The following is a 144,179-nucleotide window of genomic DNA, read 5'->3' as shown; positions in this document are numbered from 1 at the left end:
CTGTATCTCAAATCTGTCTGACCATATTAAAGTAGCCAGTGATATATATATATATATATATATATATATATCATTATCTGTAGCCGCTTTATCCTGTTCTACAGGGTCGCAGGCAAGCTGGAGCCTATCCCAACTGACTACAGGCGAAAGGCGGGGTACACCCTGGACAAGTCGCCAGGTCATCACAGGGCTGACACATAGACACAGACAATCATTTACACCTATGGTCAATTTAGAGTCACCAGTTAACCTAACCTGCATGTCTTTGGACTGTGGGGGAAACCGGAGCACCCGGAGGAAACCCACGCAGACATGGGGAGAACATGCAAACTCCACACAGAAAGGCCCTCGCCAGCCACGGGGCTCGAACCCGGACCTTCTTGCTGTGAGGCGACAGCACTAACCACCGTGCCACCCATTTTATATATATATATATATATATATATATATATATAAAGTGTATTGTTAAAAGTTTGTATGCCCCTACTCTACTCATTCATAGGTTTTTCTGTATTTTTACCATTTTCTATATTGTAGAACAATACTTCTTCCTCCAGCACTATCACCAGGTCAGGGTCCATGTCCACATGTCATTTTAATTAGAGCATAGTTTTACGCCAGATGTCCTTCCTGCCACAACCTTACCATTTCTGGGCTTGGGAAACAACCATCCACACACACATCCACACCTATGGGCAATTTAGTGTAGCCAGTTAGCCTGACTGCATGTCTTTGGACTGTGGGAGGAAACCCATGCAGACACGGGGAGAACACACAAACTCTACAGAGAAAGGCCCCCATTGGCCACTGGACTCGAACTCAGAACCTTCTTGCTGTGAGGCGACAGTACTAACCACTACACCATCGTGCCACCCCTTGTAGAACAACACTGAGGACATCAAGACTATGAAATAACATCTGGAACATATCTGGAATTATGTCTCATCTCATCTCATTATCTCTAGCCGCTTTATCCTTCTACAGGGTCGCAGGCAAGCTGGAGCCTATCCCAGCTGACTACGGGCGAAAGGCGGGGTACACCCTGGACAAGTCGCCAGGTCATCACAGGGCTGACACATAGACAACCATTCACACTCACATTCACACCTACAGTCAATTTAGAGTCACCAGTTAACCTAACCTGCATGTCTTTGGACTGTGGGGGAAACCGGAGCACCCGGAGGAAACCCACGCAAACACGGGGAGAACATGCAAACTCCACACAGAAAGGCCCTCGCCGGCCCCGGGGCTCGAACCCAGGACCTTCTTGCTGTGAGGCGACAGCATTAACCACTACACCACCGTGCCGCCCCCTCTGGAATTATGTGATAAACTAAAAAAGTGTTTAAACAAAATATGTTTGATATTTTAGATTCTTCAAAGTAGCCAGTGTTTCCCTTGATGACGCTTTGCACACTATTGGCGTTATCTTAACCAGCTTCATAAGGTAGTCACCTGGAATGCTTTTCAATTAACAGCTGTGCCTTGTCAAAAGTTAATTAGTGGATTAATTTCTTGCCTTCTTAATGTGTTTGAGATCAAACAGTAAATAGCAAATAATAAAATACTCTCTAAAGAGAAACAATATCTGTCATTACTTTAAGACATGAAGTGTGTTTTAATTCATAAAAATAAAGAAAAAACATTGAATTAGAAGGTGCGTCCAGATTTTTGACTGGTACTGTACCTCTGGAGTTTGTTTTGAATGTGCGCTCATTTTGTACAGGACTTTCTCCTGCTGTAGTCCAGGCTGTGACCCACAGTCTGTACTTCTGTCCTGGCATCAAGCCTCTGATGGTAAACTCTCTCTGAGGGTGTTGAACACCTACAACACAGTTCTTCTTCAGTAACTTATACAACCGATCATAAACTGCAAATTATGCAAATCTACATGCAAATACAGCCTGTGTCTGGGTATCAGGAAATAAAAGAACCTGACACCAGTGGCACTCGAAATATAATTTGAACTTCTGAATATAAAAGAACTTGTGAGCAATAAACGATATAATTAAAATACAATCGGCATTAGATTAGGTCAAATGCAATTTTTAAAACATGACAAATGATTCTTCACATAGATTAATATTAATCTCACCAACACTTTTAGAAAAAGAGTTCCTTAAGTGTTCTTTTTGGTTTTTAGCTTTCTAGGACAATCCCTCGGTGAGAGGAAAACACTTTACCGGGCAAGATCAGATGAGTGTACACTCCATGTGTCTAATAAAATCACAATGCTATCTACAGTGGATATAAAAAGTCTACACACCCTGTTAAAATGATTGGTTTTTCTGATGTAAAAAAATGTGACCACGATAAATAATTTCAAAACTTTTCCCACCTTTAATGTGACCTATAACCTGTACAATTCAATTGAAAAACAAACAAATCTGTTCAGGGGAAAAACATAAAAAATAAAAAACGTACAATAAGCTGGTTGCATAAGTGTGCACACCCTTAAACTAATACTTTCTTGAAGCACCTTTTGATTTAATTACAGCATTCAGTCTTTTTGGGTTCACACTTACCATCAATTAAAATGACTCTGATTAACCCCAAATAAAGTTCAGACATTTACTCAGTTGCTCCTCCAGCAAAAGCCAGCGTTCACAGAGACCTTACAAAGCATCGAAGGGGTCTCATTGTTGAAAGGTATCAGTCAGGAGAAGGGTACAAACACATTTCCACGGCATTAGATATACTATGGAGCACAGTGAAGACAGTCGTCAAGAAGTGGAGAAAATGTGGGACAACAGTGACATTACCGAGAACTGGACGTCCCTCCAAAATTGATGAAAAGACAAGACAAAAACTGGTCAGGGAGGCTGCCGAGAGGCCTACAGCAACACTGAAGGAGCTGCAGGAATTTCTGGCAAGTACTGGTTGTGTACTACATGTGACGACAATCTCCCGTATTCTCCATATGTCTGGTAGGGTCAAAGAAAAACATCCAGGCCTGGCTAAATTTTGCAAAAAATACATCAACTCTCCCAAAAGCATGTGGGAAAATGTGTTATGGCCTGATGAAACTAAGGTGGAACTTTTTGGCCACAATTCCAAAAGGCACAAAAACAACATTGCGCATCACCAAAAGAACACCATACCCACGGTGAAGCATGGTGGTGGCAGCATCATGTTTTGGGGTTGTTTTTCTTCAGCTGGAACAGGGGCTTTAGTCAAGGTGGAGGGAATTATGAACAGTTCTAAATACCAGTCAATTTTGGCCCAAAACCTTCAGGTGTCTGCTAGAAAGCTGAAGATGAAGAGGAATTTCAACTTTCAGCACAACAATGACCCCAAAAAAGTTTTGGAATGGCCCAGCCAGAGCCCAGACCTCAATCCAATTGAAAATCTGTGGGGTGACCTGAAGAGGGCTGTGCACAAGAGACGCCCTCGCAATCTGACAGATTTGGAGCGCTTTTGCAAGGAAGAGTGGGCAAATATTGTCAAGTCTAGATGTGGCAGGCTGATAGACTCCGACCCAAAAAGACTGAATGCTGTAATTAAATCAAAAGGTGCTTCAAGAAAGTATTAGTTTAAGGGTGTGCACACTTATGCAACCAGCTTATTGTACGTTTTTTATTTTTTATGTTTTTCCCCTGAACAGATTTGTTTGTTTTTCAATTGAATTGTACAGGTTATAGGTCACATTAAAGGTGGGAAAAGTTTTGAAATTATTTATTGTGGTTTAATTTTTTTTTTTACATCAGAAAAAAACGATCATTTTAACGGGGTGTGGACACTTTTTATATCCACTGTATACTTCACGTTTAGTTTCTTACTGTATTTCTGAATTTTGTTCTCTGAATCCTTAAGGTAGATGGTGTAGCATTCCAGACAGCCTCCTCTCTCCTTCGGTCGGAGCCCTTTCCATTTCACCTCCACGCTTTCACTATTCACAGCAATGATTGGCTCAGGACTCTTTCGTGGAGCTATGGGTTCAAAGACACCATTAGTTTCAGGCCAGTCTATTTAGCTCACTTAATGAGATAAACAGTTCTTAAAGGAGTGACTCGCTTACCTGTCTCCCAGGTAGAGATCTTGTTGAAGATGACTTTTTTTGTCTTGGATGAGTGCAGATAGACCACTGCACCTTCATAGCACTCTGTAGGCTGCAAACCTGAACACACCATTACATTTATAGAGCAAGACAAAGGAAGGGAGAGAAAAAATACAAATTTACTTTCATAAAACCATTAATGCCATGTCTGTTTTTTGAACCAAATGATACATATTGCAGGAGAGATAAAGTCCCATGACTGAAAGCGTTATCGAGACGTCAAACATCTGGCCACCAGGCAAGAGATCTATTTCTGTTTTTCCCCTAGGAGGCAAAATAGAGCAATAAAATCACAGCAATAAACTCAACTACTAATAAGAATGTGCTATTGGTATATATTCTTCATTAGCAAGCTACAAATTTGATGTTGTAACCATGTCTCTTTCCAAATTAAATAATTTAGGGGATTCACAGGAACAGACAAAAAAAACTTATGTCAAAGTTTTTTTTCAAACTATATAGATTTTCCTCTCCACTTCTATACTGTGGGCTATTTTGTGTAGATTTGTTTCTGTAATGATTTGCAGTCTGTTCCATTTTGTACAAGATATAGATCATGTTCAATCTGTTTGTGCATTCAGGATGTAGGGGAGAGCAGGGAGACTTGGGATGGGGGAGACTTGGGACAGTTTGTCTCATCTCATCTCATCTCATCTCCTCTAGCTGCTTTATCTTGTTCTACAGGGTCGCAGGCAAGCTGGAGCCCATCCCAGCTGACTACGGGCGAAAGGCGGGGTACACCCTGGACAAGTCGCCAGGTCATCATAGGGCTGACACATAGACACAGACAACCATTCACACCTACGGGCAATTTAGAGTCACCAGTTAACCTAACCTGCATGTCTTTGGACTGTGGGGGAAACCGGAGCACCCGGAGGAAACCCACGTGGACACAGGGAGAACATGCAAACTCCACACAGAAAGGCCCTCGCCGGCCACGGGGCTCGAACCTGGACCTTCTTGCTGTGAGGCGACAGCGCTAACCACTACACCACCGTGCCGCCCCAGGACAGTTTGTCTCATCTCATCTCATTATCTCTAGCCGCTTTATCCTTCTACAGGGTCGCAGGCAAGCTGGAGCCTATCCCAGCTGACTACAGGTGAAAGGCGGGGTACACCCTGGACAAGTCACCAGGTCATCACAGGGCTGACACATAGACACAGACAACCATTCACACTCACATTCACACCTACGGTCAATTTAGAGTCACCAGTTAACCTAACCTGCATGTCTTTGGACTGTGGGGGAAACCGGAGCACCCGGAGGAAACCCACGCGGACACGGGGAGAACATGCAAACTCCGCACAGAAAGGCCCTCGCCGGCCACGGGGCTCGAACCCGGACCTTCTTGGTGTGAGGCAACAGCGCTAACCACTACACCACCGTGCCGCCCCAGGACAGTTTGTATTCCCCATAAATTAATTTCAACCAATCAGATTTTAGATGACATCAGAAGTTAGATGTTGCTCCTTAGAGTAACTGACTTCCTTTGATGCCATGAAGCTGGACACTGCAGTAAGGTTTGTTCAGTTCAATATTTTTGTCAACCCAAACTTGTATTTTCTACTTCACCTCCACCTCCATCCTATGGTGTAATGTACGCTGGAGAACTGGGGATTTATTAGGAATTAAAGTATGTAGTGTAGAGTTACCATATATAGTATTACTTATTAAACTTCAATTCTGGAAAAAAAATTCAGGATTTTTGTTTTTAAATGGCCAGATGGGGAGAGTTGAGACAGTTCATCATGTTACAGGTTTGTTCTTGTGGTTTACAAATATAAAATTGTTTAAAATGTTTGTTAAAAGTGTGGGCGTGTCCCTGCATGAGGATTAAACTCATTTCATTCCTTCTTGAGAATGGAACAGTTTTGTCTCGTCAGGTTTTGGGTAAACTGACATTTTTCTATCACTGTACCACTATTGTGTGTTCATACAGCTCATATGGTACAAGTTTCAAAAATAAATAAAAATTAAACATGTAGGATTAAGCTAGGTATTTTATTTTTGTTCCATGTCTCCCAACTATGTCCCAAGTCTGCCTTCAACGGCTCATGTCTCCCTGCAAAAAATAATGACAGAAAAAGTGAAGTCTGAAGGCCAGTCTATGTGACAAGCTGAGAAACTAATGTTACAGTAAGAGGGGATTGTAAATACTCTCTAATGCAGTATGAATGTGACGCTACCTGCAAAGAATTTCACACAATCTACAAAAGCTCAAAACTTGTCCCAAGTCTCCCTGTTCTCCCCTAGCTTTTATTAAAAATGCATATTAATGAACACATTTAATAGCTGTTAAGGTTTCTTACTGGTCTATTAAACTGTGGTGGGTTTCCCCAAACCCTCTGAACACTAAGAGTGTCTTAACTAGGAGAGAGAGCATTCATTGTGTGCCTCGCGCTACCATTTAACGATGATCTTTGTGCTGCGATGCTTTTGGGAAACTCAGGCCTGATTTTCTGATCTGTTCCATCTTACATCAGACTCACTGCAATGTGGCCTGTTACCTAAAATAATAGCGAAAAACTATAGTTCTATTTATGTAGGCTGGGGAGTTATTATATATTTAGATGATTTACAAAAAAATTCTTCACTAGATGGTCATGGACGAAAGAAAGTGAAAGTCTAACAGCATTGATATTGACTCGTCTGGATATACAATGATTATTTTCATCTCATCTCATCTCATTATCTCTAGCCGCTTTATCCTGTTCTACAGGGTCGCAGGCAAGCTGGAGCCTATCCCAGCTGACTACGGGCGAAAGGCGGGGTACACCCTGGACAAGTCGCCAGGTCATCACAGGGCTGACACATAGACACAGACAACCATTCACACTCACATTTACGGTCAATTTAGAGTCACCAGTTAACCTAACCTGCATGTCTTTGGACTGTGGGGGAAACCGGAGCACCCGGAGGAAACCCACAGAGACAGAACATGCAAACTCTGCACAGAAAGGCCCTCGCCGGCCACAGGGCTCGAACCCGGACCTTCTTGCTGTGAGGCGACAGCGCTAACCACTACACCACCGTGCCGCCCGAATGTCATTTTAATAATGTTATTTATTTATGCTTTAACTTGTTTCTGACTCACTTTTATTTGTATTCATTTTTATGAGTCATGAACCCACAGTAAACTGTTGTGAGTTTGTGTAAGGAGTTAAAGTTTTTCCTGCCTGCTAAACCATTTCATGTTCCATTTTTGTTCCAGTGTTTGACAGCAACAGTTATCACATCCAATACCAATCGCAAACATTTTACAGTGGTGCTTGAAAGTTTGTGAACCCTTTAGAATTTTCTATATTTCTGCATAAATATGACCTAAAACATCATCAGATTTTCACACAAGTCCTAAAAGTAGATAAACAGAACCCAGTTAAACAAATGAGACAAAAATATTATACTTGGTCATTTATTTATTGAGGAAAATGATCCGATATTACATATCTGTGAGTGGCAAAAGTATGTGAACCTTTGCTTTCAGTATCTGGTGTGACCCCCTTGTGCAGCAATAACTGCAACTAAACGTTTGCGGTAACTGTTGATCAGTCCTGCACACCGGCTTGGAGGAATTTTAGCCCATTCCTCCGTACAGAACAGCTTCAACTCTGGGATGTTGGTGGGTTTCCTCATATGAACTGATCGCTTCAGGTCCTTCCACAACATTTCCATTGGATTAAGGTCAGGACTTTGACTTGGCCATTCCAAAACATTAACTTTATTCTTCTTTAACCATTCTTTGGTAGAATGACTTGTGTGCTTAGGGTCGTTGTCTTGCTGCATGACCCATCTTCTCTTAAGATTCAGTTCATGGACAGATGTCCTGACATTTTCCTTTAGAATTCACTGGTATAATTCAGAATTCATTGTTCCATCAATGATGGCAAGCCGTCCTGGCCCAGATGCAGCAAAACAGGCCCAAACCATGATACTACCACCACCATGTTTCACAGATGGGATAAGGTTCTTATGCTGGAATGCAGTGTTTTCCTTTCTCCAAACATAACGCTTCTCATTTAAACCAAAAGTTCTATTTTGGTCTCCTCTGTCCACAAAACATTGTTCCAATAGCCTTCTGGCTTGTCCACATGCTCTTTAGCAAACTGCAGATGAGCAGCAATGTTCTTTTTGGAGAGCAGTGGCTTTCTCCTTGCAACTCTGTCATGCACACCATTGTTGTTCAGTGTTCTCCTGGTGGTGGACTCATGAACATGAACATTAGTCAATGTGAGAGAGGCCTTCAGTTGCTTAGAAGTTACCCCGGGGTCCTTTGTGACCTCGCCGACTATTACACGCCTTACTCTTGGAGTGATCTTTGTTGGTCGACCACTCCTGGGGAGGGTAACAATGGACTTGAATTTCCTCCATTTGTATACAATCTGTCTGACTGTGGATTGGTGGAGTCCAAACTCTTTAGAGATGGTTTTGTAACCTTTTCCAGCCTGATGAGCATCAAGAATGCTTTTTCTGAGGTCCTCAGAAATCTCCTTTGTTTGTGCCATGATACATTTCCACAAACATGTGTTGTGAAGATCACACTTTGATAGATCCCTGTTCTTTAAATAAAACAGGGTGCCCACTCACACCTGATTGTCATCCCATTGATTGAAAACACCTGACTCTAATTTCACCTTCAAATTGACTGCTAATCCTAGAGGTTCACATACTTTTACCACTCACAGATATGTAATATCGGATCATTTTCCTCAATAAATAAATGACCAAGTATAATATTTTTGTCTCATTTGTTTAACTGGGTTCTGTTTATCTACTTTTAGGACTTGTGTGAAAATCTGATGATGTTTTAGGTCATATTTATGCAGAAATATAGAAAATTCTAAAGGGTTCACAAACTTTCAAGCACCACTGTAGATTTAATTTCATGGTGCAAAAAAAAGTGCTAAGATGACTCCAACACTGTATAGACTGTCAGAAATTATTTACTTGTGCAGGTTTTTTTTTTTTTTTTGCTCCCCTATGGTAGAAATGATGCAACAACTTCCTTAAAGATCCAGAATATTATTCTTTCCACATTCACTGGATATGAGCAATCATGTGCTATGATTGGCTATTTTACTACTAGGATATCAGCTCATATACCATGAGTAGAGAAAAACAAAATGGTGGAGTGTATTGCTGAACCAACCGAGGATGAAATAAAAACTCTACTTGAAAACAAAATGCCAAAAAATACAAAAAAAAGCAACAAAATATGGAATGGTAAGAACGTATCTTTTTTTTTTTCAAGAATTATTATTATTATCACATTTTCCACAAATTGCTACTGTCATCTCGTCAGTTTGTTTACATTCTAAACAGAAATGATTTTGTTGGACGTTTTGTATAAAGTTTTTATTTATCGAATTTGCAAAAAAAAATATATAAAAATGCTCTGTTTCTCTAAATCCAGTAGAATAAAACAGTTATTCCACTCAATCTCATCGTACATGGCTTATAGTCGACTCAGCACTCGTGTCTCGTCAGCTATCAGCTCATGTACGACTTGATTTCATGGAGTAACTGTTAAATATTCCTAAATAACTATACGTCCTTTGAGGGAACCATCATGCTAAGCATTTGTACATTAATCCCACAGTTTAGTGCTTTTATTTTGTAGATATTCTAAAGAACACCTACTACATGTACTGACCAGTAATATGTGTTGTGTTCAGATGCCGTTCCACTCTGATCCACTGAGGTGGATTTTTCCGTCCCACAGGAAACCACTCTACTAAGACCTCTGTGACCGGGTCTGCACTAACAGGCCTCGGCCAGGAGAGGGCAACACTGTGATTATTCACCCGATTGTGTGACACCTTGGATGGAAGAAGATCTGCAAAACCAAAAACAGTACGTGTTACATTTCTGTCAAATCCAGACGCATTTAAGTCTTCTAACCATCTTCAGTACATTTCTACCAGGGCACTGTTCAGTTCTCAAATCTGATTGGTTAGAAGGTCTCGTCTCATTATCTCTAGCCGCTTTATCCTGTTCTACAGGGTCGCAGGCAAGCTGGAGCCTATCCCAGCTGACTACAGGCGAAAGGCAGGGTACACCCTGGACAAGTTGCCAGGTTATCACAGGGCTGACACATAGACACAGACAACCATTCACACTCACATTCACACCTACGGTCAATTTAGAGTCACCAGTTAACCTAACCTGCATGTCTTTGGACTGTGGGGGAAATCGGAGCACCCGGAGGAAACCCACGCGGACAACATGCAAACTCCACACAGAAAGGCCCTCGCCGGCCACGGGGCTCGAACCCGGACCTTCTTGCTGTGAGGCGACAGCGCTAACCACTACACCACCATGCCACCCTGGTTAGAAGGTGTTGATTATTATTTTTTTCATAACAGCTGCTTTCTCAATACTTATTGGTATAAAGCACAGGCTCTTTTTAAGACATTTTTCAAAAGCAGTAGATTGTTAACAGGGACTTACATGGCAAACACTCCACATGATCTAACTAAAAGATTTACAGACTGAGATGTGCTGATGTCATGACTTCATCCGCAAACCTGAGGTACCTGATTTGTATCCATTGTAGTTTATTTATTTAGGTTGCACTGAGTTGTTGGACATGCAGTACCTCTCTTTAGACCTCTGAACATTTTACTCCCTCTTGAGTGGACCGAAAGCTACTGAATTCGAATCACAGACTCCTAACTTTATTATATTTTTAAAAAATAGAACAATTAATGAATTTAGGGCCACATGGCCCTAAATTCTCTGCTATTTTTTTCTGCTTCATCATGACCCAATTCAAGATACTACGTCATGCATTACATGGTGGGCTTTCCTTGTTTGCACAAGGCATTGTGGGTTACAAATTTGAAACAGGAGAGAAAAATGGAGGATATGAGTGTGCGAATGAAATGTGAAAGACCGACTACAGTAACGGAAAGCGAGAAGAAAAGACGTTATGTTATATACGAAGGAAAGGAAATGCAGAACCAAACTAATAAATATTGGCGGTCGGCGAGCACCTCGGTGTGATCAGCTGTTCGTTTAGCGACAGAATGATGGACCTGTTAGTGCACAGTCAAGGTAAACCTGCGCATGCGCACACACATAGACTTCCTCTGTCTGCTTGACTGCACAAAGCAAGCGATTTCATGCACATTATTTGCTCAGGAATCCCCTCAAATTAAATAACTTCCCAGCCACAGAATGGCCTGATATTTTGTGGGATATTACAGAAATAAACATATATCACAATGACCAAATTTCAGAGGGAACTAAATTTCACCGATTTTATGAAATCGAAAGCTTTAAAGAGCCGATCTCTGGATCAAAATATCACAAGAACTGGCTTTCTTTTTCATATTTTCTTACTGACATCCTGTGAAAGTAGTGCATAGAGAATAACAGAAAAGTGATTTGAATATTCTCAGTTCGATTACACCTAAATACTTACACAACATTGCGCAATTATAAATGTTGAAAAACTCATGATGTGCCATCCATTAAAAAAAAAAATCAAAGCTATAATCATTATATTGGGCTGAATCACAATAATCAATAACCATTATTGATTATTTTCCTGTAGTATAAATACGCAGGTGATTATAGAAAATTGTGCGTGTTGATTGGTCGAGACATTCGGACTATTTCTTAGTGATCACCTTGAGTGACTCAGCAAAATGGCGGCTAATCACTTCGTCACCGTAAGTGAGGAAGAATTATGACAGAAATGATGAAAGAAAATGCTGTTCCTATAAGCACTAAAGATGCTATGAAGTTTGGTCTAAAACTATTCAAAAGTAAGGTGGAATTGTGATCCTTTCAAACTGCATCACAGGACAGCGTAACACACTGAGAAAAGCGCTATCTATCCTCTTCTGCATACATGATCTGACAGATGCCTACGATTGATTAGTGTTGCTGTGATTGACACAGGAGGAGCATTAGTGCCTTTCCTCCCACCATGGATGGCTATGGCCTTATTGGGATTTGAACTCGTGATCTGGCGAATGCTTTTCTTTATTCGTCACTCAAGAGTCCCCCAAAGTGTTTTATTATATCCTTAATGCACTTGAAGAAGAAGAAACCTTTATTTGCCACATGCACACTTCAAGCACAGTGAAATTCATCCTCTGCATTTAACCCATCTGAAGCAGTGAACACACGCACCCACACCCAGAGCAGTGGGCAGCCACACTACAGCTCCCGGGGAGCAGTCAGGGGTCAGGTACCTTGCTCAAGGGCACCTCAGCCCAAGGCCACCCCACGTTAACCTAACTGCATGTCTTTGGACTGTGGGGGAAACCGGAGCACCCAGAGGAAACCCATGCAGACACGGGGAGAACATGCAAACTCCACACAGAAAGGCCCTCGCTGGCCGCTGGGTTCAAACCCAGAACCTTCTTGCTGTGAGGAGATCGTGCTAACCACTACACCGCCATGCCTTGCATATGTATACACTTCAAAACATTACATAAACACACTTTATTTTCACAAAAGCGAACGAGATAAGCAGTATAAACAAAAATATTGGATGGTGTGTTGCGGATGTGACCTACCTATAGGGTGCAGCTGAATGAGTCGGGCAGGAGACAGGCCTTTTGAGTTCTTGGCAGAAATGAACACATTGCAGAGAAAACAGGACACGTTTATTGTGTTTCCGAGAGTCGTCCTGTTGCTGATTCCCTGTTCAATCACTGTCACGAGATACTGCAGAATCTTTCCTCTGGCTTCTGATTTGTTCAGATCCTAATCAAACAGTGACGGTGTAAGGTTTTTGCAGTGGTGGACCTGAATACATTTTCACTATACATATACTGATACTTGCATAAAGCTGTAAAGTCATTAAAGTCACATTCGTTGATGCAGTGACTTCCTCAAAAAAAAAAAAGCTTTTTTCGAAGCAGAAACTTGAAAGCCTTCAGAGTTTTGATTTAACAGAATGATTGCAAAGATGTAGATGGCAGGATAAATGTTATTTCTCAGTAGTGGTTTGACCTTTAGTAATGTGAAGTGATGGGCAGTGTGGTGGCCCAGAGCAACTGCCTAACTACTAAACAAATCAATGAAAGTACTCGCTGAGTATGGAAGCACACTCCTTCTTCATTGTGCTGGAGAAATAAAGTAATTGTGTTTAATATGTGTATAAACTGTGTGTACTTACCTTCCAAAATAACTGGAACGATTTGCTGACTGTTTGTGTGGGTTCTTCGATATACCACGCATCAAGCATCGTCAGAGGAGCTAAATTACAACAACAACAAAAAAAAACCACAAGATGTGATAAGTTTATTTTTGAGTTTAGACTGAACTATGAAGGATTTATTTTTATTAACCCTCAAGCAACTGAGTGGGGTCATTTATGACCCCGGGAATATAATTTTGTGTGCAGTTTTTATACATTTGATCTGAAAAATATTTCCTACCATTAATTTGTGAGTTAACTTGTCCTACAACTGTTCATAGGTTTTTGCAGGGATCGGCCGAATAGCATGGCAAGAGTAATGAAAAATTGTGCGGGGTCATTTATGACCCTAGAAAGAAGCATAGGATTTCTTGCAGTAATTCCTTATCAAATTTTGCTTTTACCAACTACTTATCGGTACGTTGTACTTTTGTTGCTGTGAACCATGGTAAGTAGACCAAGAATAGCTAGATTTACAGCATTGAGACAGGTACTTAAGGCCCAAAGTGATGATAAAAATAGCCCCAGATGGAGATGATTAATATTAGTATGAGCATATCCTCTATAAATAGCATGCTAGCTAGTTTTGATGTTACAAAGATCCCACTAATACTGCAATGGATGTTTTTGCTCATATTTTTCTTTTCATGATACATTTTCAGTCAGTGTTGATGAATGAAGTACAGTGGTGCTTGAAAGTTTGTGAACCCTTTTAATATTTTCTATATTTCTGCATAAATATGACCTAAAACATCATCAGATTTTCACACAAGTCCTAAAAGTAAATAAAGAGAACCCAGTTAAACAAATGAGACAAAAATAGAAAACTTAGTCATTTATTTATTGAGGAAAATGATCCAATATTACATATCTCTGAGTGGCAAAAGTATGTGAACCTCTAGGATTATCAATTAATTTGAAGGTGAAATTAGAGTCAGGTGTTTTCAATCAATGGGATGACAATCAGGTGTGAGTGGGGACCCTGTTTTATTTCAAGAATGGGGATCTATCAAAGTCTGATCTTCACAACACGTTTGTGGAAGTGTATCATGGCACGAACAAAGGAGATTTCTGAGGACCTCAGAAAAAGTGTTGCTGATGCTCATCAGGCTGGAAAAGGTTACAAAACCATCTCTAAAGAGTTTGGACTCCACCAATCCACAGTCAGACAGATTGTGTACAAATGGAGGAAATTCAAGACCATTGTTACCCTCCCCGGAAGTGGTCGACCAACAAAGATCACTCCAAGAGCAAGGTGTGTAATAGTCGGCGAGGTAACAAAGGACCCCAGGGTAACTTCTAAGCAACTGAAGGCCTCTCTCACATTGGCTAATGTTAATGTTCATGAGTCCACCATCAGGAGAACACTGAACAACAATGGTGTGCATGGCAAGGTTGCAAGGAGAAAGCCACTGCTCTCCAAAAAGAACATTGCTGCTTGTCTGCAGTTTGCTAAAGATCATGTAGACAAGCCAGAAGGCTATTGGAAAAATGTTTTGTGGACACATGAGACCAAAATAGAACTTTTTGTTTTAAATGAAAAGCATCATGTTTGGAGAAAGGGAAACACTGCATTCCAGCATAAGAACCTTATCCCATCTGTGAAACATGGTGGTGGTAGTATCATGGTTTGGGTCTGTTTTGCTGCATCTGGGCCAGGACGGCTTGCCATCATTGATGGAACAATGAATTCTGAATTATACCAGTGAATTCTAAAGGAAAATGTCAGGACATCTGTCCATGAACTGAATCTCAAGAGAAGGTGGGTCATGTAGCAAGACAATGACCCAAAGCACACAAGTTGTTCTACCAAAGAATGGTTAAAGAAGAATAAAGTTAATGTTCTGGAATAGCCAAGTCAAAGTCCTGACCTTAATCCAATCGAAATGCTGTGAAAGGACCTGAAGCAAGCAGTTCATGTGAGGAAACCCACCAACATCCCAGAGTTGAAGCTGTTCTGTATGGAGGAATGGGCTAAAATTCCTCCAAGCCAATGTGCAGGACTGATCAGCAGTTACCAGAAATGTTTGGTTGCAGTTATTGCTGCACAAGGAGGTCACACCAGATACTGAAAGCAAAGGTTCACATACTTTTGCAACTCACAGATATGTAATATTGAATCATTTTCCTCAATAAATAAATGACCAAGTATAATATTTTTGTCTCATTTGTTTAACTGGGTTCTCTTTATCTACCTTTTAGGACTTGTGTGAAAATCTGATGATGTTTTAGGTCATATTTCTGCAGAAATATAGAAAATTCTAAAGGGTTCACAAACTTTCAAGCACCACTGTAAATGTTCCAGTAAGACATAACAAATACTGTCTAGATTACATTATATTCTTCTTATGCTGTGTCTCTGTACCTTCTTTCTGGATTAAAATCTGTTGTAAATCATACCTATCTACATTTATAGATTTTTATAGTTTCTGTCTTGAACACAGGAAGTGGTATATGTATGTAAAACCAAGAGAAAATAATTGTGTATACAGATTCATGTATTGAATATAGCAGAGTCATAAATTACCCCACCTGGTCATATTAGTCGCTGGCTAAAATAGCTTGGTTACTTGAAGGTTAAACAAAAATGTGCCCAATTCCCCACACCCTCCCCAAATTATAGGAAAAGCATAAACTTTTTAGAAATAGAAAAGTGCAAATGACATCAAAAACTTTTCATCACCAGCTTCAGGGGCAATTGAGAAAAACCAACACGGAGAACATGCAGAGTGCTGACAGAACTCTTAGGCCTGGTGGTGGACACCTGCAATGAGGGGAGCCGTCAAGCTGAAGAAGGAGTCCTATCGGGCTTGGTTAGCCTGTGGGTCTCCAGAGGCAGCTGATAGATATTGATGGGCCAAGTGGAGTGCAGCTCTGGTGGTCACTGAAGCAAAAACTCAGGTGTGGGAGGAGTTCAGTGAGGCCATGGAAAGTGACTTTTGGTCGGCCTTGAAGAGATTCTGGCAAACCGTCCGGAATTCCACCTTCATGTTGTCTGAGGAGGACATAGAGTCTGAGGGTGCTTGGGAGGACCCACCCATCACAGGGCCTGATGTTGCCGAGGTGGTTAAAAAGCTCCTCGGTGGCCGGGCTCCAGGGGTGGATGACATTCATCCTGAGTTCTTGAAGGCACTGGATGTTGTTGGGCTGTCTTGGCTGACATGCCTCTTCAACATTGTTTGGAGGTTGGGGACAGTGCCTCTGGATTGGCAGACTGGGGTGGTGGTCCCCCTTTTTAAAAAGGGGGACTGGAGAGTGTGTTCCAACTATAGGGGGATCACACTTCTCAGCCTCCCTGGGAAAGCCTATGCTGTGGTGCTGGAGAGGAGAGTCCGGTCAATAGTCAAACCTTGGATTCAGGAGGAACAATGCGGTTTTTTCCTGGCCATGGAATACTGGATCAGCTCTTTACCCTTACAAGGGTACTGAAGGGTGCATGGGAGTTTGCCTAACTGATCTACATGTGTTTTGTGGACCTGGAGAAAGCTTATGACCGTGTCCCTCATGGTCCCCTGTGGGGGGTGCTTTGGAAATATGGGGTTCAGGGCCCACTACTACAGGCCATTTGGACCCTGTATGACTGGAGCAGGTTTGGTTCGCACTGTCAGCAGTAAGTCAGACTCATTCCCAGTGCATGTGGGACTCTGCCAGGGCTGCCCTTTGTCACCGGTTCTGTTCATAACTTTTATGGACAGAATTTCTAGGCACAGCCAAGGGGTGGAGGGTGTCCAGTTTGCTGGCATCAGGATCATGTCTATGATGTGGTCCGGTTGGCTTCATCAATCTGTGACTTACATTATGCGCTGGGACAGTTTGCAGCCGAGTGTGAAGTGGCTGGGATGAGGATCAGCACCTCCAAGTCCATGGCCATGGTACTCAGCCAGAAATGGATGGAATGCCTACTTCAGGTCAGGGGGGAGTTGCTACCTAAAGTGGAGGAGTTTAAGTATCGCGGGGTTTTGTTCACGAATGAGGGTAAGGGGGAGCAGGAGTTGAACAGATGGATCAGGGCAGCGTCAGCAGTGATGCAGACACTAAACCAGTCTGTTGTGGTAAAGAGAGAGCTGAGCCAAAAGGCAAAGCTCTCAATTTACTGGTCCATCTACTTTCCCACTCTCACCTTTGGTCACGAGCTGTGGGTAGTGACCGAAAGAACGAGATCGTGGATATAAGTGGTAGAAATGAGTTTTCTCTACAGGGTGGCTGGGCTCTCCCTTAGAGACAGGGTAAAAAGCTTGGTCATTCGGGAAACACTCAGAGTACAACTGCTGCTCCTCCACATTGAAAGGAGTCAGTTGAGGTGGTTCGGGCACCTTGTTAGGATGCTCCCTGGAAGCCTCCCAAGGGAGGTTCTCTGGGTATGCCCCACCAGGATGAGACCCCGGGGCGGACCCAGGACACGCTGGAGAGATTACATCTCTTGGCTGGCCTGGGAACGCCTCGGTATTCCCCTGGAAGAGCTGGTGGAGGTGGCCGGGGAGAGGGAAGTCTGGGCTGCTCTGCTTAGGCTGCTACCCCCACGACCTGGATCCGGATAAGCGGTAGAAAATGGATGGATGGATGGATGGATGGATAGATAGATGGATGGATGGATCATCAGCGTAGCTGAGATTGGAGAGGAGGTGACCGCCAATTGAGAATCCAGATTGACATTCATCTTCAGTTTTAGAGAGTATTGTGGTGATTACAATACAGAAGAGTATAGCTGAGAGTACATCTCATTGTTTCACTCCTTTAAAGATATTAACAGATCTAGAGGTGCCAATATCAGTCTTGACGAATGCTTTTGAATTATCGTAGGTGAGTTTTAGTAGGTTTATTGATTCTGGTGCTTTCAAGAAATTTCCATAGACAGGGAAGCTTCACACTATCGAATGCTTTGGAGAAGTCTATGAAGTATATATATACCGGTTTGTTGAATTCTATGGATTTCTCGATTATTTGTTCAAGATCATTTGTCCTTTTTTATTATATTTTCATAGTTCGTGACCTATCCGTATTTTATCAACCACCAGAGTATGTACATGGGTTGTTTTGAAGTCCAAGTTGTACAGTATGACCTGGAATAATGTGCTACTACTTGGAAAAAAAGTTTCCATGACTATTCCTAAGTTGCAAGCATTTATTTCCCTGAGTGGCAGGACCAAGTAATATTATAGTCAAGATTATAGTTGTGGTATGACTGCTTCGGACTGGAACTAAATTCAGGCAGAGGTATAGTTATAATTATTGGTGTTGTGGGACTGGGCCCTTAGACTTGTTAGTGAGCAAATATATAAGATTTACAATAAGTCAAAGAAGAGATATTTAGATATTTAGCAAAACACAAAGCATCCTCTTTGCCACAGTTATGCTAAATATCGAGAAAACTAATGTACGTTTTTAATAAATCTAGATACATAAGCTGGATAATTATCCAGTGGGGCCAGTATTGCTTTGGTTACACTTTGTCTAAGCTGCTATTTTTCATCTCAAGAGGCACTCTGGCAAGATTGACACCAAGAACCCTGCCAATGTGAGCATAAATCAGCTTTTTAGATGACACGATATTCTTTCATGTTCCATAACCACTTTCTCTTGGTTCGGGCCATGGTGGCAGATCCAGAGCCTATCTAGAGGAAACTGCAGAACCCAGAGGAAACCCATGTGAACTTCTGCATAGACAGTAACTCAAGCTCAGAATTGAACTAGGGACACTGGAGCTGTGAAGAGGCAATGCTGCCTGCTGCACAATTAAGTTTTATTATTATTATTGTACTAGAAACTAGAAAGTGGTGCAAGAGTCCATGTGATGTCCATTTTACATTTAAACCATAAACACATCTATCAGCATTCTTTCTGATGCAAGTGATCTGAAAAGACAGAGCAGGAACCTCTACCACCACCTCCATGTAGCTGTGCTTCTGACAAAAAAAAAAGTCAGCCAAAACCCTACATCAGAATGTGCTCTTATCAAACACGATCATGTATGTCTGTTTCCATTACACTCCCCATTCCTGAATTCACCATGTACATATATCATGAAAACAGCTAGGCTTTAAATGAGTCAACTAAATATAACCTTTGAGTTAAAATCACATGAACAGACTAAAAGTGTCAGTATGGTTTTAATCACCACCTTCTTCATCAGTTGTGCCTTCGATCCAGGTCCACTCACTCCACAGACCTCTCGTTGGGCCAAGCTTCCATCTGATCTCAAATGTGTATGTGGCGTATGGGTTCAGTGATGTTATAGTCCAGTTAGTTGTTGAATGTGTGTTCTGAAGAGAGATAAGAAGGGTTAAAAGGGGTTTCATCAAATAAAAACACTCTATAGAATTGTACAGATGAACTTAAAGTACATCATATGACTATGTCATAAATAGAAAAGTTCAAAGAAATTGGAATTACATTTCTTAATTGAAAGATGTGAAAGTAAGTTAGGTCCTCATTCTGAACACTTTGAAGCAATGCTAGCAATTTTGCTGCTATTAAATTTTTAAATAACTGTGTCTGCTGGGTAGTTCAGAAATGATTAAGCAATTTCAAAGAAAGTAATCAGTGACAGGGCGGGATGATGTGGTGTGATGTGAAGCAGAATTACTGTTACTACTCTGAACTTGATTAAAGAGGTACTGCATAAATAAACGTGTTTTTTGAGCTGTACGATACTTTATCTGCATTTTATGGGTTGAAAATGGCTCAAAATGCCATCTAGTGGTTAAAATCATCCTGAACCTTGCAAGGCCAATGCTGACATAGAGTTGACCGTTTGGTAGATCTCTATGGCATTGTGTACAGACAGTGTTGTAGCCGAGTCTCTAAACCTCAAGTCCGAGTCCAGTCTCGAGTCCCCAGTGTTCAAGTCCAAGTCTCATCTCATCTTATTATCTGTAGCCACTTTATCCTGTTCTACAGGGGTGCAGGCAAGCTGGAGCCTATCCCAGCTGACTACGGGTGAAAGGCGGGGTACACCCTGGACAAGTCGCCAGGTCATCACAGGGCTGACACATAGACACAGACAACCATTCGCACTCACATTCACACCTACGGTCAATTTAGAGTCACCAGTTAACCTAACCTGCATGTCTTTGGACTGTGGGGGAAACCGGAGCACCCGGAGGAAACCCACGCGGACACGGGGAGAACATACAAACTCCGCACAGAAAGGCCCTCACTGGCCACGGGGCTCGAACCTGGACCTTCTTGCTGTGAGGTGACAGCACTAACCACTACACCACCATGCCACCCCCCAAGTCCAAGTCATGAAAGAAAATTTTGAGTCGAGTCCGAGAATAAGACTCCAACCACACCATTTGATGGTGGCTGTTTCAGTGCCATTAACATTAGTTTGTTCCTGAGCATGACATATGAACAGGTGAATGTGCTTCTCTTTGTCAGGGAGTGTGAAATATTCTGTCAGAGATGGTTGGGAGACAGATTGAAGTACAGAAGGTGCATTTATTAATACAACCCCAATTCCAAAAAAGTTGGGACAAAGTACAAATTGTAAATAAAAACGGAATTCAATGATGTGGAAGTTTCAAAATTCCATATTTTATTCAGAATAGAACATAGATGACATATCAAATGTTTAAACTAAAAAAAATATCATTTAAAGAGAAAAATTAGGTGATTTTAAATTTCATGACAACAACACCTCTCAAAAAAGTTGGGACAAGGCCATGTTTACCACTGTGAGACATCCCCTTTTCTCTTTACAACAGTCTGTAAACGTCTGGGGACTGAGGAGACAAGTTGCTCAAGTTTAGGGATAGGAATGTTAACCCATTCTTGTCTAATGTAGGATTCTAGTTGCTCAACTGTCTTAGGTCTTTTTTGTCGTATCTTCCGTTTTATGATGCGCCAAATGTTTTCTATGGATGAAAGATCTGGACTGCAGGCTGGCCAGTTCAGTACCTGGACCCTTCTTCTACGCAGCCATGATGCTGTAATTGATGCAGTATGTGGTTTGGCATTGTCATGTTGGAAAATGCAAGGTCTTCCCTGAAAGAGACGTTGTCTGGATGGGAGCATATGTTGCTCTAGAACCTGGATATACCTTTCAGCATCGATGGTGTCTTTCCAGATGTGTAAGCTGCCCATGCCACACGCACTAATGCAACCCCATACCGTCAGAGATGCAGGCTTCTGAACTGAGCGCTGATAACAACTTGGGTCGTCCTTCTCCTCTTTAGTCTGAATGATACGGCGTCCCTGATTTCCAGAAAGAACTTCAAATTTTGATTCGTCTGACCACAGAACAGTTTTCCACTTTGCCACAGTCCATTTTAAATGAGCCTTGGCCCAGAGAAGACGTCTGCGCTTCTGGATCATGTTTAGATACGGCTTCTTCTTTGAACTATAGAGTTTTAGCTGGCAACAGCGGATGGCACGGTGAATTGTGTTCACAGATAATGTTCTCTGGAAATATTCCTGAGCCCATTTTGTGATTTCCAATACAGAAGCATGCCTGTATGTGATGCAGTGCCGTCTAAGGGCCCGAAGATCACGGGCACCCAGTATGGTTTTCCGGCCTTGACCCTTACGCACAGAGATTCTTCCAGATTCTCTGAATCTTTTGATGATATTATGCACTGTAGATGATGATATGTTCAAACTCTTTGCAATTTTACACTGTTGAACTCCTTTCTGATATTGCTCCACTATTTGTCAGCATGGAATTGGGGGATTGGTGATCCTCTTCCCATCTTTACTTCTGAGAGCTGCTGCCACTCCAAGATGCTTTTTTTATACCCAGCCATGCTAATGACCTATTGCCAATTGACCTAATGAGTTGCAATTTGGTCCTCCAGCTGTTCCTTTTTTGTACCTTTAACTTTTCCAGCCTCTTATTGCCCCTGTCCCAACTTTTTTGAGATGTGTTGCTGTCATGAAATTTCAAATGAGCCAATATTTGGCATGAAATTTCAAAATGTCTCACTTTCGACATTTGATATGTTGTCTATGTTCTATTGTGAATACAATATCAGTTTTTGAGATTTGTAAATTCCATTCCATGCATTCCATTTTTATTTACAATTTGTACTTTGTCCCAACTTTTTTGGAATCAGGGCTGTACAAATGAGGAGCATAAACAATCCAGAATGGCAGGCAAAATCGTAAAACAGTGAAACAGGCAATAGGTCGAGCGAGGCACAAACAGGCTACCACAGACTCTCCAAAATCAGAGACGAGAAACAGGAAATCAAGGATCAGGAAACCAAACAAGGAAATAAGGCTCGGTAATATATCAATAATGCAACTCAATACTTTGCAAAGTAAGTGCATTTTCACAGTTATTATATCGGCATGCTGATATAAGCGTTAATCCTGTGCAGGTACAAGTCATTTACGGTGCCTGCGCGAGAGTCCACTTGGTGCACGTGCTGTCCGGAGCACGTCTGAGAGTCTATCTGATGCACGCACCAAGGCACACAGGTGTGACACTCTTGCACGACATTAGTACAAAAATTAACATAGATATAAATATAAATATCTTATGCCAAATTATTATGGCATGTTACAAAAAATAAAGAAAAAATCCAATTCCTCATCTCCAATTTACAAGTCCGAATGCAGTTAATGCACGAGTCCAAGTCCAAGTCTGAATCATCAGTGCTCAAGTCCAAGTCAAGTCACAAGTCCTTAAAATTAGGGCATGAATCGGACTCGAGTACTACAAGCCTGTGTACAGAAACATCTGTGCCGAGTATGGACTGGAAGTCCAAAGGTCAAAGTGGGAAATGCCTCCAAAGATGGTTGAGAATGACCAAGCTAAGATCCTGTAGGACTTCCAGATACAAATGGACAAACTGGTAATGGCGAACCAACTAGACATGGTAGTCGTGGAAAAATGGGAGAACAAGGCTGCGGTGATAGATGTGGCAATACCAAGTGACAATAACATCAGGAACAAGGAACTTCAGAAGCTTGATAAATATCAAGGGCTGAAAGAAGAGCCAGAAAAGCTGTGAAGACAACAGTGGTCCCCTTGATGATAGGAGTCCTCGGTGCAGTGACCTCCAAACTGGGAGAGTGGCTCCAACAGGTCTCAGGAACAGCATCCGAGATCTTTGTCCAGAAAAGTGCAGTCCTAGAAACAGCTAAGATACTGTGCAGGACCCTCAAACTCCTAGGGCTCTGGTAGAGGACCTGAGCTTGAGGGGAAAAAAGACCACCCAAAAAGGGTAAGCAGGGAATTTTTATAATTTGTTAACATCCTTGATTCAGAGATAGGCAACCCACCTCCCCCAGCCTTCTGCCCTTGAGCGGAAGTCTGTGATGTATGCTGATTGAGGATCAAGACTCATCAACCCTCAGCCCGTCCACTCCCCCCCCCTTCTCAGCCCCTTGCACACTTTTTTTTTAAGCATTTTTCAGTATTACGCAGTGGGTGGAGTTAGGCTCAGAGGTGAGGGTGAAATTACACTTTAATTTCCTATAACACTACATTCTGTACATTATGTGGAGTATTATGTGGAGTGTGTGCCCTGTGAAGTAGCGGTAACACTAGAAATTATAACATCTTAAAATTGAGCACATTAATCATGTATTTTGGGCGGCACGGTGGTATAGTGGTTAACGCTGTCGCCTCACAGGAAGAAGGTCCGGGTTCGAGCCCTGTGGCCGGCGAGGGCCTTTCTGTACGGAGTTTGCATGTTCTCCCCGTGTCCGCGTGGGTTTCCTCCGGGTGCTCCGGTTTCCCCCACAGTCCAAAGACATGCAGGTTAGGTTAACTGGTGACTCTAAATTGACCGTGAGTGTGAATGGTTGTCTGTATCTATGTGTCAGCCCTGTGACGACCTGGCGATTTGTCCAGGGTGTACCCCGCCTTTCGCCCGTAGTCAGCTGGGATAGGCTCCAGCTTGCCTGCGACCCTGTAGAACAGGATAAAGTGGCTACAGATAATGAGATGAGATCATGTATTTTGCCTGACAGGCAATGTTACTACCAGAACTGTTGTTGGAAAATTTATTAATCCATAGAAATACATATAGAAAATTAACCAACAGTATCTGACAAATCAAATTTGAGAATTCAACAGCGCTGTGGTATACATGCTTTTAAATCCTGCACCTCAGGTCTGCAACTAAGGTACACTGAACACACCTTTTCAGTTTAATTTCAGTTTAGTTTTGAAACAGTTTCTCAGTCACATTTCCTCTTTGCTGCAGTTCTGCACTGTTAAAGCGTCACATCTAGAGGATGTAACACCACTATTATTGTCACGACCCTGTCTGGCTTTTTTTAAAACCATATAAATATTTTGATCTATAAACTAACAGTGGAAATGTGGTCAGTAGTACAACTTTTGTCTTTTGAAGTTTGCATGGAAATTAAAAGCAAACTGAAATGTTCAAACAGCTTCCAATCATTTGTACAGTGCAAAAGGTTTGGCAGTTGTGTCACACCATGAGGATCACAAAAACCCCTTGACATTTATCTGTCTAGTTCTGAATCAGCCTACAGAAGGTTTGTAATCTACAGACTCATCTGTTCAGTAGGTTTGTGTGCTGCCAGTAAGTCAGTGGTTTAATGCACTTCTTTCAGGATTTGCTTAAAGCCAGTAAATGTTTTAATTTGTTAGACTAAAAAGACTAAAGATAGCTCAAGACAGACCAAAAAGTAAATAAAACTGGTAAAATTCTCATTAAATACAGATTTATTTATTTTTGCAAAACATGCATATTTTGCTGTTTCAGCATTCAGTATGTTTTGGATCGTTCATTTGCCAGGGTTAACACTGAATTATCATAAGGAAGGTTGAAAAGCCTCACATGAATTTAGCATTGTGTGTGTGTGTGTGTGTGTGTGTGTGTGTGTGTAAGATGAATATGAGACAATAGATCATAATTCCAGCTTTCATTTCCTGATATTTACATCTAGACATGTTAAATAACTTAGAACATGGCACTCTTGATGTCAGAACACCTGAAATTTAGGTGAACAAAAGTACTGGAACAGATAGTCTTCAAGAGAATAACACGTAATGTTCAGTTTTGTATTTATTGCAATTACCACATCAAAACAGTAACCCACTGATATTACCAAACTGTTATGTGATTATTTTCGTGTCTTGTACCACAGCTTCTTTCAGTTGCTGTTTGTTTTGGGGGTCTTCTCCTTTCAGTCTCCTCTTCAGGAGGTGAAATGCTGGTCAATTAGGTTAAGATCTGGTGAATGACATGGTAAGTCTAAAACCTTCCTCTTTTTTCCCCCTGATGCATACATGTCAACCTTTGGTCAAACAAACCTGTATAACCAACCTCCAAAATCCGTATTTCCCTTATAAAATCCGTATAAGATGCAAATTAAAATAATTTACCTAAAATTTGAATGATAATTAACAATGATATATCCCAGTTACTTTTTATTCAATATTAATAACAATAAACCTTCAGAATGAATACAAAGCTCCAATGTTTGACAAAAACACAAAGTGTTATCAGCGTAGTTACGAAGGAAATCGTTGTTTGGAGACAGGTTTCACCGAGCGGCTATTATGCGCGAGACTTCATATTAGCCACAAAGTCAGAAAAATCTGTTTGTAAAATTACGTTATAATGACCAAATACAATGAAAAGTATTTTTCCAGTCTCACCTGTGAAAGGTAATCCCATGTGATCTCGTTTGGACGGTAAACCTGTTGGTACAGTTAAACGCAGCACATGAATGAGGCATCTTTATTCTCAGAATCGCCACTGTGCCACATCCAATTTGGTGGCGAGGATGACGTATGATTCTACGCAGAAAGCGGTGTCTATGTTTATGTCTATGACTTCCGGGTTGGCGGGATTCTCGCAATGCGGTGTGCGCATGATCAAAAGTGGAACGAAGTCTCGCTACCACAAGATAACGTGCGATTTCATAAGACTCTTTACTGGCTGTCGTGGGAATTGATTATAGCTCTAGATAAATATTGAAGTTTTTTTTAAAGAATCCGTATAACTTTATTTATACGCCCGTATACTACGTTTATTGAATCAAATCCGTATAAAATACGGACATTCCGTATAGGTTGACATGTATGCTGATGAAGTCCTTTGTTGTGTTGGTGCTGCGTTTTGGTTCATTGACTTGCTGAATGATGACGTTTCTCCCAATTAGATGAGATGCATGTGACAGCGAGGATGTGGTTGAGTGTCAGCTGTGAACGGTGAGGAGTCAGGTTGAACCAGCAGATAACGTGTGATGAGTTACACCTGTGTCTAATTACTGGCTGATTTTGTGTGTGTTTCAGACGGCCAGTAACTGGACAGTGAGCTGGTATTGTGAAACCTGTCTCGCAGGTCCTCTTTGACTCCACTCCTAAAATTGTCACACTGGTGCCAAAACCTGGGAGTGCAGAACAAATGCCATCATGGAGTCCTCACCATTCAAGGAGCTCATCCATGCTTTTGCCACTGCCCAACAGAACCAGCACCAGGTGCTGGTTACCATGTGCTGCAAGCAGGAGCGGCGCTTTGAGGCTTTGCTGCAGGCTCAGCAGGAGGACTACCAGGCAATCCTGCATCTCATCCAACCAACAGGTGCCCCAGCCACAGAGTCTGCAGGCTACCCATGGCACCCTCACTAAGATGGGGCTGCAGGACAACCCAAAGGCTTTCTTGGTACTCTTTGAGTGAGCCATGGAGGCATGGGGATGGCCGGATGAGCAGCGAATGGCTCACCTATTGCCACTCCTGACTGGTGAAGTTCAGGTCATGGCCCAGCAGCTGCCCACAGACAACAGGCTGGAGTACATGGATCTGAAACACACTATTCTGCAATGCGTCAGCTGCACCCCCCAAGCAGCATCGCCAGCTGACCCTGGAGAAAGTTGTTCGGCCATTCACATATGGTGGGGGGGGGGGGGGGGGGGGGGAGTTTGCAACATCAAGGGGATCTTCAACATGGTTGCACTGGAGCAGTTCATTGCTTGGCTGCCAAGAGGAACAGCAGAGGGGGTCCAGCACCACCACCTGGAGTCGGTGGACAGACTGATTGAGTTGGCTGAGGCAGCTTCTCTCTCCCTGTCCCTTTGCCCCTCCCCTATCCCAGCCAACTCCCCCAAAACCCATTCCCCAAACCTGTGTCCCCTCAATCTCTTCTCCATCTGTGCATCAGTGTAGCAAAGCAAGAGAACAGTGACCTTATCCTGCCTTGAACCCAGGTCTACAGGATACCAAACCTGCACCCTGACTACAACACCAAAGGGCCAGGCTCATTGGTATGGCAGTCAGAGCACATACTCAACTGTAGTGACGGGCACTCCATCACAATCAATAAATATTAGTGAGCCTATTCCAGAAACAGCCAGCCATGCAAGCCCAAGCCATGAGACTACCACCACTGTGCTTCACTAATGAGTGCATATGTTTTGGATCATGAACAGATCTTTTCTTTCTCCATACTTTGGCTGTTCCATCATTGTGGTAAAAGTTCATCTTGACTCAAGAATTCCAATCTGGCTTTCCAATTCTGATTGCTGATGAGAGGTTTGTACCTTGTGGTTTGCCCTTTATATTTCTGCTCTCAAATTCTTCTTTGAACTGTGGATGGTGATACCTTCACCCCTGCCCTGTGGAGGTTGTTGGTGATGTCACTGACGTTGGGTTTTTCTTCACAGATTTCACAATGTGTCTGTCAACAACTGCTGCTGTTTTCCTTGGCCAATCTGTTCGATATCTAGTTGTCAGTATTCCAGTAGTTTCTGTCTTTTCCGGGACATTCCAAATTGTTGTATTGGCTATGCCCCATGCTTGTGCAATGGAGATGATTGATCCTCCCCCTCTTTTCTCAGCTTCAGAATGGCTTGATTTTCCCCATAGCCAGCTCTCTGGTCTTCATGTTGGTTTATCCTTTTTAAAATCAAGTGCAGAATTCAGTCACATTTACACCATTAAACATTTTTAAAAATCAGTCAATCTAACAAGGCAACAAGGAACCCTGTTAGTCACACTTTCCAATATTTTTGATTGTTTGAAAAATGAGTGAATTCAAACAAAAAGTGTTGCGTTCAAAGTTGTTTAACGCATGTAGATGTGAATATCAGGAAAAGTTTACTGAAATTCTCAATATCATCTCATATTGATCTTTTGGAGGCCTTTCTGTGCGGAGTTTGCATGTTCTCCCTGTGTCTGTGTGGGTTTCCTCCGGGTGCTCCAGTTTCCCCCACAGTTCAAAGACATGCGGTTAGGTTAAAATGGGGTGGCCTTGGGCTGAAGTGCCCTTGAGCGAGGCACCTAACCTCCAACTCCTCCCCAGGCACTGTAGCATAGCTGCCCACTGCTCTGGGTATGCGTGTACTCATTGCTTACTTACGTGTGTGTTCACTATTTCAGATGGGTTAAATGCAGAGGACGAATTTCACTGTGCTTGAGTGTGCATGTGACAAATAAAGTTGTCTTCTTCTTCTTGATCTCAAATTATCAAATCCAAATGTTTTAATTGTACAGAAAAAAAAAATATATGTGTGTGTGTGTGTGTGTGTGTGTGTGTGTGTACACTAGGGTTAATCATAACAATGTTAATCATAACAATGGGGAAAATTCATTTTTGCATTTTTTAAAGTCTCACCTTCTAATTATTTTCCTTTAATAGCAAGAAAATGAAATATAAATTTAGAACAAGATGCAACAATATTTAGAGGTGGCACAAAGCCTCTGAAAATCCTACTGTTGTATAATTTTCGGACATTTATGTTCTTGTTTTTAATAAAGCTATTAAAAGATGTAGATTTAGAAAATATCAAGACCTTCATTACAAAGCACACCCACACTTTGTTCACAAGCCTTCGCATTCCAACAGGCTTCTTAGGAAACGCCCCAGAGGAATGGCCAGAAGATGAAGATTACCAGGAAGGAAAGAGACTAATTGGTGGACTGAAAGTTGTCAACGATTCAGCTGAAAGAGGTGTAGGTCTTGTTCAGCAGTTCAGTGATGGCATCACCATTCATGAGGCTCAAAAACAGTATATTTTACAAGTTGTCAAATACCATCGAAAACAGCATCCAACAGTGAAGAAGAGTACTCTTTAAAAAAGATGTTTGGTCCTTTTATTGCTTCTATGTATTTAAGTGTTCAATATTGTTTAATAAAGTTTTCATCTCTGCAAATTAGTAGCTTCATATGATTTCCTTACATGCTATCCAAGTTTTTTTTTTTGAAACAAGTCATTACCCAAAATCACACAATAATTCCAAATTTCAGGGAGTTTGTGCCACCTCTAAACATCAATAAATTTAGCTAATATTTCACAGCATGATATATTTAGCCCAAAGTAAAAAAACTGAGGGGTGAGACTTGAGAAATAGATAACTTCATTTTTTATTGGCACCCTAGTGTACACACACACACACACACACACACACACACACACACACACACACACACAGAGTGGTGCTTGAAAGTTTGTGAACCCTTTAGAATTTTCTATATTTCTGCATACATATGACCTAAAATATCATCAGATTTTCACACAAGTCCTAAACGTACATAAAGAGAATCCAGTTAAACAAATGAGACAAAACATATTATACTTGGTCATTTATTTATTGAGGAAAATTATCCAATATTACATATCCATGAGTGGCAAAAGTATGTGAACCTTTGCTTTCAGTATCTGGTGTGATCCCCTTGTGCAGCAGTAACTGCAACTAAACATTTCCGGTAACTGTTGATCAGTCCTGCACACCGGCCTGGAGGAATTTTGGTCCATTCCTCCGTACAGAACAGCTTCAACGCTGGGATGTTGGTGGGTTTCCTCACACGAACTGCTTGCTTCAGGTCCTTCCACAACATTTTGATTGGATTAAGGTCAGGACTTTGACTTGGCCATTCCAAAACATTAACTTTATTCTTCCTTAACCATTCTTTGGTTGAACGACTTGTGTGCTTAGGGTTGTTGTCTTGCTGCATGACCAACCTTCTCTTGAGATTCAGTTCATGGACAGATGTCCTGACATTTTCCTTTAGAATTTGCTGGTATAATTCAGAATTCGTTGTTCCATCCATGATGGCAAGCCGTCCTGGCCCAGAGGCAGCAAAACAGGCCCAAACCATGATACTACCACCACCATGTTTCACAGATGGGATAAGGTTCTTATGCTGGAATGCAGTGTTTTCTTTTCTCCAAACATAACGCTTCTCATTTAAACCAAAAAGTTCTATTTTGGTCTCATCCATCCACAAAACATTTTCCCAATAGCTTTCTGACTTGTCCACACAATTTTTAGCAAACTGCAGATGAGCAGCAATGCAAACATTACGCTTCTCTATTTTGGTCTCATCTGTCCACAAAACATTTTTCCAATAGCCTTCTGGCTTGTCCACGTGATCTTTAGCAAACTGCAGACGAGCAGCAATGTTCTTTTTGGAGAGCAGTGGCTTTCTCCTTGCAGCCCTACCATGCACACCATTGTTGTTCAGTGTTCTCCTGATGGTGGACTCATGAACATTAACATTAGCTAATGTGAGCGAGGCCTTCGGTTGCTTAGAAGTTACCCTGGGGTCCTTTGTGACCTCGCCAACTATTACACACCTTGCTCTTGGAGTGATCTTTGTTGGTCGACCACTCCTGGGGAGGGTAACAATGGTCTTGAATTTCCTCCATTTGTAACAATCTGTCTGACTGTGGATTAGTGGAGTCCAAACTCTTTAAAGATGGTTTTGTAACTTTTTCCAGCCTGATGAGCATCAACAACGCTTTTTCTGAGGTCCTCAGAAATCTCCTTTGTTCATGCCATGATACACTTCCACAAACATGTGTTGTGAAGATCAGACTTTGATAGATCCCTGTTCTTTAAATAAAACAGGGTGCCCACTCACACCTGATTGTCATCCCATTGATTGAAAACGCCTGACTCTAATTTCACCTTCAAATTAACTGCTAATCCTAGAGGTTCACATACTTTTGCCACTCACAGATATGTAATATTGGATCATTTTCCTCAATAAATAAATGAGCAAGTTTTCTATTTTTGTCTCATTTGTTTAACTGGGTTCTCTATCTACTTTTAGGACTTGTGTGAAAATCTGATGATGTTTTAGGTCATATTTATGCAGAAATATAGAAAATTCTAAAGGGTTCACAAACTTTCAAGCACCACTGTGTGTGTGTGTGTGTGTATAAGAATTGGCCTTGTCATGTCATTCCAACACTTCTATAGGGGACTATATATATTTAAAATTGTTGACTTGTCATAGTGATTTCAGTAGAAATGAGAGTGTCTTGCAAAAGTATTCATCCCCCTTGGTGTTTTTCCTCTTTTGTTGCATTACAAGCTGGAATTAAAATGGATTTTTGGAGGGTTAGCACCATTTGATTTACATAACATGCCTACCACTTTAAAGGTGTAAATTGTTTTTTTTTTTTTTATTGTGATACAAGCAATAATTAAGATGAAAAAACCCCACCCAGAAATCTGGACTGTGCATAGGTATTCACCCCCTTTCGTATGAAACCCTAAGAGCTGGTCCAAACAATTCACTTCATAAGTCACATAATTAATTGATTAAGATCCACCTGTGTGCAATCAAAGTGTCACATGATCTCTGTATAACTCAACCTGTTCTGGAAGGACCCTGAGTCTGTAACACAAGCAACATGAAAACTAAATGGCTCTAACCCCCTAAAAATCCATTTTAATTGCAGCTTTTAACGTGACAAAACAGGACAAACACCAAGGGGGATGAATACTTTTGCAAGACACTGTCACACATTTAAAACACATTTAAAACCAAAACATTTTATAGCTTTTCTACTCAGCAAAAGACACTTTAATAAAATGAAAATACAGTAAAAAAAGAACTGCCACTCTGCTAAACAAGAAACAAATGCTGTGATAAATTTTTGAATGACTCACTTTTGTCTTGTTATGATGCAACCCATCCCTGAGAACATGCACAGTCCACAAAATAACATGCCACTAATTTCTGTATAACTACATTACTTGAGAGTCAGATAAGTAAACTGGTGGTATGATTTAAAAGATATCTCAAGTTGATAATTTACAAGAAAATGGACATTTATTTATTTATTTATTTATTTATTTAATTCTGATCCTCTGACTCTCAGCACTTCTCAAAATGCTGCAGTTTTTGGGTAATGATTGTCACTTATGGATGCATGCATGAAAATAAAAACCCTCTATTCCATAGGAGTGTGCATAGGTATTCACCCTCTTTCATATGAAAGAGAATGCGAGTGGACCCCTGCCTGGTCACCTGGATCTCCAGCTACCTCACTGACAGGCCGCAGTACGTCAGACTGAAGGACATCACGTCTGACACTGTAATTAGCAGCACGGAAGCACCCCAGGGCACGGTGCTGGCCCCTCTTCTCTTCACCCTGTACACCGTGGACTTCTGCTACAACTCGGAGCTGTGTCACATTCAGAAGTTTGCCGATGACACAGCCATCGTTGGGTGTATCAGTGACGACAGAGAGAAGGAGTATAGGAGCATAGTGAGGGACTTTGCTGTGTGGTGCAACAGGAACCATCTGTAGCTCAAAACCTTGAAGACCAAGGAGCTGGTCATTGACTTTGGGAGGTCCAGACCAAGGTCACGACCACTTCTGATCGAGGGAGTCGAGGTGGAGGCTGTGGATTCCTACAAGTACCTCGGGCTGTGGCTGGACAGCAAGCTGGACTGAATTTGCAACACCAATCACTTATACAGGAAGGGACAGAGCAGGCTATACTTCCTTAGGAGGCTGCGGTCCTTTAACATCTGCAGGAAACTCCTGTGGATGTTCTATCAGTCTGTGGTCGCCAGTGTCCTGTTTTACACTGTGGTGTGGTGTGCTAGGGGGGCAGCACATCCAAGAAGGACACATCCAGGCTGGACAAACTGATCAGGCGGGCCGGCTCTGTGGTTGGCATGAAGCTGGACTCTCTGGTGATGGTGGCAGAGAAGAGGACTATGGACAAACTACTGAACATCATGGACGATGCCAGTCACCCTCTGCACACCGTCATCAGCAACCAGAGGAGCCTGTTCAGTGACAGAATGCTCCTTCCCAAGTGCAGGGCGAACAGACTCAAAAACTCCTTTGTCCCTTACACCATCAGACTGTACAACTCCTCTCTGGGGGGAGGAGGGGTAACAGGAGGACAGAGGACGGGAAGGAGCAGTAGCCTAGCCTAACAATAAGCAATACTGGACAATGTGCAATATAATGTACAATATAAAGTGCAATATCTTTCCTGCTCCCCCCCCCCCCCCCCACACGCACATACACTTACCCTAACCCCACTTCTCCCCTCTCCCCCCTTCCTCTCTTCCCCACATCTTATTATTTTATATTTGTATATGTAAATACTTAATTTATTTTAATTTATCTAGAAGTTTTTCTCTATCTCTATTTCTTTTCTCTGTTTATCTGTAATGATGCTGCTGGAATCTTAATTTCCCTGAGGGAACTCTCCCAAAGGGATCAATAAAGTTTTATCTAATCTAATCTAATCTAATCTAATCTAATCTAATCTAATCTAATCTGAAACCCCTAAATAAGAGCCCACAAAATGACATTCCATTAATTTTTCTAACCCTAACCCCTCTCTATTCCTTGGCAAGTCTTTCTATTTGTCCTTCTCCTTTAAGCAGTACAGTGGATATAAAAAGTGTACACCCTGTTAAAATGATCGGTTTTTCTGATGTAAAAAAAAATGAGACCAAATAAATCATTTCAAAACTTTTCCCACCTTTAATGTGACTTATAACCTGTACAATTCAATTGAAAAACAAACAAATCTGTTCAGGGGAAAAACATAAAAATAAAAAACGTACAATAAGCTGGTTGCATAAGTGTGCACACCCTTAAACTAATACTTTGTTGAAGCACCTTTTGATTTAATTACAGCATTCAGTCTTTTTGGGTTCACACTTACCATCAATTAAAATGACTCTGATTAACCCCAAATAAAGTTCAGACATTTACTCAGTTGCATCCTTCAGCAAAAGCCAGGGTTCACAGAGAGTTTACAAAGCATTAGATTAGATTAGATTAGATTAGATTAGATTAGATTAGATTAGATTAGATTAGATTAGATTAGATTCACTTTATTCATCCCACATCGGGGAAATTCACGTGTTACAGTAGCAAGAAAATGTCAAACAGATAACAAAACTGAAATAAAAAATAGACAAACGAAGGATTAAATACAGAGGGCTATTTGCATTATCTACCGTGAAAAAGTATAGAAAAATTGCCTTATTGAGAGACTCGGAAAAATTGCACATTACAGGTAGACTCTGTATATATATACACACATATATACATAAATTATATATAAGTATGCATAAAAATAGTTTAGGGCCTATATTATTGCACATAATAATTGCATCGATGAGAGATGGCAGAGGTAGTAGTGGTGAAGTAGTGCAAATTAAACGACAAACAGGTTATTGGTGCTACGTTACAAGTTGTGGGTGTTATACAGTCTGACAGCAGTAGGTATGAATGACCTGCGGTACCTCTTCTTCTTACAGCATGGGTGTAGCAGTCTACTACTAAAAAAGCCGCTTAAAGCCCCCACAGCCTCATGTAGGGGGTGAGAGGGGTTATCCATGATTGAGGTCAGCTTGGCTAACATCCTCCTCTCACCCACCACCTCAATGGAGTCCAGAGGACAGTCCAAGACTGAACCAGCCCTTCTGACCAGTTTATTAAGTTTCTTCCTGTCCCTCTCAGAACTTCCACAGCCCCAGCAGACCACAGCGTAGAAAAGAGTCATAAAAAGTCCTAAGCAGTGTCCTGCACACACCAAAAGACCTCAGTCTTCTCAAGAGGTGGAGACGACTTTGGCCCTTCTTGTACAGGACATCTGTGTTGTTAGTCCAGTCCAGTTTGTTGTTGAGGTGAACACCCAGGTATTTGTACTCCTCCACGATCTCGATGTCCAAACCCTGGATATTCACTGGTGCAATTTGGGAAACCGTCCTTCTGAAATCGATCACCACCTCCTTCGTCTTGCTGGCGTTGATGCGCAGGTGGTTCAGTTTGCACCAGGCGACAAAGTTCGTGATGACCTCTCTGTACTCCAGATTGACCCTCTCTGACACACGTCCAACAATGGCTGTATCATCAGAGAACTTCTGGAGGTGGCAGCTGTCCGTGTTGTAGCTGAAGTCAGATGTGTAAAGTGTAAAGAGGAAAGGAGAGAGCACTGTACCCTGTGGAGCCCCCGTGCTGCAGACTACCACATCAGACACACAGTCACGGAGCCTCACATACTGCGGTCTGTTAATGAGGTAGTCGATGATCCATGCAGCCAGGTGGCAGTCGACACCAGCTCCCTCCAGCTTCCCCCTAAGCAGTGATGGCTGGATTGTGTTGAAAGCACTGGAGAAGTCAAAGAACATTATTCTCACAGTGCTCCCAGTGCCCTCCAGGTGCAACAGTGACCAGTGTAGCAGGTAAATGACAGTTTCATCCACACCAATGCCCGGTCGATATGCGAACTGAAGGGGGTCCATTTCGCTGTTCACCAGGTGTCGGAGGTGGGAGAGAACAATCCTCTCCATGATCTTCACGAGGTGAGACGTTAAAGCTACTGGCCGAAAGTGGCTGGGCTCCCTGGGGTGCGCAGTCTTGGGAACTGGAACCACACATGATGTTTTCCACAGAAGTGGAACTTTCTCCAGACTGAGGCTCAGGTTGAAAATGTAGAGAAGAATCCCACAGAGCTGATCTGCACAGTCCTTAAGCAGTCTGGAGTTGATACCATCAGGGTCAGCAGCTTTCCTCGTCTTGATCCTCCTCAGCTCCTTCAACACCTGATCAGCTGTTATGGAGAGGCGAGGGGTGTAGCCGAGGTGTGACTCCAGTAGAGTGAGGTTGGGGGTGAGGTGTGTGGATTGGTCTGGCAGGGAGCGGAGGGGGGTGATGTGGTGTGAGGAGGGAGCTGTTGGTGTCAGAGGTATTATGAGGGGAGGGGGGGTGGTAGAGTGATAACACAGACAGGTCAGGACTATGGTGAGTGGGGGAGGGTGGGGTGGCACAGTCAAATCTGTTGAAAAAGAGATTCAACTCTTTTGCCCAGTCCTGGCCCCCAGATACAGGGCCCCTCCCACTGTTCTTTGTGTGGCCAGAGATGGTTCAAAGGGATCTCACTGTTGAAAGGTATCAGTCAGGAGAAGGGTACAAAAACATTTGCACGGCATTAGATATACCATGGAGCACAGTGAAGACAGTTGTCAAGAAGTGGAGAAAATATGGGACAACAGTGACATTACCGAGAACTGGACTTCCCTCCAAAATTGATGAAAAGACAAGACGAAAACTGGTCAGGGAGGCTGCCGAGAGGCCTACAGCAACACTGAAGGAGCTGCAGGAATTTCTGGCAAGTACTGGTTGTGTATTACATGTGACAACAATATCCTGTATTCTTCATACGTCTGGACTATGGGGTCGGGTCAAAGAAAAACATCCAGGCCAGGCTAAATTTTGCAAAAAACAAAACAAAACAAAAAACCATCAACTCTCCCAAAAGCATGTGGGAAAATGGTCTGATGAAAGCAAGGTTGAACTTTTTGGCCACAATTCCAAAAGGTATGTTTGGCGCAAAAACAACACTGCGCATCACCAAAAGAACGCCATACCCACGGTGAAGCATGGTGGTGGCAGCATCATGTTTTGGGGTTGTTTTTCTTCAGCTGGAACAGGGGCTTTAGTCAAGGTGGAGGGAATTATGAACAGTTCTAAATACCAGTCAATTTTGGCCCAAAACCTTCAGGTGTCTGCTAGAAAGCTGAAGATAAAGAGGAATTTCATCTTTCAGCATGACAGTGACCCCCAAAAAGTTTTGGAATGGCCCAGCCAGAGCCCAGACCTAAATCCAATTGAAAATCTGTGGGGTGACCTGAAGAGAGCTGTGCACAAGAGATGCCCTTGCAATCTGACAGATTTGGAGTGCTTTTGTACGGAAGAGTAGGCAAATATTGCCAAGTCTAGATGTGGCAGGCTGCTAGACTCTGACCCAAAAAGACTGAATGCTGTAATTACAGTGGTGCTTGAAAGTTTGTGAATCCTTTAGAATTTTCTATATTTCTGCATAAATATGACCTAAAACATCATCAGATTTTCACACAAGTCCTAAAAGTAGATAAAGAGAACCCAGTTAAACAAATGAGACAAAAATATTATATTTAGTCATTTATTTATTGAGGAAAATGGTCCAATATTACATATCTGTGAGTGGCAAAAGTATGTGAACCTTTGCTTTCAGTATCTGGTGTGACCCCCTTGTGCAGCAATAACTGCAACTAAACGTTTGCGGTAACTGTTGATCAGTCCTGCACACCGGCTTGGAGGAATTTTAGCCCATTCCTCTGTACAGAACAGCTTCAACTCTGGGATGTTGGTGGGTTTCCTCACATGAACTGATCGCTTCAGGTCCTTCCACAACATTTTGATTGGATTAAGGTCAGGACTTTGACTTGGCCATTCCAGAACATTAACTTTATTCTTCTTTAACCATTCTTTGATAGAACGACTTGTGTGCTTAGGGTTGTTGTCTTGCTGCATGACCCACTTTCTCTTGAGATTCAGTTCATGGACAGATGTCCTGACATTTTCCTTTAGAATTCTCTGGTATAATTCAGAATTCATTATTCCATCAATGATGGCAAGCCGTCCTGGCCCAGATGCAGCAAAACAGGCCCAAACCATGATACTACCACCACCATGTTTCACAGATGGGAGAAGGTTCTTATGCTGGAATGTAGTGTTTTCCTTTCTCCAAACACAACGCTTCTCATTTAAACCAAAAGGTTCTATTTTGGTCTCATCCATCCACAAAACTTTTTTCCAATAGCCTTCTGGCTTGTCCACGTGATCTTTAGCAAACTGCAGACGAGCAGCAATGTTCTTTTTGGAGAGCAGTGGCTTTCTCCTTGCAACCCTGCCATGCACACCATTGTTGTTCAGTGTTCTCCTGATGGTGGACTCATGAACATTAACATTAACCAGTGTGAGCGAGGCCTTCAGTTGCTTAGAAGTTACCCTGGGGTCCTTTGTGACCTCGCCAACTATTACATGCCTTGCTCTTAGAGTGATCTTTGTTGGTCAACCACTCCTGAAGAGGGTAACAATGGTCTTGAATTTCCTCCATTTGTACATAATCTGTCTGACTGTGGATTGGTGGAGTCCAAACTCTTTAGAGATGGTTTTGTAACCTTTTCCAGCCTGATGAGCATCAACAACGCTTTTTGTGAGGTCCTCAGAAATCTCCTTTGTTCGTGCCATGATACACTTCCACAAACATGTGTTGTGAAGATCAGACTTTGATAGATCCCTGTTCTTTAAATAAAACAGGGTGCCCACTCACACCTGATTGTCATCCCATTGATTGAAAACACCTGACTCTAATTTCACCTTCAAATTAACTGCTAATCCTAGAGGTTCACATACTTTTGCCACTCATAGATATGTAATATTGGATAATTTTCCTCAATAAATAAATGACCAAGTATAATATTTTTGTCTCATTTGTTTAACTGGGTTCTCTTTATCTACTTTTAGGACTTGTGTGAAAATCTGATGATGTTTTAGGCCATATTTATGCAGAAATAGAGAAAATTATAAAGGGTTCACAAACTTTCAAGCACCACTGTAAATCAAAAGGTGCTTCAACAAAGTATTAGTTTAAGGGTGTGCACACTTATGCAACCAGCTTATTGTACTTTTATTTTTATGTTTTTCCCCCAAACAGATTTATTTGTTTTTCAGTTGAATTGTACAGGTTATAGGTCACATTAAAGGTGGGAAAAGTTCTGAAATTATTAATCATGGTCTCATTTTTTTTACATCAGAAAACCAATCATTTTAACGGTGTGTGTACACTTTTTATATCCACTGTATAATGAATTGAGGTGCTGTAAGTGTACATAAGTTGAAGGCGATACCATCACTAAAGCCCATCACAAATCACCCTAGGCACATAGGTCCTGATTTACACATCATAATATATGAATGAATCAATGATAGCACTAGTGGAGTATGTTGTGTATCGTTTATGAATTGCAGTGATGTATTCCATGTGTACGTACATTGAATGAGACAGTTTTCCAGCTATCCTGATTTTCTTCATATCGGATCTCGACCAGCTGAATGTTCTGTGCATTGTCGTGATAGAGCTGGCATTGTCTTGAAGTGCATTCCACCTTGATGATTTTGGGGCTCAGTGGTTTCACTGTACATGAACAGAACACCAGAAGGAAGTGGGGTCAGATGTTTTGTTATGCATAAGACCAGGTGTGTTAACATGAGTTTACCAAGAAATGGCAATCATGTAGAGAATGCTTTGTTAATAAAGTTACATTTTGGTAATAACTTGATAGTTTAGCCTATGTATGAAGACTTTTGGGACACTCTGTATAACAACTGTTTCTATGTAGACTTATGTCAATAACTACAATGGTTTGGTTTGTCCTCTGGGATAAGAACCCTGCAACCACACCCTTTAGTAAAATCTAAACAATCTGGCTTTTTTTTTTTAAGCTGACACAACAATTAAAATGACAAAGTACTTCAACTTTTTTAAGACTACTACACCTATGTCATTAAGCATGAAGCTCAGGACAGTGGAGTTCTCAGAGCCGAGGCTGTTATTCGCATGGACCCAGACTGAGAAGTCACTTTGTGTGCCTGAGACAGGAAATAAGGCCGAACGGGTCCCATCACAGACTGCGACACTTTCATAACGTACAGGAGGGGATCCTTGTACCCTGCAAAACAATGTAACTCATGTAAGTAATGATACACAATACAGACTCAGAGGGTTATGAAAGTGTGTGTGCTTGTGTGTGACTGGATCAGTGGACCCGCTCAGTGAGAATACGTGTCGTGAATCATGTCTGTTACTGAGTCAAATATCCTGTTGAGAAAAAGGGATTTTTACTAACCACAGATGTGATGTGGTCTTGATGTGCGTTTCCCATCCTGTTTTCCATGTGCAGTTTACTTTGCCAAATTCTCCTTCCTGAATGCATGTGAGGTTCTGTGGAAATGCAGGGGGATCTGAAAATGAAGACAAAAAAGATCCATAAGGTATATTAGACACATATATGTGTGTGTGTGTACACGGTGGTGTAGTGGTTAGTCTGTCGCCTCACAGCAAGAAGGTCCTGGGTTTGAGGGCCTTTCTGTGTGGAGTCTGCGTGGGTTTCCTCCAGGCGCTCCGGTTTCCCCCAAAGACATGCAGATTAGGTTAATTGGTGGCTCTAATCGACCGTAGGTGTGAATGTGAGTGTAAATGGTTGTTTGTCTCTATGTGGCAGCCCTGTGATGACCTGGTGACTTGTCCAGGGTGTACCCTGCCTTTCGCCCGTAGTCAGCTGGGATAGGCTCCAGCTTGCCTGCGACCCTGTACAGGATAAGTGGTTACAGATAATGGATGGATATATTGAGGTTTTTCACCCACTTGACCAAGTCATGTGATGCATCGTTAGGCTGCCATTTTGGACGTCATGGCTCGAATCAGTTTGAATGCAAGGAAGGCGACAAACGAAAAACATAAAAGAAAAAGGAGCGAGATGCAGAAAACACCTTCACTATCCAGCGACGTAGGGCATTTACAGGGTGAGCAGAGGGAGAGGTATTTGCAAAAATTGAGGTTAGCAGGCTTAGAGAACGACGTTTACCTGCTTCCACCAGGATTGTTCACTGACGTACGGAAGTACACGAAGCCCTCGTCTTTACCTGACTTCGGCCCACATGATCTGTATACCTATGTCGTTAAAAACCCATCACCATACACAGGTATTGATCTGAAAGCGTATAAGAGTTTGGATGCCTACAAATATTTTGTGTCAGGCTGGGTAAGATGCCTACATCAGCAGGTCGTCCCTGGAGCCGGTGGTCGCCATCTTATTACAGCTAAGGTTTGTTCACATTTTCATTTACTTTCGGTCCTCAGGATAAACAAAATGTTATTAAATGTCATTGAAATAACTTCTTAGTCTGTTGAGACATGGCCCGTTATAAATTTGCTGTTACCAGGCAATGACCAAGAACTGTATTATTAGGGTCGGTGTCTGTGTTGTAGCAGTGTACTAGCAGCTAGCTGTTAGCACTAGCTAATGTCAACAACACAGTAGCTAGTATGTTACTGTAGCAATGTTTACGTTCAGTCATTTGGATGACTGTTAAAACCTTTCAGTCTCAAGTTTTTCCTTTACTGTATTTACTAGTTTACTGTAATTATGATCCGGCAGCTATTTACACCGGATCTGGTGTAAATAGCTGCCGGAGCGCGCTCCGGCTTGCTCCCCCTCAAATTAAGCAGCGCACTCCAGGAGCAAGCCGGAGCGCGCTGCTTAATTTGAGGGGGAGCAAGCCGGAGTGCGCTCCGGAACCTCGGCCGGAGCACTCCGGGAGCAAGCCGGAGCGCGCTGCTTAATTTGAGGGGGAGCAAGCCGGAGCGCGCTCCGGAACCTCGGCTGGAGCACTCCGGGAGCAAGCCGGAGCGCGCTGCTTAATTTGAGGGGGAGCAAGCCGGAGCGCGCTCCGGCAGCTATTTACACTGGATCCGGTGTAAATAGCTGTCGGATCATAATTACAGTAAACTAGTAAATACAGTAAAGGAAAAACTTGAGACTGAAAGGTTTTAACAGTCATCCAAATGACTGAACGTAAACATTGCTACAGTAACATACTAGCTACTATGTTGTTGACATTAGCTAGCTTGACCTTCAAAATGGCGGACACCGGGGCGTCACGTGACCCTGTGACGTCAGGTGAAATACCTCAATATGTGTATGTGTGTATACATCTATATGTGTAAGCATGTGTGTCTATATATATAGGTTTATGTTCATGCCTGTGTGTAAGTGTAAGCATGTGTATGCGGATTGTTTCACAGTCAGGGTACCAAAGTGGATGGATCAAGTATTACTGAAGTACATGGGGCACGGTGGGTAAGTGGTCAGCATGGTCGCTTCACAGCAAGAAGGTTCTGGGTTTGAGCCCAGCGGCCGGCGAGGGCCTTTCTGTGTGGAGTTTGCATGTTCTCCCCGTGTCTGCATGGGTTTCCTCCGGGTGCTCCGGTTTCCCCCATGGTCCAAAGACATGTGGTTAGGTTAATATGGGACAGCCTTGGGCTGAGGTGCCCTTGAGCAAGGCACCTAACTCCCAAATGGTCCCTGGGCGCTGTTAGCATGGCTGCCCACAGCTCTGGGTATGTGTGTGTGCTCATTGCTCATGTGTGTGTTCACTGCTTCAGATGGGTTAAATGCAGAGAGGAAATTTCACAAGTGTGTGATGAATAAAGTTGTGCTTTCTTTCTTTTTTTCTTTCTTACAATAAGCACTTGTGAAATGAGGATTATCTCTGCATGAAGAACTAATACCATCCCACCTGCAAATTAGCCATTCGTTTGAATACGTGCACACACCAGCCTGTTGTACTATTAAGTAACCCCATTTTTGACCATTTTTTATGTTCCAACCTTATTTGGTCTTGTTTGAAGAGGTTGCCAATCCTAATATTATGTGATCTTACAGTTCCTGAATAGTTTAGCTGGAGCCTCATTTCACACTTGAAAAATGTATTGCTAACAAAGTTGACCACAAATGGGTTCTCATAGGGCAGGCTTGTAGTACTCGAGTCTGAGACTCGGACTCAAGTCTGACTCGTGCCCTAATTTTAAGGACTTGTGACTTGACTTGGACTTGAGCACTGATGACTCGGACTTGCACTCGGACTCGTGCATTAACTGCATTCGGACTCGTAAATTGGAGACGAGGACTTGGATTTTTTCTTTATTTTTTGTAACATGGCATAATAATTTGGCATAATATATTTATATTTACATCTACATAAATTTTTGTACTAATTTTGTGCAAGAGTGTCACACCTGTGCACCTTGGTGCATGCATCAGATAGACTCTGGGGCACGCTCTGGACAGAGCGCTGTAAACGACTCGCACCTGCACCGGATTAAGGTGCAATCAGTGCGCTGATATAAAAACTGTGAAAACACACTTACTTTACGAAGTATTGAGTTGCATTGCTGACACATTACTGAGCCTTATTTCCTTGTTTGGTTTCCTGATCCCTGATTTCCTGTTTCTCATCTTTGATTCTGCCAAGTCTATGATAGCCTGTTTGTGCCTCATTCGACCTATTGCCTGTTTCACTGTTTTACGATTTTGCCTGCTGTTCTGGATTGTTTACCATCTTCACTTGTATTAATAAACACACCTTCTGCACTAGGGCGGCACGGTGGTGTAGTGGTTAGCACTGTCGCCTCACAGCAAGAAGGTCCGGGTTCGAGCCCCGTGGCCGACGAGGGCCTTTCTGTGGGGAGTTTGCATGTTCTCCCCGTGTCCGCGTGGGTTTCCTCCGGGTGCTCCGGTTTCCCCCACAGTCCAAAGACATGCAGGTTAGGTTAACTGGTGACTCTAAATTGACCGTAGGTGTGAATGTGAGTGTGAATGGTTGTCTGTGTCTATGTGTCAGCCCTGTGATGACCTGGCGACTTGTCCAGGGTGTACCCCGCCTTTCACCCGTAGTCAGCTGGGATAGGCTCCAGCTTGCCTGCGACCCTGTAGAAGGATAAAGCGGCTAGAGATAATAAGATGAGATGAGACCTTCTGCACTTACATCCGTCTCCCAACCATCTCTGACAGGATACTTCGCACTCCCTGACAAAGAGAAGCACATTCACCTGTTCATACGTACGTCATGTTCAGGATCAAACTAATGTTAATGGTGCTAAAACAGCCACCCTCAAATGGTACGGTTGGAGTGTTGGACTCGACTCAGACTTGGATCAATATTGGACTCGAGACTGGACTTGGACTTGAGGTTTAGGGACCCAACTACAACACTGTCCTAGGTTAACAAGGGTATATTTAATAAGGTAACTTTCTGTCAAGGCGGCACGGTGGTGTAGTGGTTAGCGCTGTCGCCTCACAGCAAGAGGGTCCAGGTTCGAGCCCTGTGGCCGGTGGGGGCCTTTCTGTGCGGAGTTTGCATGTTCTCCCCGTGTCCGCGTGGGTTTCCTCTGGGTGCTCCGGTTTCTCCCACAGTCCAAAGACATGCAGGTTAGGTTAACTGGTGACTCTAAATTGACCATAGGTGTGAGTGTGAATGGTTGTCTGTGTCTGTGTGTCAGCCCTGTGATGACCTGGCGACTTGTCCAGGGTGTACCCCGCCTTTCGCCCGTAGTCAGCTGGGATAGGCTCCAGCTTGCCTGCGACCCTGTAGAACAGGATAAAGAGGCTAGAGATAATGAGATGAGGTGAGACTTTCTGTCAAAAATGTCCTCTCCAGTAATGTGGGACTTATTAAAGTAAAAAAAAAAAGCAGTTTCTTATGATTCTGAAAGTCCAGTTCCATATAAGTACTGGCACATAAGGTTATACACTTAGCTTAGGAAAAAGAATGATGCTGTCACCATTAGCCAGGTAACAACACAGTGCCGTTTGTATTCTAGCCACAAATTCTTGCCACCAACAGCATTCAGCAGAAAATAAATTTCCATCAATATGTATTGATTGATTTCCAAAAAATTTAACTTGTTTTTCGATGTTAGTAACACAAACTTGTGTACGGTTATGTGTGTGTGTGTGTGTGTGTGTGTGTGTGTGTATGCTGCCTGGGCAAAAAAAAAGGTCACAATTTGAATTTAAATAAGCAAATATTTAAGATCCTTTGACTGGATAATTACTGCAATGATTAATGTGTGTGAGCTGGCAACAATTCTTTTAACTGTAACTGATGCAGTGAGTAGCTTCTCAATTCTTAAACAGCCATATCGGAAGACGTATCCTGTGGTCATGGAAAAGATGTTACAGTGTTTCAGAAGGTCAAATTATTGGCCTGCATCAAGCAAACAAAACTCAGGAGATTGCTGAAATGACTGGAATTGGGTTAAAAATTGTCCAATGCATTATTAAAACCTGGAAGGTTAGTGATGAACCATCAACTTCATGGAAAAAATGTGGTCAGAAAAAATCTTGACTGACCATGATCAGAGGTCACTTAAACACTTGAAGTCGAATCATAAAAAATCGACAGGAGAACTCACGGCTATGTTTAATAGTCAAAGTAAGAGCATTTCCACACACACAACGTGATGAGAACTCACAGGATTGGGAATAAACAGCTCTATAGCCATATGAAAACCACTTGTTAATGAGACTAATCAGGAGAAAAGGCTTCACTTTGCTAAGGAGCAAACTGAAGCAATGGAAAAAAGATCATGTGGTCTGAGTCCGGATTTACTCTATTCCAGAGCGATGGGTGTGTCAGAGTAAGAAGCTTGCTTCATCACTATGTGTGATGAAGCAATGCACCCATCACACATAGTGGCCACTGTACAAGCCTCTAGAGGCAGTGTTATGATCTGTGGTTACTTCAGTTGGTCAGGTCGAGGCTCAGCAACATTTTCCATTGCTATCAGGTGACATTGGGCAGACCTAACAACCTGTGTTTTCTCTCTCTCTCTCTCTCTCTCTCTCTCCCCCCATCTGAGTTACATGTCAATCCTGAGATTGAGATGCTGACCTCTTCTGCTCCTCAGACTTGCCTGATCCATCCTGATGCCCTACATCTGGCTGGAGTCTCATCACATCACTCCTGTGGAGGACGGCCCCATATGGACAGTCGAAAGTCACACTTGGAAGACACTCTGGACGCTTACAGTAATGCTTTTATGGCTGAGGACTACAGTTGACTCGCTAACTTTAGGACTGCAGTTGTCATGAACAGTTTTGCACTCAAGTTTCCATCAATGAAGAGTTTATAACATCAATGAAACTGACTTCATGTTAAAACTGTTAATGTTATAGTCATGTTGTCTGTTATTGCCCAAATGAGGATGGGTTCCCTTTTGAGTCTGGTTCCTTTCGAGGTTTCTTCCTCATGTCGTCTGAGGGAGTTTTTCCTTGCCACTGTCACCACAGGCCTGATCATTGGGGATAGATTAGGGATAAAATTAGCTCATGTTTAAAGTCATTCAAATTCTGTAAAGGTGCTTTGTGACAATGTTTATTGTTAAAAGCGCTATACAAATAAACTTGACTTGACGTTATATGGCAATAAAATGAAGTCAGCTGATGACCTGAATGTACTGAATGACCAGGTTATTATCATATCAATGGAGCTTTTCTTCCCTGATGGTGAGGGCATAAAATTAGGGTTCAAATTGTAAGAGAGTGGTTAAGGACGCATGAGGAATCATTTTCACACATGAATTCACCACCACAGAGTCCTGACCTTAACCCCATTGAACGTCTTCAGGATGTCAGGACGTGCTGGAGAAGACTTTACAGAGTGGTTCGACTCTCCCATCATTAATACAAGATCTCAGCAAAAAAAAAAAATTATGCAACTCTGGATGGAAGTAAATGTTGTGACGTTGCATAAGGTTGTTGACGAAATGCCAGGCAGTGTACGTGGTGTACCAAATGCATATCTCTGTTTGTATATATGTGTGTGTATGTGTTGCTATTTATGTGTGTATGTACATGTCTATGTTTACGAGTACGTGCTTGCGTATGTCTATGTTTATATGCATGGGTGTCAGTATGTGTTTGTCTATACAGATATACACATCTATGGATGTGAACATGCATGTGTGTATGTTTGTGTATATATTTATGCTCACGTGCATTTCTGCATACTTTTTACACGTGTATATGTGCACGTTTTTGCACATATCACACTGGTTTTCACAGCTGCCACCCCATTGTCACACTCCTGCCCTGGCCTATTTTTAAATTCTGTTTCACCAGCAAGTTTTCAGTTCATGCAACACCTTTGTAACATTTAAAGTCTTTAGGCTACTTTTCTGAGTGATGAAAAACACTTTCGATCTGAAACTGTCTTCACACGAAACCGATAGCTTATGTATTACCAAAAGAGAGCTGAATGGTTTGCCAAGTCTATGCTCAGTATCGGATGTTGAATATTAATGTCTTATATAATACATTGATTATGATGAAACAAACATGAGTGTTTTATCAAAGCTGTTTGAACTTTTGCGTGGCTTAACACTAGTGATAAATACAGTAAAAAAAAAAAATAAATAAATAAATAAATATATATATATATATATATATATATATATATATATATATATATATATATGCATGCTTTCTTGAACTGTTGTGGCATTCAAGTGCAATTAAACCCACATTATTACATGGTATATGCTATGTAATGTATGCAATGCGGACGGGAACCATCAGGGCTTTCTAGTCCTTCAGAGAAGGCCCAAGCATATCTGCATTTCAAATGTTATATTTAATTTCTTTCATTCTTCATAATTTCATTGTAATTATTCTCTTCTAATTCGGCCTCATTTTCTATCAAATTTGCTTCAAAGTGTTACTGTCCTGAAAACATTAAAATCGAGTTATCCAATGAGATTTTTTTTTTTTGTTGTCTCTAGGCTGAGAAGAGTTTAGAGCTGCTCACTCATTGGTTCGGACTTCATTGCTGGGACAGAAGGCCATGGCAGTGTATGTTTATGTAGGAAGTGACAGATGAATTAACCAATCAGATTTTGATTTATAGTGGGAGGGACCAAAAATTTATTGCCCTCGGCCTATTCGAAGGCCAATGTGAGCTTAACTGCGAGTCAGCGCCGTCAGCGCAGCAGTGAAGTCACCTTCCAGCCAGTGTAGCGTTTATCAGTAGTGTTGGCAAATACTAATAAAGCGGTCAAGCCAGTGATATCGAGAGCAAGTAGCACAGGCTAATGACCGAGAAACTAAGATTTCTGTCTCCAGACTCTTCTTCCACGCTGCACGCTTGCTACAGTATTTTTCACTCAGACTTAAGTATTCATTTCCCTCTATAATTTACTGAGTTACTTTAAAAATCAGCATCAACAACTACATACAATGGAGCAACCTGGCCGATAATCCCTTACAAAATCCTTTGCCCTGTTGCTGTTTTGCTGTGTCTGGCTAAGTTTTGGCTGAGCTCAAGTCCCAGCTCTAGTAATAACGCTTCGCCACTGATGTAATGTATGTCTGTGTAACAGATAAACACAATGACTACAATCTCTGAAAATGTAGTCACATCTCTGAAAGGACTAATGATATAGATTTAGAGATAAATTAAATTCTGTTAATAGACGGCAATTTTTTTTTTACAACCCCGATTCCAAAAAAGTTGGGAGAAAGTACAAATTGTAAATAAAAACGGAATGCAATAATTTACAAATCTCAAAAACTGATATTATATTCACAATAGACCCCTCCTTGAACTGCCACCTTATTGTGGTGGAGGGGTTTGTGTGCTTGAATGATCCTAGGAGCTATGTTGTCGGGGGCATTATGCCCCTGTCAGGGTTTCCCAAGGCAGACAGGTCCTAGGTGACAGGCCAGACTAAGAGCAGTTCACCAAAACCCCTATGGAGAAAAATCCGAGGACCGTGACGTCGCCCGGGATGACGCAGCCGGGGCCCCACCCTGGAGCCAGGCCCGGGGTTGGGGCTCGTATGCGAGCGCTTGGTGGCCGGGCCTTTGCCCATGGGGCCCGGCCGGGCTCAGCCCGAAGAGCTGACGTGGGCCCGACCTCCTGTGGGTTCACCACCCACAGAGGTAGCAGTAGGGGACTGGTGCAATGTGGATTGGGTGGCAGTCGAAGGCAGGGGCCTCGACGACCTGATCCCCGGACACAGCGGCTGGCTGTTGGGACATGGAATGTCACTTCGCTGGGGGGGAAAGAGCCTGAGCTTGTGCGGGAGGTTGAGAGGTACCGGCTAGAGATAGTCGGGCTCACCTCCACGCACAGCTTGGGCTCTGGAACCCAGCTCCTCGAGAGGGGCTGGACTCTCCACTTCTCTGGAGTCGCCCGTGGTGAGCGGCGGCGGGCTGGTGTGGGCTTGCTTATAGCTCCCCAGCTCAGCCGCCATGTGTTGGAGTTTACCCCAGTGAACGAGAGGGTCGCCTCGCTGCGCCTTCGGATTGGGGAGAGGGCTCTTGCTGTTGTTTGTGCCTATGGCCCAAATAGCAGTATAGAGTATCCGGCCTTCTTGGAGTCCCTGGGAGAGGTACTGAGGAGTGCTCAGACTGGGGACTCCATTGTGTTACTGGGGGACTTCAATGCTCACGTGGGAGATGACAGTGACACCTGGAGGGGCGTGGTTGGGAGGAACGGCCTCCCCGATCTGAACCCGAGTGGTGTTTTGTTATTGGACTTCTGTGCTAGTCATGGTTTGTCCATAACGAACACCATGTTCGAGCATAGGGGTGTCCATAAGTGCACGTGGCACCAGGACACCTTAGGTCGGAGGTCAATGATAGACCTTGTAGTCGTTTCATCTGATCTCCGGCCCTATGTCTTGGACACTCGGGTGAAGAGAGGGGCTGAGCTGTCAACTGATCACCACCTGGTGGTGAGTTGGATCCGCTGGCGGAGGAGGAAGCTGGACAGACCTGGCAGGCCCAAACGTATGGTGAGGGTCTGCTGGGAACGTCTGGCCGAGCACTCTGTCGGGGAGGTCTTTAACTCCCACCTCCGGGAGAGCTTTTCCCAGCTTCCGAGGGAGGCGGGGGACATTGAGTCTGAGTGGACCATGTTCTCTACCTCCATTGTGGACGCAGCTGTTCAGAGCTGTGGCCGCAAGGTCTCCGGTGCCTGTCGTGGCGGCAATCCCCGAACCCGGTGGTGGACACCAGAAGTAAGGGATGCCGTCAAGCTGAAGAAGGAGTCCTATCGGGCCATGTTAACCTCCAGGACTCCCGAGGCAGCTGACGGGTATCGGCAGGCCAGGCGTGCTGCAGCTCGGGCAGTTGCGGAGGCAAAAACTCGGAACTGGGAGGAGTTCGGGGAGGCCATGGAGAAGGACTATCGGTCGGCCTCGAAGAAATTCTGGCAAACCGTCCGGCGCCTCAGGAGGGGGAAGCAGTACTCTGCCAACACTGTTTACAGTGCGGGTGGGGAGCTGTTGACCTCGACTGGGGACATTGTCGGGCGGTGGAAGGAATACTTTGAGGATCTCCTCAATCCCACCGTCATGTCTTCCACTGAGGAGACTGAGGCTGATGACTCAGAGGTGGACTCGTCCATTACCCAAGCCGAAGTCACTGAGGTGGTTTGCAAGCTCCTCGGTGGCAAGGCACCGGGGGTGGATGAGATCCGCCCTGAGTATCTCAAGTCTCTGGATGTTGTGGGGCTGTCTTGGTTGACACGCCTCTGCAACATCGCGTGGCGGTCAGGGACAGTGCCTCTGGAGTGGCAGACTGGGGTGGTGGTCCCTCTTTTTAAGAAAGGGGACCGGAGAGTGTGCCCCAATTATAGGGGAATCACACTTCTCAGCCTCCCAGGGAAGGTTTACTCCAGGGTACTGGAGAGGAGAATTCGACCAATAGTCGAACCTCGGATCCAGGAGGAACAATGCGGTTTTCGTCCTGGTCGCGGAACACTGGACCAGCTCTATACCCTTCATAGGGTGCTCGAGGGTTCATGGGAGTTTGCCCAACCAGTCCACATGTGCTTTGTGGATCTGGAGAAGGCATTCGACCGTGTCCCCCGTAGTATTCTGTGGGGGGTGCTTCGGGAGTATGGGGTTCGGGGCTCTTTGCTAAGGGCTGTCCGGTCCCTGTACGAACGGAGCAGGAGTCTGGTTCGCATTGCCGGCAGTAAGTCAGACCTGTTCCCAGTGCATGTTGGACTCCGGCAGGGCTGCCCTTTGTCACCGGTTCTGTTCATAATTTTTATGGACAGAATTTCTAGGCGCAGCCAGGGGCCAGAAGGAATCCTGTTTGGGAACCACAGGATTTCATCTCTGCTTTTTGCGGATGATGTTGTCCTGTTGGCTTCTTCAAACCAGGACCTTCAGCATGCACTGGGGCGGTTTGCAGTCGAGTGTGAAGCGGCTGGGATGAGAATCAGCACCTCCAAGTCCGAGGCCATGGTTCTCGACCGGAAAAGGGTGGCTTGCCCTCTCCAGGTTGGTGGAGAAGTTCTGCCTCAAGTGGAGGAGTTTAAGTATCTCGGGATCTTGTTCACGAGTGAGGGAAGGATGGAGCGTGAGATCGACAGGCGGATCGGTGCAGCCTCCGCAGTGATGCGGTCGCTTTACCGGTCCGTTGTGGTGAAGAAGGAGCTGAGCCAAAAGGCGAAGCTCTCAATTTACCGGTCGATCTACGTTCCGACTCTCACCTATGGTCATGAGCTTTGGGTAATGACCGAAAGGACAAGATCGCGGATACAAGCGGCCGAAATGAGTTTCCTTCGCAGGGTGGCTGGGCGCTCCCTTAGAGATAGGGTGAGAAGCACAGTCACTCGGGAGGAGCTCGGAGTAGAGCCGCTGCTGCTCCACATCGAGAGGAATCAGCTGAGGTGGCTCGGGCATCTTTTTCGGATGCCTCCTGGACGCCTCCCTGGGGAGGTGTTCCAGGCATGTCCCCCCGGGAGGAGGCCCCGGGGAAGACCCAGGACACGCTGGAGGGACTATGTCTCTCGGCTGGCCTGGGAACGCCTCGGTGTTCTTCCCGAGGAGCTGGCCGAGGTGTCTGGGGAAAGGGAAGTTTGGGCTTCCCTGCTTAGACTGCTGCCTCCGCGACCCGGTCCCGGATAAAGCGGAAGAAGACGAGACGAGATATTCACAATAGAACATAGACAACATATCAAATGTCGAAAGTGAGACGTTTTGAAATTTCATGCCAAATATTGGCTCATTTGAAATGTCATGACAGCAACACATCTCAAAAAAGTTGGGACAGGGGCAATAAGAGGCTGGAAAAGTTAAAGGTACAAAAAAGGAACAGCTGGAGGACCAAATTGCAACTCATTAGGTCAATTGGCAATAGGTCATTAACATGACTGGGTATAAAAAGAGCATCTTGGAGTGGCAGCAGCTCTCAGAAGTAAAGATGGGAAGAGGATCACCAATCCCCCTAATTCTGCGCCGACAAATAGTGGAGCAATATCAGAAAGAAGTTTGACAGTGTAAAATTGCAAAGAGTTTGAACATATCATCATCTACAGTGCATAATATCATCAAAAGATTCAGAGAATCTGGAAGAATCTCTGTGCGTAAGGGTCAAGGCCGGAAAACCATACTGGGTGCCCGTGATCTTCGGGCCTTTAGATGGCACTGCATCACATATGGGCATGCTTCTGTATTGGAAATCACAAAATGGGCTCAGGAATATTTCCAGAGAACATTATCTGTGAACACAATTCACCGTGCCATCCGCTGTTGCCAGCTAAAACTCTATAGTTCAAAGAAGAAGCCGTATCTAAACATGATCCAGAAGCGCAGACGTCTTCTCTGGGCCAAGGCTCATTTAAAATGGACTGTGGCAAAGTGGAAAACTGTTCTGTGGTCAGACGAATCAAAATTTGAAGTTCTTTATGGAAATCAGGGACGCCGTGTCATTTGGACTAAAGAGGAGAAGGACGACCTAAGTTGTTATCAGCGCGCAGTTCAGAAGCCTGCATCTCTGATGGTATGGGGTTGCATTAGTGCGTGTGTCATGGGCAGCTTACACATCTGGAAAGACACCATCAATGCTGAAAGGTATATCCAGGTTCTAGAGCAACATATGCTCCCATCCAGATGACGTCTCTTTCAGGGAAGACCTTGCATTTTCCAACATGACAATGCCAAACTGCATACTGCATCAATTACAGCATCATGGCTGTGTAGAAGAAGGGTCCGGGTACTGAACTGGCCAGCCTGCAGTCCAGATCTTTCACCCATAGAAAACATTTGGCGCATCATAAAACGGAAGATACGACAAAAAAGACCTAAGACAGTTGAGCAACTAGAATCCTACATTAGACAAGAATGGGTTAACATTCCTATCCCTAAACTTGAGCAACTTGTCTCCTCAGTCCCCAGACGTTTACAGACTGTTGTAAAGAGAAAAGGGGATGTCTCACAGTGGTAAACATGGCCTTGTCCCAACTTTTTTGAGATGTGTTGTTGTCATGAAATTTAAAATCACCTAATTTTTCTCTTTAAATGATACATTTTCTCAGTTTAAACATTTGATATGTCATCTATGTTCTATTCTGAATAAAATATGGAATTTTGAAACTTCCACATCATTGCATTCCGTTTTTATTTACAATTTGTACTTTGTCCCAACTTTTTTGGAATCGGGGTTGTATATTTTTAGAGAATTCGCTGGACAAAGTGAATTCTAGAAAAATACATATTTCACTTAAATATCAAAAACTAGCCTTATATTTCCCATGTAGCTTTTCCTTTAAAAAAAAGAAGAAAAATCAAAATTGTCAACCATGATAATCACATATGTGCTACAGATCTGGTAGATAGAGATGAGGTCAGTGTTTTCCTTTAATGTTTGCATTTTGTCTGTTCATGACAAAAGTCTTACTGAAAGTGATAATAAAAGTAAAAGTGATATTACATTAATGACATTTAGCAGGCGCTCTTATCAAGAGTAACATACAACATACCCAGAGCAGGTGGGGGTTAGGTGCCTTGCTCAAGGGCACTTCAGCCATTCCTGCTGGTCCTGGGAATCAAACCAGCAACCTTTTAGTCTCAAAGCTGCTTCTCTAACTTTTAGGCCATGGTTTTCATCATATTAGATGACAATGTTTTAACTAATGGCTTTTCCATGTTATGTGCTTGACTTCATTTTTAAGAGATTATGTTCAGATCAACAGAATGAGTGGACTGAGTGGTAAGTGATTTAAAAAAAAAAGCCTCTAAGAACCATGCCTAAACCCCATCTCCAACTTATATTGTGTATATTACATATAATGCATAAGTCAGTTGGAGGACGTCATGGCCTAATGGTTAGAGAAGCAGCTGTGAGATTAAAAGATCACCAGTTTGATTCCCAAGACCAGCAGGAATGGCTGAAATGCCCTTGAGTAAGGCATCTCATCCCCACCTACTCCCCGGGCTGCTCTGGGTATGTTGTACATCACCCTGGATAAGAGCGTCTGCTAAATGACTGTAATGTAATGCCGATAGGATAAAATGGGCATTTTAAAATTAATTATAGACTTATATGTGCTCTTAAATAAGAGAAGGTGACATGGGACAACCAATAGTAATTAATAAGCACAGGCTTTTTTTAAAGGTTAAACCTCAAACCCTTCTACAGTTTTATCTTGGTGGTTCTATCCAACAGGATTCCTAACAAGAACCCTTTTACAATCCTAGCAACCCTTAAATATATAACAGAGTTCTTTTGCTAAGAGGGATAGTGAACAGAATGAAAGGATTGAAATCATTATGTTGAATAAACATACGTACACCCTGGAACGATGTCAGTGCCACAGGGTTCTCGCTCGTTGTGACATTTGCACGTGAAGGTGGTGGTCCGTGTTAGATTCACGATGTTCATAATCACCACAGTTGAGTTCAAGCTGCTGTAATTTAAGGACACTTCATCTTGGTATATCAGTCTGTTGCATTCCTTCTTGAAGATGCAGTAGATCTGGAAGCTCGAGCCCATGTGGACTTCGTTCTTCGAGTGCACGGAGCATATCTTCTCTATAAAACATGAAAACACAGCGAAAATGATGCTGATGTAAGATGATAAATCTTCATTCATGAGTTTACTTCATTAAATCTTCATGAAACCTTTTGCTACACCATAAACCACTGTATCCTCATGCCAACAGGATTGTGATGCTGTGTATACGACAGAGGGGAACCGTCAGGGCCTTCTAGGCCTTCAGAGAAGCACAAACATATCAGCATTTCAAATGTTATATTTAATTTCTTTCAATCTTTCATAATTTCATTGTAATTATTCTCTTCTAATTCTAATTTGGCCTCATTTTCTATCAAATTTGCTTCAAAGTGTTACTGTCCTGAAAACATTAAAGTCTAGTTATCCAATGAGATTTTTTTTGTTTGTTGTGTCTAGGCTGAGAAGAGTTTCGAGCTGGCTCACTCATTGGTTAGGACTTCATTGCCGGGACAGAAGGCCATGGCAGTGTATGTTTATGTAGGAAGTGACAGATAAATTAACCAATCAGATTTTGATTTATAGTGGGAGGGACCAAAAATGTATCCCTCTAGGCCTACTCGCAGGTCAACAAGAGCTTAACTGCAAGTTGGCACCGTCAGCGCAGCAATGAAGTCACCTTCCAGCCGGTATAGCATTCATCAGTAGTAGGAATGGGAATCGAAAACCGGTTCTTGTTGAGAACCAGTTCCCAGTGTTTCAATTCCATGGAATTGTTTGCCAGATTTGCTAACGATTCCCTTATCGATTCCAGCGGGCACGACTAACGTCATGTATATTACGCAAGTTACGCAACGTGCGTAGCGGCATGCAGTAAGCAGTAAACATGGCAACCAAGCGGTTTAAACGCTCAAAAGTTTGGCTGCATTTTTCAAGGAAAGATGACAACCGGGCGACCTGCAGCCATTGCAAAGTAGATATTACATCGTCGGGAGGGAACACGAGTAATATGCAAAAACATTTGCGCACACAGCATGCGATACTTTTAAATGAATGTCACGTTTTCGACATGCTTTGAACTGGTGAATCTCAACCCAGCAGCAGCAGCCACGCTAGCATGTCTTCTGCGGTTACTACGGCAGGTAATTAAGTAACACACATCATGTTAGCGCCATTTGCTTCTTTGTAAAACCTATTACTAACAGTTAACATTAAATGAATGCCTTCTCATGCATTACATTTAGAAGATGATCATGATGACGACGAGAGACAGAGTCTGACTGACTCAGAGGCTGGCAGTACTCGCTCTAGTTCACTACTACCGCCTCTAGCTTCTCCTTTCATTAGTCCAGAAAGATCACGTATCCTTCCCGAAAAAGCAGACATGCTAATTTTTCTGCAAAAGAATTGTTAATTCTTCATAGTTGGTATTTGCAGATTTGTACAATGCACAGTTACTTGATTGTATTTGTCTATGACAGTTGTATTTTGAGTGCTCATCTCACATATCCTTTTAAAAAGGAGAATTTTATTTTCTATTAGAATAATGTTTAACATGTGAGTAATTCACTGTTGGGTTTGTAAGGTCATGTGTGTTACTCCTAAACTAAACAAAGTTGATGCTAATCGACCTGTTTGTTCTCCTCTTTTTTCAAATGAGAATCGATAAGAGAATCGATAAAGAACCGAATCGTTAAGCAGAATCGAAAATGGAATCGGAATCGTAAAAATCTTATCAATTCCCATCCCTAATCAGTAGTGTTAGCGAATACTAATAAAGCGGTCAAGCCAGTGCTATCGCCTCACAGCAAGAAGGTCCGGGTTCGAGCCCCGTGGCCGGCGAGGGCCTTTCTGTGCGGAGTTTGCATGTTCTCCCCGTGTCCGCGTGGGTTTCCTCCGGGTGCTCCGGTTTCCCCCACAGTCCAAAGACATGCAGGTTAGGTTAACTGGTGACTCTAAATTGACCGTAGGTGTGAATGTGAGTGTGAATGGTTGTCTGTGTCTATGTGTCAGCCCTGTGATGACCTGGCAACTTGTCCAGGGTGTACCCTGCCTTTCGCCCGTAGTCAGCTGGGATAGGCTCCAGCTTGCCTGCGACCCTGTAGAAGGATAAAGCGGCTAGAGATAATGAGATGAGATGATATGATGCAGCCTGATGCAAAGTATTGTTACCATGACAATGTTGATTATTTTCCAATATCAGCACATCTAGAAGTGTTTTATTCCTCTTATACTACATCAATTAGTGAACCCTAGCAAAACTTAATTACAGAGCAGCACATTATACTGCTTACTGGTACAAAGTGCTGACGCTGGAGCTTCCTTCCAGAAATGTTAAATAAATGTGTCCTTACACAAGACTTTACAACATCCATGTCACACCATGATTACACGCATAAAATTTGTTAATGTGGAGCGTGTGCCACAGAAAACCACATGTACATTGTTACGACAGAATTGAGTGCATTAATGCAAACCTGTGATTTACAGCTGGCATGATTATCAGAGCTGTTGTTATAGAAAATTAATCATCAACTTCTGAGCTATCAGCTTGGAGACTTCTATAGCACTGTAGTTTACACTGTCTTACAGTTTATCACCATTAAAGGACAAAGTTTATAATGTATTAGCAAGGAATGCATGGAAAATCATAAAGTATTAAAACATGATGTTTTTGATTTCATAACCAGACACATAGAGTCACATTTTAACATATTTGACTACAAAGAGGGTCTCTCGGGAATATATAAAGAGCAGGAGGTAATGAAACTGACTCAGAGAAACTTATTGGCCCCTAGGTACAGGGGTCCCAAAAGGTGCCTAAGTGAAAATATTTGCATATTTAAAAAGCAGTAAATGGCACTTATTCAAATCATACTGCAAATCTGTAACCTGTAAAAAGTACCATAATTTTTAAAAAAGTAATAACATCCATGTGCAGAACTTTAAGTCATATTGACTTGAAATGCGATTTAGAACACTCAGAAAAAAAAGAGAATTAAGCTTTACTTATAGTATGTGCTGTATCTTGTAATATTTTACTTTTAAAGGTCCATTGATGTACCTTTAATCTTGTCCAGGTGAAAGATTAGTAAAGATTATAGTAGTGTACAAAAGTCTTAGAAACATGCAAAGAAATGCTGTAGAGAAAATACTCCTTCAGAAATAATGAAATTAAATATTTTAACACTAAAAAAAAATACTGTAAAGAGCAGTAAACAGTTATAAATGAAACAAAGTCAATATTTGGTGTGAGATGACCCTTTGCTTAAAAAAATAAATAAATAGTAGTCTCAGGTACAGTGAGTGCAGTTTGATAAGGAAATGAGCTGTAGGTTTTACTGAGCATCTTACAGAACCAGCCCCAGTTCTTCTGGACACTGACTGTCACACTCGCTTCTTCATTTTGCACCAAAACCCAGCAGCCTTCATTATGTTTTCTGTCTGTAAAGTGTTTCTTATGTAATCTGCTGCTTTCTTTCTAATTTTGTTCTGGAAAACTAATATTTGGAATCTAAAATGCTTTTTGGATTGGCTCTAATGTAAAAGTCCATCCATCCATCCATCCATCCATCCATCCATCCATTATCTGTAGCCGCTTATCCTGTCCTACAGGGTCGAAAGGTAAAATTCAGTTCATGCAGTCTTTTCTGAGAGCATAGTGACCCCTGTAAAGTGTCGAATTGACTCAGGAGTTGACTCAGGGCTTGACTCAGGAGTCGACTCTTACCTGTGGGTGCTCCGGTGATCAGGAGTAGAAGAAACATGAAGGTGGACCAGACGTTGCCTTCAGGAAACATCGCATCCACTTCCTCCAACAGCTATTTAGATCTACATCCATCAATCTTTACCTCAGCCCGAGCTAAATAGCATCACAAATAACTTTAGTGATTTAAGATTCAGTGACTGAAAGCTTATTATTCACACACAGGAGGCTATAGAGGAACAGGACCAGACAACTGTGTATAAATCCAATTCAGACTTCCACAAACTGCTCATTTTTGGTGTAATAACTTACCCGAGACATCTGTCCGGACTGCTTGTGGTAGCCTTCAGATATGTTTCCTCCCTCTTATGTGGTGAAAGACAGACGCCTTTAGATGAACAGCTCCGTTTTACTACACGCGTCATTGTGAAGCTCGCGCCTTCACCGCGTGCACACGCACGCAGCGGGGAAACTCGGGCACGCGCCTCACAAGTGGCGCCCTCAACATCTCAGTTCCTTCCTTTCCTTCACTTGAAGTTTGCATGTACAGCTTCTGAAGCAATACACGCACTGACATCTCATCCAAACCAAACAACTCAGCAATCCAGGGTTAAAGAAACAAAAAAAGCAAACTCCTGAGAATTAAAACACCAAGAGTGTCCACTGAAGTCCAACTGAAGAGAACATGAACACTGTAAAAGTCAACTCAGAGTGATTTAGTGCTGGGACATGTGATATTCTATGTGGGACGACAGACAGACAGACAGACAGACAGACAGATAGATAGATAGATAGATAGATAGATAGATAGATAGATAGATAGATCGATCGGGGGGGTTGCATCTTTTGGCTGTTAATTTTATTGCCTGAGCTTCCAGTTTTTAAAATAATTGGATAAAATAGAAGTCACACATGATTCAAATTTAAAAAAGAAAAAAGAAAAAGGGAGAAGCTGCACTCAAAAAATGCTGGGCTGAAAACAACCCACAACCCACCTACTGGGTAAATACTGGACCAACACAATGCTGGCTATCTCATCTCATTATCTCTAGCCGCTTTATCCTGTTCTACAGGGTCACAGGCAAGCTGGAGCCCATCCCAGCTGACTACGGGCGAAAGGCGGGGTACACCCTGGACAAGTCGCCAGGTCATCACAGGGCTGACACATAGACACAGACAACCATTCACACTCACATTCACACCTACGGTCAATTTAGAGTCACAAGTTAACCTAACCTGCATGTCTTTGGACTGCGGGGGAAACCGGAGCACCCGGAGGAAACCCACGCGGACAACATGCACGCTCCACACAGAAAGGCCCTCGCCGGCCATGGGGCTCGAACCCAGACCTTCTTTCTGTGAGGCAACAGCGCTAACCACTACACCACCGTGCCGCCTGCTGGTTATCTTAACACAATAAAATGAGTGATGCATTTAAACCAGCAGACTGAGTTACAGAGTTAATCAAAGTGTTGTGTGACTTTAACAAGACTGTGAAGTAATATTGACATCATGACTGTGTTTCTATTTCAACCCAGTGTTTTGGTAATACTGACTGCATTGCGGCATTAAATTTACCGAATTTACTAACCTCCTTTTCCTCTTTAATTAGTCATCAGTCTAATCATATATATAAAAATATGGGCTGTTTCACAATCGTGGTTGTCTTTTTGAATGCTGGAGTTTCTTACTCCTTATTTTACAGGGACACACCAGCCCTACCTACAAGTTTTGACCTTGTGGTCATTTCATTTAATTCTACTTTAATTATTACACTTAGATTTTACTGGTTAAATTAAGAATTAATTTTTTTTAACCACTAACTAGGTTTTACTTTGGAACATATGCTTTCGTTCACAATAGAAAGATATTTAAGTGGAAGTTACGGCTGATTTTTTTTTTTGTAAACTAAGTTTTTCACAGGGGCGGCACGGTGGTGTAGTGGTTAGTGCTGTCGCCTCACAGCAAGAAGGTCCGGGTTCAAGCCCCGTGGCCGGCGAGGGCCTTTCTGTGTGGAGTTTGCATGTTCTCCCCGTGTCCGCGTGGGTTTCCTCCGGGTGCTCCGGTTTCCCCCACAGTCCAAAGACATGCAGGTTAGGTTAACTGGTGACTCTAAATTGACCGTAGGTGTGAATGGTTGTCTGTGTCTATGTGTCAGCCCTGTGATGACCTGGCGACTTGTCCAGGGTGAACCCCGCCTTTCGCCTGTAGTCAGCTGGGATAGGCTCCAGCTTGCCTGCGACCCTGGAGAACAGGATAAAGCGGCATGAGATGAGATGAAGTTTTTCACAGTATCCTTTGTCCACCAAAAATGCCCTCTCTGGAAAACACTCACCATATGATGCGGTTGTAAATGATTTTTTAAGAAAGTATTTGTCTCTTCTGACGCAGAATACTCTGTTGTTGCACAGTAAAAAGCAGGACTTGAAACAGGTGTGAGACACATTTGCAGTAGAGCTTCACATGTGGTTGAAATTTGTGTCCATCAAAAAGTGTCCTCTCCGGAAATCCACAAGGATCGTCACTACTTCAGTTGTTATTACAGTTATCACCGTGTACAAACATCGCTGCAGAGGACTTGAAAATTTGTCCTTAAAATTACATACATTTCGAAAGTTTTTCACTTTGTATACCTTACTCTTCTGGACGATAAGAAAGTGGGTCAATTTTAGAAATACACTATATGCTGTAATGGTTGTCTGTGTCTATGTGTCAGCCCTGTGATGACCTGGCGACTTGTCCAGGGTGTACCCTGCCTTTCGCCCGTAGTCAGCTGGGATAGGCTCCAGCTTGCCTGCGACCCTGTAGAAGGATAAAGCGGCTAGAGATAATGAGATGAGATGAGACTATATGCTGTCTTCTTATCACAAGTAACATGCCCAGTATATGACCTGTAGCTCTGAAATTCTGTGCAGTTAATTTCCATATATATACATCCCCAATTCCAAAAAAGTTGGGACAAAGTACAAATTGTAAATAAAAACGGAATGCAATAATTTACAAATCTCAAAAACTGATATTGTATTCACAGTAGAACATAGACAACATATCAAATGTCGAAAGTGAGACATTTTGAAATTTCATGCCAAATATTGGCTCATTTGAAATTTCATGACAGCAACACATCTCAAAAAAGTTGGGACAGGGGCAATAAGAGGCTGGAAAAGTTAAAGGTACAAAAAAGGAACAGCTGGAGGACCAAACTGCAACTCATTAGGTCAATTGACAATAGGTCATTAACATGACTGGGTATAAAAAGAGCATCTTGGAGTGGCAGCGGCTCTCAGAAGTAAAGATGGGAAGAGGATCACCAATCCCCCTATTTCTGTGCCGACAAATAGTGGAGCAATATCAGAAAGGAGTTTGACAGTGTAAAATTGCAAAGAGTTTGAACATATCATCATCTACAGTGCATAATATCATCAAAAGATTCAGAGAATCTGGAAGAATCTCTGTGTGTAACGGTCAAGGCCGGAAAACCATACTGGGTGCCCGTGATCTTCGGGCCCTTAGACGGCACTGCATCACATCCAGGCATGCTTCTGTATTGGAAATCACAAAATGGGCTCAGGAATATTTCCAGAGAACATTATCTGTGAACACAATTCACCGTGCCATCCGCCGTTGCCAGCTAAAACTCTATAGTTCAAAGAAGAAGCCGTATCTAAACATGATCCAGAAGCGCAGATGTCTTCTCTGGGCCAAGGCTCATTTAAAATGGACTGTGGCAAAGTGAAAAACTGTTCTGTAGTCAGACGAATCAAAATTTGAAGTTCTTTATGGAAATCAGGGACGCCGTGTCATTCGGACTAACGAGGAGAAGGACGACCTAAGTTGTTATCAGCACTCAGCAACATATGCTCCCATCCAGACGACGTCTCTTTCAGGGAAGACCTTGCATTTTCCAACATGACAATGCCAAACCACATACTGCATCAATTACAGCATCATGGCTGCGTAGAAGAAGGGTCTGGGTACTGAACTGGCCAGCCTGCAGTCCAGATCTTTCACCCATAGAAAACATTTGGCGCATCATAAAACGGAAGATACGACAAAAAAGACCTAAGACAGTTGAGCAACTAGAATCCTACATTAGACAAGAATGGGTTAACATTCCTATCCCTAAACTTGAGCAACTTGTCTCCTCAGTCCCCAGACGTTTACAGACTGTTGTAAAGAGAAAAGGGGATGTCTCACAGTGGTAAACATGGCCTTGTCCCAACTTTTTTGAGATGGTGTTGTCATGAAATTTAAAATCACCTAATTTTTCTCTTTAAATGATACATTTTCTCAGTTTAAACATTTGATATGTCATCTATGTTCTATTCTGATATTCTGAATAAAATATGGAATTTTGAAACTTCCACATCATTGCATTCTGTTTTTATTTACAATTTGTACGTACTTTGTCCCAACTTTTTTGGAATCGGGGTTTTGTATATATATATATATATATCTATATATATATATGAATATTTATTGTTGTGTTTTTCCTTTTCCTTAGCATATGAAGTACATATGATGTAAAATCCTTTGTCATTCATCACCAAGCAGCTTTCAACACAAGTGAGACCGATAGGTGTTGACATACATTGTAATAGAAAAGTTTCAGAAGCACTATACATCCACATAGTAATGGAAACAAAGACCCCAAACACCAGTTTCACAACCGCAAACTTACATTGAGATTGTAAAGTTTCCAAATCAACTATTAGATCCTACTTCCACAACAACAAGGTGTTACAAAGCGTTGCACAAATAAAGAGAATCCCACAAAACACAGCACCTGAACTACAATTGGTATGTTGTGGTTAGAGGAAAAATACTTTTGGTCCTCTACAACATCAAAATATTTGCCAAAAATGTGAGCTATGTGCAACAAAAAGCCCCAGAGAGCCACTGTAATATGCGGAGGTGGATCAATGATGTTTTGGGGCTGTTTTGTGGCTGGTGCCTTGCACAGCTCAACGGCGTCATGAAGTCTACTAAATACCAGGAAATTTCAGTCCAAACTTGGTTGATTCTGCCACATTATGACTTGACAGTACATGGATTTTTCAGTAAGACAGTGGATCCAAACATTCAAATCAACATAGAAATGGTTAAAGAAACCATTTTTAATAGCCATCTCAGTCTTCACATTAAAACTTCTTTTAATAACCTGTGATTTAAATTGAAGAGGGAAGTCCACATGCAAAAACCTAAGAATGTAAAATAGATTGAAATCAGTGGCGGCTAGTAGTCTTTCAAACAGGGGAGGCTGGTCGGTTACGATATTTCCAGATTTTAAAAGAAAAAACACATCAGTTTTGCCCATACTCTTGCCTCTGATCTGGCTGATTGTTGGCAGCGTCACAAACTGTGAAATAACAGGTTCTTTTGGCCCATTAGCCTACTGTCCAATATACATGATGGTGGTGTTGGGGGGTATATTTTAACATTTTATATTTTAAAATTGTGGCATGTTGTTTAAAAATTGATCATTATTGAAAGCAGCTCTTTGTCAGGAACCTCAGCAGTAACAGCAGAGTGTTCTGGAATAGGCACAAGCACTGACCTTGGGGAGCCAAACATAGAGCTGGGTGCCACACATTTCGTTCAATGACACTTTCCCTATATTTTACTTATTTTGACTGAGAAATGTTTTATTGACAATTTTGATAACCCTTCACTTTTAATCCAGGTCTGTAGTGTGAAATGTTCTCGGCTGTGTTTTTGTTTAAAAATGTTTTCCAAATTGTAGCTGTGTTTAATTCATATCCAGAAAAATATATATTCCAATATAATATACTCAGCATAAACATTTTAAATAGATTCTATATTTCTGGTCCATCCATGACATATTACTAAAGTAGCCTATTTACTGTTGTTGATGTGGGTCACTTGCTGTTAGCCAATTCACTTTCTCGTACCAGGAGAGCTGAAAGGAACGAGTATTATTCCCTACCTTTTTCACCAAGTCAATTTGAGGCGTTGGTCTACCCTGCTCTTTAATTTTAATTTTTTCCTCGAAAGGAAGACTGGCAAATGGCTTCGCCAAAATTAAATCAGCAATGCTTGGCATCCGTGCACAGCTTTCTTGCTAGTTGACTAGCCCCCTCAAGTTCAAGTTCAGTCACTCAAATAAACGAAATTTCTGGAACTAAGATAGCAAACTTGACAACACTATATTTACACTTTATTTACAATGAAAATATATACAAACTAAAAAAGCTGGTAGAAACCGTATGTAATGAATGAAATCGAAATGTAAGCTGATCTCTTACAATACACCACAGCACTTACGAATCCGCATGGGACTGAACTGAAATTCACCGCTGCCTGTCTATATTTGAAACGAGCTGTCAATCAAAGAAAATATCCGGCCGCTTTCACCAATCACCAGTCTCCTCGCGGAAACTGCCATGTCTCTCCCACTGTGAGGCTGGGAGTCCGTAGGCAGGCATTTTCGCAGTATTTGTCCAATAACCGTCTTGCATTTTGAGACTGAAAAGCGCATAGCTCCCAAATGCCATTGAAGTGCACTGAGGCTGCGCTGCATCACGCTGTCACGAGGGGGAAAAACTCACGCACACATTAAAGTTATAACGGAATGATTTCGCACTGTAGTTGGGTCGAGCACATATATTTCTATGATTCTGGATCTGAAATAGCAATGTTATAAGGTTGGCTATAACATAAGCCTAGCGCAATTCATCCTGCACGATGTTCGTCATTTTTAGAGGAGGCTGAGCCTCCCTCGTTGTCTTAGAGCAATCGCCCGTGATTGAAATGTTGTGCATTAAAGAGTGGTCCTCTACAAGTTTCTGCAATCTTTCTAAACATTACAGGAAAATACTGTGTTGTTATTCTCTCCAGGCAAGGCTTCGCCAAATATTTATTGTCATAATAGTAATAAAAGGGGCGGCATGGTGGTGTAGTGGTTAGCACTGTCGCCTCACAGCAAGAAGGTTCTGGGTTCGAGCCCAGCGGCCAGCGAGGGCCTTTCTGTGTGGAGTTTGCATGTTCTCCCCGTGTCCGCATGGGTTTCCTCCGGGTGCTCCAGTTTCCCCCACAGTCCAAAGACATGCAGGTTAGGTTAACTGGTGACTCTAAATTGACCGTAGGTGTGAATGTGAGTGTGAATGGTTGTTTATTTGACAATAAAGTTGACTTGACTTGTCTCTGTGTCAGCCCTGCAATGACCTGGTGACTTGTCCAGGGTGTACCCCGCCTCTCGCACGTAGTCAGTTGGGATAGGCTCCAGGTTGCCTCCAACCCTGTAGAACAGGATTAGTGGCTACAGATAATGGATGGATGGATAGCAATAAAAGTTTGAGGAAAACATTGGGGGAAAAATATTGTCTTATAATAAATCTATGATTTTTTTTTAAAAAGGGTCCCAAGGGTAATGATTAATTGCATTAATCAAAAGAAAAAAAAGTCCTTCCTGTGCCAGCTCCTTGTATTCCCAGGCAGTCTCCCACCAAGTACGTAAGGCTAAGGCTTTGTACCAAGTACCAAGGTTAAGGAGCATTGGGTGGCACCGATCTCTGTTTCTGTAGCCCTTTGACTTCTCAGCTGTTATATAGCTAGGGTTACAGTGGGGTGCTAGTCCTCTGGTACCCGCGAGAGCTTGACACCCTACTCACATCTGTATTGTGGCGTGCCTCACCAGATGGCAGTAGGTACCATTTTTACAATGGTCTTTGGTTTGACCCAACTGCAAGTAGAACTCCTGGTCAAGAGGTGGACATGCCACTACTCTGATATTTTGGTCTAGTTAGAACCCTGGCTAATGTATATTCAGTAACGCAGCAGATAAAACCTCCAGTGGTTAATGTACAGCTGGTCTAGTGGCCAATACAAAAATACATAAATACAATACATAAGCCAGGGTTCTAACTTGACCAAAATATCAGAGTAGTGGCACTAGTTATAACGGCCAGGGGTTCATGGGCCGCCTGAGGCCCCCGAAAGCTCACGGGTTCTACATGCTTGGAGATGCATTTCATGGCACTTGCTGGCCTCCCTGAAAGTCACTCTTTTTTGGTAATATTAATGAGATTTTTTTTTTTTGCCAAAAGTTGCTGTGATTGTTTTTGATTGAAGACTTATTATAATTAATATTCAACTATATTGGTGACATATTTATGGAATAAGAATAAAACAACCAGTTGATGTTCACCAAGTGTCAGCTTTATTTTCGGCTTCAGCCATTCAATTACAATACATGACGATCCAGATCTAACTCAGAGACTGGCACGTATTCCGTACATGTTGCGTAAGTGCCTCTTAACACGGATAGCACTTTACTGCGAACACAGCATAAGGAAGCAGGTAAACTGGATTAGCATGATCTAGGACAATCTCCACACGGAACTACTTGGGCAGCGATGCACTGGGTGCTTACGTGGACGGAGAGTGGAGTACGGTATGTCCGAATGTAGAACATTTGCATGGCGACGCGCCATCTCCACCACGTGGGGATAACAAGAGAAAATTAAACTAAAGACCACATTTTCAAGATTGACAAGTCTTCTTATGAGTGTAGCGGCAACTTTCACAGGCATGTCTGCAATATTGTAGGCGTATCGGAAAGAAACATTACATATCGGCCTGATATGCTGAAAAGGCCGAGTTAGAACCGTGCATAAACCATGTTTCCATTCACGTGCTTCATGTGCAATTTAAGATAGCCAAATAAAAATGATTAATGGAAACACATGAATTTCAAAGAAAAAGTCAAATGTCACACACACACACAAAAAAAAAACACTCTCATTAGGTGTTTTTTCAGACAATTTAATAAAGCAATATTTCACAAAAGTGAAATGGAAACAAGTTTTTCACATTTAAGTCAAATACATGACATGAAGACTGAACGGAAAGCTACCATTTTTCTGAAAAAAGTGCACACTGTAAGAGCTATTGTGAGAGGAGAAACCTCAGCTTTAATCACATGACATCTCTTCATGAAAACATAGGCTATTCACAATTGTGTTTTGTCAATGTTTAAATTATTGCTTCAGTTGTGTGCAAAACTGCAATGGAAATCCGGCTATAAGTAGACGCATATATACTGACTATTGATGTTGTTATACTGATGGGTAAAATTGAAGACACAATCTTTAAGCCAACCATATTCATGGTATCGAAGTCAGTGTTTTCACTGAAGCTGGGGGGGGACTGTTTGATTGGGGAGAGCAGGGAGACTTTGGATGGGGAAGACTTGGGACAGTTTGTATTCCCATAGATTAATTTTAACAAATCAGGTTTTAGATTATATCAGAAGATGACATCATGTTGCCTCTTAGAATAACCAACTTCCTCTGGAGCCACAAAGCTGGAAACTTATAATGTACGCTGGTAATTGGGGATTTGTTAGGAATTAAAGTATGTACAGTGGTGTTTGAAAGTTTGTGAACCCTTTAGAATTTTCTAGATTTCATAAATATGACCTAAAACATCATCAGGTTTTCACACAAGTCCTAAAAGTAGATAAAGAGAACCCAGTTTAAAAAATGAGATGAAAATATTCTACTTGGTCATTTATTTATTGAGGAAAATGATCCAATATTACATATCTGTGAGTGGCAAAAGTATGTGAACCTTTGCTTTCAGTATCTGGTGTGACCCCCTTGTGCAGCAGTAACTGCAACTAAACGTTTCCGGTAACTGCTGCTCAGTCCTGCACACCGGCTTGGAGGAATTTTAGCCCATTCCTCCGTACGGAACAGCTTCAACTCTGGGATGTTGGTGGGTTTCCTCACATGAACTGCTCGCTTCAGGTCCTTCCACAACATTTTGATTGGATTAAGGTCAGGACTTTGACTTGGCCATTCCAAAACATTAACTTTATTCTTCTTTAACCATTCTTTGGTAGAACAACTTGTGTGCTTAGGGTCGTTGTCTTGCTGCATGACCCACCTTCTCTTGAGATTCAGGTCATGGACAGATGTCCTGACATTTTCCTTTAGAATTCGCTGGTATAATTCAGAATTCATTGTTCCTTCAATGATGGCAAGCCATCCTGGCCCAGATGCAGCAAAACAGGCCCAAATCATGATACTACCACCACCATGTTTCACAGATGGAATAAGGTTCTTATGCTGGAATGCAGTGTTTTCCTTTCTCCAAACATAATGCTTCTCATTTAAACCAAAAAGTTCTATTTTGGTCTCATCTGTCCACAAAAATTTTTTCCAATAGCCTTCTGGCTTGTCCACGTGATCTTTAGCAAACTGCAGACGAGCAGCAATGCTCTTTTTGGAGAGCAGTGACTTTCTCCTTGCAACCCTGCCATGCACACCATTGTTGTTCAGTGTTCTCCTGAAGGTGGACTCATGAATATTAACCTTAGCTAATGTGAGAGAGGCCTTCAGTTGCTTAGAAGTTACCCTGGGGTCCTTTGTGACCTCGCCGACTATTACATACCTTGCTCTTGAAGTGATCTTTGCTGGTCGACCACTCCTGGGGAGGGTAACAATGGTCTTGAATTTCTTCCATTTGTACACAATTTTTCTGACTGTGGATTGGTGGAATCCAAAATCTTTAGAGATGGTTTTGTAACCTTTTCCAGCCTGATGAGCATCAACAACGCTTTTTCTGAGGTCCTCAGAAATCTTCTTTGTTCATGCCATGATACACTTCCACAAACATGTGTTGTGAAGATCAGACTTTGATCGATCCCTGTTCTTTAAATAAAACAGGGTGCCCACTCACACCTGATTGTCATCCCATTGATTGAAAACACCTGAATCTAATTTCACCTTCAAATTAACTGCTAATCCTAGAGGTTCACATACTTTAGCCACTCACAGATATGTAATATTGGATCATTTTCCTCAATAAATAAATGACCAAGTATAATATTTTTGTCTCATTTGTTTAACTGGGTTCTCTTTATCTACTTTTAGGACTTGTGTGAAAATCTGATGTTTTAGGTCATATTTATGCAGAAATATAGAAAATTCTAAAGGGTTCACAAACTTTCAAGCACCACTGTAGTCTAGAGTTAACATATATAGCATTATTTATTAAACTTCAATTCTGAGGAAAAAACCATTTAAGTTTTTTTTTTTCAAAATGGCTAGATGGGGAGAGTTGGGATGGTTCATCATGTTACAGGTTTTTCTTGTGGTTTTCAAATATAAAATTGTTTAAAAATGCTTGGTAAAAATGTGGGCGTGTCCCTGCATGAGGATTAAACTTATTTCATTCCTTCTTGAGAATGGAACTGTTTTGTCTCGTCAGGTTTTGAGTAAACTGACATTTTTTTTCTATCACTGTACCAGCATTGTGTGCTCATGCAGTTCTTATGTTACAAGTTTCTATAATAAATAAAATTAAACATGTAGGATTAAGCTAGGTATTTTATTTTTGTTCCATGTCTTCCCACTATGTCCCAAGTCTCCCAACATAATGTTCCATGTCTCCCTTCAATGTCCCATGTCTCCCTGCAAAAAAATAATAATAATAATGACAGAAAAAGTTAAGCCTGAAGGCCAGTCTATGTAACAAGCTGAGAAACTAATGTTGTGGTAAGAGGGGACAGTAAATACTCTTTAATGCAATATAAATGCAAAGAAGTTCACACAATCTACAAAAGCTGAAAACTTGTGCCAAGTTTCCCCGCTCTCCCCTATATTACTGAGGATTTTTTTTTCAATCCAAACCACTATCTGCATGTTTTATGCCAACATCATGCTGTAAACTGACAGTTCTTTCCCATCAATCCCTAACATTCATCCTAACGTGGTGTGTTATTCTTCCATCACTACTCAGATTTATTTGTTTACTGTATATTATTTAGAAGTTACATCTTTTTAATTTGATTCTTTCATCATATAGCAATGCTTAAAGTATGAAAATTCATAATTTTACACAGACAAAAGGACTCACTGGGAAATTATTTTTGTTACTCTAGTTGCCAGTATAAACAATTTCACTTTATACCAGTTATGGAGAAATGGTATGCTTTTACTAAGAACTCTGTACCTACAATAGTACGTTCCACCTTCTCACATGCTTAATGTGAGAACTTTCTCAGGAAGTTATAAAAACTGGCTTGTGGGCCATGTGGTTCTGCAAAGTGTGAACATGACTAAAACTGAGTAGTGAAACAAGCTCCATGGACAGCAATCAAAAAGTCTGTAATTAGTACAATGGCAGATATTCAGTCTCACAAAATAAATATAAGCATGCCTAACATAAAAAATAAAAACAATACACATTTTCCATCAATATCTGAACTCTTTAGGAAAAGGGATTTCATTTTGTCTATGGCAGACAACTGAGCCGACACATCTGAATGCCTTTCAGTTTCCATATCATTATGTGAGGCAGGTTTCGAGAAGTCAAACCGTAGAACAAAGGAATGGACAGAGAATGCAAACATGCCAAACATTCATCAGAAATGAAGTCAAGTCAAACCAAACTACTGTAGATCATATAAGTAGATCATTATTGTCCTGCTTTGTAAAGTTTACAGCTGTGCATGTAAAAACTACACATACATAGAGGTTTTCATGCTAAGAAAACACCACTTATAAACACTCATTGAAACATACAGAAGTTCCATCAAGGTAGAAACTTAGAAGAACCCGTGAGAAAAATCAGATCCATAGTTTTCCGTAAATTTATTATGTTAGGGCATTTTACATGAAAAAGACAATTTTTCCACTCTTGGTGTCTTTTGAATGTTTTATAGTTGTGTTAAAATAAATTTAAAAAAAAACTTGAAAAATGTACAATACTGTGCAAAAAAGTATTAGAGCTGTAGAGCTTCAAAAATCATGAAATTCAATGTTTCTACATTTAAAAAAATGCCACAAAAATCAGTAAGCAGTAATGCATGAAAAAAGGCAATGTTTGGTGTGATGACCCTTTGCTTTAAAAAAAAGCAGTCTCAGGTACAGTTAGTGCAGTTTTATAAGGAAATGAGCTGTAGGTTTTACTGAGCATCTTACAGAACCACACTCTCAGAAAATAAAGTATATTGTTGTACTTTTAGTGATATGGCTTGTTACTGAGACAGTTCCCTCTAAAGTACTTATTTATGCCCTTTATATACTGCTTGGGAACATGTATGTAGCCCTAAAAAGCAGAGGTGGACAGTAATGAAGTACATTTACTTGAGTACTATACTTAAGTACACTTTGAGTATCTGTATTTTACTTGAGTACAACCCTGATTCCAAAAAAGTTGGGAAAAAGTACAAATTGTAAATAAAACGGAATGCAATAATTTACAAAATCTCAAAAAATGATATTGTATTCACAATAGAACATAGACAACATATCAAATGTCGAAAGTGAGACGTTTTGAAATTTCATGCCAAATATTGGCTCATTTGAAATTTCATGACAGCAACACATCTCAAAAAAGTTGGGACAGGGGCAATAAGAGGCTGGAAAAGTTAAAGGTACAAAAAAGGAACAGCTGGAGGACCAAATTGCAACTCATTAGGTCAATTGACAATAGGTCATTAACATGACTGGGTATAAAAAGAGCATCTTGGAGTGGCAGCGGCTCTCAGAAGTAAAGATGGGAAGAGGATCACCAATCCCCCTAATTCTGCGCCGACAAATAGTGGAGCAATATCAGAAAGGAGTTTGACAGTGTAAAATTGCAAAGAGTTTGAACTTATCATCATCTACAGTGCATAATATCATCAAAAGATTCAGAGAATCTGGAAGAATCTCTGTGCGTAAGGGTCAAGGCCAGAAAACCATACTGGGTGCCTGTGATCTTCGGGCCCTTAGACGGCACTGCATCACATACAGGCATGCTTCTGTATTGGAAATCACAAAATGGGCTCAGGAATATTTCCAGAGAACATTATCTGTGAACACAATTCACTGTGCCATCCGCTGTTGCCAGCTAAAACTCTATAGTTCAAAGAAGAAGCCGTATCTAAACATGATCCAGAAGCGCAGATGTCTTCTCTGGGCCAAGGCTCATTTAAAATGGACTGTGGCAAAGTGGAAAACTGTTCTGTGGTCAGACGAATCAAAATTTGAAGTTCTTTATGGAAATCAGGGATGCCGTGTCATTCGGACTAAAGAGGAGAAGGACGACCCAAGTTGTTCTCAGCGCTCAGTTCAGAAGCCTGCATCTCTGATGGTATGGGGTTGCATTAGTGCGTGTGGCATGGGCAGCTTACACATCTGGAAAGACACCATCAATGCTGAAAGGTATATCCAGGTTCTAGAGCAACATATGCTCCCATCCAGACGACGTCTCTTTCAGGGAAGACCTTGCATTTTCCAACATGACAATGCCAAACCACATACTGCATCAAGTACAGCATCATGGCTGCGTAGAAGAAGGGTCCGGGTACTGAACTGGCCAGCCTGCAGTCCAGATCTTTCACCCATAGAAAAGATTTTGTGCATCATAAAACGGAAGATACAACAAAAAAGACCTAAGACAGTTGAGCAACTAGAATCCTACATTAGACAAGAATGGGTTAACATTCCTATCCCTAAACTTGAGCAACTTGTCTCCTCAGTCCCCAGACGTTTACAGACTGTTGTAAAGAGAAAAGGGGATGTCTCACAGTGGGAAACATGGCCTTGTCCCAACTTTTTTGAGATGTGTTGTTGCCATGAAATTTAAAATCACCTAATTTTTCCTCTTTAAATGATACATTTTCTCAGTTTAAAAATTTGATATGTCATCTATGTTCTATTCTGAATAAAATATGGAATTTTGAAACTTCCACATCATTGCATTCTGTTTTTATTTACAATTTGTACTTTGTCCCAACTTTTTTGGAATCAGGGTTGTATTATTTTTTTGAAAACTTGTGACTAACTTCACTACATTTCAAAGACAAATATACTTTTCACTCCAGTACATTTCTATCAAGGTCCTCGTTATTATGAAGCAGCTTTGAAAGTGGATGTTTTTTTCTTTTCTCTTCTAAAATGTGATTTTTTTTTTTTGTAGATGACACTGACACAGCCCATCAGCAATCACTAGGGTCACGCCACATCCATAGACTGGATAAAATCAAGATCAGTGATTTCTCAGCAGCATTATTTTTAACACGATCAGTTGATGGCAGAATGGAAGGAGGCAGTTCTTCTGGCGAATGCACGCACTCATGGCTATACCTAGAACCCATGTTTCAGTTTCCTGAAAGGATTAAAGATTCATTTTGTTTTAAATGTTTGCTTTGTTTGCTGATAACGAACCACATCACAGCCTACAAAAACTCGCCGTCCAACCTGCGGAAACATATTGAGGTATATAAAAACATTTTATTCCAAGAGAAAGCTTGCAGTGAAGTTGTCTGTGCTTTTAGAGCTAGCGATAACATTACAATAGCTATGCAGTCTGGTTAGTCAAATAAATTTCTATGGATTTGCCCACCAAGTTGCCGTAGCCTTGTCCACGGCTAACGTTAACACATAGCTAGTTAACTTGGACACTGTTAGTTAGCATGTAAAAACAGAGTTATGCTAACATGAATAACGTTAACTTATCGGAAATCCTTTCAGAAATATACTTTAGCATAATCTTGCCAAATAAACAGAATGTAGAAATCTCTCTTTTCTAGTAGCGTTAGCTACCCAATATGATTTAGAGTTTGAAAAGAATTTGCTAGCATGTCAGGTGGAGCTTCACTGACTAGCTAGCTTAACGTTAGACCACCATGATGCACAGCATGCGTTCATTTTGTGAATTCACATTTCTGTCTTTGGTAACAGCATTAGGTTTTGTAAGTGTTGTGGCAATAATACGACGATGCGTTGACAGAAAATGTACTTTTAAATACTTAAGTATTTTTAAAAGCAAGTACTTCGGTATTTTAACTTAAGTAAAAAACTGACTGGACACCTTTCACTTGTATTGGAGTAACATTTGACCAGTGGGATCTGTACTCTGACTTAAGTAATGAAGTTGGGTACTTTGTCCACCTCTGCTAAAAAGGTACACCTTAAGGTCCAATAATGAGCCCTAGGAGGAACATTAGTGTACTGTAGAGTGTACCTTGGGGAACAGAAATGGACTCCTACTGTACCCCTGTTTCTGAAAGGGCACACACAGTTCTTCTGGAGACTTTGACTGTCTCACTTCCTTCTTATTTTTGCAGCAAAACCCAGCAGCCTTCATTATGATTTTGTCTGAAAAGTGGTCTATGTAATATGCTGCTTTCCTTGCTGACTGGCAAACATTTTTCTGTAACATTTAATTTTGTGCTGGAAAACTAATGTTTGGAAATCTGAAGTGTTTTTATACTGACTTGATAATGTAGAAGACATAAAGTAAAAGTCTGTAACAAAGTTCGGACTAAAAAACAGTAGGGTGCCGAATACTTTTGCACAGTATCACATATCTACAATACATTGAAAATGTCTCATCTCATCTCATCTCATTATCTCTAGCCGCTTTATCCTGTTCTACAGGGTCGCAGGCAAGCTGGAGCCTATCCCAGCTGACTACGGGCGAAAGGCGGGGTACACCCTGGACAAGTCGCCAGGCCATCACAGGGCTGACACATAGACACAGACAACCATTCACACTCACATTCACACCTACGGTCAATTTAGAGTCACCAGTTAACCTAACCTGCATGTCTTTGGACTGTGGGGGAAACCGGAGCACCCGGAGGAAACCCACGCGGACACGGGGAGAACATGCAAACTCCACACAGAAAGGCCCTCGCCGGCCCCGGGGCTCGAACCCAGGACCTTCTTGCTGTGAGGCGACAGCGCTAACCACTACACCACCGTGCCGCCACATTGAAAATGTCATATCTGAAATTCTGAAAAGAACAATATAAAAAAGCCAATATGGTCTTACTTCTGCAAATTCATAACAATTCAACATAGACTTTGTTCCGTATGAAACTGAATTCAATTCTATCACATTGTCATGATTTCTTTGAATTAGTTTTTTTTTCCCCATGAGATCAGGTTCTAAAATTGTACGTTACGGCATCCTTTCTTTGTTATGCTTTAATGCCTTATTTTGGAGGAGAGATACAATCTTATTTCTTTGTTGCACAATGAATGAGCTGTTTTGATTTGTGTGGTGAGGGAGGTCTATCATTCAGTGAAATCATCAGGCCATAACCTCCTCACTAGGTCATTTGTTTTCACTGTCTGATGTTGGTTTGTTATCTGATCACGGTTTCCAGTGTCTACAAACCAGCCATGTCATTTCACTCAAGTTTTGTAAGAAATGATGACCCCATCAAATGCATCCATTATATAAACTGACACATTGTTTTCCTGTCACTGACAAGATACAGTGGTGCTTGAAAGTTTGCAAACCCTTTAGAATTTTCTATACTTCTGCATAAATATGACCTAAAACAACATCAGATTTTCACACAAGTCCTAAAAGTAGATAAAAGAGAACCCAGTTAAACAAATGAGACAAAAAATATTATACTTGGTCATTTATTTATTGAGGAAAATGATCCAATATTACATATCTGTGAGTGGCAAAAGTATGTGAACCTCTAGGATTAGCAGTTCATTTGAAGGTGAAATTAGAGTCAGGCGTTTTCAATCAATGGGATGACAATCAGGTGTGAGTGGGCACCCTGTTTTATTTTTTTTTTTAAAGATATTTTTTTTGGGCTTTTTGCACCTTTATTGGATAGGACAGTGTAGAGACAGGAAACGAGCGGGAGAGAGACAGGAAGGGATCGGGAAATGACCCCGGGCCGGAATCGAACCCGGGTCGCCCGCATTCACGGCATGGCGCCCTAACCACCTGAGCCACGACGCCCCCACACCCTGTTTTATTTAAAGAACAGGGATCTATCAAAGTCTGATCTTCACAACACATGTTTGTGGAAGTGTATCATGGCACGAACAAAGGAGATTTCTGAGGACCTCAGAAAAAGTGTTGTTGATGCTCATCAGGCTGGAAAAGGTTACAAAACCATCTCTAAAGAGTTTGGACTCCATCAATCCACAGTCAGACAGATTGTGTACAAGTGGAGGAAATTCAAAACCATTGTTACCCTCCCCAGGAGTGATTGACCAACAAAGATCACTGAAAGAGCCAGGTGTGTAATAGTCAGCGAGGTCACAAAGGACCCCAGGATAACTTCTAAGCAACTGAAGGCCTCGCTCACATTAAGATTAGTCAATGTTCATGAGTCCACCATCAGGAGAACACTGAACAACAATGGTGTGCATGGCAGGGTTGCAAGGAGAAAGCCACTGCTCTCCAAAAAGAACACTGCTGCTCATCTGCAGTCTGCTAAAGATCATGTGGATAAGCCAGAAGGCTATTGGAAAAATGTTTTGTGGACGGACGAGACCAAAATAGAACTTTTTGGTTTAAATGACAAGCGTTATGTTTGAAGAAAGGAAAACACTGCATTCCAGCATAAGAATCTTATCCCATCTGTGAAACTTGGTGGTGGTAGTATCATGGTTTGGGCCTGTTTTGCTGCATCTGGGCCAGGACGGCTTGCCATCATTGATGGAACAATGAATTCTGAATTATACCAGTGAATTCTAAAGAAAAATATCAGGACATCTGTCCATGAACTGAATCTCAAGAGAAGGTGCGTCATGCAGCAAGACAACGACCCTAAGCACACAAGTCGTTCTACCAAAGAATGGCTAAAGAAGAATAAAGTTAATGCTTTGGAATGGCCAAGTCAAAGTCCTGACCTTAATCCAATCGAAATGTTGTGGAAGGACCTGAAGCGAGCAGTTCATGTAAGGAAACCCACCAACATCCCAGAGTTGAAGCTGTTCTGTACGGAGGAATGGGCTAAAATTCCTCCAAGCCGGTGTGCAGGACTGATCAACAGTTACCGGAAATGTTTAGTTGCAGTTATTGCTGCACAAGGGGGTCACACCAGATACTGAAAGCAAAGGTTCACATACTTTTGCCACTCACAGATATGTAATATTGGATCATTTTCCTCAATAAATAAATGAGCAAGTATCATATTTTTTGCCTCATTTGTTTAACTGGGTTCTCTTTATCTACTTTTAGGACTTGTGTGAAAGTCTGATGTTGTTTTAGGTCATATTTATGCAGAAATATAGAAAATTCTAAAGGGCTCACTAACTTTCAAGCACCACTGTATATTTCAGGGAAACAGATGAAAACCTGTTATCTCATTCAAGAAAACCAAACCTGAAAAGTGATTCGCGTACATCTTCCTGTTAACAATCTTTAGTCCTCTAATTCATTTGTAGGACTTGTGTGGAGAATTACACTTACCAGCTACTTTATTAGGAACACCCATATGTCCACCTGCTGTTTTATGCATTTATCTAACCCTTGACAGCAGCACAATGCATAAAATCATGCAAATACAAATCAAGAGCTTCAGTTAATGATCACTTCTAAACATCAGAATGGGAAACATTGTGATCTCAAAGTGTGACTTTCTTTCACCGTGGCATGGGTGTTGGTTTGAGCCAGATGGACTGGTTTGAGTATTTCAGAAACTGCTGATCTCCTGGGGTTTTCACACACAACAGGCTCTAGAGTTTACACAGAATGGTGTGAAAAACAAAAAAAACCATCAAATGAGCGACAGTTCTGTGGGTGGAAATAAACGCCTTGTTGATAAGAGAGGTCAGAGGAAAATGGCCAGATTGGTTCGAGCTGCCAGGAAGGATATAGTAACTCATAGCAACTCTTTACAACCGTGGTGATCAGAAAAGCATCTCAACATGCAATAGCAGAAGACCACATGGGTTTCAGTCCTGCAGCTAAGAACAGGAACCTTAGAATCAAGGACAAGTTCCTATTAAAGTGGCTGGTGAGTGTATAGCTCTTAATTATTGAAAAAACAGACAATAATGCTTTATACAAGTGACAGTAGGGGTTCTCAAAGTTTTTTGCAGTAACTGTAAAATAAAATATATAGACTTCATCAGCATAGATTTCTTTTATCAGCATAATCTACAGTAACTATTCGAATATAAGGGTCCTTATTATTTATTAAGCTACTTATTGGCATCAAAGAGCTTTTCATCCTTGAATGTTTGACACACACACCACACAAGAAACACATTTCATCCAATTTGTTATTATTTAAGGCTTACTGGTTTTTGAATGATTGACATTTGGCTTGAACCCATTCTATTCAAGTGATCTGTTAAACTGGCTCATAACCATAATAAATATTTTAGTATAAATATGGAGGTGATTACAGAAAATCGTGTGTGCTGATTGGTTGAGAAATTCGGACTCTTTCTTGATAATCACCTCAAGCGACTCTGCAAAATGGCGGCCAATCACTTCGTCACTATAAGTGAGGAAGAATTACAAATGATGAAAGAAAATGCTGTTCCTAAAAGCACTAAAGATGCTATGAAGTTTGGTCTAAAACTATTCAAAGGTAGGTGGAATTGTGATTTATCTATTTCAAAACAAAGTATTTTACGTGAGTCGGCATAGATAAATGACAAGTCTGTGTACATTTCATTTGCATGCCGCTTCAGAAGTTTGAAATAAATTATTTTTTAATATGATTAGCATTTTTTAAAATAATCACCCGTGTATTTATACTAAAACAATTATCCGCCTCAGGCTCAATGAATATTGGTGAATAATAACTTCGACTTTGTCTTGTTCACTTATTTATGATGAGGGGGTTTGATACCGAACACTAACAAAACAAACAAGAAAACTCTGGAGGTTACTGGAAAGCACTTTGAGAACCCTGGCCTTAAAGAACCTCATGATGGCTATTTTGTTTGTGATGCACTTATACATAAATCCAGGACAGAGGTGGCTATGTTAGGGTTAGGGCTCTGGCCTTCTTATCGGAAGGTTGTAAGTTCAACTCTAGCAAGCTTCTACTGTAGGGTACTTGAGCAAACCCATTACTCCTCATGTGCTCAGCTCAACTGCAGGTTGCTTTGAACGAAAGAGTCTGGTGAACATAAATGTTTTGCTCAGTTCCCAAATAATTTGCATACTGTTACACATGACTGATGGAGGGAAAGATGAAATTTCACACTCAAGGATTTTCACATGGTTATAGATGTGACTAATTTTTGTAGAACATTTTAGAGCAACTGCTCATCAACCTGTAGAGTGTGCAGACTTCTCTGGACTGGGGAAGGAGGTCTGTCATTTAAAAAAGGCTCTCTCAAGCACATCACCAGATCATTGGGTAACACTGTCTGGCTTTGGTGCTGGCTCTGATCTCCATTTCCAGTTTCTGAAAACCTCCTGTCTGTCCACATGTTTCTATTTAAAGTAGTTGGAGTAAAAAAGGGGAATCCATCAACAAGATCCATAGATACAGGTCTTCCATCCACAGTCAAGCAGCTTGGTAAAGACGCATGCATTCCTTGACTTGGGAAAAAATTTTGTTCAAATGTATTGAAGACAGGTGAGGTGAGGCCCATCCAAGGAGCCTCATCTTCTTCCTTCTCGGCTACCTCACATTCCACCTCTGCTCCTTGAGAAATCATAATTTGAGGTTTATAAGGACAGACTGTCCAATCTTCCCTGACTGCCCTCTCTTCTGTGGTTGCTTCTTTGTGTACAATGGGGTACAGGTCCGTCCTTTCCACAGGTGGACTGTAGTCCTCAACTGGAGATAAGGGTGGGTCGCTGTCAATGGGTTGCCAGGACAGATCTGAGCCATATCTATCATCCTAAGAAAAAAACAAACAAAAAAAACAAACACACAACATGCCAGATCATGTAATCATGTGTACACACTAAGTAACAGAAGTGGATAGTTTTATTCCTGACATTTAGGAAATATGAAGAAAGCGCTATTTCTTCATAACCTATAACAAACCGAGTCATATTCCAAGCTTTTTTTTGGCCAAGCTGTATTTGTGGTATTTAGGCTTTTTCACACGAGCTGTTTGCTGTCCAGATGAGACTTCTTATTATCAGTAATAAGCAATAAATAAAGATTGTTGTGGTCCTGGTGATAAGGAGGTTGTTTGTCTTCACTGAAGAAAATCATGAGGAGAGTTATAGATAGATAGATAGATAGATAGATAGATAGATAGATAGATAGATAGATAGATAGATAGATAGATAGATAGATGCTTGAAAGTTTGTGAACCCTTTAGAATTTTCTATATTTCTGCATAAATATGACCTAAAACATCAGATTTTCACACAAGTCCTAAAAGTAGATAAAGAGAACCCAGTTAAACAAATGAGACAAAAATATTACGCTTGGCCATTTATTTATTGAGGAAAATGATCCAATATTACAGATCTGTGAGTAGCAAAAAGTATGTGAACCTCTAGGATTAGCAGTTCATTTGAAGGTGAAATTAGAGTCAGGTGTTTTCAATCAGTGGGATGACAATCAGGTGTGAGTGGGCGCCCTGTTTTATTTAAAGAACAGGGATCTATCAAAGTCTGATCTTCACAACACATGTTTGTGGAAGTGTATCATGGCACGAACAAAGGAGATTTCTGAGGACCTCAGAAAAAGCGTTGTTGATGCTCATCAGGCTGGAAAAGGTTACAAAACCATCTCTAAAGAGTTTGGACTCCATCAATCCACAGTCAGACAGATTGTGTACAAATGGAGGAAATTCAAAACCATTGTTACCCTCCCCAGGAGTGGTCGACCAACAAAGATCATTCCAAGAGCAAGGCGTGTAATAGTCGGCGAGGTCACAAAGGACCCCAGGATAACTTCTAAGCAACTGAAGGCCTCTCTCACATTAAGATTAGTCAATGTTCATGAGTCCACCATCAGGAGAACACTGAACAACAATGGTGTGCATGGCAGGGTTGCAAGGAGAAAGCCACTGCTGCTCATCTGCAGTTTGCTAAAGATCATGTGGACAAGCCAGAAGGCTATTGGAAAAATGTTTTGTGGACGGACAAGACCAAAATAGAACATTTTGGTTTAAATGAGAAGCATTATGTTTGGAGAAAGGAAAACACTGCATTCCAGCATAAGAATCTTATCCCATCTGTGAAACATGGTGGTGGTAGTATCATGGTTTTGGCCCATTTTGCTGCATCTGGGCTAGGATGGCTTGCCATCATTGATGGAACAATGAATTCTGAATTATACCAGCGAATTCTAAAGAAAAATATCAGGACATCTGTCCATGAACTGAATTTCAAGAGAAGGTGGGTCATGCAGCAAGACAACGACCCTAAGCACACAAGTCGTTCGACCAAAGAATGGTTAAGGAAGAATAAAGTTAATGTTTTGGAATGGCCAATTCAAAGTCCTGACCTTAATCCAATCGAAATGTTGTGGAAGTTCCTGAAGCGAGCAGTTCATGTGAGGAAACTCACCAACATCCCAGAGTTGAAGCTGTTCTGTACGGAGGAATGGGCTAAAATTCCTCCAAGCCGGTGTGCAAGACTGATCAACAGTTACCAGAAACATTTAGTTGCAGTTATTGCTGCACAAGAGGGCCACACCAGATACTGAAAGCAAAGGTTCACATAATTTTGCCAATCGCAGACATGTAATATTGGATCATTTTCCTCAACAAATAAATGACCAAGTATAATATTTTTGTCTCATTTGTTTAACTAGGTTCTCTTTATCTACTTTTAGGACTTGTGTGAAAATCTGATGATGTTTTAGGTCACATTTATGCAGAAATATAGAAAATTCTAAAGGGCTCACAAACTTTCAAGCACACATACTGTGTGTGTGTGTGTGTGTGTGTGTGTGTGTGTGTGTGTGTGTGTGTGTGTGTGCGCGCGCGTGTGCGCTTGAAAGTTTGTGGGCCCTTTAGAATTTTCTACATTTCTGCATAAATGTGACCTAAAACATCATCAGATTTTCACACAAGTCCTAAAAGTAGATAAAGAGAACCCAGTTAAACAAATGAGACAAAAATATTATACTTGGTCATTTATTTGTTGAGGAAAATGATCCAATATTACATGTCTGCTATTGGCAAAATTATGTGAACCTTTGATTTCAGTATCTGGTGTGACCCCCTTGTGCAGCAATAACTGCAACTAAACGTTTCCGGTAACTGTTGATCAGTCCTGCACACCGGCTTGGAGGAATTTTAGCCCATTCCTCCATACAGAACAGCTTCAACTCTGGGATGTTGGTGGGTTTCCTCACATGAACTGTTCGCTTCAGGTCCTTCCACAACATTTCCATTGGATTAAGGTCAGGACTTTGACTTGGCCATTCCAAAACATTAACTTTATTCTTCTTTAACCATTCTTTGGTAGAACAACTTGGTGCTTAGTGTCATTGTCTTGCTGCATGACCCACCTTCTCTTGAGATTCAGTTCATGGACAGATGTCCTGACATTTTCCTTTAGAATTCGCTGGTATAAGTCAGAATTCATTGTTCCATCAATGATGGCAAGTCGTCCTGGCCCAGATGCAGCAAAACAGACCCAAACCATGATACTACCACCACCATGTTTCACAGATGGGATAAGGTTCTTATGCTGGAATGCAGTGTTTTCTTTTCTCCAAACATAACACTTCTCATTTAAAACAAAGAGTTCTATGTTGTTCTCATCCATCCACAAAACATTTTTCCAATAGCCTTCTGGCTTGTCCACATGATCTTTAGCAAACTGCAGACGAGCAGCAATGTTCTTTTTGGAGAGCAGTGGCTTTCTCCTTGCAACCCTGCCATGCACACCATTGTTGTTCAGTGTTCTCCTGATGGTGGACTCATGAACATTAACATTAGCCAATGTGAGAGAGGCCTTCAGTTGCTTAGAAGTTACCCTGGGGTCCTTTGTGACCTCGACGACTATTACACACCTTGCTCTTGGAGTGATCTTTGTTGGTCGACCACTCCTGGGGAGGGTAACAATGGACTTGAATTTCCTCCATTTGTACACAATCTGTCTGACTGTGGATTGGTGGAGTCCAAACTCTTTAGAGATGGTTTTGTAACCTTTTCCAGCCTGATGAGCATCAAGAATGCTTTTTCTGAGGTCCTCAGAAATCTCCTTTGTTTGTGCCATGATACACTTCCACAAACATGTGTAGTGAAGATCAGACTTTGATAGATCCCTGTTCTTTAAATACAACAGGGTGCCCACTCACACCTGATTGTCATCCCATTGATTGAAAACACCTGACTCTAATTTCACCTTCAAATGAACTGCTAATCCTAGAGGTTCACATACTTTTGCCACTCACAGATATGTAATCTCATCTCATTATCTGTAGCCGCTTTATCCTGTTCTACAGGGTCGCAGGCAAGCTGGAGCCTATCCCAGCTTGGATCATTTTCCTCAATAAATAAATGACCAAGGATAATATTTTTGTCTCATTTGTTTAACTGGGTTCTCTTTCTCTACTTTTAGAACTTGTGTGACAATCTGATGTTGTTTTCGGTCATATTTATGCAGAAATATAGAAAATTCTAAAGGGTTCACGATCGATCGATAGATAGATAGATCGATCCCAAGCTGGGAAATTGTTAAAATTTCCATTGAATTGTATGCAACCAATGGAGCCATCACATAAATAGACAAGTTTCATATAGTTCCATAAATTGCTGTAAATCTCCTTATATTTCTTCACTAAATAGACAATTTTTCACCAGTACTCTGTACTCTTACTATGTTCATGCTTATTTTCTCACTTACCCTCCAACATGTGATGGGTGCTACTTCTGAAATGTTGAACTTTTTTTTTTTGGTTAGCTGCTCTCTGATGTGACACAAAACCCCGCAGCAAAGCTTCTTAAAAGCACTGACATTCTGCTCGTCTTGAAACCACTTTCCATAGGTTTTACATGTAAAACCATTGCTGGCGGTTGTGAAAATACCAAGCATGAAAACAACCTGACAGAAGCTTCACACTGTTCTATGTAAAAAAGATGAACCTCTCATCAAAACCTGATTTCATTTACACCAACAAGGGTTATATGATTGGATTTTGTTCAATTTCATTTCAAATGAAGTTGTAAGGAATGGCACAACTGCTAACACCATCACTATTCTTAATCTCACCCTTTGTACCTTTTTATATGAACTGTTATGAATTTTACAGGAATTGTTGCAAATTCTGTAGCATGATGTGTTAAAAATGGCAGAATTAAACATTGTGGCTACATGAAAATATTCAAGCAGATCCAGCATTCTTTCCTGGCTTCAGCATTTGTCTTGGAATACATCAACACTTAAACATGCATAAATTACTACATTGATCAATTATTTTTTTAAAGGGTTTCTTGATAATGGTTCCTAGCTTCCTAAAGTGGTTAGATTTGTTAACCTCTGTAATATAAGCACTAAAGAACCTTTAATTAAGACACTCTCGGAAAATAAAGTACATTATTGTACAACCCCGATTCCAAAAAAGTTGGGATAAAGTACAAATTGCAAATAAAAATGGAATGCAATGATGTGGAAGTTTCAAAATTCCATATTTTATTCAGAATAGAACATAGATGACATATCAAATGTTTAAACTGAGAAAATGTATCATTTAAAGAGAAAAATTAGGTGATTTTAAATTTCATGACAACACCTCAAAAAAGTTGGGACAAGGCCATGTTTACCACTGTGAGACATCCCCTTTTCTCTTTACAACAGTCTGTAAACGTCTGGGGACTGAGGAGACAAGTTGCTCAAGTTTAGGGATAGGAATGTTAACCCATTCTTGTCTAATGTAGGATTCTAGTTGCTCAACTGTCTTAGGTCTTTTTTGTCGTATCTTCCGTTTTATGATGCGCCAAATGTTTTCTATGGGTGAAAGATCTGGACTGCAGGCTGGCCAGTTCAGTACCCGGACCCTTCTTCTACGCAGCCATGATGCTGTAATTGATGCAGTATGTGGTTTGGCATTGTCATGTTGGAAAATGCAAGGTCTTCCCTGAAAGAGACGTCGTCTGGATGGGAGCATATGTTGCTCTAGAACCTGGATATACCTTTCAGCATTGATGGTGTCTTTCCAGATGTGTAAGCTGCCCATGACACACGCACTAATGCAACCCCATACCATCAGAGATGCAGGCTTCTGAACTGAGCGCTGATAACTTGGGTCGTCCTTCTCCTCTTTAGTCCGAATGACACGGCGTCCCTGATTTCCATAAAGAACTTCAAATTTTGATTCATCTGACCACAGAACAGTTTTCCACTTTGCCACAGTCCATTTTAAATGAGCCTTGGCCCAGAGAAGACGTCTGCGCTTCTGGATCATGTTTAGATACGGCTTCTTCTTTGAACTATAGAGTTTTAGCTGGCAACGGCGGATGGCACGGTGAATTGTGTTCACAGATAATGTTCTCTGGAAATATTCCTGAGCCCATTTTGTGATTTCCAATACAGAAGCATGCCTGTATGTGATGCAGTGCCGTCTAAGGGCCTGAAGATCACTGGCACCCAGTATGGTTTTCTGGCCTTGACCCTTACGCAAAGGGATTCTTCCAGATTCTCTGAATCTTTTGATGATATTATGCACTGTAGATGATGATATGTTCAAACTCTTTGCAATTTTACACTGTCAAACTCCTTTCTGATATTACTCCACTATTTGTCGGCGCAGAATTAGGGGGATTGGTGATCCTCTTCTCATCTTTACTTCTGAGAGCCGCTGCCACTCCAAGATGCTCTTTTTATACCCAGTCATGTTAATGACCTATTGCCAACTGACCTAATGAGTTGCAATTTGGTCCTCCAGCTGTTCCTTTTTTGTACCTTTAACTTTTCCAGCCTCTTATTGCCCCTGTCCCAACTTTTTTGAGTTGTGTTGCTGTCATGAAATTTCAAATGAGCCAATATTTGGCATGAAATGTCAAAATGTCTCACTTTCGACATTTGATATGTTGTCCATGTTCTATTGTGAATACAATATCAGTTTTTGAGATTTGTAAATTAGTGCATTCCGTTTTTATTTACAATTTGTACTTTGCCCCAACTTTTTTGGAATTGGAGTTGTACCTTGAGGGGCACAATGGCTTGTCACTGGGGCAGTACTTTCTAAAGGTACTTATTTGTACCCTTTATATACTGTTTGGGAACATATATGCACCTTTTTGGCCCTAAAATAAACACAGTTCCTTTGAGGTCCAATAATGAGCCCTATTAGTGTAGATTGTATGTTGGGGGACAGAAATGGACTCCTACTGTACCCTTATTTCTAATGGTGTAAGAAACGGAAGAACCAAAGGATGAATTAAAGGACATGGGACATGAAACATAAATGCACGCTATATCAGTTTCTTTCCATTAAAAATATGAATTAATTGCATCAACAAATACAAAATCTATTAAATTCAGCAAAATCGTTATATTCGTGATGATTATATGGCATTTCTGCTCGAGCTCCGATATGCATATTTTACAACCGGCAGAGCCGCTGTCACGTGATCATACGTCACAAAAACTTTCGGGCACAGCACAAGCAGGTAGATGAATGGAGAAGTGAATGACAAGAAAATTGTTTTTATAGTCTTTAACGTACATTGAACATCATACATTGGACATCATGGTGTATTGTGCTGCTTATGGTTGCAATAATTCCAATGGGAAATGCCCTGGAGTAAGTTTTTTTGCATTCCCCAAGGACCCGAAGCTGAGGAAAGTGTGGGCTCACTACTGCCGTAGAAAAAACTTTGCACCTACTGTTTCCCACAAACTGTGTTCGGACCATTTCACTGAGGATTCTTTCAACATTAATACTCAGGTACTGAGCGATATTAATTGCCAAGCCAAATTTAAGAAGCCGTATAGCCGGGTTCATGGAGGCAATGATAGCGCCATAATATACAGGGCCTAACATTCCTACAACTGTAGAGACAGTCAAGAAATCCTGTAACATTAATGAACATTTATTTAAATGTTATGTTGGTAAGTTTGTTTAACTTTTCTTAATTTTCATCTCTTTCGCCAAATGGCGTAGTGTTGTTGGCTGTGTGATGGCGTTTCGGCATTTTGAATGTTTTCATCTCGGACTCTGGAAGCTTTGTATCTCAATCAATCTTGAAAAATATCAGCAAAAAAAAACTAGCTTGCAACGGACTTTAGCTAGATCTATGATGAACTTTCAATGTATGATACAAAAATAATACTTCTTTCAACAGATCATTAGCCTTTGAGCAGAATTGTTTTTAACTTACCAGGAAGTGTTATCGAGCCGACCGCTTTCAGTTTCATGGGGATTGAATGAACTCTCACTCTCAGAATCATCTGACCCGTCAGAGTAAAGACAAGATCCATGTTCATGTGAATTTCCAGCTATCGGTTCGAATTGATAGGGTCTAACTTCACATCTCTGTGAAACATCGGGAATGTCACTGTCGATGGTGTCCATTTCGGTAACCTGTTTACATTAGATTCCCAAGCGCTGGCTCCTTGGAAAGTTTTTGTGACGTCACGGGTCACGTGACCACCTAGCTAATTAACGAATCATTGTTTTACGCTGATGTATAAAAAAGTTGAATGTGATGATTTTCACATTTTTGACGCCTTGCAGTGATTTAGATGGCATTTCTTATGTCCTTTATACATAATTATACCCAGAAAAAAAATCCATGTCCCATGTCCTTTAATTTATTGCTAATTAAATTAGCAAATTTCCATAATCCAAGACAAATCTGAAATCCTAGGAAGTGAGATTACAGGCATTCTGAAACAACAAGACCTTTCGCAGCATGTAGTAAGTGTAGGTACCTTCAGTAATTTGATGGCATTGCTGTTTCCAAGCTTAGGTAAATTCTGAAAAAGCCAAGAGGGTCCCACTGACGTGCACACCTTCCTTATTCTACAAAAAAAAAAGTTTCAGTAAATCACAAAGGCACACTAGAACTAACAAACAACACATAAATACAATACTCTAAGAGCAGAAGAGTAAGTTGGGATGTTTGTACCTTTAATAACCTGTGAAAACAACTGTTTTACCATGTCGACACTATCGATGCCAAATTACAGTACAGAAAGTACTGCATTACAAACTCCTAGAAGATCTTAGATGTGCCTCAAATGTTACCATTTTAAAGCCACACTAAAAACATTTATATTCTCCTGTGCCTGTAATGAAGCTAGAAGCTATCATCCATCCATCCATCCATCCATCCATCCATCCATCCATCCAGCTTATCCGTCAGGGTCACAGGTGAAGCTGGAGCCAATCCCAGCTGACTTCAGATGAGAAGCGGGGTTTGCCCTGGACCATTCCAGGGCTAACAGGAGCTAGAACAGCACTTTTACTCTCTCTTTTTAGTACTACACTTTTATCCATTATCCATAACCGCTTATCCTGTGCAGGGTCGCAGGGAAGCTGGAGCCTATCCCAGCTGACTATGGGCGAGAGGCGGGGTACACCCTGGACAAGTTGCCAGGTCATCACAGGGCTGACACAGAGACATACAACCAACAATTCACGCTCGCATTCACACCTACGGCCAATTTAGAGTCACCAGTTAACCCAACCTGCACGTCTTTGGACTGGGAGCGAAACCGAAGCACCCGGAGGAAACCCACACAGACACAGGGAGAACATGCAAACTCCACACAGAAAGGCCCTCGTCGGCTGCTGGGCTCGAACCCAGGACCTTCTTGCTGTGAGGAGACAGTGCTAACCACTACACCATTGTTAGGATTTAAAGCCATGATTTAAGTTAGTTTTATAGCTGCAGAACGTGATTTAGGATTGTTAGATTTAACCAGTCTCTCCAGTGTTGAATTTGAAATTGAAATGATTGAATGTTAGATTTAATGTTCGATTTAAAGCTGCATTAAATGATTTAAGTTAGTTTTATAGTTTTAGAATGCAGAATGTAATTTAGGCTTGTTAAGACTTTATGATTTTAATATTTAGCTTTTTAGATCCTTTGTTGACTGTTCCTGTGTGGCTTCCTGTAAAAGTTACTGTGTGACCTTCCTCCAGTGGAGAAAACACACACTTCTTTGCTAGACTAGACATAAACATGTCTTTGTTTAAAATTGTCGTAAAAAACATCTCGCGCTTTGACGTGCGTAAATGCTGAGTTGTTAAAAAATATCCGTTAATATGAAATATATATACAGGATATTTTGCTTATGATTGATCCAAGGTTTCACATATTGATGGAATTAAGATGTGATTTGCTGACTTAGCACAAGATATCAACACATTCACATACGCACACACAACACACACACACACACACACACACACACACACACACACACACACACACACACATCCTACCCCCACCCCTCTACACGTACAAACGCCGCCAAGGTCACGCACACACACACACACATCACACACACATACCACAGACACAACACACACAAATACAGCTGCCTTTAGAAAGATAAGAAGACATTTGTTATGATTATAATTTGTTATAAAAGGTTGTTGGGAATATTTCATCTTTGGTGAAGGGACTGTGAATAAACGGCGGTGAAACCAATCTCTGGTTTTCTGGTCTGTTTTTCGTGGTGTTTTTTTCGCCCCAGAATTCTGCAGGTGGCACGAAGGCATTGATCTCGAGAGGTTGACCGTTCCAACTGGGGGAACCTTTACAACCATCCACCAACCCCAACCACACTTTTAATTAAAAAAAAAAAAATCTATTTTATTTGACTTAATGATATTATTCTTGTCTTTTATGATTACCTTTCATTTTATTTAATTGTCTTATACTTTTTATTTTCTTCATTTTCTCTACATAAAGCACTTTGAATGACGAATTGTCCAATATGAATAAATTTGGCTTGCTTTGCCTTACCTTTCTCGTGTACATTTCAAGTACAGTAGATTCACAAAGATAACGATAGGAACCACCGCAATGATGCAAATCCAGACTATCAGTGCATCTGAAAAAGAACACAGGGGTTTGTTTGACTTTGTGGCAAGTATCTCTATGATGTATTGAACTGAGCTTGCAGTATGAAGTTTATGAGCATAAAGAAGAGTACTTTCACTACATTCAGATATCTGGTGCTACTTGGTCTGAGTACATACAGTAGATGTGAATCTTATATGTGTGAATAAATGTAAATAGCAGCATATGACAGAAATCATTAACGATGTCACTCAAATCCTGCAGAGACGCACTGGCTCACAATGGATCAGTGACTGCTCAGTTTTACAAAGTATTACAGAGGGCTGTCTATCGTGAGTTTAAATAATGAATTTATATAGTCGAGGCTATTTGCACCAAGGTGAAAAAATGCATCTATTTTTGCAATTCCCATCCTGTAGCTGCATCACACAACAGCCACCAGTGTAGTAGTGTTAAAGCTAAGACTTTCTAGCAGTAGTTTTCAAAGGAAATAGTTCTCAAAAGAATAGTTAGTTAGTGTAATTTAGCTAGCTATTGAATTTAGATACTGCTTAACATTACATAACATAACCTTTAGCATATTGTTAACTAGCTTGCCTGGGCTTTTTGTGTATGAATATAACTTTGACAAATTTAGGTACTTTGCTAGCAACTTTGGCTATAAAATATAATACAGTAGACTAATGTTAGCTAGCACTTATCAAACTTCACTACTGGTTTACATAATACCTCATCTCATTATCTCTAGCCGCTTTATCCTGTCCTACAGGGTCACAGGCAAGCTGGAGCCTATCCCAGCTGACTACGGGCGAAAGGCGGGGTACACCCTGGACAAGTTGCCAGGTCATCACACGGCTGACACATAGATACAGATAACCATTCACATTCACACCTACGGTCAATTTAGAGTCACCAGTTGACCTAACCTGCATGTCTTTGGACTGTGGGGGAAACCAGAGCACCCAGAGGAAACCCACGTGGACAACTCAACTCAACTTTATTTATATAGCACTTTAAAAACAACCGTAGTTGAAAACAAGGTGCTGTACATAAAAAGACATAAAACAATTAAAAGCAATGAAATAAATAAAAACAGACAGTCAAACAGTTGTTTCATTGTTTTTAAAACATGCAACATGCAAACTCCACACAGAAAGGCCCTTGCCGGCCACGGGGCTCAAACCCGGACCTTCTTGCTGTGAGGCGACAGCGCTAACCACTACACCACCGTGCCACCGGTTTACATAATACAACCCCGATTCCAAAAAAGTTGGGACAAAGTACAAATTGTAAATAAAAACGGAATGCAATGATGTGGAAGTTTCAAAATTCCATATTTTATTCAGAATAGAACATAGGTGACATATCAAATGTTTAAACTGAGAAAATGTATCATTTAAAGAGAAAAATTAGGTGATTTTAAATTTCATGACAACAACACATCTCAAAAAAGTTGGGACAAGGCCATGTTTACCACTGTGGGACATCCCCTTTTCTCTTTACAACAGTCTGTAAACGTCTGGGGACGTCATCTGGATGGGAGTATATGTTGCTCTAGAATCTGGATATACCTTTCAGCACTGATGGTGTCCTTCCAGATGTGTAAGCTGCCCATGCCACATGCACTAATGCAACCCCATACCATCAGAGATGCAGGCTTCTGAACTAAGTGCTGATAGCAACTTGGGTCGTCCTTCTCCTCTTTAGTCCGAATGACACGGCGTCCCTGATTTCCATAAAGAACTTCAAATTTTGATTCGTCTGACCACAGAACAGTTTTCCACTTTGCCACAGTCCATTTTAAATGAGCCTTGGCCCAGAGAAGACGTCTGCGCTTCTGGATCATGTTTAGATACGGCTTCTTCTTTGAACTATAGAGTTTTAGCTGGCAACGGTGGATGGCACGGTGAATTGTGTTCACAGATAATGTTCTCTGGAAATATTCCTGAGCCCATTTTGTGATTTCCAATACAGAAGCATGCCTGTATGTGATGCAGTGCCGTCTAAGGGCCCGAAGATCACTGGCACCCAGTATGGTTTTCCAGCCTTGACCCTTACGCACAGGGATTCTTCCAGATTCTCTGAATCTTTTGATGATATTATGCACTGTAGATGATGATATGTTCAAACTCTTTGCAATTTTACACTGTCGAACTCCTTTCTGATATTGCTCCACTATTTGTCAGCGCAGAATTAGGGGGATTGGTGATCCTCTTCCCATCTTTACTTCTGAGAGCCGCTTCCACTCCAAGATGCTCTTTTTATACCCAGTCATGTTAATGACCTATTGCCAATTGACCTAATGAGTTGCAATTTGGTCCTCCAGCTGTTCCTTTTTTGTACCTTTAACTTTTCCAGCCTCTTATTGCCCCTGTCCCAACTTTTTTGAGATGTGTTGCTGTCATGAAATTTCAAATGAGCCAATATTTGGCATGAAATTTCAAAATGTCTCACTTTCGACATTTGATATGTTGTCTATGTTCTATTGTGAATACAATATCAGTTTTTGAGATTTGTAAATTACTGCATTCCGTTTTTATTTACAATTTGTACTTTGTCCCAACTTTTTTGGAATCAGGGTTGTATAATAGTCCAAATATACCTTATCTAGTGTGCTAATGCTCAATTTTAAATGTAAGTTTTTATGCTGTGTTAGACTTAACTGCGAAGTGGGAAGTTAAAACTCAGAATTATATTATTTGTGCAGCAAAAAATCTGGACACCTTCATAAACGCGTGACTGCTCACGCTATAAAGTGCCCTCTCCTTTTTAATAAGATTATAGTCATATTTGATTTAGATCACTCAACAAACAGACACATTATTTGGTTAAATCTATAACACTGACCATCAGGGCAGGAATTTCATGAGGGCCATGGCCCTCGTGCCCTCTCAATTTGGCCTTGCGCCCTTGGAAAAAAATATCTGCCGTAAGGCCACAGTGGCCTTGATGCCCTTCGGTTTTGTAGTCTGCCTCATGACTGCCAATAGGCTTTAACATCACCTGCGTCTATTGAGAAAAAAATACGTCTTTTGATGACATTCTGGATTCTTACTGGGCAACTCATCAGTGGTGGATCGGACTCAAGCCTGGCATGAACCGCTCCGACATGCTATAATGACACCAATCTATCACCAGCCAACCAGGAGACTTAATCAAACGCATCCCCCACCCACTTGTGTCTGCGTCTGAGACGTTGAATTTTCTCAGAAGGAGGGAAGAAGTTGACTGAGGTAAGACTGTGTGATAAATTAACGAACGAATAAGATAGGAATTTCAACATATAGGGCTTAAGTTTGTTACCATTAAATAAGCATTGCTTGTACAGTAACGTTATGTCGTTACAACGTTGACCCACTTTTAACGTGCCGAGTACCGACTGTAGCTGGTAACAAATGCTAATTAGCTTGCTGTCAAGTTTTTCCTTTGTCGAGCTTTAAGCGCAAGATCATGGATGTTACTACTGCTTGTTCCTGCTGTAATATGATACGTGATAGTGCTGTTGTCTGTTCATAGCCACTTTTTTAATCTATGCAGTTAGCATTGTTTTGTTACTAGTATTGTATGTTTCTTTTTGCTGTTTAACCGAAGTGTAACTGCTGCCATCTTGATGAGATCACCATCGCAAGAGATTTTCGCTACGTTCACACTGCAAGGCTTAATGCTCAATTCCAATTTTTTTGTGAAATCCGATTTTTTTGTGAGGTCGTTCACATTAACAAATATATGCGACTTGTATGTGATCCTCAGTATGAACGAAAAGCGACCTAAAAGTGTTCCGCATGCGCATTGCAGGATACGACGACGTCACACACAGTGAGCATGGCCAGTGTTTACGGAAGTAAAACCGCCCGGTTGCGGTATGACCCATCCAATCCAGCTTGAATAGCTGTATCCCCCCAAATGGAAATCAGCTCCCTAACCTCTGTGTTGGGTCAAAATTTATTATATGTAGATTATGATCAGAATATGAATCAGAATCAGTAGGTTAAATCAGGATATATGTAGGTATATGTAAGTTTAGTGAAATAGTGATTCTTAGCTTATTCTGTGTTAAAATTTAGTTTGAAATGACCTTAGGTCCGGCTGGACATTGTTTGGGAACATTTTGTTTATGAATGTGTATTTTGAACAGAGAAGTGTCTGAAGGTCTGTTTTAGTGTCAGATCGACTCATACCACACTCAGAAATAGTAGAATTAAAGTTCATGATTATGCTTATTCATTCAGTTGAATCTTAGGTCATGGCTTCATAAAGGCTATGAAATATACTGAAATATATTGAAATATACTATGGTAATGATTAAGGTTAGTTTTATAGATCCCGTAAATGCATTCCGTGATTAATGTTAGTTTCATAGTTCTAGATTAGTTTCATAATTATAATTAAGATCTTATGATTCTAAGGATTTTTAGTTTAAGAGCATTAACCTAATTTAGTTATAAGTTTAATCCTGTTAGTGGTTTAATTGTTCTCTCTCTTTCGGACATATTCTCATTGTTCTTAAGTTCTTAAGTTGTTCTTAATGTCTTTATGTTTATTCTCTTATAACGTTCCTTATTTTAGCATTATTAAGAGCATACTGTTATTTGTTATTTTACTTATGTTGATGGAATCAAGATAATCAAGATGTAATTTACTGACTGACCACACATTCATGTATTAAGAATTATTCATGTTAATTATTAAGAATTATTCAGATGATCCTTTCTGTGCAAACTTTGTGTGCCTTTGACCTTCTACAGTATCTATGTTTAACATTCCACACTATTCCAAGAATCAGACATAATATTAATTACAAGCCAAAACTCTGATATCTATCTGTACCTTACTGTCAGCAAAAATATGTTATTATATTATGATTGATTCAAGATCATTACACACTTCTACATAGACACACACACACACGAAGACAAAACATAAACATAGCAACACTATAAGACATTCCCACAAATGTTTTCATTCTGACGAAGCGAGCGAATAAACTGGCATGTGAACAACCCACACGTGTTCTCCTGTCCGTTTCTGAGCGACTCGTCCACTTCGGGCCTGAAGGGAAGGCATTCACGAAGGAATCCAAGGGTCTCTTTCTGGGTGAACCCAACAATTTGGTGTCAGAAGTGGGATACTGCCAACCAGGTGAGTAAATTTAATTTATAATTTGTGGTTATTGATTGGTTGACCGCCTGGTTGGTAGTAATTTCAAAAAAATAGAGACCCATAATTCAGGTAATCCTCGTGTGAGGCACGGGACGTAAGGAACCTCGTAGACTTTTTTAGAGATTAGATTAGACCTTTTAGACTCTTGTCTATGGGACGAGACGGGGCTAGTAGAGCCACGGGATTGGGCTGGTAAACCTCGTAATTTGTTTACGGGACGGTAAGCCTCGTGAAGACACTTCAAGGGGGAGAACTGTCACGAGAAGAGCGCGCTTTTAATCTTTGATTCCTTCGTGCAGCCATGGGGGGTAGTTGTGGTAGTAAAGAGGTACTCAGACCCGATTCTGAAGACACTCCACGGGATTGGATGAATCGATGTGATTTGGGATTCTATACTGCTCCTTGGCTGGACCTTTTAGCCGATTGGTCCACGAAACAATTTCAGTCTCGGTTAATTTATCCTCGTGCAGGGACTTTTAGACCAGAGTATCTCGTTTCGGCACACAAACAGATATATAAAGGATTTGGCAACCCAGAATGGGATTATGATTACATGACCAAGGGTTATTTAGAGTGGATTAGAATGAAGCCAATTTGGGATCATTTTCATAAAATTAAAGAGACGAAAGAACAAAAGAATTCAATACCACATCCCAAGCGCAATGCAGAGGTGAAACCTGCTTTATTTCGATCCCTAGCCTCTGCTCCTCCGCTGACCGAGGAAGCAAGAAACATTCCTGTAGATACACCGGCGAACGCTTCATGTCCCGCTGATAACGTTCCTAGCGCATCTCATAACACAGGCGCTAGAAGAAAAACTGTAATGAGCAGAAGAAACGAGACGAACGGTTATCTCGACATTTCTGAATAATTGTCGTCCTGATGTACAGAAGGTGTTGAAACATCATTTGAGTGACCGGAGTAATATGATAGTGAGAGCTCTAGGAGAGAAGATTAGAATTTTGGAGGGAGATGATCTTTTGGATACTAAGCAGGTGGCCTGTCTTTCCGTTGCTAGTGGTTACTCACAACAGAATTGGGGTGATCCACAAGGCAGGGCAGGGAATAAGGGATTCCCTGGTGATAGATTGTGCTACTATTGTGGTAAAGAAGGGCATTGGAAGCGCGAGTGTAGAAAGAAACGGATAGATGAGGATAGGGCACGGCAAAGAGCTGCTTCTGCTTCTTCTTCTAATCTTCAGCGTGGTGTGTCTCTTCCCTCTCCTCCCCCTCCTCCTCTTGCTTTGCCTACGGCAAGCGTAGGCCCATATCGAGCATAGAGCTGCCTACAGAGCTGTGACCCCATGATGTTACATTGTTCTTTCGACTCTTATCTAGCTAGTGATTTGCCTGTTGTAGAATTGGTTGTGGATGGAAAGGTGCTCCCTTTCTTAATTGACACTGGTGCTACAATGTCCTCAGTGGGAAAGTCATACGAGGGTCCGATGTCTAACAAAACCGTTCGCTCTGTGGGAATTGATGGGGTCCCTTTTTCTTCCCCTTGTACTCCTCCATTACTGGTAACCTGTCCCGCTGACCCAGCACTTCATAAACATCACTCTTTTGTGTTGATGTCACAGTGTCCTTTTAACTTAATGGGACGGGATCTAATGAGTCTGCTACATTTATCCATTTCGTTTCAGGGATCCAAGATGACTATTTGCACTCCTGACTCGCTGCCTCCTGCTTTATCTTATCTTTCTTCACATGTGACTGTACCAAATATCTCTGCTGTTTGCATGACTTCTGTAAACCCTGTTATTCCCTCTGCTGACCCTTCTACGGTTCTGGCTGAAATTCCCTCCTCTCTTTGGGCTGAACAGAAGGATGAGGTAGGCCTAGTTCGTTGTGTTCCTTATGAAGCTAAGCTGAAACATCTGCTCCCTGTTTATGTTAACCAGTATCCTCTCTCTGAGGATAAAGTCAAAGGGATTGATGTCATCTTACAGTCTCTTCTTGAACAAGGCGTGGTGAGAGAGTGTACCAGCCCGTACAATACACCTGTCAACCCCGTGCCCAAGCCGGACGGTACCTGGCGTTTTACGCAGGACTTGCGTAAGATTAATGAACTGATTGTACCTGTGGCACCCATTGTACCTGACGTTTCCTCTGTAATATCACAAGTTCCTGCTGATCATTGCTGTTTCTCCGTCATTGATCTCTGCTCTGCTTTTTTCAGCGTTCCGGTTGGAGAAAACACACAGCCTTTGTTTGCGTTCACGCACAGACGGAAGCAGTATACTTGGACATGCCTACCACAAGGTTTTATTGATTCTCCAGCTGTGTTTTCAGCTGTAATTCGTAACGCACTTTGTGACCTCTCCCTCCCCCAGGGCTCTGTGATCCTGACCTACGCCGATGATCTTCTGATATCCGCTGAGTCCCCAGAAATCTGCCAAGCCGCATCATTGCGCCTGCTCCAACATCTGGCGAAAAAGGGTTTCAAGGTTTCCAGAACCAAGCTCCAGTTCTGCAAGGACACTGTTAAGTATCTGGGCTTTGAACTTTCACAAGGTTGTCGTAAGCTGTCAGCTGATCGGGTGCAGGCGATTCTAGACACGAAACGCCCTGCCACTAAGCATGCCCTCATGTCTTTTCTGGGTCTTATCAATTACTGCAGACAATGGATCCCTGACTGCTCCTCATATGACAAGATTCTCCGTGCTGCAATCTCTCCTCAAGACCCACACCGACATCCTTTGACCTGGACTGACACTATGATTAACGCTTATCACTCCCTCAAAAGCGCTCTCTGCTCCGCCCCAGCTCTGGGTTTACCTGACTACTCCAAGCCCTTCCATCTCTACGCCTGTGAACAACAAGGTACGGCGTCTGGTGTTTTGGCTCAGGAGCATGGAGGGGGGATTCGTCCGTGTGCATTCTTATCTAAAACATTAGACACTGTTGCTCAAGGCTTGCCTGCATGTCTAAGGGCTGTCGCCGCCTGTGCTATGATGGTTTCAGATGCAGAGAAATTGGTTTTGTCTCACCCACTGATCTTGCACTCGTCACATCAAGTTAAACAGGTATTGCAAAATTTACAGACTCAACATATGACTGCGCAGCGACACTCCGGATATGAAACCATTCTCTTTTCTACTGATAATCTCGAAATTCGAGCCGCATCCTCCAATACTGTAGGTCACGCTCTCGCACGCCTTCTTAACTCTCAGGACGACACCTTAGAGGACACTGATCATGATTGTCTATCTGAAATCTTGCATACTACCAGTATCAGGCCTGATCTTTCCTCCAGCCCTCTGGAGACGGGGGAAGTAATCTTTGTTGATGGCTCTTGTTCTAAACCTTCAGATAATGTTTTCCTCTGTGGCTATTCTGTGTGTTCCCTGCCTGACATTGTACATGAGGCCTATGCTCTCCCGTTCTCTTCCGCTCAGGCAGCCGAATTGTATGCACTAATGCGTGCCTGTATTTTGTTTCAGGGCAAGGACGTCACAATCTACACAGACTCTCGTTATGCCTTTGGGGTGGCTCATGATTTTGGGAAGATTTGGCAGTCACGGGGCTTCCACGCCGCAGATGGGAAGCCCATTTCACACTCAACTCTAGTACAAAACCTTATTGATTCTTGTCATCTCCCTAGGTCACTCACTATAGTCAAGACTAAAGCGCATGCCTCGGGAAACACCCCTGAACGCATGGGTAACTCTCTTGCTGATCGTATGGCAAAATTTGCTGATGCTTCTGGTGTCATGTCTCCTGGTATAGACTCTTCATCATGTAATACATCTTGTCTTGCTAGTAGTCTGATCCCAGATTTAGACCTTATCTCTTTACAGGCTTCAGCTTCTCCAAATGATTCTGCCTTTTGGCAGCTACAAGATGCTTATGTCGCCTCTGATGGCCTATGGTACAGCCAAGATGGCCGCCTTTGTCTTCCATCACATTGCCTTCCCTTCCTTGTGCGTGAATTTCATGGCGTAACACACCGTGCATGAAGGGGGGTAAAGGGGGACATGAACAAACTTTTCTGTAGAGCTAATCTAAACAGTTTGGTGGAGTCAATTCTCGAGAGATGCCTCATCTGCGCACAGAACAATCACTCCAAAGCAGTCGCGAAACACGAGTGTTTACCCATACCGACATCTCCATTCTTAGAATGGCAAATCGACTTCACACACATGCCTCCCTGTGGGCCGTTTAAATATCTCCTGGTGATTGTGGACAAATTTTCTAAATGGGTAGAAGCCTTTCCGTGTTCTAGAGAGAATGCAAAGGTAGTGACTCGTACGCTGGCAAAAGAAATAATACCTCGTTATGGGGTTCCAGATGCCATAGACTCAGACAAAGGTACCCCTTTCGCCTCAAAGGTCACACAAGATCTGTGTAAGTATCTTTCACTGACCTGGCGCTTTCACATTCCATACCATCCTCAATCTTCTGGTATCGTAGAGCGTACTAATCGAACATTGAAAGACAAACTAACTAAGGCTATGCAGACCACAGGTTCCAGAAATTGGGTAGACCTATTGCCAGCCACACTGGCTGAAATTCGCATGACATCGAAGCCTAGTCTCGGTGGCTATTCCCCCTACGAGATCATTTTTGGGCGACCGTTCCCTGTCCCCTGGAGAAAAGGGACTCCGGCTCTGGGTACCTCTGATTTGAAGACACATATGGATGAGTATTCTGCAGCCCTTATCGATAAATTGCATGAAATTTGTACTAAGGTCAATAGTACAATATCACTTCCACCATCGGCAAACACACACCCCTTCCAAGTGGGAGACAAGGTGCTGGTGCAATTTTTTAAACAATTTGGACAATTGGGAAAACCTCGATATAGTGAGCCTGCAGAAATAGTCGCCATTACTCATACTGCTGTCTTAACTGACCTTTGTCCACAGTGGATTCATGCCACCCGACTGAAGAAGGCTCCATAACAAAGTTGTGTTACAATAATCAGTTGCTATTAATGCTTTTTGTGTCCCCATCCAGTCTCTCTCTCTCTCTCTCTCTTTTTCTCTCTTCCTCTCTTTGTGTTCTATATAGATTTGACCTGACTGACTGACTGAGTTGTGCCGCCCGGCTGACTGAGAATCCGTTACTGCCTGTGAGACGTTGTGAACAAAAGGGAGAAGAGATCTTGCGCCCAGTCTGGAATCTGAACCGTTTGGAACCGTGGAACCGAACCACCTCACTACAATCCATGATGGTCCACATCGCGGGTCTCATGACATCACTGCTCGGGGCAGGGCTACCCACCCGAGCCTTCAGGATCACTTCCTTGCTCGGGGCAGGGTTACTCGTGGCTGCTTCGTCTTTGCTCGGGGCAGGGTTACCCGCCCGAGCCTTCGTGGTTGCTTCATCTCTGCTCGGGGCAGGGCTACCCACCCGAGCCTTTGTGACTATTCTCCTATTGCTCGGAGCAGGGTTACCCGCTGGAGCTGGACCTCGAGACAACATCTTCTGGCAATTTGCTAACTGGACTGCACGGGCTCACACAAATGAAAGTTGTTATGTATGTCATTTGATGCCATCCTCCACTATTATTACACGCCCACCTTTGCCGTTATGCTCTGAAGCTTTATATTATGCTTGGGGGCCAAAAGGCCAACCTTCTAAATTTTGGGGCCCTTTCTGTAATTACTCTCCTCACCCTTCTGTGGTAGCAAAGTTAAACCAGACTTCTTCAGTACATGGCACAAATACCCCCGATATTATATTACAAGATTCTATTCTCACTACTCTAAAAGTAGATATGCCTTCTAATTTCACTTTCCCTCATTGTTTCAGAAGGAATTACTCTCAAAAAAGTAACATTTATTTAGGACACATTCCTAAGTCTCAATGTAAGCAGATATATGATCAGAACTCCGTCACCTCTCCATGTCCTCACTGGATCCCGAATTCATGTCGATGTAACCCTCCGCTAACTGATTGTACACTCAACAGTATCGGATATATCAAAAATACATGTAGGGCTCATCCTAATTGCGTTCCACCACACCCTAATAATTATCCTGGTGTTAAATTGGCATTAAACTGGTACTGGTACTGCGGTAATAGTAATCTCCTTGTTTCGTTTCCCACCAACTGGTCAGGCATTTGCGCTCCCATACAACTCAAAAACGCTATCACTGCTATCCATCCTTTCTCTGCTCATCGCCCAAAACGAGATACCATCCATAATTTTCCACCCCTGGAACATCATCTTACTACTAGGTGGCACAGGTTTTGGACATCAATGTTTCCTCATTTTGGTGTAGCTGATCTATGGAAGAATGTAGAATTAACACATTATCGCTTGGCCAGCTTTGTTAATGAAACCATTAAAGCTGTCGATGGTATTAGAACAGAATTAACCTCCCTGCGTCTAATGACTACTCAAAATCGTATGGCCCTTGATATTTTGTTAGCAGAAAAGGGGGGTGTTTGTGCTATGATCGGAGACAGCTGTTGCACTTTTATTCCTACTCATGATAACCCGGATGGTGAAATAGGTGCAGCCGTACATCAAATGAGACAGATTGCTCAACAACTAGAACATGATGAACATGGGGATATGGCAGGGTGGGTGTGGTTTTCTGGACTGTTTGGTAATTGGACTAATTGGTCTGCTATTTTTTCTATGTGCATCCCTGTAGTGGTGATTGTTCTTTTGTTTATTTTCCTGGGACCTTGCATTTTGAGATGCTTGATGGACAGAATGCATAAGATGATTTATAGTCTTACCCGCAAACCTCTGCATAGAGAGAATAATGTATATTATCGTCCTGCTAGGGTGTAACACTAATCTTAATCATAATCTTACTTACTTACATGTTTACTTAAAATCTAAAGTTGATACTGTGATTAGTATTAAAGGGGGGGATTGTTGGGTCAAAATTTATTATATGTAGATTATGATCAGAATATGAATCAGAATCAGTAGGTTAAATCAGGATATATGTAGGTATATGTAAGTTTAGTGAAATAGTGATTCTTAGCTTATTCTGTGTTAAAATTTAGTTTGAAATGACCTTAGGTCCGGCTGGACATTGTTTGGGAACATTTTGTTTATGAATGTGTATTTTGAACAGAGAAGTGTCTGAAGGTCTGTTTTAGTGTCAGATCGACTCATACCACACTCAGAAATAGTAGAATTAAAGTTCATGATTATGCTTATTCATTCAGTTGAATCTTAGGTCATGGCTTCATAAAGGCTATGAAATATACTGAAATATATTGAAATATACTATGGTAATGATTAATGTTAGTTTTATAGATCCCGTAAATGCATTCCGTGATTAATGTTAGTTTCATAGTTCTAGATTAGTTTCATAATTATAATTAAGATCTTATGATTCTAAGGATTTTTAGTTTAAGAGCATTAACCTAATTTAGTTATAAGTTTAATCCTGTTAGTGGTTTAATTGTTCTCTCTCTTTCGGACATATTCTCATTGTTCTTAAGTTCTTAAGTTGTTCTTAATGTCTTTATGTTTATTCTCTTATAACGTTCCTTATTTTAGCATTATTAAGAGCATACTGTTATTTGTTATTTTACTTATGTTGATGGAATCAAGATAATCAAGATGTAATTTACTGACTGACCACACATTCATGTATTAAGAATTATTCATGTTAATTATTAAGAATTATTCAGATGATCCTTTCTGTGCAAACTTTGTGTGCCTTTGACCTTCTACAGTATCTATGTTTAACATTCCACACTATTCCAAGAATCAGACATAATATTAATTATAAGCCAAAACGCTGATATCTATCTGTACCTTACTGTCAGCAAAAATATGTTATTATATTATGATTGATTCAAGATCATTACACACTTCTACATAGACACACACCCATTACACACACACACACACACGCACGAAGACAAAACATAAACACAGCAACACTATAAGACATTCCCACAAATGTTTTCATTCTGACGAAGCGAGCGAATAAACTGGCATGTGAACAACCCACACGTGTTCTCCTGTCCGTTTCTGAGCGACTCGTCCACTTCGGGCCCGAAGGGAAGGCATTCACGAAGGAATCCAAGGGTCTCTTTCTGGGTGAACCCAACACTCTGCGTCCTTCCATTGAGAAGATTCAGAACCTTCACAGCCCGAAGCGTCCCTCGCATTGATGTCATGCGCAGGGGCGCAGATGTGTTTTTTGAACTGGGGGGGGGGACAAAAAACTGGGGGGACAAAGCTGCCAGCAAACCAACCCCAACCCCAATATGCCTGTCAAACTTGTTGTGGGTTACCATAGCAACCAAGCTCGAGCTCGCAACCTGTGCAGTCTGCGCAGCTCAACCAACCGAATATCAGTCTTTGTTTTATGTGAGTTGCTGCAACTATGTATACACTGCTGTGCACCTCAATAAACCGAATGGTAATTAGTCTTTTGATTTTTCCGTGAGGTTTGCCTTATGCAAAGAAAGACAGCATAGACGTTTTTTCCTCCCTATAAGTGGGGGGGACCGAACGAGGTGAATTTAAATCTGGGTGGGACGAGTCCCACCCTCTATCTGCGCCCGTGATTATGCGCCATGTTGTTGTAACTTTTTTTTGAGAGACCCGCCGCCTACTTCAGCGCAGAATAGTGACTTTTGTGGCTTGTTGATGACGTGTAAGTCGGATGAATGCGACCTGGCGGTTCAGACTGAAGTCGCATATGAAAAGAGCGGATAGGAATCGGAATTAGGACCACATATCCAAACGGCCTGGGTCGGATTTGAAAAAAAACGGATCTGTGTCATTCATATTGTCAATAAAAGATCGGATACAGGTCACATATGGGCGAAAAGATCGGATTTGAGTCACTTCAGCCTGCAGTGTGAACGTAGCCTTAATCTCATTGTTTTTGGTGTCATTACAACATTAACATTTACTTGTATTCATTTACCCCCCAGTAATAATTATGCCAAGCAAGCACAGACTTGTATTGAGTTTTGAGCCAATCACAACAGGGCAGCACTGTGGCCTGAGGTAAAACATGATAGTTTAAGTTTGTTTAAATTACAAAAAATGAGTACACCCAATGATTCTCATATACTCTTCATATACTCATACTGTTTAAGTAATGCAATAAAACTAATCTTTAAAAGTGGTATTTACTCAAACTGTTTGCATAGAATGAACTTTGGGGTTAACAGTGTAATAGTGTTGCAGTGTTCTAGCAAATTTGCAATTTAATATTTCAGATCTTGAGACATGAAAGTCTCATCTCATTATCTCTAGCTGCTTTATCCTGTTCTACAGGGTCGCAGGCAAGCTGGAGCCTATCCCAGCTGACTACGGGCGAAAGGCGGGGTACACCCTGGACAAGTCGCCAGGTCATCACAGGGCTGACACATAGACACAGAAAACCATTCACACTCACATTCACACCTACGGTCAATTTAGAGTCACCAGTTAACCTAACCTGCATGTCTTTGGACTGTGGGGAAACCGGAGCACCCGGAGGAAACCCACACGGACACGGGGAGAACATGCAAACTCCACACAGAAAGGCCCTCGCCGGCCACGGGGCTCGAACCCAGACCTTCTTGCTGTGAGGCGACAGCGCTAACCACTACACCACCGTGCTGCCAGACATGAAAGTGCTATTTTAAAAAATAAAAGGTCAGAAATGTTTTCTTTGTCGTCTATTTAGTTCATTTTATTTCCTCAATAATTTTCCTTGATTGAGAAATCGGTCTGGGCTCTTATGGGTTAATCAGTAGCCTGCATGCTAGTATATGTTCCATTTACAGTCAAACATTTTGAAGTACTCCAGGCTCAATTTTGATTAATCAAAAATCTGCGTAGTAGTACAGTCTGAAGATGCTCTTGCACATTCGGTGTCAATTGAACAAAAATTATGGGAGGATATAGGTTTAATAAGTTTTACAATTTTTGAAGTGAGTGATTGATTGATAAGTTTAGATGTGTTCAATATTTTCTTATCTTCAGACATAGTGTAGGAGATGTCTCTTTACCTGCTTGATAGTTTCGACTGAGACTCCAGTCTTCCTCAGAAGAGTCATTAGTCCTTAAATTAAATTCATTATAGACGTGAACTTGAAATCATTGTTTTATTTTATGGCCTTGGTGCACTGGCTTTTGGCCTTCGTGCCCTCAAAAAATTGACAGCACAAAAGGCCAAGTGGCCTTGCCCCTAAAATGATGAAATTCCAGGCCTGCTGACCATACAGTTTGCTGTTTTAAGTAAAAAACAAATCATGAACATTTAAGATCACATACCTGTGTATTCTAACATTAACTGACTAGTTCTTTGAAAACAAAATTACATAAATGACTTCTGAGTAAAGTCTAAATTATGATTACATTAACAAATAGCTCTGTTTAGACATCTCCCTGACGTTTTTTTTTTTAAATAACGGTGTTTGAATTCTGTCATTTGTACTTTTTTTTTTTTTGGGGGGGGGTTCCACGATGTGATCAATGTTTTTTTTTTTCATCTTAAGATGCTATTATTACACATAAGATGATTTATTACTGTATATGTACAATAAAGTACTGTAAAACATTAAGAACATACTGCATACAATGGAGAATGGTTTAGGGTGAAGTTAAAACCAAAAATATTGTGGTGATGGAATAGTGGGCTGTATGGGCATGTTTTTTTGTTTTTGTACAGTGGTGCTTGAAAGTTTGTGAACCCTTTAGAATTGTCTATATTTCTGCAAAAATATGACTTAAAACATCATCAGATTTTCACACAAGTCCTAAAAGTAGATAAAGAGAACCCAGTTAAAAAACGAGACAAAAATATTATACTTGGTCATTTATTTATTGAGGAAAATTATCCAATATTACATATCTGTGAGTGGCAAAAGTATGTGAACCTCTAGGATTAGCAGTTAATTTGAAGGTGAAATTAGAGTCAGGTGTTTTCAATCAATGGGATGACAATCAGGTGTGAGTGGGCACCCTGTTTTATTTAAAGAACAGGGATCTATCAAAGTCTGATCTTCACAACATGTTTGTGGAAGTGTATAATGGCACGAACAAAGGAGATTTCTGAGGACCTCAGAAAAAGCATTGTTGATGCTCATCAGGCTGGAAAAGGTCACAAAACCATCTCTAAAGAGTTTGGACTCCACCAATCCACAGTCAGAAAGATTGTGTACAAATGGAGGAAATTCAAGACCATTGTTCCCCTCCCCAGGAGTGGTCGACCAACAAAGATCACTCCAAGAGCAAGGCGTGTAATAGTCTGTGAGGTCAAAAAGGACCCCAGGGTAACTTCTAAGCGACTGAAGGCCTCTCTCACATTGGCTAATGTTAATGTTCATGAGTCCACCATCAGGAGAACACTGAACAACAATGATGTGCATAGCAGGGTTGCAAGGAGAAAGCCCCTGCTCTCCAAAAAGAACATTGCTGCTTGTCTGTAGTTTGCTAAAGATCACATGGACAAGCCAGAAGGCTATTGGAAAAATGTTTTTGGATGGATGAGACCAAAATAGAACTTTTTGGTATAAATGAGAAGCATTATGTTTGGAGAAAGGAAAACACTGCATGCCAGTATAAGAACCTCATCCCATCTGTGAAACATGGTAGTGGTAGTATCATGGTTTGGTCCTGTTTTGCTGCATCTGGGCCAGGACGGCTTGCCATCATTGATGGAACAATGAATTCTGAATTATACCAGTGAATTCTAAAGGAAAATGTCAGGACATCTGTCCATGAACTGAATCTCAAGAGAAGGTGGATCATGCAGCAAGACAACGACCCTAAGCACACAAGTCATTCTACCAAAGAATGATTAAAGAAGAATAAAGTTAATGTTTTGGAATGGCCAAGTCAAAGTCCTGACCTTAATCCAGTTGAAATGTTGTGGAAGGACCTGAAGCGAGCAGTTCATGTGAGGAAACTCACCAACATCCCAGAGTTGAAGCTGTTCTGTATGGAGGAATGGGCTAAAATTCCTCCAAGCCGGTGTGCAGGACTGATCAACAGTTACCGGAAACGTTTAGTTGCAGTTATTGCTGCGCAAGGGGGTCACACCAGATACTGAAAGCAAAGGTTCACATACTTTTGCCACTCACAGATATGCAATATTGGATCATTTCCCTCAATAAATAAATGACCAAGGATAATATTTTTGTCTCATTTGTTTAACTGGGTTCTCTTTATCTACTTTTAGGACTTGTGTGAAAATCCGATGATGTTTTAGGTCATATTTATGCAGAAATAAAGAAAATTCTAAAGGGTTCACAAACTTTCAAGCACCACTGTACATAATGATTTATGTCTCATTCTCATCTCATTATCTCTAGCTGCTTTATCCTGTCCTACAGGGTCGCAGGCAAGCTGGAGCCTATCCCAGCTGACTACGGGTGAAAGGTGGGGTACACCCTGGACAAGTCACCAGGTCATCACAGGGCTGACACAGAGACAAACAACCATTCACACTCACATTCACACCTACGGTCAATTTAGAGTCACCAGTTAACCTAACCTGCATGTCTTTAGACTGTGGGGGAAACCGGAGCACCCGGAGGAAACCCACGCAGACACGGAGAGAACATGCAAACTCTGCACAGAAAGGCCCTCGCCGGCCACGGGGCTCGAACCCGGACCTTCTTGCTGTGAGGCAACAGTGCTAACCACTACACCACCATGCCGCCCATCCCATTTTATACATGAAAAATAAATGGATCGATTGAAGGTACTGACAATTGTTGCCAAGTCGCCAAAAATCACTCTTCAGAGATTTAAAAAAAAAAAAAAAGGGTTACCTTTTGTTTTTCCTGGAGTAGGTTTTGCTGTACGAGGGGCATTACTCATCTCTTCCAAGTCTTTGGATATTGTGTAAGTGCCTGTAAAAAGAGCAAAAGTCAATTCCAGATTTTATATTGGTTTCATATTTTTCCATATTAAATGAGCAAATGAGTTTCAGTCATTTCAGTGCAATTAAAGCCCTATTCAGACTGGATTAGTTTTACATGAGGATTCAGGTCAGTTTTTTTTTTGAATGGGCTGTTTGTTACAGTGTCTGGAATATGCTGTTTCACCTAATATTAGAAAAAAGTTGGGATATTTTCTAGAATGCAATTTACAAAATCAGGAATTTGTACATTCCCTCAAGTCTTTAATTAACTGATAAGAAGTATAAACAAATGACTTAAGGTTTTGGCTGATCAACTTAGTTGTATTTTGTAACTATAAACAAATCTTGAATTTCTGATGCCTGAAACGCATTCAAAAAAGTTCAGACGGGGCAAAATAAGAGTGAAAAGTTTAAAGAATATTCAAGTTGCATCATTTTGAAACATTACTCAATAAGCAGGTGAACTGGAAACAGGTGAGGGCATCATGATTGGGTATAAAAGGAACATCAACCAAAGGCTGAGTCTTTGCAATCAAAGATTGTCCATGGCTCACCACTTTGTGTCAAACTTCATGAGAAAATTGTCAAGTCAGTTCAAAAGGAATACAATCTCAATACAAGATGGCAAAGAATTTAGGTCTTTCACCATCTTCTAAGTCTAGGCACCATCTTTTAAGTCTAGGCTGAAAACATATCTGTTTAGTCAAGCCTTTTGTTAATAGTGTTTATGAGGTAAAGGTGTAGATCTGGAGGGTCGTCAGACAGAGTGTTTTGGTAAACTGGGATGTACCGTATGGATGCTGTCAGTCCCCCACTCGCTTGCTCACTCGAGTTAGTTGACAGTGTAGTGGCTGCTGCTTTATGTCCCGGGGCTCCCTCATGCCTGTGTTACCTTCTGGCTCTCCCCTTTTAGTTATGCTGTCATAGTTAGTTGCCGGAGTCCCTGCTTGTACTCAGTGCAATATGTACGCTGTTCCTGCTTATTCAGGTGACATTGGGCATACCTAACAACCTGTGTCCCCCCCAAATCTGTCCCTCTGAGTTACATGTCGGTCCTGGGATCGAGATGCTGACCTCCTCTGCTCCTCGGACCTTCCTGATCCATCCTGGTGCCCTGTGTCTTGTTGGAGTCTCATCGCATCGCTCCTGTGGAGGACAGCCCCATGTGGACAGTTGAAAGTCACACTTGGAGGATGCTCTGGACACTTACAGTAATGCTTTTATGGCTGAGGACTACAGTTGACTTGCTAACTTTAGGACTGCAGTTGTCATGAACAGTTTTGCACTCAAGTTTCCATCAATGAACAGTTTATAACATCAACGAAACGGACTTCATGTTAAAACTGTTAATGTTATAGTCATGTTGTCTGTTATCACCCAAATGAGGATGGGTTCCCTTTTGAGTCTGGTTCCTCTCAAGGTTTCTTCCTCATGTCGTCTGAGGGAGTTTTTCCTTGCCACCGTCGCCACAGGCTTGCTCATTGGGGATAGATTAGGGATAAAATTAGCTCACGTTTTAAGTCGTTCAAATTCTGTAAAGCTGCTTTGTGACAATGTTTATTGTTAAAAGCGCTATACAAATAAACTTGACCTGATCTTCTACAGTATATAATATTGTGAAAAGATTCAGGGAATCCTAAGAAATCTCAGACCATACAGGACAAGGCCAGAAACCACTGCTGAATGTGTGATCATTGAGCCCTCAGATTGTGCTACATGAGAACCTATCATGCTACTGTGATAAATATATAGATTGGCTCTGGAGTATTTTGGAAATGCAACTTGAAACTGTATTATGCAAGGAGACAGCCATACATCAATTCTATGCAGAAATGCTGCAGAGTTCTCTTGGCCCGAGCTCATCTCAGATGGACTGAAAGACAGTGGAAACATGTGCTGTGGTCAGATCTGTCTACGTTTCAGCTTGTTTTCAGGAAAAATGGGCATTGAGTTGTCTGTGCAATAGACAAAAGACTAAATGAACCATCTAGACTGTTATCAGTGAAATGTCATGGTATGGGGGAGCATCAGTGCCCACGGCATGGCTGACTTCCATATGTATGAAGGTACCATTGATGTGGAGGTGTATATTGGGATTTTAGAGACACATATCCTGCCATCAAGGCAATATCTTTTCTAGAGATATCCATGGTTATTTCAGCAGGACAATGCGAGGCCTCATTCTGCACGGACCACAACAACGTGGCTTCGTAAACAGAGTGAGTGTGCTTGACTGGCCTGCTGCCAGTCCATATCTGTCTCCTACTGAGAAAGTATGGTGGATCATGAAGAGGAAAATCAAACAGCAGTGACCACGGACTGTTGAGCAACTGAAATCTTGTATCATACAAGAATGGGTAAAAATTCTACTTGCAAAACTGCAACAATTAGTATCCTCACTTCCCATATGATTAAAAATTGTACAATTAAAAGGAAAATGGTGCAACACAGTGGTAAACATGTCTCCTGTCCCAAATTTTTTGAGTGTGTTGCAGGCATCCGATTCTACATTTGTTTATATTTATAAAATGCATTTAAGTTGGTTGATGAAAACATTGAAATTCTGTTCTTCAGACTTCTCAGTTAAATAAAGGTTCAAGAGTATTAACAAACCACAGGTTCTTGTTTTTATAACATTTTAGAAATTTTTCCAGAAATAGGGTTTGAGAACGACCTGTAGAAATAACCCCAGATATATTCTCGTATATTCTGTGGGGAAAAGGCTTCTTGATGAAACTAAACCGAAACCAAGGACTGAATACCAAGTTTAAAAGCAGAACAATGAATTAAAGATGGAATTTATAAGAGCATGTTGAGGAAGTGATATTTCTGGGTGTTCCTATCACACATAGCTTATAAACATGTTAAGCTGTTAATATAATCTGTTAATGGCCAAACTCTATAACAAGTGGTTATAATAAAGGTTAAAAAAATTGCATTTGCTAGCACAAGCTCTTGAAAAAGTTCATGCTGGCTAAAACAGAAAGGTGTCAACATTAACTTTTTCAGCACATTGTGCTACAGTAGCTCTTCTGTGGGACTGGACCATATGGGTTAGCCTTCCCGGTTGTCCTTCCTTGGACCACTTTTGGTAGGTACTAACCACTGCATACCGGGAACACCCCACAAGATGTGCCATTTTGGAGATGCTCAGACCCAGTCATCTAGCCATCACAATTTGGCCCTTGTCAAAGTCTTGCAGATCCAAACACTTGCCCATTTTTCCTGCTTCCAACACATCAACTTCAAGAACTGACAGTTCTCTTACTGCCTAATAAATCCCACCCCTTGACAGGTGCCACTGTAATGAGATATTTGTTATTCCATGAAATTGAGTCATACATGAGCTGATAGCTATTAGCCATGTACAAGGAGATTGAGTGGAATAAGTGTTTTATTCTATCCACATTCTCTGGATTTGAGAAACAGAGCATTTTAATTTTTGGTAAATTCGAAAAACTTTATAGTAGATTCTAAAAAACTTTCAAGTAGAGTTTTTATTTTGTCCTTGGTTGGTTCAGTAACATGCTCCACCATTTTGTTTTTCTCTATTCACAGTTTATGAGCTGATATCCTAGTAGTAGAGTAGCCAATCAGAGCACATGATTGCTCATATCCAGTGAATGTGGATAGAATAATCAAATGTTATTCACTTCACCTGTCAGTGTGTTTCTAATGTTATGGGTGATCAATGTATAATATGTACATAATTATACATATAATTATGCTGTATACAATGAAGTAATCAATAAATGAGTGCTTCTCCAACACACTCCTTATTTTACAAACCTCCACACTCCACCTATTAATTTTCACATCAGGCACTGATAAACAGCACATGATTGTTTTGCTTATTTACATACAGACTATCATGCTGTTTAGGAAGTGCGTACAGGAATTGAAAATACTGAGCTATTTAAAGGCAGCTTAATGCACTAGTTGTTAGAGCTCTGCACACAACATACTTCTGGGAATACAAAGCTCAAGAGACACAAAACTGATACTTTCTAAAAGTACTCCAATGCAACCATTATTCTTTGCTGTATGCCTTGAGAGATTGAGTACACAACAGAATGCTTATACAGTTGTGGTCAGAAGTTTACATACAGTACACCTAATATTTGGGTAAAAATGTCTCTTCGCGGGGCGGCACAGTGTAGTGGTTAGCGCTATCGCCTCACAGCAAGAAGGTCCAGGTTCAAGCCCAGTGGCCGGCGAGGGCCTTTCTGTGCGGAGTTTGCATGTTCTCCTCGTGTCCGCGTGGGTTTCCTCCGGGTGCTCCGGTTTCCCCCACAGTCCAAAGACATGCAGGTTAGGTTAACTGGTGACTCTAAATTGACCGTAGGTGTGAGTGTGAATGGTTGTCTGTGTCTATGTGTCAGCCCTGTGATGACCTGGCGACTTGTCCAGGGTGTACCCTGCCTTTCGCCCGTAGTCAGCTGAGATAGGCTCCAGCTTGCCTGCGACCCTGTAGAACAGGATAAAGCGGCTAGAGATAATGAGATGAGCTGTCTCTTCGCAATATTCACCTTGCCCAAACATTTTTTGTTTACCAGGAACAAACTTCTAGCAGAATTCTGGTTGGATATTTCATGACTCTTCATGGTAGACTTGGTAGAGTTCAATTACATTTTTTTTTCTTGGTATAGACTCAACTTAAGCACTGTCCATATATTTTCAATAGGGTTGAAGTCAGGACTTGTTTTAAGCTTACTGTTAGCCTGCTTTATCCTCCACAACCAGCTCTTATGCGTGTTGGGTTCATTGTCCTGTTGTAACTCCCAAGTCGTGTTCAAGTTTCTGATGGTTTATGCTGAAGAATTCTGAGGTAGTCCTCCTTCTTCATTATTCCATCCACTTTGTGCAATGAACCAGTTCCACTGGCAGCAAAACAGCCCCAGAGCATGATGATCCTACCACCACTACCAGCTGGTACAGTGTCCCTCTGTACATGGTGGTTATTGTGGCCAAACAACTCAATCTTTGTCTTATCTGACCATACAGCTTTCCTCCAGAAGGCTTTTTCTTTGTCTGTGTGGTCAGCTTCAAACTTTAGTTAAGCTTGAAGGTGTCAGTTTTGGAGCAGGGGGTTATTTCTTGGATAGCAGCCTCTTAGTCCATGGTGATCTGAACTGTAGACAGTGATCCATCAGCTTCCAGTTCATGGCAGGGCTGTGCCATGATGGTTCCCAGGTTGTTCTTGACCATCCAAACCAGTTTCCTTCCAGATGAGGGTGACAGCTTGGGTTTTCTTGAAGCAAAGTGACTTGGCAAAGTGTCTGTACCTCACAATAACTTGCATACAATTGTTTGAACTGATCTTGGAATTTGCAGTTGTTTTAGAAATGGCTCCAAGAGACATTCCAGAGTTGTGTATATCTGCAATCCTCTTTCTCAGATCTGCACTGAGCTCCTTGGACTTTCCCATTTTACTGGGTGTTGGTCAAGCCAATGAGTGCTGTAAACAAACCCTTTTTATGAAGGCACAGAGAAGCTAACAGCTGTAGTCAATCATGATCACTAACAGGAAGTTAAGAGACCTCGGCCTTGGCAAGATAAGACACATTTTGGAAGTTTCAGCACCTCTGAATTAATAATCTAAGTGAGCAGATGTAAGTTTTTGACCCTGTATGTTTAATTTTGACCCTGTGTTGATTTCAGAAAACCCAAAGGAAATTAAAACTTGTGCACCAAATTCTAGTGTTTTTTTTTAAAGGTGTATGCTGTACAATCATTCTGCCACAGAAAAAGAACAGTTCAAAGAAATTACTGAAAGCCCAAATATTGACATGACATTCATATCCAAGATAACATTCATGTCACTGTATGTAAACTTCTGACCTCAACTGTAGAGTTCTTTTTTTTTTTTCAATGGTGAGCTGCTGAAGTTTAACGTCTTTTTGGAACAGTTCTTTCGTACAGAGTGACACATCATCCGTTTGCTGCCTCTACTTCCTGTTACATGTTAAAACCACATGTTTAAAAAAAGGAGCTTATTGACAGTCCACTGTAACACCTCAGCTGCGGTGAGAACACAGGCTTGTCCAGGTGACAAAGAGTTAACTTTGTTCCATCATGTATGAAATCATACTGCTTTGACAATATTTCACATATTAAAAAGTCTGCTTTGTCTAATAAGACCTTGATATTTTTTTTTCTGATTCTGCCCAATTAGATTTTTAAATATTTTTTTTAAATAAAATTTTTCCCACCACCCAGACATGTTAGGTGGAATGTGTGTATACTAGCCAATTTTTTCTCACCATCTTAGGCTGAAATGAAACATAACTACTCAGTAAAGCCATCAGATGGGTGATTCACACATTCAAGTTACTGGAAGTGGATGTAAACTTTCTCAGTATATGGTGGAAAAACCTGCTGTCGCAATGTGGGTTTGAGTTGCAACACCAAAGTCAGGTAAACTCTTTCCATTATCCATGTGTGATTCAATAGGAATCTTACAGATAGTGTGGGGCAGCAAATATGTGTTTATTTACTGACTGATAGAAATTGAATGAGTTAAATTGGTGTGATAAACATGCGTGTTTACGTGAACGTTTGTTAAAACCATACACCACATCACACTTCCTCCCCCACAATCCTTTGCCCCCCTCCTCCACACATGCTGTGTATGCACAAGCACACAGAAGCACAGAACCTCAAAATGACATGTGTACCAAGGTCTATGTTTGGCAAGTCTTTTATAGAGAGTGTAGTCAATCACCACGACATCTACTCAAGTTCTGAAGTACTCTACAGCAGTCCGAGTGTATTTAACAAAAGTTTAAAAATTTCTCAATTTGCCAACATCCAGTACAACTGGAAGATGCTTCTCATTTTACTTATACAGGGGACACACTTCGGCATAGCTGTTCTCCCAGGCCCCCGATACAAAATATAACAAGAAGACAGTCATCTATATCCCCTGCCCTATATACCAACTACAGTATATACCAAGTTTGAACATATTGTCACATTTTTCAAGTTCTGCTGCAGGAAACCAACCCTACCTCTTTACACTGACCTCAGAAGCCGATGGCAGAAACCCACCGGACCTTTGGTCCAGGTGAGCTAAAAATGAAAATTTCTCACATTTCTTAGTATGAAAAGGCACATATATATTACTTAATCAACACATATACCAACTTTCAAGACCATACCACTCATAGTTTTCAAGTTTTGCTCCAGAAACAAAACCTACCCCAAAGACCAACCTGAGAGACCAAGTCTGAAATTGGTTCCATGGAAAAATGAAAAATTAAAATTTCTCAAATTTCTTAGTATGAAAAGGCACATCTACATCACCTTGTTAACATGTACACCAAGTTTCAAATCCGTATCATGAATAGTTTTGGATATATGCTCCGGAAACGAACATTGCTCTTAGAAACTAAGTCAAAATCTATTTTTATGTAAAAATTTGAAAAATACTTTTTTTTTCCTTCAAAAATCTAAAATAGCAAAAGGCACCAGTTCACATGTTACCTGATATGTATACAAAGTTTCGTGAAGATCCATCCATCCATCCATCCATTATCTGTAGCCACTTATCCTGTCCTACAGGGTTGCAGGCAAGCTGGAGCCTATTCCAGCTGACTATGGGCGAGAGGCAGGGTACACCCTGGACAAGTCACCAGGTCATCGCAGGGCTGACACATAGACAACCATTCACACTCACACCTACGGTCAATTTAGAACCACCAATTAACCTAACCTACATGCCTTTGGACTGTGGGTGAAACTGGAACACCCGGAGGAAATCCACACGGACAGAACATGCAAACTCCACACAGAAAGGCCCTCGTCGGCCATGGGGCTCAAACCCAGGACCTTCTTGCCGTGAGGTGACAGTGCTAACCACTACACCACTGTGCCACCGTTTCATGAAGATATCATGCAGTATTTTTAAAGATACGGCCCAGAAACAAAAATATGACCGGATGGACAGGCAGACGGACGTAACCCGTTTTTATATCCCCCGCCAAATTTCGTTTAGGTGGGGGACAATACAAAATTGTAATGAATAGGATGATTACGATTATTTATAGTATGAGATACGATATCAAACAATTATAATATACAATAATGATGCCATTAAAATATATGCACTAGTAAGTATAACTATAGGTGACTTAAGATATATGTACTAGTAGGTATAAGGAAGTAATTAATTTTTAAATTAAAAAATTTACATCATTTCCTCCTACGTACACTCATTAACAGTGCCTTACTATTTTTTTTTAGCTATTCACTCAAATTTTAAAATTTGATTGACCTAATCAAGGCTTCATAATCTTGAGAATAAAATGTGTATGATTAGGTTTGCAAGAAAACTACATTTTCAAGTTGCTGTATATACAAGATGCCTGTCTTTCGCCCTCTCTGGTAGAAAATTGCTATTGCAGGTGACTTGTGGCACATGGGTTGGTTGTGCTGCATCCTTTTCCACCACATGAATTAATCTGAGTAGCAAATCAGTGCACAGTAAAGTCCTATTTAATGCTGTATCCCAAACCGCATAGTGCACATTAAGAAGTATGCCCAATCACTAATGACTCCACTGGTGTACTTCTCAAAAGACATGTTCTGAGAATAAAACCTTTATTCTGTAAATCTATGTGACTGTCAGTTCCTGAGTATGAGGTGAGAAAGTGAAACCTTTCTTCTACAAGAGTTTGTCTTTTACCTAGGAAGAACGTTAGCCAGTGAACTTGTTTCCATCTGTGTATCTCTGACCTGACTGCCAACATCATGGTGTAAAGCCAACAGAGCAAGATAGCCAGCTAATGACAGCTACATACCTAAGATATGAGCTCTTGTGGTAAGGAATAAGGTTTTATTTGTGTCTGTAACTGGTGGTGGCAAGCTGATGGTTGACTTTAGTGAGATAGCTAAAAGACAGTGTGCAGAAAAAAAAAACCTCTGCTCGTTTGTGGTATGTGTATTTTTTATGATCAAATCAGAGTTCGTATTCTGTTATCTGATCTGAATTGTGCTGTCTGGCCTGATTTTTCAATGGTGGAGTTGCTCATTGCCATGAGCTATGTACAAAGCCATGATGTATCTGGAACTGCGTTTGATGTATCTATCCACAAAATGTCCCAGATGCTCTGATTTGCAAGAGAGATTCATGACACATTAGAAGCATCATGTTTTAGGGTCCCCCCCCCCTCTCTCTCTCTGGACTTCATAATAATGATGTTTTTAATTTTATTTTTCTGTGGCAGCATGGTGGTGTAGTGGTTAGCACTGTCGCCTCACAGCAAGAAGGTTCTGGGTTTGAGCTCAGCGACCGATGAGGGCCTTTCTGTATGGAGTTTGCATGTTCTCCCCGTGTCCGCATGGGTTTCCTCCAGGTGCTCTGTTTTCCCCCACAGTCCAAAGACATGCAGGTTAGGCTAATTGGTGGCTCTAAATTGACCATAGGTGTGAATGTGAGTGTGAATGGTTGTCTCTGTGTCAGCCCTGCGATAACCTGGTGACTTGTCCAGGGTGTACCCCGTCTCTCGCCCATAGTCAGCTGCCTGCGACCCTGTAGAACAGGATAAGTGGCTACAGATGATGGATGGATGGATGGATTTTTTTTCTGGGGCAGCACGGTGTTGTAGTGGTTAGCACTGTTGCCTCACAGCAAGAAGGTTCTGGGTTCGAGCTCAACCGCTGACGAGGGCCTTTCTGTGTGGGGTTTGCATGTTCTCCCCGTGTCCGCGTGGGTTTCCTCCGGGTGCTCCGGTTTCCCCCACAGTCCAAAGACATGCAGGTTAGGTTAACTGGTGGCTCTAAATTGACCGTAGATGTGAATGCGAGTGTGAATGGTTGTTTATCTCTATGTATCAGCCCTGCGATGATCTGGCGACTTGTCCAGGGTGTACCCCGCCTCTCGCCCATAGTCAGCTGGGATAGGCTCCAGCTTGCCTGCGACCCTATACAGGATAAGCGGTTACAGATAATGGATGTTTTTTTTTCTCAAAAACTATATGCACTGAAATTTTAAATCCAAAACCCCTACTGCTCCAAACTTTTAGTTTTTTAGTCCTCTTACACCCTTTTGTTCAGCATTAATAAAACATCAGTAACTGCCAGTTATCCCTTTCATGTAAAAAAAAAATACAACTTTAAAATTTGTACATAGTTCACTCACTTCTTCCAGCTTGTCCCACTTACGTACACATGTCGGATCACTGCCATGTGGACCCTGTTGAGCCACATGCCATTAATTGGAGCATAGTTTTATGCTGGACACCCTTCCTGCCACAAGCTTCCCATTTGCGGGCTTAGGAAACAACCATTCATACACAAATTCACACTTATGGACAATTTAGAGTAGCCAGTTAACCTAACTGCATGTCTTTGGACTGTGGGAGGAAACCCATGCAAACACGGAGAGAACATGCAAACGCCACACAGAAAGGCCCCCATCGGCCACTGGGCTCGAACCCAGTACCTTATTGCCGTGAGGCAACAGTGCGGACCAATGCACCACCATGCCGCCCAAAATTTGTACATAGTTATTGTTGCTTAAGACATAATGAACATGAAATTTATCAGTACAGAGTAACACTGAGGTCTCTGCAAATGTGCAAAAAAAAAAATGCATGAACATACCTTTCTCAAGCGTATGGATTTGTTTAAAAGAAGGGCATGACACTCCGTTACTGCTCTCAACATAGAGGGAAATGTTACACAGAGTCGGGTGTGTAGCTGAAATTAAAAAAAAGAAATTACATTAAACTTCATAATGAAAAGTTCATAATGTTAGGTCTTTTTCAACACCAACATGAAAAATACAGATGTTAGATTCTACAGATGCATTAGTATACCATATATGTAGCTTGTCAGCTCAGTCAATACACATTTCAAGGTGGCTTTGGAGGATTATTATTAAGGACTCTTACCCTGAATGTATATTGAGTTGGAGTTTATTTCATTTCTCTTCCACTGCACTTGATGTGGGGTGCACTGCCACTGAAGAACAAAACCCAGTATTTGCTCTGACGTCCTGTTTGAGAACTGATGTGAGTTCCACACAAGGTTTATGCCGCCCTCTGCTGCATAGCTTGACGTTATTTCTGGAGATGGTATGTCTGCTGAATTTACAGAATTTGATTTTGCTTTAATTTGATTCATGTCGACAATAAATAATAGTAGCCTATAATTTGATTTAGATTCAATTCATCATAAAGTAACACAGAACAAATACTTAAATACATTACCATAATCACATTAACTCTTTGGTGACAGGTATGTGTCGTTTTATACACTCTCGCACAGTACTATGCAAAAGTCTTAGGCACCCTATTTTTTTTTTCATACAAACTTTGTTACAGATTTCTATTTTATGTGTCAGAGTGCAGGCACTTGCAGATGTATGTGCAGGGGAGAGCGGGGTGCAAACTAGTAACAAAGCCAAACTGTGAAACAGAACGTGTACAACCCCGATTCCAAAAAAGTTGGGACAAAGTACAAATTGTAAATAAAAACGGAATGCAATGATGTGGAAGTTTCAAAATTCTATATTTTATTCAGAATAGAACATAGATGACATATCAAATGTTTAAACTGAGAAAATGTATCATTTAAAGAGAAAAATTAGGTGATTTTAAATTTCATGACAACAACACATCTCAAAAAAGTTGGGACAAGGCCATGTTTACCACTGTGAGACATCCCCTTTTCTCTTTACAACAGTCTGTAAACGTCTGGGGACTGAGGAGACAAGTTGCTCAAGTTTAGGGATAGGAATGTTAACCCATTCTTGTCTAATGTAGGATTCTAGTTGCTCAACTGTCTTAGGTCTTTTTTGTCGCATCTTCCGTTTTATGATGCGCCAAATGTTTTCTATGGGTGAAAGATCTGGACTGCAGGCTGGCCAGTTCAGTACCCGGACCCTTCTTCTACACAGCCATGATGCTGTACTTGATGCAGTATGTGGTTTAGCATTGTCATGTTGGAAAATGCAAGGTCTTCCCTGAAAGAGACGTCATCTGGATGGGAGCATATGTTTCTCTAGAACCTGGATATACCTTTCAGCATTGATGGTGTCTTTCCAGATGTGTAAGCTGCCCATGCCACATGCACTAATGCAACCCCATACCATCAGAGATGCAGGCTTCTGAACTGAGCGCTGATAACTTGGGTCGTCCTTCTCCTCTTTAGTCCGAATGACACACCGTCCCTGATTTCCATAAAGAACTTCAAATTTTGATTCGCAGAACGGTTTTCCACTTTGCCACAGTCCATTTTAAGTGAGCCTTGGCCCAGAGAAGACATCTGCACTGAATTGTGTTCACAGATAATGTTCTCTGGAAATATTCTTGAGCCCATTTTGTGATTTCCAATACAGAAGCATGCCTGTATGTGATGCAGTGCCGTCTAAGGGCCCGAAGATCACGGGCACCCAGTATGGTTTTCCGGCCTTGACCCTTACGCACAGAGGTTCTTCCAGATTCTCTCAATCTTTTGATGATATTATGCACTGTAGATGATGATATGTTCAAACTCTTTGCAATTTTACACTGTCGGACTCCTTTCTGATATTGCTCCACTATTTGTCGGTACAGAATTAGGGGGATTGGTGATCCTCTTCCCATCTTTACTTCTGAGAGCCGCTGCCACTCCAAGATGCTCTTTTTATACCCAGTCATGTTAATGACCTATTGCCAATTGACCTAATGAGTTGCAATTTGGTCCTCCAGCTGTCCCTTTTTTGTACCTTTAACTTTTCCAGCTTCTTATTGCCCCTGTCCCAACTTTTTTTTAGATGTGTTGCTGTCATGAAATTTCAAATGAGCCAATATTTGGCATGAAATTTCAAAATGTCTCACTTTCGACATTTGATATGTTGTCTATGTTCTATTGTGAATATAATATCAATTTGAGATTTGTAAATTATTGCATTCCGTTTTTATTTACAATTATTACTTTGTCCCAACTTTTTTGGAATCGAGGTTGTAGTTGGGGAGCAAGCAAGGGTCAGTTGATTAGTAAACAAAGCAATGGAAACAAGACAGGTAGCGTAAAGAGATAAAGCGAGGGTCAGAAATACAAGAAGCAGGCAGAGAATGAAAGGCTTGATATGAACTGGAGAAACAGAATAATACTTCGCACTGAAGGTGTGTGAGTGAGGAGCTTAAGTAGCGTGACTGATGATTAGTGGGATGAACAACAGCTGATGTTAATAGACCAGTGACAGGGGCGCTGTGCTCTTTGGGAGCTGTAGTTCTGAGTGTCCATATTTGTAGTCTGGCTGGTGCTGTCGTTCTCAATGACATTACTGACATTATGACTTCTACATTATCGAGTCAGGGGCGGCTGGTAGCTGAGTACGCACTGAAAAGGTGTTCGTTGAGTCGCGGAGTGTTTGAGAGAGTTTTGTGCATACTCGGCCCATGGGAGGAATTGAGATCAGTCCCCCTTGTTCCTCATACAGAAGATTCTCAAAAAACATCCAATTTCTTGGTTGGCCCGTTCCACTTGACCATTGGATTGTGGGTGATAACCAGACATGAAACTTACTGACACCCCTAATCGTTCCATGAAGCAAGACCAAAACTGAGATAAACTAAGGGCCCCGGTTGCTGACTATGTCCTCCAGGATGCCATAGTACCTGAATACTTGTTGGAATAATAGTTCTGGTGTTTGGAAAGCTGTGGGGATGCCGGGTAATGGGATGAGTCTTAGTGCTTTAGAGAATGTCAATGGTTACCATGATGGCGGTGTTGCCTTGGGAGTGGGGGGACATCTGTAATTTAGTCAATGGCTAGGTGGGACCAGGGTCTTTGAGGTATCGGGAGTGGACACAGTTTGCCGGCAGGAGGGGTTCTGGGAACTTTTGCTTGGGCACACTCAGAGCAGGAGGTGATGAACTGGTTGATTTCTGTGAGCATATTCTCCCACCAGTACTTGTTCTTGAGCATTTGATTCATTCGTTGGCTGCCAGGATGTCCCGTGGCGGGAGATGTGTGAGCCCAAGTGATGAGTCGACCTCGGAGATGTTTCAGGACATAAAGAAAGCCTGGCGGAAGATTGATAGGGCTTGTCTGTGGTTGGGAGTTCTTTATTTCTTGGTCCAGGTCCCAGGTGATAGATTGGACAAAGCAGTTGGATGGAAGAATGGGGTGAGTGACAGAATCTTGACATGATGAGTTGAAGGTATGGGATAGGGCATCTGCCTTGGTGTTCTTTGAGCTGGGGTGAAATGAGATAGTAAAATTGAAACTAGTGAAGAAAAATGCCCATCTGGCTTGATGTGGATTTAATCTCTTTGCTTTAAGATATGAGGTTCTTATGATTGGTCAGAATCATGAAGGGATGCATGGCTCCCTCCAGCTAGTGTCTCCACTCCCTGAGGGCTAGTTTAATCGCAAGTACAGTGCCTTGCAAAAGTATTCATACCCCTTTAACTTTTTCACATTTTTTCCACCTTACAACCACGAACTTAAAAGTTTTTATTGAGATTTTATGTGATAGACCAAACACAGAGTAGCACATAATTGTGAAGTGAAATGAAAATGATAAATGGTCTTCAAAATTTTAAACAAATAAAAATCTGAAAAATGTGGTGTGCATTAGTATTCAGCCCCCTGTACTCTGATACCTCTAAATACAATCCAGTGCAATCAATTGCCTTCAGAAGTCATCTAATTAGTTAATAGAGTCCTACTGTGTGTAATTTACTCTCAGCATAAATACATTTGTTCTGTGAAGGCCTCAGTGGTTTGTTAGAGAACACTGAAGAACAAACAGCATCATGAAGACCAAAGAACTCACCAGACAGGTCAGGGATAAAGTTCTGGAGAAGTTTAAAGCAGGGTTAGGTTATAAAAAAATATTCCAAGCGCTGAACATCTCAAGAAGCACTGTTCAATCCATCATTCAAAAATGGAAAAAGTATGGCACAACTGCAAACCTACCAAGACATGGCCGTCCACCTAAACTGACAGAGCAAGCAAGGAGAGCGCTGGTCACAGAAGCTGCCAAGAGGCCCATGATCACTCTGGAGGATCTGCAGAAATCCACAGCTCAGGTGGGAGAATCTGTGCACAGGACAACTATAAGTCGTACACTCCACAAATCTGGCCTTTTTGGAAGAGTGGCAAGAAGAAAGCCATTGTTGAAAGACAGGCATAAGAAGCCATGTAGGGGACACAGCAAACATGTGGAAGAAGGTGCTTTGGTCAGATGAGACCAAAGTTGAACTTTTTGGCCAAAATGCAAAGCGCTATGTGTGGTGGAAAACTAACACGGCTCATCACGCTGAACACACCATCCCCACTGTGAAACATAGTGGTGCTATGGGGATGCTTTTCTTCAGCAGGGACAGGGAAGCTGGTCAGAGTTGATGGGAAGATGGATGGAGCTAAATACAGTGCAATCCTGGAAGAAAACCTGTTGGAGGCTGCAAAAGACTTGAGACTGGGAAGGAGTTTCACCTTCCAGCAAGACAATGACCCTAAACATACATACAATGGAATGGTTTAGATCAAAGAATATTCATGTGTTAGAATGGCCCAGTCAAAGTCCAGATCTAAATCCCATTGAGCATCTGTGGCAAGACTTGAAAATTGCTGTTCACAGACACTCTCCATCCAATCTGACTGAGCTTGAGCTATTTTGCAAAGAAGAATGGGCAAAAATTTCAGTGTCTAGATGTGCAAAGCTGGTAGAGACATACCACAAAAGACTTGCAGCTGTAATTGCAGCAAAAGGTGGCTCTACAAAGTATTGACACAGGGGGGCTGAATACTAATGCACATCACATTTTTCAGATTTTTCTTTGTTTAAAATTTTGAAAACCATTCATCATTTTCGTTTCACTTCACAATTATGTGCTACTCTGTGTTGGTCTATCACATAAAATCTCAATAAAAAACTTAAGTTCATGGTTGTAAGGTGGAAAAATGTGAAAAAGTTCAAGAGGTATGAATACTTTTGCAAGGCACTGTAACTCTCTGTTCCCAGCGTCATAATTTCTCTCTGCAGAGGTGAGTTTTTTAGAGAAGAAAGCCACTGGGTGGAGTTTGTGTTTCTCACTGAAGTGCTGAGATAAGATTCCTCCCACCCCAGTATCAGATGTATCGACCTCTACTGTGAATGGCTTGGTTGGGTTAGGGTGCTGCAGAACTGGAGCTGAGGTGAAAGCGTGTTTGAGTTGGTTGAATGCTTCCTCTGCCGAGGAGTTCCACTGAAGGCGTTTGGGTCCCTTCTTGAGCAGGGCCATCAGAGGAGCAGCAATCATGCTGAAGCCTCTAATGAAACAGCGATAAAAGTTGGCAAAGCCTAAGAAGTGCTGAAGGTCCTTAACAGATGTGGGTGCTGGCCAGGATGTGACGGTAGATACCTTGGCAGAATCCATGCTGATTCCTTCTGCACTGATGATATAGCCCCAGAAACAGATTTGTCTCTAATGGAATTCACATTTCTCTGCCTTCACGTAGAGATGGTTGGCCAGCAGGTGCTGGAGGATGGCTCAGACATGTTCCAGGTGGCTCTTTGCATCAGGAGAGTAGATTAAGATATCGTCAATATAGGCAATCATGAACTTGCCTAGCATCTCCCTTAACACATCATTGATTAGACACTGGAACACACTAGGCACCGAAGAAAGGCCTAACTCTGTACTCAAAATGGCTGGTTGGACTTTCAGCTGGGCCAGTGTGAGATGGACAGATAGGACACTGACTAATATGATGCTCAGAACTCCTGCAGTAGAAGCAAAGACCCTCCTTCCTCCGTCTTTCATGTTCTGCACGCTTCAAACAAGTGTGGGAAACCTCCATAGGTGTAGTGTCCTCAGAAGGTGGAACAGGTTTGGAGCTTTCCTTAATCAAGGGTCAGTGAGTCAATAAATGATCTAGTCTTATAGCTCGGTCAATAAGGGAGTCCAGCGTTAATTGTTCATCTCTACATGCCAGTTCACTGAGAATTTCAGGATGAAGACCTTGGCGAAACACAGCTTTTAGTGCTGGGTCATTCCATCCACTGGCTGCCGCTAGTGTTCTAAAGTCCAGAGCATACTCAGCGACTCCTCAAGATCCCTGAGAGATAGTGAGCAAACTTTCGCCGACTTCGATTCCCTCAGGTTCATGGTCAAACATTCTCTTGAACAACTGTTCCTACGAAGTTGTGTGCTCACTGCCATTTTTCCAAACGGCGCTCGCCCATTGTAATGCCTTCCCAGTGAGGAAAGACAGAAATTTAGCAATCTTGTGTTCGTTAGAAAGATGAGGCATAGTGGAGAAGTACATGGAGCACTGAAGTAAGAATCCCTTACAAGCGAGAGCATTCCTAGCATATTTCTCCGGAATGAGAAGTTGTAAGGCAGGACTGGGAGAAGCTTCATGATGCACTAGGAGGGCCTGTGACATCACAGTTGCGAGCTGCACCATTCGGGTGTTGAGATCTGCAAGCATCTGTTGATGTTCTCCTAGAAGTCGTCCTGGAGTGTTCAATGCAGTTTGCTTCGCCTCTTCTGCTACATCCATGATAGGCGAAGTATCCTGTCAGAGTGCAGGCACTTATGGATGTATGGTAACAAAGCGAAATCGTGAGACAGAAAGCGTAGTTGGGGAGCAGGCAAGGGTCGGTTGATCAGTAAACAGAGCAATGGAGACAAGACAGGTAGCGTAAACAAAGATAAAGCGAGGGTCAGAGATACGAAAAGCAGGCAGATAATGAAAGGCTTGGTATGAACTGGAGAAAGAATAATACTTCGCACTGAAGGTGTGTGAGTGAGGAGCTTAAGTAGCGTGACTGATGATTAGTGGGATGAACGACAGCTGATGTTAATAGGCTGGTGACAGGGGGCACTGTAGTTCTGAGTGTCCATGTTTGTAGTCTGGCTGGTGCTGTCGTTCTCAATGACATTACTGACATTATGACTTCTACATTATCGAGTCAGTACAAAAACATTTTAGAGTCCAAACGTTTGTTTTCCAGTACAAAATTAAATGTTAGAGAAAAAAAAAGTTTGTATCTGAGCAGCATATTACATAGGAGAGCACTTTAAAGGCTACTGGGTTTTGGTGCAAAATGAAGAAGCGAGTGTGACAGTCAAAGTGTCCAGAAGAACTGTAGCTGGTTCTATAAGATGCTCAGTAAAACCTACAGCTCATTTCCTTATAAAACTGCACTCATTGTACCTGAGACTACTTTTTTTTTTTTTTTTAAAGCAAAGGGTCGTCTCACACCAAATACTGACGTTGTTTCATTTATTATGGCTTATTGCTCTTTATAGTTTTTTTTAATGTGGAAATATTTCATTTCATTATTTTTCAAGCCATTTTTGGTCTACAGCATTTCTTTACATGTGCCTGTACTACACAGTACGATACACACACACACACACACACTTCACAGGTGAAGTGAATAACATTGATTATCTCATTACAATGGCACCTGTCAAGGGGTGGGATATATTAGGCAACAAGAGAACAGTCAGTTCTTGAAGTTGATGTGTTGGAAGCAGGAAAAATGGGCAAGTGTAAGGATCTGAGTGACTTTGACAAGGGCCAAATTGTGATGGCTAGATGACTGGGTCTGAGCATCTCCAAAATGGCACATCTTGTGGAATGTTCCTGGTATGCAGTGGTTAGTGCCTACCAAAGGTGGTCCAAGGAAGGACAACTGGTGAACCGGTGACAGGGTCATGGGTGTTGAAGGCTCACTGGTTGACACAAACTGCTGTAAAGGTTCATGCTGGCTAAAACGGAAATGTGTCAGCATTAACTTTTTCAGCAGTTTGTGCTACAGTAGCTCTCCTGTGGGATTGGACCATGTAGGTATCATGCCGTCATCTTGTGTCAGAACTACAATTCCCAGTCCACTTCCGTGTGACCTACGTCACGCGTGGGCGGGATCATCTACGTCATCATACAAGGAAACATAAAACAATGGGACAACGCTTCCATCTTTGTCTCTCACGTCTGGCTTCCGATGAATCTGGACGTATAAAGAGGCGCTCTCCACCCCAAAAAGACGTCTTCTTTCTTGCAAGATCCATCACTCAGCGCGATTTTCTTTCTTACCCTTGGCAAAGGTAAACTCTAGAGTCGCGCGATCTTTAAACTCAACCTGAGTTACAACCGGTTTACTTGCATTAGAAGTGACGTCACGACTGCAGCCCAGGCAGTTAAAAGTTAAGAAGCGATTGAATCCTTTTTAACTCAAAAGCGCTGTGCATCTTATTCTGATCAGAGACTTTTCCTCACGAACGCTGAGGTTCGGACCAAGAATCCTCTGCTTTCCACGGGAACCACCCAAGTGCTCCGCTGGACCCGAAAGTTTTCTCCGCCTCCATCACGAGCGGCTCACGTGCTCCCACGGCGAGGCCCGAAACTACACCGGCGAATAGTTCTTCATATCTTGCTAAAGGCAGGATTAAGTAAGATTTTGGCATTTGGGCATAATTAGGATAGTCTTAGGAATTTGCTTTTATTTGAAATAGTGTGAATTTAAACCCAGGTTTATCTGTTACACTGTTAGACATGCAGCGTGTTGATTTATTTTGGTTCTATGTTCTCTCAATTGTTTAATAGATAGGCTGCGCATGCTTCTCTCTCTTTTATTCTTACTAACATTATAATTTCATTATTATACATCTTGATCTCAAGATTTCAGTGGATTCAGTATGGTTATGAGCTAGTGGGTTAGCTACAGCTTCCCTTTTGTCTGCTTAGCAACACAAAGCTAATCAAGGCCTACCATGTGCTCAGCAGGCCATCAGGCCTGATAAACCACACCTCAGCTAGAAATCCACAAGCTAGCTTTTAGTTAGCTACGGCTAATACCCTTGTCTTTAGCAACACGTGCTCAGTAGGCCTCACCAGGCCTAACAAACACACTTTAGCTAGGCCATAGGGCCTTTAGCAAACTCTCACTAGCAACACAAGGCTAAACACAGAGCTAATCCTTTGTTCTGTTTAGATAACATTCTTTTGTTTAGCTACCAACAAGCTAGGCCTCCACCACGTGTAGTTAGCTACACGAGGCTAAACACATGGTCAAGTCCTACACACACACACACCTCACTGCTTGTATATATTGATTTATTATTTTTCTTTTTATCTTTGTATAATAAATTCATTTATTAAACAAACTGTGTTTATTTGTGTGAACAACAATATATACATGAAGTCCCCAATCTCCCTCGAATTCAAAAGGGTGCATATAAAAGTTATGTAATGTGGTAAGTGATTGTAATAATTTGGAAATATACCATAATTTAGCTGTTTGGTAATTTATTATTAAGCACCAGGATTAATGGTATGATTCACTAAATGATTCATTGAACGATTCACCAAATGATTCACTAAACGATTCATTGAACGATTCACTAAATGATTCACTGAATGAGACTGATTCTATGGTATGATTCAATTCAAACGAGTCAAAGTAAATGATTCAGTGGGATTGATTCATTTTAATTATTAACCTTCAAAATTTAATGAGACTGATTTAACGAGATTGATCACTTAATTTCAATAATTAACTGATTGCACCCACAGACCATATGGGCTAGCCTTCGTGCACCATGTGAAATCAATGAGCCTTCGACACCCATGACCATGTCACCGGTTCACCAGTTGTCCTTCCTTGGACCACTTTTTGTATGCCTTGGGCTGAAGTGCCCTTGAGCAAGACACCTCAGCTCCAACTGCTCCCTGGGCGCTGTAGCATGGCTGCCCACTGCTCTGGGTATGAATGTGTGCTCATTGCTCACGTGTGTGTGTGCGCATGCGTGTGTTCACTGCTTCAGATGGGTTAAATGCAGAGAAATGTAGAATTTCACTGTGCTTAAGTGCATGTGTGATCAATAAAGTTTTAATATATCCCACCCCTTGACAGGTGCCATTGTAATGAGATAATCAATGTTATTCATTTCACTTGTCAGTGGGTATATATATATATATATATATATATATATATATATATATATATATATATACACACACACACACACACACACACACACATACTGTATATACATTCAGCGGGGAAACTCGGGCACGTGTCTCACAACAATATTAACAATAACTATTATTATTATTATTATTATTATTATTATTATGGACTTATAAATTGACTTCATTAGGCATATGTCATGAATGTCAAGTGATCTCATGACAATAATAATTACTGTAGTTTGTATATTTAAAAAAAAAACACATTTGGCGGATGGCTTCAGGCAGTTTTTTCCTCATTTCCTCCCCAATTTGGTCACCTGCCAATTCCCACCCACCAACCAGCTCTGCCCAATCATAATACAGTTACCAACCAAGGAAGGCCAATGCTACCATGTGCTTCCTCCAAGCCATGTGAAACCAGCTAACTTCATCCTTTTGAACTTCTGCTCATACCACATCAAAAGGCAGCATAACACTTTTGGAGGAAATGCTATGTGCCTGCGTCACATGTATTAATGCTACTTTAATATTATGGGCTATTTTGTGTCGATTCATGATATAAAATCCTAATTAAGTCCATTTCATTTCCAGCTTTTAAAAAATGTGGAAAAATTCAAGCCACTGGCGGTGTCATGTGACATCAGATACAATACATACTGACATAAATGGAATAAATTAAAAGAAAGAACTGATCTCATCCAAGCTCTACAAGACTTAAGCTGTATGCATTCTATCCTGTCGTATGTCTGTGAAGGTTCTCAGTCATCCAGGTCATTGTAAACCGTAGATGCTAAAGATAGATTTTTTTTTAATGTCTCACCTGAACAGGTCAGTCTCACTGAAGCCGGTGGTGAACTTCCTGCTGAAGTAACAGCACTGACATTCAGCTCTGTCACCCCCAGTGGCAGTTCAAGTGTGTACTGCGTAAGAGCCATAGAGCAATTCAGAACGTGTGTCGTGCCCTTCTCTTGATAGACTACTTCATAATGGTGCAAGACTCCTTTATAGTCCTCTGTACCTAAAGGCTGGGGATGAGCCACAAATCACCATGCTGTTAACCATTTAAAAGAGTAACTTTTTATGTGAAGAAATATTTTTCTTACACTTGACGAATTAACAGCTTTAAGATATTCTTATAGTATCCTAAAAGTTTGCGAAATGCTAAATTTCAGTGTATTTACTTATAACTTTAAGAATTCTTAGAGTATAACTCTCCGTGACATCTTAAAGATAACGAAATGCTGTTAAAAAGAATGTTTAAGATGTCACTTAAAGTAACTAAATTTAACATTTAAATGTTCACTGCTATGTTTAAGAATACAAATAAAAGGTTTTGGTTACTAGTATATTTAATCAATTTAAAAAGTTCAGTAAAAGGTACTTAAATACACTAAATTTAAGGCTGCTTTAAGGTTTCAATTAAATGCAATTAAATTCACATTTTCACCTAGTGTTAGTACTAGACCTCATTTTTTAATGTGGTCAAAGAGTAACACCTTCAAACTAAGCCTCATCTCATCCCATCTCATCTCATTATCTGTAGCTGCTTTATCCTGTTCTACAGGGTCGCAGGCAAGCTGGAGCCTATCCCAGCTGACTACGGGCGAAAGGCGGGGTACACCCTGGACAAGTCGCCAGGTCATCACAGGGCTGACACAGACACAGAACCATTCACACTCACATTCACACCTACGGGCAATTTAGAGTCACCAGTTAACCTAACCTGCATGTCTTTGGACTGTGGGGGAAACCGGAGCACCCGGAGGAAACCCACGCAGACACAGGGAGAACATGCAAACTCCACACAGAAAGGCCCTCGCCGGCCACGGGGCTCGAACCCAGACCTTCTTGCTGTGAGGCGACAGTGCTAACCACTACACCACCGTGCCGCCCCTCAAACTAAGCCTGAAATATTTAACAGAAGATAAAAATACCCACAGCACTAATTTAAATTTTTGATAAGTAATAGAGACAGTCCATAATTATCGACATCTTTTCAGATTTACCAATAAAAAAACTATTTTACAAAGGTGAGTTTCAGTTGCAACAGTTATTATTGGTTAATTAATCAACCAGAAGATCCGCCTCACCCTTTGATCTTGTCGTCTGATCACACAGCTCGTTACCTGAGATGGAATTTTTTTTCAGCAATTTGAGGAAAACCCGGACGTTATCATCGCAGGTAAGCATGGTGGAAAGATCATGGACATGTTTTTACTGATCAAATTCACTGATATTTCATGATCTCCTTGTCGAAACCTACTTTGTTTCTTACTCTTTTGTTTGACAGTCGCCATTTTGTATCTAAACGCGCGTTTGAGAAGTCACGTGAGGTGTCGATAATAGTGATCGCTTTCACCGGTGTCCACCATTATCGACACCCTGTGGAATTAAGTGACATTTACAACTGTTATGGATCGATCTTTGTATAACGTTGTTGAAGTAGATGAAGTACTTTAAAAAAAAATAAAAGTGCTGTGATTTATAATAATTTTTTTTCTGACTCATAGCAGAATGGAATGTTTTAGAGTATTTGGAATCTGATTGCAATAAACAGAATTAGACCAGAATTAGATTCCTAGCATATAAAAAAAATTACATGCTTGAAATATTCTGATTTTTCTATTCCATTAAGAAAATATATTTTTGCAGTTTGTTGTAAATATCTACCACATATTACAATATCAGAAGACATTTTATATTTTGGTTCGAGAAATTACATGCAGGGCGGCACGGTGGTGTAGTGGTTAGTGCTGTCGCCTCACAGCAAGAAGGTCCTGGGTTCGAGCCCCGGGGCCGGCGAGGGCCTTTCTGTGTGGAGTTTGCATGTTCTCCCCGTGTCCGTGTGGGTTTCCTCCGGGTGCTCCGGTTTCCCCCACAGTCCAAAGACATGCAGGTTAGGTTAACTGGTGACTCTAAATTGACCGTAGGTGTGAGTGTGAATGGTTGTCTGTGTCTATGTGTCAGCCCTGTGATGACCTGGCGACTTGTCCAGGGTGTACCCCGCCTTTCGCCCGTAGTCAGCTGGGATAGGCTCCAGCTTGCCTGCGACCCTGTAGAACAGGATAAAGCGGCTAGAGATAATGAGATGAGATGAAATTACATGCATCCTTTGACCTGGATTTTCATGCGGTTACAGTGTCAATTGCCTGTTGACATTTATTGCTAAACAACAAAACTAAAAATTAATACAAACAACAATGAATGATTAATAGAATGTGATCTATGAAAATATTTAGAAAGTGGAACAAAAAGATTTTCTAATGCAGGTTAAACATTATCAGTTCATTTGTTTACAAACATTAGAATTACTTCATTTACATAAACACTGACATTGATATTTATATAAAATATATTTTGTACTAAATACAAGTCTATGTAAAACAAATTTTAAATAAAAACTATGTTTTGTTAACTTAATACCACATATCGATTTAAAAAAAAAATATCTGCATGTTGATAGTGTAACCGTGGAATGGTGTCGATAACTGTGGACAAAGGTGTCGATAATTGTGGAACAGTGTCAAGTGATCTGATACGCTAAGTAATCGGGAATCAGCTATTCATGCACAATTTATGTATTGAAAGTCTTTTCTACTTTTGCAATGGCCAAAAGATCGTTAAGGTGTCGATAATTGTAGACGCCACTCTATATTAAAGGTTCTACTGCACCTAACATTAGCTCACTTGTTAGTGACCCTGGCTAGCTAGTAAAGACAAGTCTAGGAAAGTCAAGAGGTAACATTAGCGAAAGCTAACTACTTACTTCGCAAGTAGCAACTTGTAGCTTAGTTATATACCGAATTAGAAAGTACTTATTCAGCATTAGCAAACCTAAGAAGTTAGCTAATGTTAAGCTAATAACTGTCATGTCATTAAAACCAAGCACAAGCAAGCTAGGTCAAGCATTTATTGGAGAAACCAGTCACTACGTTTGATCCAAGCTAACATTAGACAGACTACCAATTATGTAATTAAAATCAGTGAGCTGGTTTAATGTCAGATTAATTATATTGTGTAATTGACACTAATTGAGTAGCCCAGTTCCAGCATTTGCCTGTAGTGTAAAGAGTGCTGTTTGTGTTTTTGTCCCATAGAAGGCGCAGTGTGACTTCAGTTTGCCTTTGCATGTCGAGTTATGAATGGCATCTGATGTGAAACTGTAGCTGTGGTATACACATGGTTTCAGTCCCTCTTAATTACACCTCAATGTAAATACCAACCTTCCACATGATGGTCACATTCTGCGTGTCGCTCTGTTCATTTCTCGTGATTATCTTCCACACATCGAGCTTGGATGAGGGTGCTGTGGAAGACCATTAAACTGAAATGATTAATCAAAACAGATAGAGATAGAGATTTTCAAATACACTGAGTAAAAGGTTATTTGAATAGGTTTAGCATGAGGAGAAAATGTATAGTGGTTCTACAGTTATGGTGCCATTTGTGTCCCACTTATATTATTTAACAATGTGCATGTAAAATAAAGGTAAAAGACAGTTTCAACACATGTAAAGTGTCCTTCACAATAACCAACATGAACGTTTCAGATAAATAACTTTAAAAAATTAATCAAACATATCTACAGCTGGGCGGCACGGTGGTGTAGTGGTTAGCGCTGTCGCCTCACAGCAAGAAGGTCCGGGTTCGAGCCCCGTGGCCGGCGAGGGCCTTTCTGTGTGGAGTTTGCATGTTCTCCCCGTGTCCGCGTGGGTTTCCTCCGGGTGCTCCAGTTTCTCCCACAGTCCAAAGACATGCAGGTTAGGTTAACTGGTGACTCTAAATTGACCGTAGGTGTGAATGTGAATGGTTGTCTATGTCTGTGTCAGCCCTGCAATGACCTGGCGACTTGTCCAGGGTGTACGCCGCCTTTCGCCCGTAGTCAGCTGGGATAGGCTCCAGCTTGCCTGCGACCCTGTAGAAGGATAAAGCGGCTAGAGATAATGAGATGAGATATCTACAGCTTTCTTTGCCTGTTCCAGTCCATTATAATCTCCTTTAATCATTAAAATACTTTAGAAGTTATTTTCACAGTAATTTGTGAATCTGTTTAACATCTCATTCTTGAAACATCCTTTTTCATTAATCATCCAAATTTCCTGAAGTTCATGAGAAAAAGAAAAAAGTCATTCTCACATTCTTGTTTGTTTTGTTTTTAAGAAAATGTTAGATAATGGTGTGATATTGGCTTAGAAGTTCACTTTGGGGGTGGAATGGTGATGTTGTGGTTAGCACTGTCGCCTCACTTTCTGGCCTTTCTGTGTGGAGTTTGCATGTTCTCCTCGTGTCTGTGTGGGTTTCCTCTGGGTGCTCGGGTTTCTCCCACAATCCAAAGACATGCAGGTTAGGCTAATTGGTGGCTCTAAATTGACCGTAGGTGTGAATGAGTGTGTGAATGGTTGTTTGTCTCTATATGTGTCAGCCCTACGACTTGTCCAGGGTTGACTTGACCCCACCTCTCACCCATAGTCAGCTGGGATAGGCTCCAGCTTGCCTGCGACCCTGCACAGGATAAGTGATTATGGATAATGGATGGATGGATGGAAGTTAACTTTGGTGCAACCCTGTTACCCAAATTATAGATTAAAGTAAATTATTAATGAAAAATTTAAGCAAATGATTGTCCTTAATGTCATTCATGTAAGAGCAAAATTCAGCCGTCTTTAGCAAAGAAATATATAGAGAATATTACACGGTTGTGCGAAGATATGAAGTTTATCTTTGAGTGGTGAACATGTATACCACGACTGAGCGAAGTGAACAAGTGAAAATATTTTCAACACAAGAAGATAAACTTCATATCTTCATGCCAACAAGTAATGTTCTTTATATTATACGGACACATCCACACACAAAAAACAATAAGTTAATCAAAAGAATATTAATTTTGAACCGGTTCTCCATTTTGACAATGCATGTCCACTACACTCTCGTCCCCATCAATGAGAATAGGGATGAGAGTGTAGTGAAGATGCAAGGAGTAGACATAAAGAAAGTTGGTGAATTCAAGTACCTGGGGTCAACTGTGCAGGAAAATGGGGGCTGCGATAGTGAGGTGAGAAAGAGAGTGCAGGCAGGGTGGAGCAGTTGGAGAAGGATTTCGGGAGTCATTTGTGATAGGAAAGTCCCAGCAAAAGTGAAAGGTAAGATGTATAAGACAATAGTGAGACCAGCTGTGACGTATGGATTGGAGACCGTACCCTTAACGAAGAGACAGGAGGCAAAGTTGGAGGTGGCGGAGTTGAGGATGTTAAGGTTTGCGATGGGAGTGATGAGGTCGGACAGGATAAGGAACGAGCACATCAGAGGGACAGCACATGTGGAGAGCTTGGGAATTAAGCTAAGAGAGATGCGACTGAGATGGTATGGGCACATCCTGAGAAGAGATGCAGAGCATGTTGAGGATGGAGCTGCCAGGCACACGAAAACGAGGAAGGCCAAAGAAGAGATACATGGATGTGGTGGGAGAGGACATGAAAGTGGCAGGTGTGGTAGAGAAGGATGCGGAAGACAGGGAGCAATGGAGACGAAAGATCCGCTGTGGCGACCCCTAATCGGGAGCAGCCAAAAGAAGAAGAAGAAGATATCCAGTCAGCAGGAAAACACTAGGAGTGATGTTATCGGAGTGAAATATTGGGAAATATATGACTCAGATCTGTGATGTATTTCATATGAAAAATGTGAGTTTTTCAACACAATAAGATAAACTTCATATCTTCAAGCCAGCATGTGATTTTCTTTTTATTATATCGACACATTCACAAACAAAAAATCCCCAAATTATCAAAACAATTTATCAATTTCCTCACGAGTGACATACAGAAATTTATGTCACGGCTTTGGTTCTCCATGTCCTGGATGTTACTCATATGAAAAATACATGTGGTGTATTTCCCAATAAAACACTTGTGTCCAAATAATAGATATATATGTATGTCAAAGTCCCTCCCACACCAGGATCTGGTCTTCCCAGGCAGCCTCCTGTCCCAGTACTAACCATCTCTTAAGGTGCATTGGGTGGTACTGGTCTCCGTTTCAGTAGCCCTCGGCCTCTCACCTATTACATAGCTAGGGTTCCAGTGGGGGGCTGGTCCTCTGGTAACCACGAGAGTTTGACTCCCTACTCACATCTGTATTGTGGCATGCCTTGCCAGATGGCAGCAGGTATCACCTCTATGGTGGCCTTTGGTATAACCCGACCGTGAGTAGAACTCACAACCTCCTGGTCAAGACGCAGACACGCTAACCACTAGGCCAGCCTGCGGTCATGTATGTATGTATGTATGTATGTATGTATGTATGTAAGTAATATAAACTTGATGCCTGAGATGGGAACTGAGATGGTTTTTTTTTTTAGATTCAATTTAATTTGTGTTACAAGGGTTAAATGACACCATAACCATGGAAAGACAATTCCTTTCATAATTTTTATCAATATCAGAACAGAGTGACAGGTGCAGGTGTGATCATATCCCAGAAAAATCGAACGATAAGAACATCAAGTTGTATTTGTTGTTTTAACTTAAAGTGCCATTCCACCATTGGATGTATTCTTTGGCATAAAATACAATATATTTTGACAACATATATAAATGGTATCACTAGATAGAGAAATCTTTTAGCTTCAAAATGATATATCAAACATAATTTTTTGACAACGACAAGTATATTAATTTTGCGACCAAAGTCACCTACCCTTTTAATTTCGGCGCGTGATGTCATCGGCAGGTTCCCCTTCTTGTGTACCACGTGACGTGTGACGTGGCACATATTATCAGCAATGGCGGATAGAACGCGATAAAAATAATACCAATAAATCTAGCTAATACCAATAAATCTAGCTAACTGAAAGATTAACTCAATTTTTCGCAATTTTTTTGGCCCCCATATACGAGGAGAAATGACTCTCTCACTTTGGGGGTTTCCTGGTCTAAAAATAAACCGACACGTGGTACACAAGAAGGGGAACCTGCCGATGACATCACGTTTCACTACCGCGCGGAAATTAAAAGGGTAGGTGACTTTGGTCGCAAAATTAATATACTTGTCGTTGTCAAAAAATTATGTTTGATATATCATTTTGAAGCTAAAAGATTTCTCTGTCTAGTCATGTTGTCATAAAATATATTGTATTTTATGCCAAAGAATACATCCAATGGTGGAATGGCACTTTAAAGTTAGTAACCGGGCTACCTTAAAATTTTGAGTTCATTGAAATTCATATCTTCTTCTTTTGGCTGCTCCCGATTAGGGGTCGCCACAGGGAATTTCATTGAAATTCATATAGTAAGTTAACATTTAAAGTGAATATCTGCATCCTTTTTAATACGTTAACACAATGAGGTGAACAATTTCACTTACTTCATTGAAATTCATATAGTAAGTTAAATTGTTCACCCCATTGTGTTAACGTATTATATTAATTTCAATGAACTCAAATTTTTAAAGGCAACCAGGTTACTAATTTAAGTTAAAACAGCAAATAATTTTTTTTACAGTGTACCAAAACATACACTGATATATATTAAAAACAAAAAATCTTTAAGCAGGGTCCTTGATGTGAGTATAACTGATACATATGAGCAGCCTGGGGCGGTATGGTAGTGTAGTGGTTAGCACTTTCGCCTCACAGCAAGAAGGTCCTGGGTTCACAGCCAGCGAGGGTCTCTCTGTGTGGAGTTTACATGTTCTCCCTCATGTCTGCATGGGTTTCCTCTGGGTGCTCCAGTTTTGTCCAAAGACATGCAGGTTAGGTTAATTGGTGGCTCTAAATTGACAGTAGGTGTGAGTGTGAATGGTTGTTTGTCTCGGTGTGTCAGCCCTGCAATGTCCAGGCCCAGATAGCACACCTATGTTGGCCCACCGTCAGTTGCGCTGATGGTCCATCAGAGGTATGACCAGCGGGCCTTCGTCAGCCCGACGTCAGCAAGCCAATAAAGGGAATAAAACGAGATCTCATTATTCTCATGTGTCCTGCCACCCGCAAGCTGCTGGTGGTCTGATAACGGACCACCAGATGTGTTTGCCACTCACTGTCTCTAGCGGGCCGCTGGATTCTGAAAATATTCTGCAGATTCTGAAAATAAAAAGTTACAATACTACCCTGCTGTTGTTATATCTGAATAATCTTTAGAATAAAACAAATGAACAGTTTGTTTTGTGAAAAAGTGAATATCTGCATCCTTTTTTGTTTTCCTTTATCGGCTTGCCAACGTTGGCCCAACGAAGGCCCGATGGTCATACCTCTCATGGACAGTCAGCGCAGCCGATGGTGGACCAATATAGGTGTGCTATCTGGGGGGTGTACCCCGCCTCTCACCAATAGTCAGTTGGAATAGGCTCCAGCTTGCCTGCGACCTTATACAGGATAAGTGGCTACAGATGATGGATGGATGGATGGATGGATGGATGGATGGATGGATGGATGAACTGCCTGTACCTTTTCCAGGGCTGCTCTGAGTGAGTGGCTCACTCCACAAGCTGCAGTTATTCGTCATTGAAACTGTGCAGACTCTCAGCTCAAACTCATATAACGTCAGTGGCTCCAACTTCCTCAGCAACACAAGGGTCCCTCTGTGAAGCTGAGTCACATTTCCTTCCATCTAATCAGATATAAAGAGTATATCTGCCTTCAGCTTCTAAAGAATAAGTTGCTTTGAGATGTGATCATGTGTAGAAATAATAGAGCAGTGACAGTCCTTTGGTAAAAACATGTAGCACTTACCCAGACTGAAGAACCATAAACTCTTCGAAATCTCAGACTGGGTTTCAGATTCTCCATATTGTCTGAGCTGTACCAGTGGATGATGGGCGAAAGAGAGCCTTTTGCAAATGCAATCTGTTTAATACGTGCAGGACTTGGAATCGCTACAAAGAATTGAGAAATGGGAAACTATAATTACACATTCAGACTGTAATTACAATCAGAATCAAATCAGCGCTCTAAGGGAATCAAAAAATCAGAAATGTGTAATGCTTTATATTAATGTTACCTTTGTTCATATAAATGACCGCATCTGTTAACATTAACAAACTAACTTTAAGCATAACCTTAACTACAACAAAGTAACAAGAAAACATGCACTAATTAATGATCAAGTTAATGTCTACATGTGGCGGCACGGTGGTGTAGTGGTTAGCACTGTCACCTCACAGCAAGAAGGTCCTGGGTTTGAGCCCAGCGGCCAGTGAGGGCCTTTCTGTGCGGAGTTTGCATGTTCTCCCCGTGTCCGCGTGGGTTTCCTCCGGGTGCTCCGGTTTCCCCCACAGTCCAAAGACATGCAGGTTAGGCTAATTGGTGGCTCTAAATTGACCGTAGGTGTGAATGTGAGTGTGAATGGTTGTCTGTGTCTATGTGTCAGCCCTGTGATGATCTGGCGACTTGTCCAGGGTGTATCCCGCCTCTCGCCCATAGTCAGCTGGGATAGGCTCCAGCTTACCTGCGACCCTGTAGGACAGGATAAGCAGCTACAGATAATGGATGGATGTCTCATCTAATCTCATTATCTGTAGCCGCTTTATCCTGTTCTACAGGGTCGCAGGCAAGCTGGTGCCTATCCCAGCTGACTACGGGCGAAAGGCGGGGTACACCCTGGACAAGTCGCCAGGTCATCACAGGGCTGACACATAGACACAGACAACCATTCACACTCACATTCACACCTACGGTCAATTTAGAGTCACCAGTTAACCTAACCTGCATGTCTTTGGACTGTGGGGGAAACCGGAGCACCCGGAGGAAACCCACACAGACGCGGGGAGAACATGCAAACTCCACACAGAAAGGCCCTCAGCAGCCATAGGGCTCGAACCTGGACCTTCTTGCTGTGAGGCGACAGCGCTAACCACTACACCACCGTGCCCATGGATGGATGTCTACATGTTAATGTCTTTAAGTATGTGATGTAATGCTGAAAGGCTCACTACCACATTTTATCATGCAGTACTGTATATATAAAAGGATAATAAAGTTATCTTTGAAATTTTAACTACATTCAATTGCAATAGTCAATAGTCATTCCATTCATGACTAAAATTAAGTCCATACCACTAATAGCAATTAAAAGACCGTATGTTATGAAGTCTTGATAACTGATTGAACTGGGGCCTCCAAGTGTAGTTTTTTTCTTTAATTTAACCCTTTCACCACTGCATAACTATACAGACTGCTATATACCCTATATAACTTTATATCAGAAATATCATTAACATTGTGATAAATTCATTATAAACCAGTACACAATTTTAAAAAGAAAATATAGTGAACTAGGGCAGCACAGTGGTTAGCACCGTCACCTCACAGCAAGAAGGTTCTGGGTTCAAGCCCAGTGGCCAATGGGGGCCTTTCTGTGTGGAGTTTGTATGTTCTCCCCGTGTCTGCGTGGGTTTCCTCCGGGTGCTCCGGTTTCCTCCACAGTCCAAAGGCATGCAGGTTAGGTTAATTGGTGGCTCTAAATTGACCATAGGTGTGAATGTGAGTGTGAATGGTTGTTTCTCTCTATGTGTCAGTCCTGCGATGATCTGGCGACTCGTCCAGGGTGTACCCCGCCTCTTGCCCATAGTCAGCTGGGATAGGCTCCAGCTTGTCTGCGACCCTGCACATGATAAGTGGTTATGGATAATGGATGGATGTTCCTGATCACAGCCTTATCACTGCTCTGTATATAAGCACCATCACAGGACAAGGGCTTTGCCAAGTAACAATCAGCATTCCCGGACCTGACCTTACCAAGCCTTAGTGATCTGTGCTGTTAATTTGGTTATTGACACAGTTTGTACCTTGATTACTGCGTATCGTCTTTGCCTTTGATATCCTGTTTGTGTCTCGCCTAACCATTGCCTGTTTACCTAATCCACCTCTGATTGTCAATTTGGATTTGTCTTCCAGCTTCGCTACAATAAAATCTCAACTGCTTTTACATCCATCTGTCACCTGCATACCTGACAGATTAGGAGAGGGGAAGGGGGATTATGGATAATGGATGGATGGATGGAATATAGTGAACTAGAATGTGTGTCATAATGACATATTCGGTACCGTTGGAAACTAGAGGAATTCTGCTTCGAGAACACGTAACACGTGATAACAAACTGAATGCAGGTAAATTCATGTTTTATCAACTATTATTTACTGAAAAAAGATGCGTCACCCTAATTAACATAAAATAACATTGAGCTTACAGTATCTAAATTATGTCATAGGAAATCCTGGGGAATCCGATTTCACTACCAATCAGCATATACAATACACAGGGGTTTCCCTTCTACAATGAGACCCGGAGTAGCGATCAGCAGTGGTGAAAGGGTTAATGCACTATGATGATATTTAATAAATTCATATTGATTATTGCAGAATTATTATTACCCATGGATGGTATAAATATAAACTGCAGGTCTATTATTAGGCTTACTTTATATAGATAGACATACAGTACTGTGCAAAAGCCTTAGGTACCCTATTTTTTTTTCATACAAACTTTGTTATAGATTCCTATTTTATGACTTCGACATTATTGAGTCAAAATATTACAAAAACATTTTAGAGTCCAAACGTTCTTTTTTTTCCAGCACAAAATGAAATGTTACAAAAAAATCTTTGTATCTGAGCAGCATATTACATAAGAGAGCACTTTTCAGGTTAAAAAAGAAAACATAATGAAGGCCACTGGGTTTTGGTGCAAAATGAAGAAGCGAGTGTGACAGTCAAAGTGTCCAGAAGAACTCGGGCTGGTTCTGTAAGATGCTCAGTAAAACCTACAGCTCATTTCCGCATAAAACTGCACTCATTGTACCCGAGACGACCATTTTTTTTTTTTAAGCAAAGGGTTGTCTCACACCAAATACTGACTTTGTTTCATTTATTATGACTTACTGCTTACTGTTTATAGTATTTTTATTAATGTTGAAACATTTCATTTCATTATTTTTTAAGCCATTTTTGGTCTACTGCGTTTCTTTACATGCGTCTAAGACTTTTGCACAGTACTATTACAAGCAACATTGAGCATGAATAATTTATGTTAAATAATTAGGATAAATTATTTCTTAAAGGGACATTAATACATCACATTCCACAAATTATTTGGTTTCTGTAGTATCTATATTGTAAATTCAATACCAATTTTACTCATCAGAAGAGAATGACATGTTTCTGGGCTATTTCACTATCAAAATTGGTTACGTTATACCAGATACCAATCTTGTTCACAAAGAGCCAGTGTAGCTACAGGTTTCTATTTCTGCACATGTTCAAAAATGAGTTGATTTTTAGTCTCAGTCAACTATCCGGTCTGGTTCTTGCTTGGTTGGAATGAAAACCTGTAGCCGCATTTTTTTTAAAATTAGTTTAAAGAGAGTATACAGTAAGCCTCAATAAATCTGTAAAAAAAAAAAATCCAGAGATGGTCAGATAGCACTGATCGAATGCATTTTAACTACTTTTCATTATTATTATAAATCAGAGGAAGGAGTCAAGGATGCTTAGGAACACTACGCTCATCGGTAATCTACTAGAGCTTATCAATGTTTTAGATTATCTAATGAACAAGACGAACACACGATTAGGGAAAAAAACACAATGTTTTTCATGAGGTCATAATGGATGTTAATAATAATAATAATAATCTCATGTTTTTCAGAGATAAGACTGAGAAATGAACTCTGTGGAATGTTAATTCTCAAAGAGTTTTATTTACTGCTATGTATCTTCCTCCAGCCAAAATTGGAAAACCTTTAAATTGGAAATAAATTATTCAAGTAAGTAAGGATACTATTAAATAGTTTTCTGAAGGCCACCATGATGTAAGTAACTGAAAAAAGGATGAACGTACGGTTAGCCACAATGTCCCGTCCACACACAACCTCAGACGTCCTTCCCTTTGTCACACTGCAGTAGATCCAGGAGTTTGGCTCGTTCACAACCACTTGTGCTGTCACATTGGAACAGCTGATCTTTCTTAGAACTTCCTTATAATTAAACGTCATGACGAAGAGCCTGCCACATGTCACAGTGTTGGATCGGCAGTGCACAGTCAGGTTGGAGCCAATAGGAATGATGTCTTGATCTACTGTCAGCTCTCCAGTACAAACCACAGTATAAGAGTCTAAGACGTGAGAGACAGACAGTCTTAATATCAGAATGACCCTCTGAATGACCCTCGTTTATATGTGCAATAATGTAAAATGCTAATACAGATAATCATGACACGCTCACTCACCTCTTAGCTCGCAGTTGAGTAGTATAAGAAGGATAAGTCGCAAGGCTTCTCTGAAGATATCCATGTCATGATTTTCTTCTGCCAACTTTAACACATCATCAAAAATCACCACTTCTTTATTCTTCACAACCATGTGAAGGTACATGTCACAATTGCTTACCATATCTCTGCATTTCTTCCTCCTCTGATGAAGCTATTCTCAGACTTTCTTTGCTCAACTGACCCATACGTGCACTCAGAAACCGCTTGTGTCTCAGGCTATCGCTGTTGATTTTAAAAAAGAGAGAAAAAAGTATAACTAGAACACTTTAAGCCAGACCACGAGGTTTCTCAACCGCTGTGTGCATCTGCCTAATGTCATTTGGCTCAGTGGCTGAACGAGGTTTAGAATTTTCTCAGAGTCTGTGTTCTCTTTTTCAGGGAGATGACCTAGTTTTGTGGTTTTTGTACTTATGTTTGAACTTTAAACATCTGTCTTTGCATGTGGGTGTCCCACTTTATCAACCTGCATGTGCAGTCAATGGATAGTGTTTAGGGTGAAAACTGAATAACACTTAATGAAAAATCCAGTTACTGAAGGACTGTTAACCTTTTAACATTTTAACACCCACACCATTTTCTAAAGTTTTGAAAATTCTATGACCACATGATAATGTGCGAGAGGCCACAGATCACCACAGGTTCGAACAGTAATGTATTTCCCCACATCTTATCAAGTGTCCTAGTAAGGGTCAAATGTATATACCGGTAAGTACCTTAAGCAGACTCAGAATCATAAAGGAAAACACAATTTGTAAATAATATTAATGATTCCACTATAAGGCAACAATGTCAAATAAAACGAACAAAATATTATTTAAAAAAAACTCTATGCAAATGAATATGTCCTATACAAATTTGAATGCTGCCAAATCAATGGAGTTGAATTAATATTTAGCAAAAGCCGGTAGTCTTGATTAGACTCTAGTGAAGACATTCTGTGTTTATATCATTAACAGTTTTTTCCCCCTCCCAGATCTTCATTAAACCTTTTCTTATGTCATTTTGTCTTTACTGAGATACTTACACTCACCGGCCACTTTAATAGGAACTTGTTCTTGATTCTAAGATTCCTTTTCTTAGCTGGCAGGAGTGGAAACCAGTGTGATCTTCTGCTGAGATGCTTTTCTGCTCATCATGGTTGTAAAGAGTTGCTATGAGTTACCAT

At 41.4% G+C, this 144,179-nt stretch overlaps 2 protein-coding genes across 4 annotated transcripts in view; both read right to left on the bottom strand.

The window, feature by feature from the left end:
* The window catches only part of il12rb2 (interleukin 12 receptor, beta 2a), a 64,408-nt gene extending 5,712 nt beyond the window's left edge, over positions 1-58,696 (bottom strand). The window contains exons 1-13 of the mRNA XM_060920022.1: positions 58,565-58,696; positions 58,277-58,408; positions 54,387-54,626; positions 40,084-40,198; positions 39,734-39,906; positions 39,229-39,371; positions 19,331-19,472; positions 13,192-13,271; positions 12,587-12,776; positions 9,709-9,891; positions 4,019-4,117; positions 3,780-3,929; positions 1,688-1,825 (exon numbers count right to left, since the gene is read on the bottom strand). Of these exons, the coding sequence (XP_060776005.1) occupies positions 1,688-1,825; positions 3,780-3,929; positions 4,019-4,117; positions 9,709-9,891; positions 12,587-12,776; positions 13,192-13,271; positions 19,331-19,472; positions 39,229-39,371; positions 39,734-39,906; positions 40,084-40,198; positions 54,387-54,626; positions 58,277-58,346 (1,723 nt within the window). The 5' untranslated portion in view covers positions 58,347-58,408; positions 58,565-58,696. The remainder of the gene's footprint in view (positions 1-1,687; positions 1,826-3,779; positions 3,930-4,018; positions 4,118-9,708; positions 9,892-12,586; positions 12,777-13,191; positions 13,272-19,330; positions 19,473-39,228; positions 39,372-39,733; positions 39,907-40,083; positions 40,199-54,386; positions 54,627-58,276; positions 58,409-58,564) is intronic.
* Positions 58,697-77,282: 18,586 nt separating this feature from the next.
* il23r (interleukin 23 receptor) lies at positions 77,283-143,327 on the bottom strand. Of its 3 annotated transcripts, XM_060920020.1 has the most exons (13): positions 143,133-143,327; positions 142,973-143,057; positions 142,586-142,858; positions 138,481-138,623; positions 138,196-138,358; positions 132,980-133,062; positions 129,577-129,781; positions 118,748-118,939; positions 118,458-118,553; positions 107,761-107,841; positions 89,839-89,926; positions 87,794-87,884; positions 77,283-79,842 (listed from the first exon to the last, which is right to left on the bottom strand). In XM_060920020.1, the coding sequence occupies exons 1-13, from the start codon at positions 143,133-143,135 to the stop codon at positions 79,246-79,248; spliced, it is 2,100 nt and encodes a 699-aa protein (XP_060776003.1). In that variant the 5' UTR covers positions 143,136-143,327; the 3' UTR covers positions 77,283-79,245. The 3 variants fall into 3 exon arrangements, with proteins under 3 accessions (XP_060776003.1, XP_060776001.1, XP_060776002.1); XM_060920018.1 differs by having other exon boundaries at positions 142,973-143,327; XM_060920019.1 differs by having other exon boundaries at positions 118,748-118,936; positions 142,973-143,327.
* Between the last annotated feature and the right edge of the window lie 852 nt (positions 143,328-144,179).

Source organism: Neoarius graeffei, chromosome 4 (genome assembly GCF_027579695.1).
Source record: "Neoarius graeffei isolate fNeoGra1 chromosome 4, fNeoGra1.pri, whole genome shotgun sequence".
Lineage (NCBI taxonomy): Eukaryota > Metazoa > Chordata > Actinopteri > Siluriformes > Ariidae > Neoarius > Neoarius graeffei.
The sequence above is the reverse complement of the archived record's forward strand: the minus strand, read 5'-3'. Positions and strand labels throughout refer to the sequence as shown.

Coding starts and splice junctions, on each gene's coding strand:
- il23r (XM_060920018.1), bottom strand. CDS start 143,135: ATGGTAAGCAATTGTGACATGTACCTTCACATGGTTGTGAAGAATAAA. Junction 138,359..138,480: donor TTTATGGTTCTTCAGTCTGG/GTAAGTGCTACA, acceptor ATATCTGATTAG/ATGGAAGGAAATGTGACTCA. Junction 87,885..89,838: donor TTGAAATGTACACGAGAAAG/GTAAGGCAAAGC, acceptor TTTTTTTTGTAG/AATAAGGAAGGTGTGCACGT.